Source organism: Sphaerodactylus townsendi, linkage group LG04 (assembly GCF_021028975.2).
Source record: "Sphaerodactylus townsendi isolate TG3544 linkage group LG04, MPM_Stown_v2.3, whole genome shotgun sequence".
In the NCBI taxonomy this organism is placed as follows: Eukaryota; Metazoa; Chordata; class Lepidosauria; order Squamata; family Sphaerodactylidae; genus Sphaerodactylus; species Sphaerodactylus townsendi.
Genome location: NC_059428.1, coordinates 158,453,640 through 158,597,307, shown reverse-complemented (window position 1 = coordinate 158,597,307; position 143,668 = coordinate 158,453,640). Strand labels below are relative to the sequence as shown.

At 48.8% G+C, this 143,668-nt stretch overlaps 2 protein-coding genes across 2 annotated transcripts in view; both read right to left on the bottom strand.

The window, feature by feature from the left end:
- Positions 1-31,816: 31,816 nt before the first annotated feature.
- PDGFA (platelet derived growth factor subunit A) lies at positions 31,817-93,208 on the bottom strand. Its single transcript, XM_048494892.1, has 6 exons — positions 92,652-93,208; positions 90,770-90,866; positions 52,204-52,308; positions 48,255-48,442; positions 35,999-36,125; positions 31,817-33,756 (listed from the first exon to the last, which is right to left on the bottom strand). Exons 1-6 carry the CDS (start codon positions 92,712-92,714, stop codon positions 33,746-33,748), a joined length of 591 nt encoding a protein of 196 aa, XP_048350849.1. The 5' UTR covers positions 92,715-93,208; the 3' UTR covers positions 31,817-33,745.
- Positions 93,209-119,586: 26,378 nt separating this feature from the next.
- Positions 119,587-143,668, bottom strand: part of PRKAR1B (protein kinase cAMP-dependent type I regulatory subunit beta) — a 109,729-nt gene continuing 85,647 nt past the window's right edge. The window contains exons 10-11 of the mRNA XM_048493750.1: positions 120,474-120,555; positions 119,587-119,958 (exon numbers count right to left, since the gene is read on the bottom strand). Of these exons, the coding sequence (XP_048349707.1) occupies positions 119,786-119,958; positions 120,474-120,555 (255 nt within the window). The 3' untranslated portion in view covers positions 119,587-119,785. The remainder of the gene's footprint in view (positions 119,959-120,473; positions 120,556-143,668) is intronic.

Below are 143,668 nucleotides of genomic sequence, written 5' to 3'. Positions count from 1 at the left end.
TCCAGCACTCTGCTACTCGCAGTGGCCCACCAGGTGCCTTTGGGAGCTCACAGGCAGGATGTGAAAGCAATGGCCTTAAGAACATATGGAAAAGCCTGCTGGATCAGACCGGAGTCCATCTAGTCCAGCACTCTGCTACTCGCAGGGGCCCACCAGGTGCCTTTGGGAGCTCACAGGCAGGAGGTGAAAGCAATGGCCTTAAGAACATATGGAAGAGCCTGCTGGATCAGACCGGAGTCCATCTAGTCCAGCACTCTGCTACTCGCAGGGGCCCACCAGGTGCCTTTGGGAGCTCACAGGCGGGAGGTGAAAGCAATGGCCTTAAGAACATAAGGAAGAGCCTGCTGGATCAGACCGGAGTCCTAGTCCAGCACTCTGCTACTCGCAGTGGCCCACCAGGTGCCTTGGGGAGCTCACAGGCAGGATGTGAAAGCAATGGCCTTCTGCTGCTGCTGCTGCTCCCGAGCACCTGGTCTGCTAAGGCCTTTGCAACCTCAGATCAAGGAGGATCAAGATTGGTAGCCACAGATCGACTTCTCCTCCATCAATCTGTCCGAGCCCCTTTGAAAGCTATCCAGGTTAGTGGCCATTCTTGTATGGCTCACAGCATTATACAGGGAAAGGTCTCTGCCTTCACTCCTATGCCAGTTTCCCTAGCAGAAATGGCTGCAGAGGGTTTACCCTTCCTTCGGGCTCCAGTTGTTTTGTGATCATGTGACCGAGGATATGCAGAGCCTGAGGAAATGGCACACAGCGTCCCCAGCCGTTGTTTCTGCTGGAGACAATAGCATGGGAGGGAAGGAAGAATGCCTCCTGCCCCCTTTGGAACACTCCGATCCACACTGAGCAATCGACTAGTGAATCCTCTGGCAAATGGGTAACACGCTGCATTTTGTTAGGCCCTAGTCCAGCTTGCAAAGAGATGTGTGTATAGGGTTGCCAGCTCTGGGTTGAGAAATACTCTGAGATTCTGGAGCCTGAGAAGGGCGGGATTTGGAAAGGGGAGGGACTTTAGGGGTGTATAATGCCACCGAGTCCACCTTCTACAGTAGTAATTTTCTCCAGGTGAATGGATCTCGGCTGGAGGAGGAGGAGGAGGAGGAGGAGGAGAAGAAGAAGAAGAAGAAGAAAAAGAAGAAGAAGAAGAAGAAGAAGAAGAAGAAGAAGAAGAAGAAGAAGAAGAAGAAGAAGAAGAAGAAGAAGAAGAAGAAGAAGAAGAAGAAGAAGAAGAAGAAGAAGAAGAAGAAGAAGAAGAAGAAGAAGAAGAAGAAGAAGAAGAAGAAGAAGAGGAGGAGGAGGAGGAGGAGGAGGAGGAGGAGGAGGAGTTTGGATTTATACCCCACCTTTCTCTCTCGTAAGGAGACTCAAGGTGACTTACAACCTCCTTTCCTTCCTCTCCCAACAACAGACACCTTGTGAGGTAGGTGTGGCTCAGAGACTTCAGAGAGAACTGTGACTAGCCCAAGGTCACCCAGCAGGAATGCAGGAGTGCAGAAACACATCTGGTTCACCAGATAAGCCTCAGCCACTCAGGTGGAGGAGTGAGGAATCAAACCCGGTTCTCCAGATTAGAATTCCCCTTCTCTTAACCACTACACCAGCCACCAGCCTATGTATGAACCGGCCGTTTAAAAGTGGTGGGGAGGACTTGGACGCATTCTCTCTTCTCCCCACCCCACCCCCCCCCAAAAAAAGTGCAGGATTCAATTTGAGCAAGGGTTGGGCAGATATGTGCTTGGGGATATAAGATGGTCTTGTCATGACTGACTGCCTTGCAGAATTCTGCAGCATAAGATAACAGATGAAAGAGGCGATGTGAAACCCAAGTTGCGTTATCAAGTGTTGCGCTCATCTTCCCAGCAGCTGGAGCGGGCTCGTCAGAAAGGTCCCACTAGATGGGGGGCTCGCATATTCGCACGCCCTCGCCTCCGAAGAGAAAAACAGATGAGCGCCGCGTGGACCGTGCCAACAGATATCAGCCTCACGCGAGCAGCAGGCGAAGAGATACGACTGGCAAAGAAGAATATACGTTGGCAGAGAGCCTTCATTTCGCATTTCAGACAACCGCATTTCCAAGCGAGGTCAGCGTTCGGTCAGCGGGATACCAATCTCTATAAACACGTTCACAAATTGTTATGCCAGGGACCGAATTAGCCTCCACGACAGTCAGCAAACGGGGAGCCGCACATTAACCTGCGGATGGAATGAAAGGGTGGTCTAAATTCTTCTGCTTCCCCAACACTATACAGAAGGCCTCGTCGTAATTAATTTTAGGAGCTTTTTTAATTGATTGGATGGTTGAAATGCGTGGTCCTCGGCAGATTTTACAGCGACGCTGCCCCAGATGTCCCTGGAACATACCTGCCCCAGCAGCAAAGTCATATGGGACAATTTCCCTCTTTTATAACTGGTAAATGTTTCGTGAAATGGAGTTTAAGAAGATTTGTTATTACTTCGGGAGGGAGGGAGGGAGGAAAGACGTTCAGACCGCTGTTAACACTGACATTTTACTTAATCTTACACCGGGCTTTCTCGCTTACGGGAGATAATTTCCGCAAAGCCATCTGCATTCGCCCCGCGTACCAGGAAATGGAGCTCACAGATGAATATTTCAAGCTACCTCTTTCGGAGACGTAATAGAATCATCCAGGTTGCTAGCCGCGAGGCTGTGGTTATAAAATTTAATCGTACGAAAACAGATCTCATCCGTACCTCATTTTCCGCTGCGGTAAATATTATATCTCCAGGTAGCAATTTCATGGCCGTGGACATCATATTTTTGCGTTCAAGGAGGTAAAAGATCACGGGAAACCGAAGGCCGCCAGCTGCAGTGGAGGTAGAAGAGGAGGGCAAAAGGATTGCATACTTCTCTCGAAGACTGCTGCTTAGGCTATGACATTTAGTCAATTAGTGGCTGGGGGTAATCAATTAAAAGCCTTTTGATTGATTACAAAGGGGCATCCTTGTGAGTCAGTCGGTAGGTATTTTTAATGTTCTATTTAGGCGCACTAGGAACTTTGCGGCAAATATGTTCAGCCAACGAACGTACTTTGACATCTGTGATCGCTCGGAAGCCAAGATGTGGATAAGCATTCATTTCTGTTTGACACCTAAGTCAATTAATGTGCCAAGCAGCTGTCATTGGTGTAGTGGTTAAGTGCAGAGGACTCCAAACTGGAGAATAGGGTTTGATTCCCCACTCCTCCACATGAAGCCTGCTGGGTGACCTTGGGCTAGTCACAGTTCTGAAGAAGAAGAAGAAGAAGAAGAAGAAGAAGAAGAAGAAGAAGAAGAAGAAGAAGAAGAAGAAGAAGAAGAAGAAGAAGAAGAAGAAGAAGAAGAGGAGGAGGAGGAGGAGGAGGAGGAGGAGGTGGAGGAGGAGGAGGAGGAAGAGGAAGAGGAAGAGGAAGAGGAGGATTTATATCCCCCGTTTCTCTCCTGTAGAAGACTCAAAGGGCTTACAAACTCCTTTCCCTTCCCCCCTCACAACAAACATCTCCAGGTGTAGAAGAAGAAGAAGGAGAAGAAGAAGAGGAGCAGGAGGAGCAGGAGTGGAAGAGGAGGAGGAGTTTGGATTTATACCTTTCCCTCCTGTAAAAAGACTCAAGGTGGTTTACAAACTTCTTTCCCTTCCTCTCCCCACAACAGACACCTTGGGAGATAGGTGGGGCTGAGAGAGTTCTGAGAGAACTGTGACTAGCCCACAGTCACCTAGCAGGAATGTGTTGGAGTGCACTAATCTGGTTCAACAGATAAACCTCCACAGCTCAAGTGCCAGAGTGGGGAATCAAACCCAGTTCTCCAGATTAGAGTGCACCTGCTCTTAACCACCACACCACACTGGCTCTGATCCTGGTAGAGTGCACACATTTAATCATCCTACAAGCTATTCAGACTTTTTTTTTCTGGTCAGAACGTCAAAAGTCTTGACTATGACAATCTGCAGGATTTGTTTTCAAGTCCACGGGTGCTGAATCGGAGCATGCTTTTCACCATGCCATAAAACTGCCCTCTTCCCCCACCCCCACCCCGCATCCTAAAATCCATAATTCACATATTAACAGGATCCATCTGCTCATCACCCCGCCGAGATTTTTGCCCCCAAGGAAAAAAAATCGCACCGTTCAGCACGGGTTACAAATGCCGTTACTCTAGCGATGGGCACGAAATAGCTCAGCGCCCCTCTGCTTGGAAACTCTGAACACATTAAAAGCTTACCCAAGTCCTCTTGACTCCTTATAAGGCCAAATGTTTAAAAACATGGAGTTATTTATATCCCATTTTTGGGGGGATTTTAGAGGGAAAGCTGGAATGTTTGCAGTTCAGCCGCAGGATCAAGGAGTGCATGGAAATCTTCAAACGGCGACTACTTTGTTCCCATAACTTTATATAATATGGTTTGCTGCCATCTCGGTGACAATTAAAATGCCTGTGGTCACGGCTTAAGAGTCCTAGGAACAGGCATCGTAAAGAACAAATTGTAAGATATATGGATAGCGATGTATTGTAGGGTTTGCTTGCTTTTTTGATTTAAACCTTTGTAATCGTAAGATACTTCGGACAGCGATCGGCTTGTTCTATGTATCACCGAAGGCTTTCACGGCCAGATTCAACTGGTTGTTTTGGTTTTTCCGGTCTGTGTGGCCGTGGTCTGGTAGACCTTGTTCCTAACATTTCGCCTGCATCTGTGGCTGGCATCTTCAGAGGTGTATCACAGAGGGAAGTCTGTTACACACTGAGTCCAGTGTGTATCAAGACCTACCAGACCACGGCCACACTGCCTGGAAAACCCACAACAACCGGCTTGTTCTAAGTTTTTTGCAAAGTTTTCTGATCCAGTGCAGATATTGACACTGGTTCTCTACAAACCTTACTTCATGAAGCGGACACCGATCCTTGAAATTCACTCCTCATTTTTCTCTCTCCGCTGCCAATCCCTCCTCCTTTCCGATCGTTTCAGGAGCATCTATCGATTCGTCCTGGGGTTCGCTGCTTCATCTGAGTTTGCAAACCAGGGTTCAAATGTTTTCATTAGGGATGGTGTGAGTTTTACTGGGAACACCCATGATGGTCAAATTTGGGCCCCTTCCGCACATGCAGAATAATTCATTTCAATCCACTTTCACAATTGTTTGCAAGTGGATTCTGCTCTTCTGCACAGTCAAATCCAGCTGCAAAGTGCATTGAAAGTGGGTTGAAAGTGCATCATTCTGCATGGGAGGAAGGGGTCTTATTGTGTTCAAAGGTAGCAATTGGACAAGAAAGATCACTTGGTTTGTTTCAGAGGAAAAGTGGAGCCCAGAGACAAAATTGAAATTTTCCACACACACACACACCACACTGGGCAGGTGCCCAGTCTACTGCCCAGAGCCCAGGTCTACCACCTGAAGCCCGCACCAGTGTCCAGGTCTACTGCCCGGAGCTCGCACAGGTGTCCAGGTCTACTGCCTGGAGCTCGCACCAATGTCCAGGTCTACCCCCTGAAGCCCGCACCCAGTGTCCAGGTCTGCTGCCTGGGGCTCGCACCGGTGTCCAGGTCTACTGTCGGGAGATTGTGCCAGCATCTAGGTCAGTGATGGCGAACCTATGGCACGGGTGCCATAGGTGGCACTCAGAGCCCTCTCTGTGGGCACGCGCACCCAGAGTTCATCATGTGTGGGGGCGGAAAATCACCCCCCCACACACACACATCTAGGCTGTCCTGGGCACGATCCTTCACCTGGGAGTAAGCTCGGTTGCTGGCAATGGGGCTTGCTTTTGAGTGAACCCTCCTAGGGTCATGATTCACCCATTTGAAGTGTGGCACGGTTGCTTCACCAAGCTTACTCCTGAGTAACGGGCACCTCAAAGCCAACCGTATTGTCTTAACTAAAACCTCGGTATTCAGATTAAATTGCCGTGTTGGCACTTTGCAATAAATAAGTGAGTTTGGGGTTGCAGTTTGGGCACTCGGTCTCGAAAAGGTTCGCCATCACTGATCTAGGTCTACTGCCTGGAGCTTGCGCCAGCACCAGTGTCCAGGTCTACTTCCTCGAGCTCGCACCGGTGTCCAGGTCTACTGCTTGGAGCTGATGCTGGCGTCCAGGTCTACCTCCTGGAGCTGGTGCCGACGCCCAGGTCTATGTGCACCCAGGGATATGGATTACCCCTAGTTCCCATAGGCCAGTGGTGGCGAACCTTGTTGAGACCGAGTGCCCAAATTGCAACCCAAAACCCACTTATTTATCGCAAAGTGCCAACACAGCAATTTAACCTGAATACTGAGGTTTTAGTTTCAGAAAAAACAGTTGGCTCCGATGCATGCATTACTTGGGAGTAAGTTTGGTGGGTTTGCTTTGTTTGACTTACTTTGTAAGTCGGTGGCTTTCCTTTGAAGAAACCGTGCATCTCTTCCAACGGGTAAATCACGACCCAAGGAGGGTTTACTCAGAAGCAAGCCCCATTGCCAGCAAGCGAGCTTACTCCCAGGTGGAGGATTGCGTTTTAGTTCTTTGCATAAAAACCAGTGGGGTTTAACAGCGCTTAACAGAGTTACCTACACTGCTTCCCCAAAAGTACGTCTTAAGTTTAATGCTAATAATCGAGCCCAGCAGCCCAGGCCAGCCTAGATGTGGAGTGGTGGTGGTGGGGACTCTGTTTGCACGTGCCCACAGAGAGGGCTCTGAGTGCCACCTCTGGCACCCGTGCCATAGGTTCGCCACCACTGCCATAGGCGGTACACCCCTGGTTTGTTTGCAGTTGCTGGTGCCTCCCAAACCAGTTTGGATCAGGTTTTCCCCAAACTATGCACGTGTAAGTTCACTGCCGATTCAAACAGATCAGCAGCCAAGAGTATCTCTCTGAATTACTTAGGCAATCATCAAAAGGTAGGATTTTGTCAAAACACAGCATTTGCAAATGACCGAGTATATGATTTGTGTGCAATCTGGATCGGTTTACACAGAGTTTCCAAGATGTTCCATCCTCCAGTATGCTGCTTATGCCCTAAGCATCCCCGAGGAGAACCTAACCAAGGGCCCGTTCTGCACGTGCAGAATAATGCAGTTTCAATCCACTTTGAAGCTGGGTTTGACTGGGCAGAATAGCAAAATCCACTTTCAAGCCGTTGTGGAAGTGGATTGAATGTGCATTATTCTGCCTGTGCGGAAGAGGCCCAAACCCTGAAGGGATTTCATTGAAACGCAGCCATTCTTGATGATTGATTTATACGATTTATGAGAAATCTCTCTCAACTGTTGCCTGCTGAGCAGAGCAGTTACTCAGTGAGGATGGGCCGGTTACAGACTTCAACTGGGCTATGTGAGAAACTTTCCACAAGGGCAAGATGCCAATTGCATTGGGCCGTAAGAAGGGGAAAAACCCATCAAATCCCGCCAAACAGCTCAATGAACTATCGAACCTACGGCTGAGAAAATCAAGCCTTCGCGACTGGCGGATAGGATGCAAACCAGTGGGTTTTCATGCATCCCTAGAAGAAGAAGAAGAAGAAGAGGAAGAGGAAGAGGAAGAGGAAGAAGAAGAAGAAGAAGAAGAAGAAGAAGAAGAAGAAGAAGAAGAAGAAGAAGAAGAAGAAGAAGAAGAAGAAGAAGAAGAAGAAGAAGAAGAAGAAGAAGAAGAGGAGGAGGAGGAGGAGGAGGTGGAGGAGGAGGAGGAGGAGTTTGGATTTATATCCCCCCTTTCTCTCCTGTCGGAGACTCAAAGGGGCTTACAATCTCCTTGCCCTTCCCCCACAACAAAAACCCTGTGAGGTAGGTGGGGCTGAGAGAGCTCCAAAGAACTGTGACTAGCCCAAAGTCACCCGGCTGGCGTGTGTGGGAGTGTACAGGCTAATCTGAATTCCCCAGATAAGCCTCCACAGCTCAGGTGGCAGAGCGGGGAATCAAACCCGGTTCCTCCAGATTAGAATACACCTGCTCTTAACCACTACGCCACTGCTGCTCCTAGTGTTCAAGGGGCTGCTGCATTTCCCCACCAGGGAATTTTTCAGATGAATTCAAAGGCTATTGATCAGGCAAAAACTTCTGAAGAGTTCCGCAGGGACGCAGATATTGACAAATATCTGATGAGCGCTGTGGTGTTGTTGTTGTTTTTTTTAAAAACCACTTTGCACGGACTCACCTTCATAAGCTCCCTTTCTGGGTTTTTGAGAGACTTGAGAACACTTGAATGCAAGCAGCAAATGACCTTTTCCCTTAATAGTAAAAGATTGATCCGAGCTGACTTGGAAGGCACATCTCCAGAGGTTGTAGAATCTGCCGCTCTGTTCCCCTTTCCAAATGTCAACTTCGTGCGAAGTTATTCTGCGAGGGAAGGGGGAAGGATGCACATTTTTAAATTTTAAAAAAACCAGTTTCTCCTCAAGTGTATATTTTTTACATTGTGAAATCAAATATGTATACATAAGGTGCCCTGACTGCGTGTCCACTTCAAGACACAATTAATGGTCTGGTGATTTACATGGCATCTTTCATAGAATCATAGAACCATAGAGTTGGAAGAGACCCCAAAGGCCATCAAGTCCAACCCCCTGCAATGCCGGAACACACAATCAAAGCACTCCAGTCAGATGGCCATCCAGCCTCTCTTTAAAAACCTCCAAAGACAGAGACCTCACCACCCTCCTGGTAGTGCGTTCCACTGTCGAACAGCCCTGACTGTCAGGAAGTTTTTCCTGATGCTTAGGTGGAATCTCTTTTCCTTCATCTTGAACCCATGATTCCTGGTCCTAGACTCTGGAGCCGCAGAAAACAAGCTTGCTCCCTCTTTGACATGGCATCCCTTCAAATATCTAAACATGGCTATCATGTCACCTCTTAACCTTCTTTTCACCAAACATCCCCAGCTCCCCTCGTAGGGCATGGATTCCAGACCATGAGCAGCAATGGCGTAGGAGGTTAAGAGCTCGTGTATCTAATCTGGAGGAACCGGGTTTGATTCCCAGCTCTGCCGCCTGAGCTGTGGAGGCTTATCTGGGGAATTCAGATTAGCCTGGACACTCCCACACACGCCAGCTGGGTGACCTGGGGCTAGTCACAGCTTCTCGGAGCTCTCTCAGCCCCACCTACCTCACAGGGTGTTTGTTGTGAGGGGGAAGGGCAAGGAGATTGTAAGCCCCTTTGAGTCTCCTACAAGGAGAGAAAGAGGGGATATAAATCCAAACTCTTCTTCTTCTTCTTTGACCATTTTGGTCGCCTTCCTCTGGACCCGGTCCAGCCTGTCAATATCCTTCTTTAAATGTGGTGCCCAGAACTGTACACGCTATTCCAGGTGAGGTCTAACCAATGCAGAATAGAGAGGTACAATTACATCCCTCGATCTTCTGCCCATCAACCGGCTGAGGATCAGCGGGCAGCCACCGGAATTGGCAGGCAATTGCCCACCAATAATTGGGAACTCTTAACTTTTGCATATCTAATGAAGTGATTTCTTGTTCATAAAAGCATCTGCCTTGGCAAACATGTTAGTCCCTGAGAAATTCAAAGACCGTACAGCAGCTATTGCTGTGGAATTTGCCGATTTAGCCAGCGTGAAGCAATGCAGAGATGTAACTATTTATTTTCATTACAAACATCCCTCTAGACTACCGGTTTCATCAATCTCAGCTCTGAACATCTTTAATGTGTAGAAACGATGAACAAAGATATTAATTTCTGTCAGTTCAGGAGACAGTGATACACGTACCCCATCTACTCCCCCCCCCCCCCAAAATGAACAGGACTGTTCCAAAGCAAGCAAGTTTTGGCAAGAGACCAACACGAATTACTGTGAATTAATTTTTCTTTTCACTTGAGGAGGTGAACTGCAGGTTTTTTTTAATTGTCAAGACAGCTAAGTTAAAATAATCGCAGGCGTGCACATCCACAAAACCTCCAGCCCAAACTAAAAATGGTTACCATGGTGAAATTACGGGTTTCTTGGCTCGCCAAGACAAACAGCATATATCCCAATTTGGCAAGTGTCTGGAAAAACGGAGAAGCCCCCGAGGACTCGCTTGGTAACATATTTCAGTTATTGTTGTTATTTGAAGAGAGCTCGGAGGGGAGAGAAAGGCAGGGAGGGGGAGGCCTTTGAATTTTCCAGTTTGATTTCGTCAAAAGACGAAAAATCGGGTGAGATTCTTCAAAAGGGCTGCTCTTGCCCGGGAACGTTTCAACACGTAAGGTCTCAAGAGCATAGCTCAGCTCCTGAGAATGCATGCGAACTGATTAATAATTATGGCATCACATCACCTTGGCCGGGTTTGGATGGTCCATCAACTCTTACGTCAACTTGTGGCTGGCTACTTGGCCATCCCCAACTTATTAATGCTCCCTTCTGGACCAGCGTCATCAATTTTTTGTCACAAAATCAGATTTGCTTTGTCCAGGCCATGCTGTGAAGAACTTGACTGTCCGTGGCCTTTCCCACGCAAATCTCCTAAACTGTTCATAAAACATTTGTAAAACTTTTTTTTTCAATCCCACCCCTGGAAAACATTCCTGGCTGACATTTTGTGGTTTTTCCTTTTTTTAAAAGTTCTGCGTTGAATCGATGCTTCAGCGCTTCACACCTTCGTTTTGTATTCTAGAGGAGGAGGAGGGGTTTGTATTTATATCCCACTTTTCTCTCCTGTGAAGAGACTCAAGGTGGCTGACAAGCTCCTTTCCCTTCCTCTCCCCACTACAAACACCTTCTAAGAGTTCTAAGAGTTTGGATTTATATCCCCCCTTTCTCTCCTGTCGGAGACTCAAAGGGGCTTACAATCTCCTTGCCCTTCCCCCCTCACAACAAACACCCTGTGAGGTAGGTGGGGCTGAGAGAGCTCCGTAGAGCTGTGACTAGCCCAAGGTCACCCAGCTGGCGTGTGTGGGAGTGTCCAGGCTAATCTGAATTCCCCAGATAAGCCTCCACAACTCAAGCGGCAGAGCTGAGAATCAAACCCAGTTCCTCCAGATCAGAGTGCACCTGCTCTTAGCCACTGCTCTTAGCCACTACGCCACTGCTGCTCCTTGTGAGGTAGGTGGGGCTGAGAGAGTCCTGAAGAACTGTGACTGGCCCAAGGTCACCCAGCAGGAATGTAGGAGTGCAGAAACACATCTGGTTCACCAGATAAACCTCTACCACTCAGGTGGAGGAGTGGGGAATCCAACCCAGTTCTCCACATTTGAATACACCTGCTCTTAACCACTACACCACGCTTATGTCCCTCATATAGTCGATGCTTCGAAGACTGGCCTCCCCAAAATAAGAGAACAAACAGCTAAATGCTGAAAATAAACAGGTGAGGTGTGATGGAGAGAACTCAGAAAACGGTGCCCAGGAAGAAGTCCAGGGAAGCAGAGGAACATAGGAAACAAAGTCAATCAATCGCACAGCGACTGAAGACGTTTTCAAAACACTTGGGCCAGAGAATCGCTTTGAAAGGGGATTCATTTAAAACTTTTTGAGCCTGGAAATAAAACATTTGGGGTAAAAAAAACAATGCAGAATTCCATGTAGGAAATGTTTTTGAGAAGGTGAGTGTGAACAAATGTGGTTTTGGAAACGTTTTGAAAATGGGTTCACACTCTGGCCCTTTCTGCACAGGCCTAATACAGCGCCCTGGGGACGGCAAAAACGCCGTCCCCAGGGAGCCATTCGCACAGGGGGCTCAGCTGCTTCGAAGCCACCGTTTTCCTACCTCGCTTCCCGAGCGAGGTTTATGGAAAACGGCGGCTTCAAGCCGCTGCCATGCGAACGGCAGCGGCTCAAAGGCACCTTCCTTCCCCCCATATCCGGTCAGCCTACATGCTCTGCGGCCCTCCAGCACGTCACTGAGGCCTGGGGACACGCCCCCTCTGCCCTGCGACTCTGGAGCTTCATGCGAACGGTCCCAGAGGGGCGTGTATGCCGACCCAACCCCTACCGTGGCCTTGCGGAAACGGCCTCTGGTTTGGTCAGATCCTAAACCCATTCCTTTGGCTCGTTCGCCCACAGCCCGGTTAAAAATGTAGGCACCTTGTTTAAAACAGAGCATCTCTGAAGGTGGCTAGTGCTTGACGGGGATCCTTGTTTGTATTACCTTGATTTCCAGAGTGGAAGCAAGGCAAACATTTTATTTCCAGAGCAATGAATAAAAATGAGAAATGTTGCAGGGAAGGTCAGCTGACGTTGCTTCGCAGCAGACCGTTTTAGCTTGGTCTCGGTCAGTCCAGCTGCAAATGCGTCCCTTTTTTGGGAAGCCTGCAAGAAAGAAAAATCCCAACGAGTTATTCTGGGTCTGAAAAATAATCTTTGGGCTCTCTCCTTCATGGCAGCGGTGGTGGGCGACGGCAAACAGGATGCAATTGCGGCCACGTCAAAAGGAACTGGACATAAATCAAAAGGGACAAGGTTGTGGCTTTGTGTCGTGCTGGAGAGGGAAGCGACCTCTAGCTGTTATTGGATTCTGAAGCCTACCAGTCTCAGCTCTTTGGGGATAATTTGGGCAAGGAAGCATGAATGTGTCACCAAGTCTCAGGCAGAGCTCTTTCATCGCTCACGATCTGATATTTCTTGAACTTGGGCCTTTCGATATGCAAAAGAGATGCTCTACCATTGAGCCGCAGGGCCTCCCTGGATGTGCTGGATTCCACACAGGCCAAATATCACAGGGATAGGGCATTATATAAACCATCTGGGGGGCCACTTCGCAAAACGAGTTTGGCCCGCTTTATTCCCCCGCAACTTGCCTTTTTTTTTCACTCGTTCCGTTCCCCTCACCTACTTATCTGCAGCATTTCTCTGCTCTTTCATTTTTGAAGGGCCAGTCTTCGAAGTGTTGAGTATGTGATAAGCTGACCAGACGTCCCGCTTTTGGCGGGACAGTCCCGCCTTCAAACAATTTGTCCCGTATCCCGTGGGTTATTTAAATTGTCCCAATTTTGGGGAGGCTGCCGCACTGCCTTCTGGGGCGCAAGGAAGTGCGGCAGCCTCCCACACGCCCGGCCGCAGGAGCGCACGGCCTTCTGGGGCTTGCCGTTTCCCGCCCTGTCACAGTGCGCTCCTGTGGCTGTGCACACTGCCGCATACCCCCGTCCCGGTTCACAAAGGTGACCATCTGGTCACCTTAGTATATGAGTTGAGAATCCAGCGTGAAGGTGAGAAGCATCGAAACATCAATTCAACACAGAACTCGGGCGGGGGGGAGGGAAGGAAAAGTCACAAAATGGCAGCCAGGAATCGTTTCCAGAGGGTGAGTGTGAACAAAAGGTGGGGATTGAAAACGTTTCGGGAGATATGTGCCGAAAGGGCCGGTGTGTGGCATGATGTCCTGCAGGGCCTCTCCCCTCCCACAAGCCCCCCCCCCTTCCACAGCTCCAGCCCCAAATCCCCGGGGAATTTTCTCAACCCTGAGTCAGCAACCAAGATGGCGGGCCTTCAAAGCTTGCGGCAACACCGTTCAACGGACCTGCATAAAGCATCTCCCACTGTGGAGCATATAGACATTTTGCCTAGCTTTAGAAAGCAACGGATTATCCGAGTCAGTCGTTCCCTCTGGGTAAACAAGGTTCCAGTCTATTGATGTCGCCTGCCTGGTTGCTAATTAGCACCCAACGGAGTCAATTTTGCAGAACAGTCATGGGGCATCACAACGCAAGCACCCATTCCACTAACTGGCTGGATTTATTTAATGGCATGTATTTTTAGAACCACCAGCATGCAGGGCTGGCCTCCCCCCCCCCCTTCATTCCCCCCCCCCACCACCTCGATTCCAATGTCACGTTTATACAAGTCATCCCCATTCCCCGGCAATCTTCATGTTCATTTTCTGGCAGCTGCGATTCTCTTTGAGCCGATAGCGGCACAAATAAAACAAAACGTCTGATGCTCAGCCTTCTTTTCTGCCTTTTTTTCTTTGGGAAATCGCAACCCTCCGTCTGCATGCTTTAAAACACACACACACACACAAAACCAAGTTGTCATGGGAATGATGGTCACGCCGTTGTAAATAAAAAATATTGCCGGATCACCAGGCTTGTCAAATAAACAGGGGAGGAGAATTTCAGGCAAGGGTTGGGGGAGGCAGGCCTGAGAAATGGAAAATCAGGAATGCCTTACATAGGCAGAAAGATAAGTCTGATGTTTTGAAGAAGGATTTTTGCACATTATCAGGCAACGGCTGCTAATTATAAGGATTATATTTGTGCACATCACAAAACACTCACATACGCCGATCCACATTTTCCCCTTCTGCTCGTGTTAATGAGAGAGCTTACGCTCTGTGTGTGTGTGTGCGTGCGTGCATGCGTGCGTGTGTGTGTGTAAAACAGATTGTTGCCAACTTCCAAGTGCCAGATGTGTTTGCGCACTCCTACATTCCTGCTGGGTGACCTTGGGCTAGTCACAGTTCTCCAGAACTCTCTCAGCCCCTCCTACTACCTCACAAGGTGTCTGTTGTGGGGCAGAGAACAAGAAAGGAGCTTGTAAGCCACCTTGAGTCTCCTTACAGAAGAGAAAGGTGGGGTATAAATCCAAACTCCTCCTCCTCCTCCTCCTCTTCTTCTTCTAGACCAGTGGTGGCGAACCTTTGGCACTCCAGATGTTATGGGCTACAATTCCCATCAGCCCCTGCCAATTGGCCATGCTGGCAGGGGCTGATGGGAATTGTAGTCCATAACATCTGGAGTGCCAAAGGTTCGCCACCACGGTTCTAGACTGTCCTCTGACTGCCATGAGCCATTCTTCACGACACTATTGACTGACCCTAAGCAAAAGACTTTTGACATTAAACAACTTTTTTAAAAATTATCTGGGGAATCAACAATGTTGAATGCATTCTTGGGAACTCCTAAAGCCAACCCAAGGTGACTTGTGATTTTTTTTCAACTGAGTTATTTAAATCTGCACAGCCAATCAGAAGCTTTGCTGGACAACAGCCCCACCTGTCCCCACCCACTTTCTAAAAACACGTTGTAAGCGTCGAGAAAGGCGTAGGTGGGCGCCATGTTGGAAATTCATGCTGTACGTCATGGTAAATAATAACAGCATTCCTCCTAGCTAGCCTGTTTGTTGCTGGGGATTCAGATACAACCACATTGACTTGTGGATGTTTCACATTGGGGGGGGGGCACATTCTAAATTGCCTACCTGATCTTCTCTCACCTCAGACTTCCATTTAAATGGAAAGGTTAGTCCAAATGACCTCTTTTCCCGTCTGTCATTCAAGCAGGTCAAAGTTCTTCGCAGCAGTGCTTTGATTTCTCATTCATAAGAAAGGTTTGTGCTTCTGATGAGCCATTTAAGAAGCAATGAATGAAAAGCAAGTCAGGGGGTTCAGATGGGTTTACTAAAGACCTCTTATACACACGCCCAAAAGACAAAGGGGACCGCTGGGGAGAAAATGGCCACCATCGGGTACTCAAAGGCTAACAGCCCTCTGTGTATTTGAATAACTTCTGCAAAGACCTTAGCAGTTGCTAAGAAACCGCCAGGCATCTTAATGTTTTGGTCAGCCTCCGTGCCGACGCTGATCGCCGAAACGGCGTCACTGCCAAACTGAAAGATTCTTGCTTCAGTCTAACCGGACCTGTTTCTCTAGAAAGCTAGCATAGGGTTCAGGTTCAAGTGCTGAACTATGATCTGGGAGACCCAAGTTCCACTCTGATGTGGCGACTGCGGGACAGCCACGTCCTTTTAGGTAGGTTCAGACCTACCTCACAGGACGGTTGTTGAGATATGGAGAAAGGCAAGAACGTTGTGAGCTAATTTGGATCCTCCTTGGGGAGAAAAGTGGAGTATAAACATTGCCCAGAAGAACATACGGGGTCGGTTCACTCATGGGCATGATGAGCAGTTGGTGACCGGCATATGCCAGGTTGAATTTTCGATCATAACACCTCCTTTAAAAATGCCTGGCGATGCGTGAAGTCAAGACGGGCTTTGACAGGTCAGGACAGTGAATGAAGCGTGGTGAGCTTTTCGCAGGGCGGTAGGCAGATCCAAGCAGGTTTGGGTGGGGTCGTTCAAAAAGATGCCGGATACTCCGTGGGGGATTTCAGAAAGGTTGATCTGATCCAAAGTGACGGGCGAGAGATTTAGGACGGACCAAAGGAAGCCCTTTTTTCATTCAGCAAGCCATTTCCTGCCAGCGGATGTCTCAATAGGTACTACCGTGTTTCCCCAAAAATAAGACAGTGTCTTATATTAATTTTTGCTCCCAAAGATGCGCTATGTCTTATTTTCAGGGGATGTCTTATTTTTCTGTGTTCTGTTCGTCGGGCATGTTTCCAAACAAAAACTTTGCTACATCTTGCTTTCGGGGGATGCCTTATATTTTGCACTTCAGCAAAACCTCTACTACGTCTTATTTGTCTTTTATTAGGGGAAACAGGGTAGCATTGGCAGATACATGAAGGCCATCCGTGGCTATTAGTCACAAGGAAAGTATCCACGTCCAGTGTCAGGTCAATTGACCCTCCAGAGAATTGGGAGATCTGGGTGCAGGACATAGTGAGGAGACGGCACCTTGAGCGTGATGACAACACTTCTAGGAAAAAACCTGAAGTGACAGTGGTACCTCTAGGAATGGACAGAACTCTATGGTAAGCTTCAGGTTGCCCATTCCTAGAGCTACCACTGTAGCTTCTAGTTTTTTCCCCAAAAGTGGTGTTAGCAGGCAATAAGAACATAAGAACAAGCCAGCTGGATCAGACCAGAGTCCATCTAGCCCAGCACTCTGCTACTCGCAGTGGCCCACCAGGTGCCATTGGGAGCTCACCTGCAGGATGTGAAAGCAATGGCCTTCTGCGGCTGTTGCTCCCGAGCACCTGGACTGTTAAGGCATTTGCAATCTCAGATCAAAGAGGATCAAGACTGGTAGCCATAAATCGACTTCTCCTCCATAAATCTGTCCAAGCCCCTTTTAAAGCTATCCAGGTTAGTGGCCATCACCACCTCCTGTGGCAACATATTCCAAACACCAATCACACGTTGCGTGAAGAAGTGTTTCCTTTTATGAGTCCTAATTCTTCCCCCCAGCATTTTCAATGTATGCCCCTGGTTGGGAGCTCAGAACTTGTCAACCTTACATGGAGCATCTCTTATGATCCTAACTGCAAGGTTTTTTTCCCGATGTACAATACAGTTGGTTAAGCACCTTTTCTCCATGATACTTAATGGCTGCAATCCTAGGGTTATTTTCTTGGGAGTAGCCCCCCACAGACCAGCATAGGACTTACTTAATGGATCCAGATGAGGGCGTCGAAAAATAGATGCCGGTTTTTCCAACCGCCGGAGAGCAGAATTCAGACTTCTACCCAGTTAGATTTGGTAGGAATTGCTCCCTGGAAAGGGCTTTTAGGACAGCATTAAAAAGCATCTGATAAAAAGGCATTTCTTTTCCTTCGCATTGATGTGATCACAGAGTATTTCCTGCCTGGGTGTGTTTGAGACACTCTCCTTTTATGTATTAATTGCGGTTCTTTTGTGTCGTAATCCTACACCGCTCACTGTTCTGCCACAAGAGACGTGTTTGGTTTGACAGTCATGCAAATGAATCCTTTTCACTCAAAGGAAGCCATGAATATCATTTGCCAGTTGAAAGGGACTTTATTTTTTAAAAAGGGGGAAAAGATCCGCTGGAGCATCGCTGATGGGTTCATTATTCCGACAAGACAAAACGAAGGAACACGCTTTCTCAAAAGCCGTCTCCACTCAGCTGATACAGCGCCGATCTTGACAGCGCGGAAACACAAGAGCAGAGGCGCGTTTCTCGGATTAGGGTGATGATATAATATTGACTGGGAGCAGAATGTGCCGCTGTTCGAAACACCGAATAAACATGATGCAGCAAATTGGGAACGCAAGTCACGGGTGTCGGCTTTTCCTGCTTTTAGTAGGCCCTCTGAGCCCGCAAGATGGTTCGGATCAGCCGAAATCCTGTTGGCGTTTTTCTTAAGAAAAGCTAATCTTCCAAAGCCGCTTATGAAATATGCTGCTTCGATTATTATTGCCAACTGGGATCAAGGAGAATAAGAACGGAGTTGGCCGCATGGTTTCCGGGATGTCTGCCAGTCGCTGGCAAACGTTTTGATTTCTTAGCCATACACAACCCCATCTTTAGCCATAAAAGGATGAGAGCTCTTGAATCTATTTCCTTAGCCGTCTTCCACTTAGGGTCGACAACTCCCATTTTGTTGTTGCGTCGCGTTTGTCGCGCCCGTCCCTTGCATAGGGTCCAGTTGGGGTCTGGCGATTTCCCCAAATTATAACTATAGAGATCAACTCCCTTGGAGAAAATGGCAACATATACACCTGAGCTTCCTCTCTTCCACTAATTCCACCTTCCCGAAATCTCCAGTAATTAATCCTACACAAATGACAAAGGAAGGGGCCCGCATGGTGGTGTGTGAGCCCCTTTGAGACTCCTTAAAACAGGGATATAAAAAAAACAACTTTTCTTCTACTTCAGGCAGAAACTGGAATCAACATCATGGGGCACTCTAGGATTCGACAAAAAAAAGGTCTATGGTTTTGCCATAGAGTTTTTCACATCCTAGAGTGTACCTGGGGTCAGTACCGGTTTTCACCAGAAATAATATCACCGCACCAGTATCACTCCGGCAAACCTATTCCCTCCCCAAACTGCTCAAAGACACCACGGTAGAGGTCTGACATATTAGGATTTTATGATAAACAGACATTCGCGTTAAACGAGGCTTCCCCTAAAAGGTAAAAATAGGGAGCAAATGGGGATAGCGATATTTAAGGATTGAGGAATGCAAAACTAGGACTATTCCTAGTAAACAAAAGAATATGCTATTGCTAAGCTTGGCTGCACACCATATCCACTGCATGAAAAAGAGGTTGTTGGATTTTGGTCTTCCCTCCCTCTCATTTATCTTCTGGGTGAGGGGTTTTTTTTTTGGGGGGGGGGGGTTGTCTGTTGTGACTTTCCAAATTGTTTCTGTAAATAAAAGAAATTGTTTTCTTTTTCCCGAAAAAGAGACACAAACGGCGTGATAATGAATGGCAAAATAAAGGCCTGTTTTATCGGGACATGCAGCTGTCTGTGCTTTATATAATCAGAATTTCATGCCTTTAGTGTTGTCTATGTTCCATTAATATATGGTGCTTTTGGTCTCCGGTTCCTCTGGAAACAGGCTTTTCGCTTGGCAAACAAATGCCTGCACTGCCTCTCTCGCAAAACCATCGTGCCTCATACAAAAATCAGCTAAGGACCGCAGCATAGCCAGGTACATTTTTAGCAGAGAGGTGGGCAGTGTGGTGTAGTGGCTACAGTGTCAGACCACAACCAGCAAGACCTGGGTTCAGATTTCTCCAGCCTTAGTCAACTCACTTTCTCGTAATCGGACCCATCTCAAGGTGGTGGTGATGAGAATTTATTTATTTTACTTCCTTTATACTCTGCCTTTCTCTCCAATGCTTTACATCAGTCTCTTCTCTGCACAACCACCCAGTGAGGTAGGCCAGGCTGAGAGTGTGTGACTGGCCCAAGTTTATCCTGCAAGCTTACATGGCAGAGGAGAGATTCAGAGGTAGGATCTGCTTCTCTCAGATCCTTCTCCCAGATTCTACTCCAGTACCCCACACTGCCTGAATATATAGAATATCCTATGTATAGAATATCTCCAAATAGAGTCCATTTTGTGTTTGTCTTCTTCCAATTTCCAAAAATCCCCACAAGCTCAGCCTTCTGCAGTGACCCGATTTACAAGAGCAGGGGAGTCACAACAATGGCGTCGCTTTTTTACATACAACCATCCTATGCACCTGTTCATCAACTTTTTCCTTAAATATAATATAATGACAATATAGCAAAGAAATGACCAGATTGCTTAACGACCAATGACTAAGGCTGTTCTAACTCAGTACACTAGCTAACGTTAATTTGTCTTTATTAACACAACCAAAGTTTACAAGGTCATAAATGCAGGTCCATATTGTCAATCGTTTTTAAGTGGTTTATTGTCTAAGGATTTCACAGCCGGAATCACTGGAATGTTGTGAGGTTTCCAGGCCGTATGGTTGTGTTCTAGTAGCATTTTCGGCTGACGTTTCGCCTGCATCTGTGGCCATTAGAAATGCTACTAGAACATGGCCAGACAGCCCGGAAACCGCACAACGTCCCTGTGTTATGGTTGTTGTTCTTATTACATTAGTTCATGTCCCCTTATTTAAAAAAAAAAAACACATTTGAATCCAGTGGTGGGATCCAAAAATTTTAGTAACAGGTTCCCACGGTGGTGGAATTCAAACAGTGGCGTAGAGCCAATGGGGCTGGGCGGGGCACGACAAGGGGCGTGGCCGGGCATTCCAGGGGCGGGGCATTAATAATTTCTCTGTTACTGTAAAAAACTTTTACTGTAAAAAAAAAAAGTTCCTGATTTCCTGCTGGTATCTTTCTGTCCATAATTTAAACTCATTCTAGCAAGTCCCATCGTCTGCTGCCAACAGAAACAACTACTTCTCCTCCAATTGGGTGCTGTGTGGTTTCCGGGCTGTATGGCCGTGTTCTAGCAGCATTCTCTCCTGACGTTTCGCCTGCATCTGTGGCTGGCATCTTCAGAGGATCTTTTTCAATTTCCGTGTGTCTTGGAACAATTTCTCCCCGTAGAGATGTTCAATGTATTGTCGAAGGCTTTCACGGCCGGAATCACTTGGGTGCTGTGTGGTTTCCGGGCTGTATGGCCGTGTTCTAGCAGCATTCTCTCCTGACGTTTCGCCTGCATCTGTGGCTGGCATCTTCAGAGGATCTTTTTCAATTTCCGTGTGTCTTGGAACAATTTCTCCCCGTAGAGATGTTCAATGTATTGTCGAAGGCTTTCACGGCCGGAATCACTTGGGTGCTGTGTGGTTTCCGGGCTGTATGGCCGTGTTCTAGCAGCATTCTCTCCTGACGTTTCGCCTGCATCTGTGGCTGGCATCTTCAGAGGATCATTTCCAATTTCCGTGTGTCTTGGAACAATTTCTCCCCGTAGAGATGTTCAATGTATTGTCGAAGGCTTTCACGGCCGGAATCACTTGGGTGCTGTGTGGTTTCCGGGCTGTATGGCCGTGTTCTAGCAGCATTCTCTCCTGACGTTTCGCCTGCATCTGTGGCTGGCATCTTCAGAGGATCCTCTGAAGATGCCAGCCACAGAAGCAGGCGAAACGTCAGGAGAGAATGCTGCTAGAACACGGCCATACAGCCCGGAAACCACACAGCACCCAAGTGATTCCGGCCGTGAAAGCCTTCGACAATACATTGAACATCTCCTCCAATTGACTGCCTGTCAAATACTTAATACTTTCAAATGCTTAATTGTGTTTCTAGCAATCAAAAGAAGGAGACTTTCCTTAAACCAGGAACTTTACCGTATTACTAAAACATGTTTTTAAAACAGCCCAACAGGGAGAATGATCCCGTTTTCTACCTTCGCTCACCAGCCACATCGGAAACGACAGGACTTGATGATTTTTGGACCTAATGGAATTTCTAACGGAAAAGCGGACCCAATGAGTAGCCCCCTCTCGGCACACACCAATAATTAGTAACCCACTCTCGGGATCTGGTGAGAACCTGCTGGATCCCACCTCTGTTTGAATCTTCTTTTCTTTTCCTGTAATCCTTTGTTGATAAAATAAAAACATTTTGGAAAATAAATATGCAAAAAATGTGTCCCTTTTTCCCCTGGTGAAATTTGCCCAGGATGTGAGGCTGGCAGAGAATGGTTCGCTCCGGGAGGAGGGGAATCGGATGCTCTGTTGTCTCCCCCTGCTCTTGTGGACTATGGACCAGTCCAAAAGCTGTCAATCAAACCCAAATGAAGAACAACAACGTTGTTTTATTCCTCTTTATTCCTCTTTATTCGAAAACGTTCATACCTTGCTTTCCCCCCCCCCCTCACAAAACCCAAACAACCCAAATGGTTTGATGGGGTCTCCCTCAAGGAAAAACAGCCCCCCTCCCCAAGGCCCCATTCGCCTCAGAGCAAATATGGCGGCCAAAAAAAGTCTGCTCTTTTTTTAAAAAAATTAGATTTACTCCCAGGGATGCGTTCGCAGCATTTCACAATGGATGGTTTTGCTCTGAGAGGGCAATTAATTGGCATTTTCCTCTCCTGGTAAATATCAATTATTGCAATTCTCCACAGCTGGACACAAAATGGCCGCTTGCTCACAATATGAGATGTTCCATTGTCTTCCCCCCCCCCCCCGTGGGCTATGGAACAGTCCAAAAGCTGTCAGTCAAACCCAAATGAAGAACAACAACGTTGTTTTATTTCTCTATTCAAAAACATGAATACCTTGCTTTTTCCCCTCACAAAACCCAAACAACGCAAGTCTTTTGATGGGGTCTCCCTCAAGGAAAAACAGGCCCCCTCCCACAAGGCCCCGTTTGCTTCAGAGTAAATATGGCAGCCAGAAAAGCCGTCCTAAACTGGATGGTTTTGCTCGGAGAGGGCAATTAATTGGATTTTTCCCCCCCTCTCATAAATATCAATTATTGCAATTCTCCACAGACGGAAATCTTTCAGGACAAAATGGCCGCTCACCGGCTGACCTTGGCCAGTGGCTCTCTCAGCCCAGACTACCTCGCAAGGCATTTTTGAGGGGAAATGGAAATGGAAGGACACCCGTGAAATTTGGGGTTGCCTCGAGGCCAGTCACCCTATCCAGCCCGGCCTACTTTGCAGGGTGGTCCTGAGGGGGAAAAATGAAGGGAGAAATGTGAGACTTTGGGCGTGATCTTGCGACAAACCACTTTTCATCTCAGCCTCCCTCGCAGGTTTATTTGGAGCCAAATTGGCCGGAAAACCATGAAACCGTTTGGATGGCCTTCTTGGAACAAGTCGCCGTTCACCTCAGCCTATCTCGCAGGGTTGTTTGGAGCGAAATTGGCAGGAAAACCATGAAACTGTTTGGATGGCCTTTTGGGGCACCCTCCTTATTCTCTTAGGCCAGCGAACCTCACAGGGTTGCTGTGAGGGAAAAATGGAGAACTCTTGACACTTGCCCAGTGACCTTGAGATGAGACATTTTCTCACAGGCCAGCCGGCCTGACAGATTTATTGTGGGGAAGAATGGAGTGGGATAAGTTGCTTTCTCTCAGCCCAGCCTCCCTCGCAGGGTTGATGTGTGGAAAAATGGAGGGAGAACCATGAAACCTTTTGGATGACCTTCTTGGTGCCAGTCACATTCTCTCAGGCCAGCCTACCTCACTGGGTTGTTGTGAGGGGGAAATGGAGTACTTTCCCAGAGATCTTGGGATGAGCCGTTTTCTTACAGGCCAGCCGACCTGACAGGCTTATTATGAGGAGAAAATGGAGGGGAAACTGCACTTGCTGGGTGACCTTGGGATAAATCACTTTCTCTCAGGCCAGCCTACCACACAGGGTTGTTTTGTGGACAAGCAGATTAAACTTTTGGGGTGACCTTGGAACAATTGCAATCCCTCCACCTCGCAGGGCTGTTTTCAGGGTGGGAACGGAGAATGCAAGTTCCCTGAGCAGCACAGAAAAGGAGAAGGTTAAAAAATGCACCCTGGGAGCTACAAAGAAGAGGATCCAAGATGGCTGCTAGGTGCTTATGGCAAGGGAGAGGGTCCCCAAAAAACAATGCCTGCAACTGGAACCTGCCGCAGAAGGAACTGCCTTCTCGGTGACTTTGAGTGGGATCTGAAATCATCCAGTCCCTGTGAACATCTGCAAAGAGAGAAATGGAAGCCGCTGGCCCCATAAAGAGACCTATTGTAGGGCTGGCAGGACCACAAGGAACCCCTAATGGATGTCGCAAGTCTGGGGACATCCATCCCGTCAAGAAGAGTGGCACATTTGGGGTCTTGGGAAGGGAAGGTATGTTTGGAAACGTTTATATGGTATATATAAACATCACAAATAATAAACACTTAATCATAATAATATTGAATAATCTAGTGATAAATGGATCTGATGATAAATAGATCCTCCCCTTTCCCCCTCCTTTTCTTTACATTCTGGGTTCTCCGCTTCTCTGTTTTATTTTCCAGGGTGGATCTATGAAGTTCTGTTTTTATGATTGGATGCCAATATAATATTATTGATTGTTGTTTTAATGGGGGTTTTATTGTAACTATTGTTTTATTGTGTTGTTCACCGCCCAGAGCCCTTCGGGGGAGGGGCGGTATATAAAACCAATTCTAAATAAATAAATAAATAAATAAATAAATAAATAAATAAATAAATAATAACCATGGTGTATATGGTGGTATATTTATATATACAAACAAATTGGGGGGAGTGACGGTATTGCGTTGATGTTATGGTTACATGTAACACTACGGCCCCTTCCACACATGCAGAATAAAGCACTTTCAATCCACGTTCACCATTGTTCGCAAGTGGATTTGGCTATTCCGCACAGTCAAATCCAGCTGCAAAGTGCACTGACAGTGGATTGAAAGTGCATTATTCTGCATGTGCGGAAGGGACCTACTTATTTGTATTATTGTGGGTTATTGTTAACTAGCGGGAAAGCCCATTGTATGGATAAATACCGCAGGCTCTAGAAAGCTGTTGGTGCGAACCGTGCCCTCTGGGGGGGGGCATGCCCTACCCCTTCCACCTTCGCCCTGCCAGCTCCCCCATCTTTGCAAAACTGGGGTCCTGGCTTTGCAAATGGAGGGGGGAGCCAGCAGAGTTCTTCCATCTCCATAGGCACCCCCCCCCCCTTTGCAAAGCCAGGATCCCAGCTTTGCGGGGGCGCGGGGGGAGAGAAGAATCAACAGGCTGCCTATGAAGAATGGGAGAGTTCTCCCCAAATCCATAAACACCCCCACCCCTTGTTTGCAAAGCCGGATCAAGGCTGAGATCCTGCATTCCACTCTGCTCTCTGAGTAGAACCTGTTGACACAAGAGAACAGTTGTAGGTCTTTGTAAGTTTATGTTTGTATGTCACTTATGTCCCTTGTATATGGAAAATGGGGTTTAGGTTTATTGGTGAAATGTATTGACTGCACATTTTTACTTTTACAGAAGAAAAACCTGTGTTTGAAATATCAATTTATTTCAGGCTATTGACACAATCTAGTAAGTTTTCATGGGAGAGCATTTATGAATTTAGAGTTACAACATGTTATAATGTTATTTATTGTGTGGTGTTCTACTTATTTTTGCAGATTGGCTTGGCAAAGAATACGAAATAAAACCATATCCGGAGGTTTCATTGCCTCTAAAAATCCTCTCTATAAGCCTCTTCTTACTTCACCTGTTGGATTTAAATATCCCTGGATTTATAATTAGTAGAAGTGAAGATTGGGACTCTCACAATTATAAATCAATTGTTACAATTGTAAATCATTTGTTTATGACTCAAGTATTGTGTTTATGGATGCCAAGGTGTAGTACCTGTTATAGGGATCCTGCATTGAGCAGTGGGTTGGACGAGATAGCCTTTATGGCCCCTTCTAACACCACGATTTTATGATCCTACCTAACTCTGGTTGCTTGCTGCTGTGTAGTAGTTACAGCTTCAGAATAAGTCTGGGAGAGCCAGATTTGTGGAAGCAATTTGGGGTCAATCCTGTACTTTTAGCCTCACCTACCTCTCAGGGTCGTTGTGAAGAACAAAAAGGATGAGCAGAACATAAGCTGCTTTGGTTCTCACTGTCGGAAAAGGCAGAGCATAAATGAAGTGAATAAACATAGCTGAATATTGGAGGCAGGAAAAGGGGAGAGGATATGCAGGTTGCCAGAAGGGAAAGTACACACTGAGTATATTTGCTGTAATTCTTTCCTAGGAAATAACTCAACTCAGTTTTCACAGGTTAGCTGACTTGCCATTTTATTTATTTAGAATACTGCCACTCTGCTCTATCAGAGTCCTCCTTGGATCCAGGAACCTGCTATCAAAAAATCTGGACCTGATTGTCACCAGATACCAAGTATGTAACATATTTTACGTACAAAATGCCTTCATACGTGCTGTTGCATTATTGGTGTACTATGCAACCCTCTCTGAGAAAGCGTCTTTTTGGACAAATAGTTGCTCGAACCATTGCAGGAAGTAAACCTGTTTTTATGGCCCCAGAGATATTGAGACAATAACAGGAAATTTCCTTTTAAGCTGATGCTCCAAAGATGGGGAAACACACCCCTTTGCCAAACAACACACCCCTTGAATGGTTCACTAGTCTCTGGCTTTGCCCCAAAGGCAACCTCTTACAGTGACTTTGAAGAATGTGGGTCACTTAAACTGCAGGTCTGGATATGGAAATTCAACTTGGGCACTGTAGCTAACAATCTTTGACAAGTGTGTCATATTATTATTAAATTTTGTTTACTGTCACAGCAGCCGGTTCTTTAGCTGGTTGTCGGCCTTTCATTGCAATTCAATCCTCACCCTGGGCTCTAGGACGTTATACTGTTATCGGCATAGTATTCGTGCAGATCCCAACAGAGCTGCCTTTTTATTATTTTGTTTACTGTCACAGCTGCCAGTTCTTTAGCTGGTTGTTGGCCTTTCATTACAATTTGAGCCTCACCCAGAGGTCTGGGACGTTGTAATGTACTGGCAAAGTATTTGTGTGGATCCTAGCAGGACTGCCTTCTGAATCTGACAGATGTTGGTTTTGTCGATTTGAAGATGTTTCAAGCGCAGCTCCAATGTTTTCAGAATGGTGCGCAACGGTGTCAATAACCACTGGGATCATCTCAGCAAGTTTGTGCCATAGTCACTGAATCTTGATTTTCTAATTGTGACATGTAGTGACTGTCTCATGTTCTTTTCCAACAACCCTGCTGTCACCAGGTATTGCTATGTCGATGATGGTCACTTTCTTGTCCTCGATCACTGTGGTGTCCGTTCTATTATGTACCAACACTTTGTCTGTTTGGAGCCAAAATTCCCACAAGATCTTCACCTTCTTATTTTCCGTGACTTTCTCTGGACAATGTTCCCACCAGTTTTTAGCTGTCCTAATGTTGCAATTCTTGCATAAATTCCATATTTTTATTATTATTATTGTAGATTTCACAGCTGCCAGATCTTTAGCTGGTTGTTGGCTTTCATTACAATTCGAGCCTCACCCAGAGGCCTAGGACATTGTAATGTATCAGCATTCGTGTGGATCTCAGCAGGGCTTCCTCTTCTTCTTCATCATCATCATCATCAAATTTGATACCCCACACTACCCCAGCACAAGGCCAGGCTCAGGGTGGCTAACAATAAAATCATGTGCAATACAAATTGCACAACAATAAAATCATTCCATACACTATCTAACAAATATTAGCAGTCCGTTTAAACCATTAAAACTAGCTCACCAAGATGGCACGCCTCACACAGACTAAGCAATTTCCCACTTCCTAATACCTCCTTCCCAATCTACATTTATTTTAATGAAAGGGAAGGAGGGACAGTACAAAAGAACAGAGCCAGGATGCAGGAGAAGGGTTTGGGGTTCCAGCAATGTTTGAATTTACCCACAGTGGCCCCAACCAAAAGTGGAATATGTTCGTTTTACCGGCACTACAGAACTGAACAAGGCCCCGTGGGGTTCTGGTCTGGAGTCCCACCAGGCCTGCACCAGGGCCAAAAAAGGTCTAACCCTGGTTGATGCCAGCAGGATGCTTTTAGGGTTGGGATTCAGCAGGTTCGCACCACTTCAGCAGAACCGGTTGTTAAAACGGGGCTTGTAAACAACCAGTTGTTAAATTATTTGAATCCCACCACTGGCTGGGGGCTACCAGAAGGTTATTTCCGGAGAGCTGCAGAGTCCTCCAAAGGTGATATGGGGAGAGATGGGCCCGAAGATCCAAGCGACCCTAGGACAGCAGCCCTCTCAATACACTAATGTTTGGATTCCAAACCAACAGTGATCTGAAGGGAGCGCCTGTCTAGGCTACCAAAGGTCCGCAGCAGACCCTAAACCCTAAACGACAGCATCTTACCAGCAGCATCCGTCCTTGGGTGGTATCCTTTGAAACCCACATGCAGGCTCACAGCCAGTTGTAGATTAATGTGAGCATCCTACACATTGCTGTGAGTTTGTTGGTTGGGATCCAGGAGATTCTTGCAAAGTAATTAGGCAAGAAGAATCATTTGAGGAGGCTGTTTGATCCTCAATTGGTTCTACTGTTTCCCTGTTATTTGTCACTGCATCCTGTTGTTGCAGGCTTTGGGTATGCTCTTTAATTGCAGAAAGATTTTCAAGGAGGTTTTTGAATCTATTAGATTACTCCATTTAGATTACTGTGAAAGTGTCGCTTTTAAGCAGAGTTCCTTTTTCTTAAAGCATGCTTGCAGTCGGGGGTGGGTCGGTGGGTGAGAATGAATAATTGTTCTGGGGAAGTATGTGCCATGCCATCTCTCATGACTGGCTGACTATTCCCAGAAAGGGCGAGTCTGAATTTGCTGAGTTTGCACTGCCTTCGCATGCTTGGCTGCCACGGGAAATACTTGATTATTTTGATGTGCAGGAGTCGACTTGGCGATGATAGCCTCATCCGCCTGTATGCGGACCGAAATCTGGTTTCTCATCCGTTGTTACGGCCTTTGAAAGCACACTTTATTGCTTTCGATCATGCATCTAATGCAGGCTGACCAGACGTCCCGCTTTTGGCGGGACAGTCCCGCCTTCAAACAATTTGTCCCACAGGTTATTTAAATTGTCCCAATTTTGGGGAGGCTGCCACACTGCGCGCGGCCACAGGAGCACGGCCTTCTGGGGCTTGCCGTTGGAAACGGCAAGCCCTAGAAGGCAGTGCGCTCCTGTGGCTGTGCACACGCGCGGCCACCTACCCCCTGTCCCGGTTCACAAAGGTGACCATCTGGTCACCTTAATCTAATGTATAGGTGTCAAACTCACAGCCCTCCAGATGTTATGGACTACAGTTTCCATCAGCCCCTGCCAGCAGTTTGACACCTGATTCTAATGCAAGAGATATGATTCCTACACCCTATGGGGTCTTAAAGCAAAGAACACGAGGCATACGCTTGAAGTAAGATCACCCCATTGAAAGAACCGGCAGGGCGTATAACATGTAGCTTTAAGGGAGTTGGTGCTGTGGGTACAATTGACAATTTTGGGTTTGGAAATCCCTGGAGGTTTAGGAGGTAGGGTGGGAGAATAATAGAATCATAGAGTCGGAAGAGACCCCCAGGGTCATCAAGTCCAACCCCCTGCCGTGCAGGAACACACAATCAAAGCACTCCCGACATATGTTAATCTGGCGGTTGGCAAGCATAGATGCTGGTGTGAAGATTAAAGGGAGAAAGCGTTTTCCTTTCTCTGATGCAGGTTTTACTTTTACGACAAATCATTCAATATTGGACACATAAAAATACATCCTCATCCACATTTAAACACCCAGTAATGGACTCTTCATTGCACAGTTTTCTATCCATGCATACAAGGAGGGTGGGGTGGAAGTTGTTTCTTTGGAGAACATTTAGTAAATAACTTATAGTTTTATTTTGCTCCAACACCATACGCTCCATTTGCTCCAACACTGATCTGAGATTGCAAATGCCTTAACAGTCCAGGTGCTCGGGAGCAACAGCCGCAGAAGGCCATTGCTTTCACATCTTGCATGTGAGCTCCCAAAGGCACCTGGTGGGCCACTGCGAGTAGCAGAGAGCTGGACTAGATGGACTCTGGTCTGATCCAGCTGGCTTGTTCTTATGTTCTTATGTACGCCTCAAACAAAATCATGTGCAGAACTAAACAGCTTCCAAACTCCCTTGGTTATCCTGAATCAAATCATTTTCTTTCTTTGTCCCACACCTTAAATTTACTAAGTCCATGATGCTCCTTTGAGAATGCCGTTATAAAATTTCCACTTGGTGCATGTTTGCGACTTTGAGGCATTTCAGCTCTCCCTCTTGTTTGGAAACCAAAGTTTCTACACTTCTGCAATTGGGGACGTAAAGCTGAAGTTATATGGAGCAAGCCAAGATTTCTAATAGTTTGGAGCAGGCACTTGCCACAGAGATGCAAACTGGCTTGGCAGAGTCAGTGATGCCAAACAAGAATATATAGAACTCGTTTTTACCTGGACTTCCAAATGTCACCTTTTTTTGGTCTAGTATTTGCATGCATTCTGATCCACAAGGTACATTTTGGGATGAGGCTGACCTGTCGCTCTTCCATTTGGAAACATACCATCAATGTCAATCAGTGGGAGAAAGACCAGAGTGCCCACGCGTCTGTGCTGGCACTCACATGACATTATTGATGCAGAACATGAAGTAGTATCTGCGGGTTCCTATGATTAGCTGCCGGGAAGGAACCATCCATTAGCATGAGAATTTCTTCTATCTCACAGCTAGAATATGCCGTAGGCATGGAGCATGGCATTAGTCATTTAAGATAGATTTATATCACAGGAAATGAACTCATATGCCCTGATCACAAGCATGACTCTTCAATTGGGCATAATATTGTGCACATTTTTTAAAATAAATGATTTGGGGACCATCCCCACGGTAGCATTCCATAAGCTCTATAGAAGAAGAGTCTGGACTTGTACCCGGCCTTTCTTTCTTGTAAGAACACTCAAGGCAGCTTACAAACTCCTTTTCCCTTCCTCTCCCCACAACAACAGTCTCGTGAGGTAGGTGGGGCAGAGAGAGTCCTGAAAATCCGGAGATTAGCCCAAGGTCACCCAGCAGGAATGTAGGAGTGGGGAAACAAATCTGGCTCACCAAATAAGAGTCCACCTGCTCTTCATTACCACACAATGCTCGCTCTAATAGTCCAGATTTTTAAAATTTTTGTAAAGGAACCTAACACCCAAGATGGTTGAGAATAGTTACAGCACAAAATTACAAAAACATCCATTCAGGAAAAATGTGGGTTGATTTCAATTCCTGTCAAATAACCGTCTGCATGTATGAGGTCTACTCTCCTATTGTTCAGTCCAGTGTGTATTAATTCTGTGGATTTTAGATTCTGCTGGCAAAGATCCATCAGACAGTCTCAAAGCGACTTTTTGTGCCATGATTATTTTTCGCAATCCTGTGTGATCCCCTGATATGATAAACAATTGGTTATAATATATCTTGCATAGCTCCCATTGATCTGCGACATCTTCATTTCTGTGCTTTAATGTCATAGACTGAAGTTTAATTGACAGGGCAAGATAGCCACTGAAAAACGTTTTGCATAATTCTATATTTTCAAAAGCAACTGACAAGAGCCATTCCAAGTCAAACAAGGAGAGTTTAAGTTCAAATCTGGGTGTTTCTGTGTGGCCAAGGAGTAATTCTGTCCCGTAAAGTGACTCAAGGTGGCTTACAAGCTCCTTTCCCTTCCTCTCCCCACAACAGACACCTTGTGAGGTAGATGAGGCTGAGAGAGTTCAGAGCCCAAGGTCACCCAGCAGGAATGTAGGAGTGTGGAAACACATCTGGTTCACCAGATAAGCCTCTGCCACTCAGGCAGTGGAGTAGGGAATCAAACCTGGTTCTCCAGATTAGAATCCACCTGCTCTTAACCACTACACCACGCTGGCTCTCATAAGAATGCATGTTCAAGGACCCCACGTCCCCAAAATGCATTGGGCAGTGTATACTTTATATCAAGTTCCTAGTGCACAACATAATTTCGATCAGACTGAAAAAATGAACCTCATTTGTCCTTTGAAAATATAGGAGATGAAGCCTGAATAATTCAAAATGCCCTGCTATAATTAAATGTGCTCAGAAATTATAAGGACCATGGCTGCTAGAAAAAAATATCACCATACACCCAGCCCAGCCTTCTTCCTTTCTTCTTTCTTCCTTTTTCAGTTCAAGAAAACATCGCAGGCCTTCTCTGATATATAAGACCATTAATTTTAGATTAAAAAATACAAACTTCCCCTTTACCAAAAAAAAAGAACTTATTTCTGTTGAATACACATAAAGCATAACTTTTTTTAATACCAAAAATAAAGAATTTTAGGCTTTCCGGCAGGGTTTTCCCCACGCCACAGTGACATCATACAATACGAATAACAAGAAGAGTTTGTACATCTCACACCGCTTAAACATGTGACATAGCAAAAAGGGATCTTCTCTACCGAGAGGAATAGCAATCGCTGCCACACAATGGCACCCGGGCAACCGGTGGCAGGAACGAGATTCTTTTGCAATGCTTGCATTATAGCCTAAGCTTGCTAGCACACATCAGCTGTCCTTCAGAAGGTTTTAAAACAGTGATTTTCAAACTTTTTACCCCCCACCCCCCAGGAAAACTTTTCTGCCTTGACCTGGCTGCTGAGTATCACGGCCACAATAATGGTTGTTTGTTTGAAAAGGATTTTGGCATCCATTCTAGGCAGGCAAATTCTCACAAGCCCCAAATTCGTCTTGTTAGGGGTTCTGGTGCCCTGTGTTGACTAGAACGTGTCCTAATTCCCCATCCCACCACCCAAACTCTTCTCCGTCCCCTATAAGGCGAGATCAGTAAGGCCCCTTCCGCACGTGCAGAATAATGCACTTTCGATCCACTTCCACAACGGTTTGCAAATGGATTTTGCTGTTCTGCACAGCAAAACCCAGCTGCAAAGTGCATTGAGAAGTGGATTGAAAGTGCATTATTCTGCGTGTGCGGAAGGGGCCTAAGAGCGGACAACCAGGAGAAGTTTATTCACCATGACTGTCCTTCTGTGTCTGAGGACCCCCTTAGGAAGCAGTCTGGGCATCTCAGGGCACTTTCGCACGTGCAGAATAATGCACTTTCAGTCCACTTTCAATGCACTTTAACAATTGTTTGCAAGTGGATTTTGCTGTTTCGCACGGTAAAATCCAGCTGCAAAGTGCATTAAAAGTGGATTGAAAGTGCATTATTCCGCGTGTGCGAAAGTGCCGTCAGAGCACGCTTTGAAAATCACTGTTTTAAATTGAACGAGAGGGACGAGATGGACATTGGAGGGAGAGGGAGGGAAGGAAAAGAGAGAGGGACATAAACCAAGAAACATTTAGAAAATTATGCATAGGTATACCGTTTTTATTTCAATACATCTCATTAGTTTGCAGCCCGCTAGGAGAAATCCCATACTTGTCTGTGTGTGTCCCGTCTCATTCGCTACAGCAGGTCTTCTATATGGGTTATTGGTAAATGTAGTCCCAAAGAGATAATAAAAAGCTAGGCAAAAGAGTAAAAAGAAAGCTTAATAATAACTTTTATGGTGTAAAAAAAAATCCACTTAAGGCGCCCCAGAAGATTTTTTCTTTTCTTTTCTTTTTTTTTGTATAGACTTTAAAACACCACCAAGCAAAACTGCACTGCTTCTATAGTTTCTGCTGTGGCATTTGATACATTCCTGCTTTTATTTTTCATGTGTGTGTGTGTGTGTGTATGTGTATGTGCTTGAACTCTATCAGCCTCCATCCATCTTCATCAAGAATGCAGGCACATTTCTTGACAAAAACCGGGGGGTTGAGGAGCGAAGCACCATTAACCACTCTTCCAAGAGGAAACCCTCCGTCCGCTTTAGATTTTCGCCACGTTTTCGAAGTCCTTTGCGGCATCCTCCGTTCAGGGTTATCTTTCCTCTCTCTCTTTCTCTCTTTCCGGACAGGGAAACTTCGTATTGTTTCGCAGAGTGCTACAACGCTTGCTTCGATGTCGTATTAAACAAATGTACATTGTCTCTTTTGTTCTCACAAAGCATCCTTTTTTGTTTTTGTTTGTTTAAAAGCCGGTATCCCCGCCCCACCCCTCCACGTAGGAGAACAAAAACGAAGTATACAGTCAATAAAGCACCATACATAGTAGGTTCAGGAATGTAACCAACAGTGTACATCCATGTCCCAGAGAGAAGTGTTTTCTAGCTTATTTTCACCTTACATCTGAAAGGGAAAAGAAGAAAAAAAAGACATACTGTAATTTTATGGTTAGAAAAGTGCTTTCCCTCTTTTAAATCTTGGGGAGATTTCATACCAAAGCATTTCTGCAACATTTAACAGTGTGGAACCCCAAAAGGAGAGCCAGCTTTTGCAAGTCCTTCTAACCTGACTCTGTCCCCGCATCGGGGCCGAGCAAAAATGGTTTTGGAAGGACCGGCATAACAGGCCGAGCAATCTTTAAAGGTTACAGCCACTCTGTGGGAGGAAGGCTCAGCAGTGCAGCCTCTGTGACCTGGCTGGAATGTCTAAAGGGCACCTAACCCGAGTCAGAAAGTTTTCTCCACTGGGTTGTGTGTTCGCATTGAAGACCAGATTTCCCCCCCAAAAAATTGCTGCTGCTCAGAAACAGGACGGGACAACCTGCCTTAGATTTTGATGCTTTGGACTGTAGGTGGTGGGTTACATGTCAGAGGTCTGGTTAACTCTCTGGGCTTCCTGCACTGGAAATCTTGTTTTACCCAAATTTATTGCAGATGTGGATTATTAGATAGGGGGTGTTCAATAGGCTGTTGCTCCAAGACTTCAAGAGAACACCTGCCCGACGCACAAGCATCCCCGGGTGTGACAGGCCAAACAGCTTCCTAAAAATTCCCGCGAGTACCAGGCTGCCTTAATTTCAGATATATTTAGGTAACTGTGAAACAGCTTGAAACTGCATCACCAGCAAGACTGTGAACAATGGTGGCCCAACAGATATAGCTCAGTGCTGTCACCTCTAGCTGGCAGTACTTCTCCAGAACTAAAGCTGAGAAAAGTAATTTACCTGAGATTCTTTAGTTGGAATTGTAGCTCGAACCTTCTGCATGACATGTGGTTGGCTCTGTCATTGAGCCGTACATTAACTGTAGATCCTTGTGTAACCAGTGGAGAAAAAGGGATCTTAATGGCTGTTTGGATAAGATTTATCCTACAAGCGCAGCCATTTTCCACACCACAGCGGCAAGATAAGCCATTTGAATCCCTGTCTAATATGATCACAGAACACCTTCACCCCCACAGAAATCAACAATAATTTCAGAAAGCAGGAAAGGAAAGGGAGATGATGATTAATTTTAAAAAAATACTAGCCCTTCCAAATACTTTTTTTTTTAGGAGAAGGGCATGAGCAAGCAAAGTTATCCCAGTGTGTGAAATTCTTGCAGCAATGGGTTTAAGGGAGAACACTGGTGAAAGGAATGATTGAAGCTAATCATATCTGATTTTTTGGTAACCCTAAGGAGAAGATTTCAAAAAGTGATTAGGCAGGAGAGCGAAAGGTCATTGTTATGTTTTTCATTGCTTGTAGCATGAGGATAGTTTTACCTGGTCATCAAATTGTCCCGAGAGCAGCGTGTATATGTGTGTGTGTGTCTGTGTGTATTTTTTATGGTGGTTTCCATTCTTTTCGTTTCCATTTTTTAACTTTTCCCCTAGGCCTTCCTGTCAACACAAGGGTAGGTTGGATCAAAGTTGTTTATCTCAAAGATTCCATATTCACTGTTAAAATCAATTTCTGATTAATTCCAATCCACAGGGCACAGAATTAAGCCCTTCCAAGTCCAAGGAAGTCAATGGGCTTAGAACCTGGCTAACCAAATATTCAACCTGTAGACTGACCCTAATAATCTAATTGATGTTATTTTTCCATGGTCATAATGGCAGACAAATAATGTATTTGTTAATTTACTTAATTCATTTATACCCTGCCTTTGTCCCCAATGGAGAAGAAGAAGAGTTTCGATTTATATCCGCCCTTTGTCTCCTGTAAGGAGACTCAAAGGGGCTTACAACCCCCCTTCCCCTCCCCCCCCCCCCCCCCCCCAACAATCACCCTGTGGGACTGAGAGAGCTCCGAAGAACTGTGACTAGCCCAAGGTCACCCAGTGCGTGTGCATAAGCTAATCTAGTTCACCAGATAATCCTCCATAGCTCAAGTGGCAGAGTGGGGAATCAAACCTGGTTCTCCAGATTAGAGTGCACCCGCTCTTAACCACGACACCACAACACCACGCTGTGTGTGCTGCTGTGAACTTTCACGGAGCAAGGAAACTTACTAATACATAGAAAGCTGCTATGATTGGGCTGTTTCATCTCAATGCCATCACACACAATCTCCCCTTTAGCAGTTCATGCTTGCCGTTCACCACTGCCAACACAAGGCGCCATCATACTGAACAGCATCCCGCCCCCCCCAAAAAACACGTACCCGTTTCTTCTTCTCGATAATCTGAATTAGAACTCGATGATGCACAGGTGCATTCCATATGCTCTTCTAGCTTCACCAGGACTTCTTTTAATTTTGGCTTTTTTCTAACATATTCCACTTTTGCCACCTGGAGGGGAAAAGGTTATTTTAGTTGAAGCAAGCCTTTATTGGCATAGACAGCAGTACAACAATAATTAAAAACAGATTAAAAAGCATATACAATACAGGATATACATGTTAGGACGAAGGAAATCTACTGGCGTTTAGTAATTTCCAGGAGAAAGTCTGCCACTATCATACAGAGAGAAGGATCAGGGTTGTCCAACAAGTAGTGTAATCTAAATAAATCGGGGAGATCGGGTAAATGTAAAGGAGTAAGATTCACATACTTGGATCTGATTTCCTTGAATCTGAGACAGTGAAATAATTGGTGGGCCAGAGATTCAACTGAGCCATCATTACATGGGCACAATCTTTTAGCCTTTTCTTGCTTATTAAATCTGCCATGTAACAAGGCAGAAGGCATAACATTAAACCTGGCAAGCATTATGGCTCTCCTTTGAGCGGGGTTTATTAAGCGATACAGGTAGTGTGCCAAGTGGCCCCGTTCAAATGGTTTAGTTTAGTTTATTCGATTTGATACCCCGGGCACTCCCAAGCACAGGGCGGCTAACGCAAACAATTTCCAGCACAATCATAAAGCAATTTAATGATTAAATAGTTTAACAGTAAAACATTCTGGCGTTTAAAGCATTCACAGGTGGCGATTTAAAATCAGAAATTCTCAATTTTATAATTTCCTATGTGGTCAGGAAAAAGAAGAAGAAGAGTTTGGATTTATATCCCCCCTTTCTCTCCAGTAAGGAAACTCAAAGGGGCTTACAATCTCTTCCCCCCTCCCCTGCACAACAAACACCCTGTGTGGTGGGTGGGGCTGAGAGAGCTCTAAAGAACTGTGACTAGCCCAAGGTCACCCAGCTGGCATGTGTTGGAGTGCACAAGTTAACCTGGTTCACCAGATAAGCCTCCACAGCTCAAGTGGCAGAGCGGGGAATCAAACCCAGTTCTCCAGAGTAGAGTGCACCTGCTCTTAACCACTACACCACGCTGGAGAGGAGCAGGGTACAAGCTTAGGGGCCAGTGTGACACAATAAGATCCCACAGCGGTCTCAACTATAAGCTTGGTGGACCATTTTGGTTTTATAGGCCCTGTGAAATTGGTTAATACGCCGCAGGGCTCTAATGTCTGCCAGCAGCCAATTCCACCAGATAGGGTGCCAAGGCTGAAAAGGCCCCGGATTTAGTACAAGCCAGCCGAATATCCTTGGGGCTGAGGACCACCAAGAGATTGCTACTGGAGGGTCAATATATGAAGCGATATATTAAAGGCTCAGTCACTAAGAACAAAAAGTTCTTCGAATTATGAATAGCTCCTTCCTTTTACATTTTCTTTGGCCATCATGTTATGCCAGTCTATTCAAAAAAATGTCATTGTTCCATTAATGTCAGATTCATAGTAAGTTTTCTTTGTTGGAAGGAAGGAAGGAAGGAAGGAAGGAAGGAAGGAAGGAAGGAAGGAAGGAAGGAAGGAAGGAAGGAAGGAAGGAAGGAAGGAAGGAAGGAAGGAAGGAAGGAAGGAAGGAAGGAAGGAAGGAAGGAAGGAAGGAAATTGACATTGCATTCCAGAATTTTCATAACAAATTTGTATTGACACAACAAATTGTCACAACTAAGGATCTTGCTTCCCAAAGCTTGCTGTGAACGCAAGATGCAGAAATCAACACATTCGTAATGACGCATTTATATACCTGTTTTATTATTGGTGAAGATAAGAGTTCGATAATGATTTACTTTTTCAGACCCGTCTCTTTCTTTTCTTCAAAGTGGGAAACAAAACTTATTTCCACAGTGATCTGCTTTTCACTTTCCACCCACTGACTGTAAACCAGTCTGTATTTCAGGATCATTTTTTTGCAAGCATTCACTAGTACTTTGATAATTTTGGTGTCCCCCCCCCCCCCCCAAGACATATATGCACATTATTTGGATACATTCAGACAAACATTCTCAACTCTGCTGAGTTCTTTTACCGAACTATCCTAATTGCAAGCAGGACATTTAAAATCAAACAAGCCTACAAAGGAAACCATGCAATGCTGACAACCCACCTCAGAGAAATATTTGGCCAAGCGCCACTCATACTGCAAATGCCTGCCCAACTATCTTGGACAACTTCCTCCTGACGAAAGACGCCCGCTTTCTTTGCAAACACAATGCTAGCTGACAGGTCTCGCAGCAGCAGGCTGAAATATATCGCCTTTGTGCATGCAAGAAGCTCCCATTCGAGTTACGGGCAGCCAGAAATGCACAACATTCTTTTCCTTCTTATGACCTGCAAATATTATCAGGGCCCCTGTCTAGGGCTGCTGGACCTCCTGTTAGAGCTGAAGGCCTCCATTATAGATCGGGCAGAAGGAGAAAGACGCTGTTGGCGGCATCACTGTGTCGTTTCCAAAGAACACCCGGGAGTGAGGTAGGGTAGCTCTAGGAATCACCAGAAACTCTATGGTTTCTGGCAATTCCAAGAGCTATCCTACATCACTTATCCCCAGAAATGAAGTAGCAACAACCATTGTCGCTCACCCTTTCCACACATGCAGAATAATGCACTTTCAATCCACTTTCAATGCACTGTACAGCTGTGCAGAATAGCAAAATCCACTTGCAAACAATTGTGAAAGTGGATTGAAAGTGCATTATTCTGCATGTGCGGAAAGGGGCCCATGCCCCGTCCTCAGTCTCTCTTGTCGTCTCTCTGCTTACCACAGAACACACGTTTTATCAATTGCCTCCAAAAATTACTGATTCAACTTGCAGACGACCCCCCCCCCCCAACTCCCTAACATCTAGGCAATACTTTTTCGGGTTTCACTTATCAAAACTTGCTCCTTGCATCAAGCACGAATCAGCTAACCAAAGGTTGCCCGGATTCACTTTGACATCACAGTAACTGAGCCAATTCGCCTCCCTGCGAAAGTGTGACCCTGTTGCCTGCAAAGACTCACAGTAACCCCCAAGCAACCAACAATATCAATAGAGGAAGGGGACACAGGCAGACAGCAAAGAGATCTACAGGAGAAAAATATATGGAAGAATGGAAATACAGCCTTTCATACTAACAGACATATCCAGTAGAGCTGAATGAATCAAAAGGGCTCTGTTTCAAACAAAGTTCCAATCAACAGCCCCATTAGACAGACGTGGAAAGGCCAATATGCTATCAGCACATGTGCCCCCCTTTATAATAAGAAGACGATATTAATGGCCCACTTCATAGGTAAAGTTTTCTCCACTGTCATGTTTAATGAACACGAAAAGTTGAGAATAAGTTGTCATCCAACACCAGCTCCACAAAATACAGCGCTGCACAGCCCGCAGCCTCCCACAGATCTGACTACATAACCCAGCATGCAGTGTCACAAGAAGACCAGATTGATCTGGCAACCAGAAGGACGCAAAGCAACAACAATATCCTCTCAACAGCAAGCCCTTTATGTCTTATGCTGACCCGCGGTATATTGAAACCACAAGTAGCGATGTGGAAGGAATGACGGTATGTCAGATCTCTGGAGGAATTACCTCTTACCACCCAGAATATGTTCGGCGCAAACACAGAGCAAAACAAATAAGGGTTAGCAAGTTGCTGGCAACTACAACAGCATAGGCCCCTTCCGCACAGGCAGAATAATCCACTTTCAATCCACTTTCAGTCCACTTTATCGTTGGATTTTACTGTGCAGAATAACAAAACCCACTTGCAAACAATTGTGAAAGTGGATTGAAAGTGCATTATTCTGCAAGTGCGGAAGGGGCCATAGATGTTCAAGCCCTCAAGTTGGCTGGTGAAGCCCCTATAAAGGACAACGAGAATCCAGTCTATCTGGGGGCAAAGCTCGCTGCCCTTGGTCCAAAGAAATGGTCGCAACTGGCAATATTTTCCAAGGCTGCCAGCCTTCCACCCTGGAAAGATTTATGGCAGGCTGCGACTCATAACAATGCTTTGCTCGAAAGGTCAGTGGGGGTTGGAGAACCGCCCTCTCAACCTCTTCTTGGCACGGTCCAACTCTTACCAAGCGTAAGGTCTGAAAGGAAATGCCTGTTGGATCTGAGTCATCCAGCACCAAAGATGACTAATCCCTCATATTTATAACAACAAACACAGATTAAGACCTTCACGATCAAAGGGCAAAGACGGAGCCCCGGCCACAAACAGAACAACTTTCCTATCGGCACTACTTATTTCAGAGACTACAATGAATCAACGTCAGAGAAAACTGCTCGGGACAGAAATAAACGACTGCCTCTTCCCCTGTCTTTTTCGGCTGGAGATAAACTGCACACATAGACATGCTTTGTATTGTGTAGGCTGTTGTCTACGTTGTCTACACTGATGACATTATACACTAGTACCACATTCTTGCTAATATAAGCCCTATGTTTTGTATAAGGCTACGTTGCCCACCAACGTACACATTGAATACAAGTGGGTGTCATTCTATTACCGCATTTCTGCTCATCTAAGTATTGTGTAGTCTTGCTTTATTACAGGCACACAATTTGTGCATCATGCATTGATAATCTCTATCTGCCAGGGCCTTGGTTCCATCTTGGGTCCTGACATTTTCCCCTCCCGGCCTTTAGATCAGGCGCCTGTTGTGGTTGTGGTTGTTAATTTGCTTGCCTTAACTTCATTATTTAGTTTTAAAGTAAATTGTTGCTGCTCTTAAATTAACTGATTATTTTAATGATTTGTTTTAATGAGATTGTTATTATGTATTTTATGGATTGTTGGTGTATAGTATGTTGTGAGCCGCCTCGAGCCCTTTGGAGATGAGGCGGCCTATAAATCCAACCAATAAATAAATAAATAAATAAATTTTTGTGCGTCATGCGTGATAAAAAACCGGGAACAATGCAGCAAAATCAGGTCTACAGTTATTCTACCTAGGACAAAAAAAAAGTAAGTTATGGTCAAGGGAATCGATTAAAGGTGGACAAAATAAGCCACGCCGTCCGTGCCGTGGGATTTTAGAAAACCGGCCTCGTAGCAATGGAGAAGGAAAGTTGTTGCATCTAGCTCGTGTCAAGACCCGTCTTAGATTATAAACAAGTAATTCATCCAAATGGACGGCAATACAAAATTTTTGAGGAATCGCATCCAGAGTGGAAGTCTGCATCATATTGAGAGGCACTAGCTTTCAACTTCTCACAAGAAGGAACAACAGTCTTAACACCCTCCAAATGACGGAATGCTCTTTTGAACCAGAGTCACTTTTCTAGAAAGGCATGTACTCGCCGCAGCTCTCAAGCGGATTAACGAGAGAGGGGTGGAATGACGGCTGATGGTACCGGGCCACTCCGAAAGGGCCGCAAGGGTCAAAATAGAGTGCCGGGATACAGCTCCGGCATTCAGTCGGGGTTTTGAGAGACAACACAAAGTCGGCATGGCACAAAAGCAACAGCTGAGGGACGGAGGATGTTTGCACAAAGTGACTCAAGAAGCTATAGCTGGATTATGCTTTAAGGGGAGAAGAGTTAACAGATGGAGCCTTCCGCAAGGCCGAATGGATTTACAGTGTTCATCCATCCTTCTGGGCCATGTCACAGGAGAAAGAGTGCGGGGAACAGGAAAGATTTGGAGCCCATCAAGTGACCCAAAGGCCACTTGGTAATTGGCAGGATACATCCATTCTGTCATTAACAGACTAGTATCAAGACCAGTTAATGCCAATATATTTCACACAGGGTCAAGGGACAAGCTTCAACTCTACTTGGCGCAGCTGGCTACTTGATACGGCCAGCAAACATCCGGAGAAAGGAACGATAGGCAAAGCGAAAGGACGGATTATTTTCATCCTATGCTACTTCTTAAGTAGCTCAAGATTCTCCCTCTTTCCCTGTTATCGTCACATATGGCCTTGTTAGGCTGAGAGAGAGAACCCCTTTCCTGAGCCCTTCGGGGATGGGCGGGGTGGAAATTATAAGTAAGTAAGTAAATAAATAAAATTTTGGTGACCAGAATTTTTCGCTGAAGGTTATAGTAGTTGCACAACATTCAACAAGCATCATTGATTTAAACAGCCGAAAAGTCCTGGACGTGCTGGCATCTACACATTTGGTGTTGAAAATCTATACAGTTCAAACTCTTTGTGGGATTAGCACCGAAGGGAGGAGCTTGATGTAAATGGCTGACCTGTGTCCCACGTGAATCACCCTATCCTGTGCCTTAATGTCTTAAGGTTGTGTGTATGCCAGTGTGGTGTAGTGGTTAAGAGCAGGTTGACTCTTATCTGGTGAACTGGATTTGTTTCCCCGTTCCTCCACATTAAGCCTGCTGGATGATCTTGGGCTCGTTCACAGTTCTCTCAGAGCTTTCTCGTCCCCACCTACCTCACAAGGTGTCTGTTGTGGGGAAGAGGAAAGGGGAGGTGCCTTGAGTCTCCCTACAGGAGAGAAAGGGGTGTTATAAATCCAAACTCCTCCTCCTCCTATCTTCTTCTTCTTCTCAGATAAATATCCAAGGCCCCTTCCGCACACGCAAAATAATGCGTTTTCAAACCACTTTCACAACTGTTTGCAAGTGGATTTTGCCGTTCCGCACAGCTTCAAAGAGCACTGAAAGCAGTTTGAAAGTGCATTATTCTGCATGTGCGGAATGAGCCCAACTTTTAGAATGCTGACTATGTTGAAACACAGGTTACAGGGGTTGGAAGGGACGGTCTCAGGGAAGTCAGTGTGGGTCAACTCTCAGCTTCTTGTAAACCCATTTTTTCATTATAAACTTGAGTGTGGGGCTGTGAGTCACGGGTAGACCTGCTGGTTGGCGTGCAGAAGGTCACAGGCTCAAATCCCTGGCATCTCTGGACAAAGGACCAGGCAGTTGCTAGTGTGAAGGACCGTCTGCCTCAGACTCTGGCGTGCCCCTGCCCGTCCATCTGAATACGCAGTCCTGATTTGGATAGATCAATATAAGGCATCTTTATATATAACTGTGATGCCGAACCTATGGCACGGATGCCAGAGTTGGCACTCAGAGCCCTCTCTGTGGGCACGCACAAACAGGGGGAAATCGCCCCACCCCCACCCTTGCACACACATCTAGGTTGGCCTGGGCCGCTGGGCTCGATTATTAGCATTAAACCTAAGACCTAGTTTTGGGGAAGCAGTATAGGTAACCCTGTTAAGCGCTGTTAAACCCCACTGATTTTCACGCGAAAAACTAAAGCACAATCCTTTACCTGGGAGTAAGCTCAGTTGCTGGCAATGTGGCTTGCTTCTGAGTAAACCCTCCTAGGGTCATGATTCACCTGTTCGAAGAGTTGCATGGTTGCTTCAAAGCAAAGCCACCTTCTACCACCAAGCTTACTCCCAAGTAATGCACGCCTCAGAACCAACCATTTTTTCTAAACGAAAACCTCAGTATTCAGGTTAAATTGCTACGTTGGCACTTTGCGATAAATAAGTGGGTTTTGGGTTGCAATTTGGGCACTCCGTCTCAAAAAGGTTCGCCATCACTGATATATAACGTGCAAATTCTAATTCTGTCTAGAGACTTGATTTTACCTCCTAGGCATGCAAATTCTTTCTAGCCTTGTTTTCCAAAAGATGGGGGAGAAGGATAAATTGACGGTAGTTGGCTTGCTTCTTGACACACAAGGGCCACACAGTCTCCAATACCTTCAGATCTGAGGAAGCAGGGCCAAGAAAGAATCCTTGTCAGAGAACCGCTGCCAAGCGGACTTGACGGTACCGAACAAACGCCAACTTTGTGTGTTTCGGGACGAAGCCCATTTTCCAAATAATTACTTCGAAATCTATACTTAGAACAGCTTGTTAATTATAAGTGCAGATGGGTCATGACCAGAGCAAGGTGCAACTCATTCCTCTCTGTCTATCTTCAAGGTCTTTTCCTTAACATCCCACAAAGTGAGCGTTGTTGTCGGTACTGTCCCAATGCTATAGACTCAATCCCTCATATCCTGCTTTACTGTTCGAGGTATAATGATATTAGAACCGATCTGGGAGCTTTACTACCTCTAGAATTTAAGTTTCTCTCAGACAAACTACAAATGTCTAAGCTATCGAACAGCCCTAATGTAGAAATTTCTGAAGCAGCTGCTACATTTTTAATCCATGCTCTACATGATATATAACAATGAACCTGTTTTTGTATTTGGAATGTATGGTACTTCTGGTTTATGCCTAATAAAGGTTTTTGGATTGGATTCGTTCGGAAAAGGAAACACTGGGTTTCTCCCTACTCCATTTAGCAGATTGTTTTGTGTAAATCCTCTGAATTTCAATAGTAGTTTGGGTCAAGGGCTGGTCTCCGAAGAGCGCACAAAACTAACTAGTCTGTTGTCTGGATCTCAGTTGGAGCTCGGTTTGGTAACGGGATAAATCCTGTTCACTCTTGCCGCTGCTTGCGGCAGCGACATCTAACACCCGATGATGGCAATCCACGCCCATTTTTTAAAATGCTACTGTGGCCCAAAGGTCTTGAGAAAATCCTCCCTGTCCGAACCATTAATTAAAGGAGAGAAGTCAAACGGGAGGAGTGTATTCTTTGCTGAGAGGGGTTATTTGACCTCAACGTCCCTCCGTCAGCCACCAAACAGAATTCATAGTCATGCCGTCTTGCCTCCTCAGATGCCTTCCCTGTTTCTGGAGCTTTGATATAATTAATTGTTTCACAAGTTTTGGGAGTTCCCATGTTCAGCCATGAATGGCTCATGTGTGCCATAATCCAAAAAGATCCTCTTTTGGGGTCACGCATAAGGTAGGGGGAACTGGGTGTGTTTCGCTTGTTCCCAGAACGGAGTTGAGAGCTCCCTTGTCCTAGAGTGGTGAGATCATAGCTTCTCCCTCAATTAACTCACTCTGACTGGAAACATATCCAGTTAGCGGAGAGGCCATCGTGTAGAAAGCAAGGACAGAAGGTCAAACGGAGCATTGTAAGACTGTTCCCTCCCAGGTCCGGAGCAGAGGACCCTGGTTTTCCATACGTAAGCTGTCTGGAGACCTCCCCTCCAAAAGATGGCGGCCAGAAAACATTGCCAGATGAGCAGGTTCAACAGCAGAATTTATATTTGTTATGAAGAAGCAAAATAGTTGGATTTATATCCCCCTTTTCTGTCCTATAGGAGACTCAAAGGGGCTTACAAACTCCTTTCCCTTCCCCCCTCACAACAAACACCCTGTGTGGTGGGTGGGGCTGAGAGAGCTCCGAAGAACTGTGACTCGCCCAAGGTCACCCAGCTGGCGTGTGTTGGAATGCACAAGCTAATCTGAATTCCCCAGATAAGCCTCCACAGCTCAGGCAGCAGAGCGGGGAATCAAACCCGGCTGCTCCAGATTAGAGCACACCTGCTCTTAACCACTATGCCACTGCTGCTCCCTGATACACACAACTGCTGATAAGCACCGTCAATATACAACCTGGGTCAGGACTTTAAGAAGGGCCAGAAACGTGGAGTGTTGTGACGAAGCCAAGTCACAACTGGTCTAGGAACATTTCAGGGGGCAATCGTTGTCAAGGCTGACAGCTTTAATCCCTAGTCTCATATTTATTATCTGTATCCCCCCTCCTCAGTGCCATCCTACGGTCATGTACTGTCATGTATTGTGACATTTATTTATTTTATTTACTGAGTTGTTTTACTAGGGTTTTCTCCTTGCAGGCAGAAGTATCTAAGTTTCTTTTTAGCTGGGTGTTTGGAGACTATGGCCCCTTCCGCCCACGCGGAATAATGCACTTTCAATCCACTTTCACAATTGCTTGCAAGTGGATGTTGCTACTCTGCACAGCTGCAAAGTGCATTGAAAGTGGATTGAAAGTGCATTATTCTGCATGTGCGGAAGGGGCCTATATGTCAACCTTTTTGGGAAAAAACTGCTTTCTAGCTGTATTTTTTGAAATTTTGCTGGACATTTGTTGCTTTATACTGTTTAATTTTACTGTAAGGCACTTTGTGGTGCTCACTTGGATGGGAGGGTGGGCTAGTAATGTCTTTATTTTATTAATTTAATTATTATTTGTATTTTCTTTCTTCATTTGCTTTTATACCCAAGGTGGCTTACGTTATTCCCCCCTCTTACAGCAACCCTGTGAGGTTGGACTGAGAGTTTGTGACTGGCCCAAATCACCTAGCAGTCTTTCATGGCAGAGAGAGGATTCGACAGACCCCAATCGGACATTCTATTACATGCTAATCACTCCCCCTTACAAAACAGCTTACGTTATTCTCCTCTCCTGTTTTATCCACACGAAAATAACACTGAGGGTGTGTGACTGACCTAGTCCCGCACAGCGTGCTTCCAGTGTGCAGTGGGGATTCAAACCTGGTTTTCCAGGACCTAATCCAGCACTCTACTCACTACACCAAACTGACCAACATTGGCAGACTAGGACCCCTTCCGCACATGCAGAATAATGCACTTTCAATCCACTTTCATAACTGTTTGCAAGTGGATTTGGCCATTCCGCACAGTCAAATCCAGCTACAAAGTGGATTGAAAGTGCAATATTCTGTATGTGTGGAAGGGGCCTTAAGATCACCATCTTGGAAGTTCTTCTGAATTTTGAAGAAGAAGGAGAAGGAGGAGGAGGAGGAGGAGGAGGAGGATTTATATCCTCCCTTTCTCTCCTGTAGAAGACTCAAAGGGCTTACAAACTCCTTTCCCTTCCCCCCTCACAACAAACACCCTACGAGGTAGGTGGGGCTGAGAGAGCTCCAAAGAACTATGACTAGCCCAAGGTCACCCAGCTGGCGTGTGTGGTAGTGAACCGGCTAATCTGAATTCCCCAGATAAGCCTCCACAGCTCAGGCGGCAGAGCTGGGAATCAAACCCGGTTCCTCCAGATTAGAGCACACCTGCTCTTAACCACTACGCCACTGCTGCTCCTACCCCACTGCTGAGTGTGTAAACCCAGAGAACCAATTCCTTCAAGACTGCACCGATCCACTTAACCTCTGAAGACATTCCGCAGTATTTCTCCCAGTATAAATCAACAGCGGAGTGGAGCCCAATTCTGCGAACAAACTCCACTTGGTAAAATGTTTGTTCGACAGGCTGCAGTGGAGAGAAATTGGATTTTGCCTAATGAGCAAATGGGGCACAAAGCTGTACGAGTCTCAAATCCCAGGAGGCAAGTCCTATATGAAACACATTTTTCCCCCCTCTGATCAAAAGCACTATGTTTCCACAAATAAAAGACCAATTTAGCCTACATAATATTTAATTAAGGAAACAGGCAGTACAGGGATTTTTTTTTCAAAAAACATTCAAACGTCCCCTGAGTCATTCTATCATTTGGAAATCAAGAGCAGGACCGTGGGAGTAAATGGGAAAGGCCTAATCATGTTGTTGTTGTTTGCTAATCAGTGTTATTTCACCCTCCCATGGATTTGGGGTCCCAGCTGACCCCAAAGGATTATACAAATATGTAAGATGTTCCACCAAACTGTACTGCACCATTGTTGCTCCTATACCCGTGGTGGCGAACCTTTGGCACTCCAGATGTTATGGACTCCAATTCCCATCAGCCCCTGCCAGCATGGCCAATTGGCCATGCTGGCAGGGGCTGATGGGAATTGGAGTCCATAACATCTGGAGTGCCAAAGGTTCGCCACCACTGTCCTATACCAATAGGGCAACGGAATCACAGACCCCAGTTGAAGTTATGGGGGACAACATAAAAACATATTGCAGAATATTGGGGTGCAAATAATTCCAATATGGTGGCAATTTTCATTTAAACAATACCACAGGGTCCTTCTGTTGATGAAAAATGATAACCACGTAGTATAGGTTCCTTTATTTCTTTCGGGGGTGGTGGGGGTGGGGATAGAATTTAAGGAAAAAAGTCTGAACAGTGGAGGTCAATAAGGACCCCAAATAATATCCCTGTATATTTGCATCCTTGTGCAATAAGCTAATACTCCTTAATATTTATTATTATTCATGTGTTTGCTTCATTCATACCTTGCCATTCTCCCCAGTGAGGACCCAACACAGCCTGATATTCTAACCACTTACTCTACACTGGGGGGTTAAAACACTATAATGGTGCGGAGAAAACAACCTGGCATCAATACCAAAGGGGGCATGTGGACAGACACTGGAAATTCCGGCTCAGAAACACGCACACACACACACACACCGTGGCACTGCACATCACGGCTACCGCTCTCACCTTGACACTTCTGTGGTGTATCCGCGACGGCTGGCACTTCACACTGCTGGTGTTGCAACAGCCCGTGCAGCGTTTCACCTCCACGCACGGTGGCCATATCAGAAAGTTTGCCGACGTGGGGTCAATCTGACTCCGAGGTATCTCGTAGATGACGGTTCGGGTTTTGCAGACGGCAGGAATGGCTTCCTCTGCAGAGGGAATGAAGCACGTCGGGTCAGTTGCCTGCCACCGGTTTGCACCTCCCTGTCCCAGGCAGGGACAGGCTGGGATTGCGTGTGTGTGTGTGTCTACGATTAGTTACGTGTGTTAGAATGAATGCACAACTACTCTACGCTGAATCATACAATTTGTCGATCAAGGGCCCCTTCCGCACATGCAGAATAATGCACTTTCAAACCACTTCCAATTCACTTTGCAGCTGGGTTTTACTGTGCAGGATAGCAGACTCCACTTGCATACAATTGTGAAAGTGGATCGAAAGTACATTATTCTGCATGTGCGGAAGGGGCCTTTGCTTTATATAAGAGAGTTTACTGACTTAAAGGGAGGGTTACACAGAATAAAACGAGCAAGCGCCGCACTGCTCTGTTACATATTTATAGCAGGCCCCTTCCACACGTGCAGAATAATGCACTTTTGATCCACTTCCGCAATCGTTGCATGTGGATTTTGCTATTCCGCGCAGCTGCAAAGTGCACTGGAAGTGGATTGAAAGTGCATTATTCTGCATGTGCGGAAGGGGCCCAGGCCAATCTTGTCTCAAGGGCCCTTTCCGCACGGGCCTTTAACAGTGCCCTGGGGACGGCAAAAACGCCGTCCCCGGGGAGCTGTTCGCAAAGCCGCCATTTTCCAACCTCGCTTCCCCAGCAAGGTTTATGGAAAACGGCAGCTTCGAGCTGCTGCGGCTCTAAGGCGCCCTCCCTCCCCCCTTTTAACTGTCGACCTACCGTCGCTGCGGCCATCCGGCGCGTCGCCGAGGCCTGGGGACACGCCCCCTGCCCTGTGGCGCCGGAGCGGTCGCGGAGGGCAAGGGGGCGTGTCCCCAGGCCTCGGCGACGCGCCGGACAGCCACAGCGACAGTAGGTCGACCACGCGACGGCGCCCCGCAGCACTGTCTTCCCGGTTGTTTCTGGGACCGTTCATGCGAACGGTCCCAGGGGGGTTGGGTCGGAAACGGCCAAAGTGAGGTCTTTCAGATCCCTTAATCTTGCTGTACCCGTGAGCCACAGCACCTCCCAACGAACCCCAATGTAATATTTAAACAGAAGTCACAGATGCTGTGGCCAGCTTGCCACCCTCCCAGCTTCACAGTTTGTATTAGAAGGATCCATTTTATTCAGTTAAATGTTCAGTCAGCCACCCCTTTGGACCCGTCAAGCAAACGTATCAATCATATAAACCTCCACATCGACAGTTTCACGTTCATCTGTTCCCCTGGTTATTTGTTCTTTTAAAATTATACATTTTTTTTAAAAAAAAAGCAAAAAGCTTTCCAAAACTGCTGTGGGGATTGCAGGGTTTGGGTGACATCCCAGACACTAGCCAGTTGGCCTTTCAAAACGCTGACTTAAATAACCATCAAGATGTGACATGACAGAAAGCTAGAGGCCACGGTTTTTTTCCCCCCCAAAGAGCTGACTATTTAAAGTTCAGTGCTAGAGAGGGGAGAGAGGAAGAGAGGGAAGAGCAAGATAAGCTCTTTTGTAGAGAGGACTATTTGGTTTTCTTTGTGTAAATTATCACACAATAATAACCCTCTGTAGATATTGTTTACGTTGTTAAGTTTAACACAGGCCCCTTCCACACTTGCAGAATAATGCACTTTCAATCCACTTTCAATGCCCTTTGCAGCTGGATTTGACTGTGCGGAATAGCAAAACCCACTTGCAAACAATCGTGAATTATGGATTGAAAGTGCATTATTCTGCATGTGCGGAAGGGGCCACAGAGTATGAAAGTTTATTTAGAATGGTTTAAATGTTTATGGAATATTAGAGACTCTGGTATGATAATACCACTAGCCGTACAAGTGCTTGCTTGAATTGTTAATTTACCCCGCTTCCATTATGGTTGATCTACCTGGAGGTTGGCAACCCAAGTTTCCAGGGCGTGGCGTTTGCAGCCCACGTGCAAAACTGGGACGGAAGAGCTCCAACCATACGCTGGAGAGCCGACAGGTATGTTTTCAAGCAGCAGGGGTTTTTTCCAAACGATCCTGCTGCTTCAAAAACGTCATGCCTGCTTTTACTAGTTTTGTTGGCAGGAACAGAGTTATCAGCAACGACAGAAAGTACAGAATGCATTCTCCTTCGTAATGCTGCTGGGTTGGTGGTCTGCCTAGTGACAGCTAGGAGGTCCAGTGTTCTCAGTTGCCCGTCCCTGAATTAGGTCATGTTGAATGCTACAAAGACATGCTTCACACAAGGCATTTCAGAAGCTAAAATTCCAGAAATTCAGCTCTTGGTCATTCGCTGCACAACCGCAGCCTAGATCTTACGTTAAAACCGCTTCAATATTTTCCAGACTTCAAACAGCTTAGACAGTGGTGGCGAACTTTTGGCACTCCAGATGTTATGGACCAACTGGCCATGCTGGCAGGGGCTGGTGGGAATTGTAGTCCATAACATCTGGAGTGCCAAAGGTTCGCCACCACGGGCTTAGGAAAACTTTTTTTAAAAAAAATTAAAAATGGAGGATAATTTTAACATTTAGCCCTTTCCTAAAATCGAAGTATCGGGTTTTTTTTTTTACTTAAGAATACAAAAGAGTAAAAATTGTGGTCACAGAAAAGCCCTGTCTGCTCCCCGGGTGTCTGAACAAATCACTGGGCTAAGCGTGTCTTCTAAATGGAGCAGGGATTCATGCAGGACCACAACAGGCAGACTCCTCCAAGGGTAGTTGTGCCTCTGCTGTATCTTTACAAGCGAATGGCCAAATTCATTCAATGCGCAAACACAGGAGAGTTATCTCCTCCTACCCTCAAGAGGAGACTGATTAGGAGACAAGGCCTGAGCCATGAGTCACACAGAGATACAACAAGCACTCTCTTCTGTGGTTGGGCACGCTGTACTTCCAGAGGCCTTGAATAAAATTTATCTAGGACACCTGCATTTCTCTTGGGGTACTCTTATAAAACCGGAGCACGCTTTCTGAAAGTACATGAAATCTACAACATCCCGTTCCTTAACTTGTGTCTCGCTGTCGACAAGCTGAAACACGAAAGATGAATGCAAAGAATTTTCTTGTGCCGGTCCTTCCCAGATACCTTACCCTCCAAAGAATGAGCAACTTGCAGAAAAGAATTTTAAAAATACAAAACTCTTTTCTCCTGAGTTTATCAGGTCGTTTCGCCTCTTTCCTGAAAAAAGAATCCCAAAATTCATGCACAACGACAAACCAGAGTCAGTTATTACAGGAACGAGGCTAGGAAATTCCTGGGTTTGCGTAAATCTTTTATCCCATCGGCCGTGCATCTAGCAAATGAAATATTTCCGCTTTTGTGGTACTTTAGTTTGCCATCTTACCAGAATCCTAAAGTTTGCTCTCCTCCTTCTAAACCTGGGCTCATTCCGCACATGCAGAATAATGCACTTTCAAACTGCTTTCAGTGCTCTTTAAAGCTGTGCAGAATAGCAAAATCCACTTGCAAACTGTTGTGAAAGTGGTTTGAAAACGCATTATTTTGCGTGTGTGGAAGGGGCCCTGGTTTGGAATGTGATTTGAAAGGTAGAGATCCACCAAACCACAGTTTGTGGGTTTGATGAAAAAAACAGCGGTTTGTTGAGAGCACCTTTCATGTCGTAGACATTTAGCAGAGGACAAGGTGTGTGGAGGTCCAAAGAGGCCCACCCATACCTATTTCAGAGCCGACCACAACTCCTTCCATGCCGCCCCCGTCCCCCAGCAACCCAACTTTTATTCTCTCATTAAACAATGTTCAGTTCCTCACCAATGCTTCTTTTCCTACGGATGGGTCTGGGGCGATTATCTTGCGCGTGCTTGGTGGAGCGAACGCTGTGTGGTATCAAGTTGGTTTCCGAGGCATCATCGTACCCTGAAGGACAAGGAGACAAAAACAAAACGAGAAGACCGAGGGATCAGCGTTTTGCGAGGAAAGTAAGAATCCTGTTCCCTCGGTTTTTTTTAATATCAGGCTACGCAAGAAGGGAGAACACAAGAAACTGAAAAGCACGTATTTCCTTGCTTATCTTCCCCAAATCTGCATATATGGCCAACACTATTCGAGAGTTGATAGACCTGCCCTCCTCGGTTCACAAGTTCCAATTGAGAATGCTTTCAAAAGGCACAGGTGAAGATCCTACACACCCCTCAAATGCAGCTTCAGAGCTCGTCCCTGCTGAGTGAACTGGTCGGCCTTTGTCATTCCCTCCATATCTGGCCACATTTTGGCTAATCACCAATTCCTCACCTACTCTTCAAACTCCACTACTTGAACTACTACCCATCCATTAGTATGCAAGGCCAGGAGGTCAGTTGTAAGGATGTCAACTATCGCTTGGGGACTCCTGGAGAATTGGAGGGGATAGAAGAAGAGGAGTTTGGATTTATATCCCTCCTTTCTCTCCTGAAAGGAGCCTCAAAGGGCTGACAATCTTGTTTCCCTCCCCTCCCCCTCACACAACAAACACCCTGTGAGGTGGGTGGGGCTGAGAGAGCTCTGAGAAGCTGTGACTAGCCCAAGGTCACCCAGCTGGCATGTGTTGGAATACACAAGCTAATCTGGTTCACCGGATAAGCCTCCACAGGTCACGTGGCAGAGCGGGGAGTCAAACCCAGTTCCCCGCATTAGAGTGCACCTGATGTTAACCGCTACACCACCCTGGCTCTAGAGATCAAATATAATGGCCTGGAGATCAAATATAATCCCGGGAGATCACTATAATCCCTCTCAGCCCCACCCACCTCACAGGGTGTTTGTTGTGAGGGGGGAAGGGCAAGGAGATTGTAAACCCCTTTGAGTCTCCTGCAGGAGAGAAAGGGGGGATATAAATCCAAACTCTTCTTCTTCTTTGTGGCTGGCAACCCTAATCCCTGGACAGTGTTCGGAAGGAATTCCCTGAACACCCCTTCATAACCATCCTGTGCCCCCCCCCTTGAGAATCAATGTGGTATAGTGGATAGAGTGGCAAATTTAAGACCACGGGTGAGCCGAGTTCAAATCCCCACTTTGACCATGGAAGCTTTGTGGGGTAAACTTGGTTCTAGCACAAACTCTTAGCCTGACCTACGAGGAACAAAAGCGAGAAGGACGATGTTCTAAAAGCCACTTTGAACTCAACCAGGGAGAACAACAAGATATAAATAAACGCAAACATAAAATGCACAGTGCGTTCGCACCGCTTCCAATTAAATGGCTCATATTTTCCGCTCGCGGGCCTCTGTCAGTCAATGACTCACATGTATCCCTGGCAGGCTACATTATATTTGGACTGGCTAAATAACACTTCTGGTGGTCCGTCCAGTATGGCAGGCTATACAGCTGACTGGGTAAATGTCAGCTGTATAGCCTGCCATACTGGACGGACCACCATTTCTCATAAGAATGAAAGCACGCCGACCACACAACCAACTGAGACCTGCAAGGGAGACAGTGCTCCAGTTTTCGTTCACACTGTGAGATTAAAAAGAAAAAGAAAACTCTCCAACAGTGAAGAGCAGGGCAGCAGGGAGCTACCTCCCAAGAGGGGCTGACAAGCATTCGTTGAGTTGTTCTCATTGACTTGTTAGGACAGGCATTTAAAAGCCAAGTGTTTGTATATCACTCCCTGCACATCACATTCAGGTTATGCAGCACAGTGGCAAGACAGTATGCCATTTCACACGAGATTCCTCAGTGCTCTTAGTTTCCTGTGTGCAGTGTCTACATTTGGAAGGGGAGATGGGCTGTATCCACTTTACAGGTCATCAAATGTAGATGGCTGAAACAGTCCACTGGCGGGGGGGGTGGGAGTGGAATTTAATATATGCCACTTGATCAAATGGACTGCCGGCACCAGATTTGAAACCGACTTACACCAGGTTTGAAATGGACTTACACCAGATTTGAAGTTGACTCACGCCAGATTTGAAATGGACTTATTTGAAATTGATTTACACCAGATTTGAAATTGACCTACGCCAGATTTGAAATTGACATGCCAGATTTGAAATTGACTTATGCCAATTTGAAATTGACCTACGCCAGATTTGAAATTGACTTACACCGGATTTGAAATTGACTTATGCCAGATTTGAAATTGACCTACACCAGATTTGAAATTAACCTATGCCAGATTTGAAATTGACTTACACCGGATTTGAAATTGACCTACGCCAGATTTGAAATTGACTTACACCGGATTTGAAATGGACTTACAGTGAGTCGGGCCTTGTGAATGCATAAAACTGCTTTATGACGAATCAGATGGTCGGACCCTTGAGGTCAGTATTGTATGCCGACTGGCAATACTGCCTGGTCCTTTTTAAATGGGGATGCTGGGAATTGAACCCGGGACCAAGCAGATACTCTATCACTGAGCCATCCCTTCCTGCAAAACCACTGATCCATTGAGGCAATTTTCTCTAACAGCAGCGTTCCACTGGTACGACGCAAGGAGCAGCTTTCCCAACCCTGTTTGACCAAGTTCCTTTTAACTGGAGACACCTGAGATCGAACCTAGATCCTTGTATACAGACAGCATCCGTTCCCCTGAGCTACACTCACACACAGCAAAACCCCACAAAAAAAACATTAAAGTTTGCAATTGCACATTTATTCAACATTTCAAAACCTTGCAGAGTTTTAAAGGATTGACAACGTTTTCTCCCCACTTAAGTTTTTGCAGATTAGAGTCCACTTCTGCAGAAGTGATGAGTAGATATTTTGCTAGTCATACATTTTATGTAGGAGGCTGGAGGAAAAGGCCTTTTCAAGGGTATAGACCGGCATATCATTGTGTAACTTTCAAATCTGATCAAGAAAAATGCAGAGATGGTTAGCATCTGTAATGAGTAGGGGAATCCCAGATCGGATTAAGATAGTTAGCATCCATAAATGAATTAAACGTTCTCTATCGTGGCAATCTGAACTCAGCGGCCTGGGTATCAATCAACCAACAGGTAATTTTCTTTGCATAATTTGTTTCCCTTCCGTTCAAGAGAAAGCCGACAAGTAATAGAAGGCAATGCACAAATTTCAGAAAGGCTTTCTTGTAGGAAGCGCAAAGCTACTGGGTAATAATTCAGCTGTGAACTTGTATCAGGGATGAAATCTTAGGCCCCTTCCGCACGTGCAGAATAAGGCGCTTTCAATCCACTTTCACCATTGTTTGCAAGTGGGTTTTGCTATTCCGCACAGTCAAATCCAGCTGCAAAGTGCACTGAAAGTGAATTGAAAGTGCATTATTCTGCACGTGCGGAAGGGGTCTTTCCTACACGAACCACTCCGCTGGCTTAAACAGATGTGTCTGCTTGCCATACTGATGGTCCAGCTGCCTTAAACAGAGATGCTTGCTAACATTGTGCGTGCTTTCCCCTTATTCTATAATCTCACCTTTTTGCCTTACTAGGAATCTTTGTTGTTAGAGTCAAGTACTAACATATCTGGTAACCCACTTAGTGGCTAACTGAAAAGCTTTTCAGCATACTTGTATTCAGCCTTGGGCCCCAGGAAGAAAGTTGTACTATAAATGAAAACAAATTATAAATAACAACCCCCTATTGAAAATAATACGGTGTAGGAAGGTGGTGTGGTATAGCCTGAACTTATTAGATCTCAGAAACTAAGCAGGGTCGGTGCTTGAAGGCTCCCCAAAGGCCCCTTCCGCACATGCAGAATAATGCACTTTCAATCCACTTTCAACACACTTTGCAGCTGGATTTTACTGTGCGGAATAGCAAAATCCACAAACAATGGTAAAGTGGATTGAAGATGCATTATTCTGCATGTGCGGAAGGGGCCAGAGGGAAGCAATAGGAAACCATCTCTCCTTCACATTTTTCTGAAAGCCCTTTCCTAGAATTCCCCATATGTCAGCTGCAATTCGACAGCCTTTTGAAAGTGGATTGAAAGTGCATTATTCTGCATGTGTGGAAGGGGCACCAAGCGATTTACAGAATGGGCCTCAGATCTGGTCGAAATCTTTTTCCTAGTAACAGTTCTTGACAACAACACCACAAAACAGGGCTAATGATGTTCGAAGCTGTGCAAAGCTGTGCACGTAAAACCAAACTTTAAAAAAAAAACCAACCCTGAATATTGCACATTCTGAAATTGGGCGCCTGAGGGCAGAGCCGTGTGGTTTTTAATTATTGTTCTATAGCAGCTCGCATCTTCAGGCACTTTGTGATGATTGCAGCTCTTTCCGTACAGTAACAATGCTACCACTATAAACTCCCTTTTTTAAAAAAGAAAAAAAAGGCTCAATAATTTAAGAGCATGTAGCGACCCGTCGGGTTTTCCTTTTCAACCTCTCTGTTGCAGAACAAATCCTTTATTGAGAACCCTAACCTTTTGGAGCGGCATCTGAAATGAGTGCAAACTCTGGGACCGAATCCAGACATGTCCTGTTCTTTAAATAATCCAACCACATGGGTGAAAGGGCCATGAGAAAAAAAAGCAAAAGATAGAAAACTTGGCATTTCGCTTATCGTACGGCGGCGGCAACACAACCGGCGCGGGGCTTCGCTTTGTTAAGGGGAAGACAGTCCAGCCAGCAGAGCTTTCCGGCAGTAGGCCGAAAAGTCAGGACAGGAGGCGGCGAGGAGAGAAAGCGACTGGATTCCAGTGCATTAAAAGCGGTCCGTTCCAATGCTTGGCTTAGCAAAATGCCCTTTGCAGCACAATGGAAATGTTTCATAGGGGGCCGAGTTGCTTGTGTGCCATCTGTGGGCTCTTGTTAAGAGTCCGAACACACGTGGCTTTCATGAGCAAAAATTGAGAAAAGCTGGCGCACACTCGAGACTCAAAGGCAAGTGAAAAGATGCCTGGACGTTTGCAGAAAGCCCAGCAGTTCTCAAGAGATTCTTGCCATTTTGGAGAGCGGGGGCAGCCAACGTCATTTTCAACACCAGACGGAGGGATCACCCCCAACTGGCCAGAACAGCAAGCATCGCGCAACAAAACGTTTTGCAGAAAAGGGGGAGGAACGGCTCCGTACTGGTGGCAAGCATCCAAGGAAGTTTATTTATTTATTTATTTTATATACCGTCCTCCCCCTGAGGGCTCAGGGCAGTTCACAACAAGGTTAAAACATACCTTAAAACATAATTTAAGGTTGACTCAATAAAAGAAGCCACAACCTTCAGTTTGTAAGTCCGGAGGAAAGCTGTTAAGGATCAAACGTTTCTGGAGGTCATTAATTCTTAGGGTTGCCAGGATCAACATGATAGCGCACAACGCGCACGTCCAAGGAGGTTCATCTTGGTAGGCCTCTGGAAAAATATGGCAACCCTATACCATTCTCATGGGTTTGGATATCGATAAAAAAAGGGAGAGAGGCCCAAATAAAACATTTGATCAATTACATATCCGAGACAAAATGTTAGCTGTGGCACCATTTCAATCGCCCAGAAGTTTGAGCCTTTCTTATTCCATTCATCACCGAGATTTCATGGTAGACAGGGCAATAAGTAACTGTAGTGCTTGCAAAAGAGCAAACCTGATGATATTTTATGACCTGCGCACACTGGAGAGCGTGTCGGAACTTGCAATAAGATCATTCTCCGGCAGAGATGCAATATTGCTGAATTAAACATTTAGTGGCAAAAACATCAAGGGGCCGTGAGAGAGCCTGAAAACTTGACTTTCATCAAGTTCCCTTAATGTTGCATATATACCCAAATCTCTCCAAGATTTATAGCATTTTAAGGACTGCGCAACCTGATAAACGGTAATAAATACCACAGGCACTAGGCCAAATTGTGACATATGCCCTGAATGTACATAAGATGAATCCTGTCATTTCTTCAAATCTGGCAACAGAGGAAGCTTTACTTTGGTTGCATTGTACACCTGCAGGGATTCTTAGTTTAATTGGAATAGTCCTGCCTCAGAGGCGTAGCGAGGGGAAATGGAGCCCGGTGCAAAAATCAGAGTTTTGCTGCCCGCCCCCCCCATGTTTGTTTGTGTTTGTATTTTTTAGTGTTTTTTCAGTTTTTGGCCTGCAGGGGGCGTAGTTTTTAGGCTAGCTGCTAGCAGCATCAACATTTCAGGGTATCTTTAGGAGACTCTCCTGATAATACCTCCCAGGTTTGGTGAAGTTTGGTTAAGGGGGTCCAAAGTTATGGACCCTCAAAAGGGTAGCCTCATCTACTATTAGCTCCCATTGGGAGATGGGGGGCACCCTCTTTGGGGGTCCATAACTTTGGACCCCCCAAACCAAACATCACCAAACCTGGCTGGTATCAGCAGGAGTGTCGCCAGACGATATCCTGAAATTTTGGTGCTGCTATCCTAAAACCTGTGCCCCCTGCCGGCTGACAAAGTAAAAACACTAAAAATATCAAAAATGCATTTTTGCTTCCCCCACCCCCCAGACGCGTGCCTGGTGTGACGGACACCCCCCTGCCCTGTGGTACCTACGCCACTGTCCTGTCTAAATAAGTTGCCTATATGAATAAGCCTGGAGCATCCTGGGGCCTCGACACACTGTCGTTCCTCTGCATATGGTTCAGTAATTAAAACAATTCCAAATTCACGGCAAAACAGTCCGTCAGTCCATCCAAACCACAAATAATGGTGTGTTTACTTTTCAACAAACCAGGATTAATCCAGTGTTTGGAAACCCTGGTTTGCAAGGAAGAGAACAAACCATGGCATGCGGCTCAAATCCAGCTATCAGTGATTCTCCACGAATTAAAAATGGTTCATTGTTACCTCTGAATCTTGCCCAATACAATTAACAAAATTAAATCATGAATATATCTAATTCTCGACATGGCCAAATCTGTGGATACTTAAATCCGGAGACTGGGACCATGAAAATGTCCCAGGTTTGCAGAAAAACATGAAATCTTTTTTTAAAAAAAATACATTCAGGTGTTTAAAAACAACATGATAGAAGCACTGACTGTAGCTTTAAGACATAAATGACTCTCAGTGGCCCTTCAGGAGGTTGCTAGGTAACCACAACAGTATCGCCAACTTTCAAGCCTTGGTTTCTGTCAGTACAAATCAGGAGAGGGTCAGGCCCTTCCTAGGGCTGCTATAACCTTGGATGGAAGACTCTTTGGGGAGAGGCTTTCCAGCAATAACTGGGTGACTTATTACGACATGACTTGCATAGGTTTTCCAGCACTGGTTGCTTGCTATTGTTCAACAGCAGCCCATCAATGCAGCGCAGTCTAGGGGTTAGAGCTTCAGGCCAGGATCTGGGAGACCCAGATTCAAATCCCCACTCTACCATGAATGCACTTTGTGTGCCCTTGGTCCAGTTACACATTCTCAGTCTACCCTACCTCACAGGGTAGTTGTGAGGACAAAACAGAGAAGTGGAGGACATTGTAAAGTGGTTTGGATCCTCACTGGGGAGCAAAGCAGGGTATAAATTATCCTCACTGTGGAGCAAAGCAGGGTATAAACCAATATTAAATACAGCTGGGAAATGGGGGAGCAGATAAAAGGTAGGTTGATAGGTGGGGGGATCAGGAGAAACAGAAGCAGGGGAAAGTAAGGATATATGCAGGAAAGAAATAGTGTGGGGAAAAGAATACAGGAAAAAGTACAGGAAAACTATAGTTTTCCCGGGAAGAGCTACTGTGGGAAGGAGAGGGGAAAATTGGAGATAAATGGGGGAGGAGAGAAGAAAGCAAGAATTGGGGGAAATGCTAAGGGGGCTTCCAGGGAAAGGAAAGAGGAAATAGTGCGTGCCCCCCCCCACAGGTCCTTCCAGGGCCCCCGCTTATACCATGCTCTTATTGTTTCTAACAGACTTTCAATAATTCCTCCTTTTTAAAAATAAGATTTCCAAGATTATTACAAAACTTACTGTAATATCAACTCAATACTTCTCTATTAACTTAAGAAGGGACCTTCTGTGTTTTTCTTCTCGCTCTTCCATATTGCATTATTACTAAATGTGAAAAAAGGTTCGGGAAATTAGAGGCAAGTCCCTTAACACAGCAGTTCTACCAAAGGATGTAAAAGATTCTGAAAAAGCAGAGAACACAGTCTTCTTGTAGGCAATTTGTTAACGGGCGCTAAAATGTTAATTGCCCCAAAACTGGAAAAGTGAGAAGGAACCTTACGTGGGGGCATGGTGAGGGGAAAATATGGGATGTCATGATTAAGTGTAAATTGCGAGAAGTTATTAAGACACAAATGGATTTATGATGCAGCTGTGCCTAACCTGTGGAAAGACTAAGGCCCCTTCCGCACATGCCCCATATGTCCCTACTCGGCCTTTGCGTTCAGCAGAGGCCAATTTGCTGGTGGTCCCCGGCCACTCAATGATGCGGCTGGCCTCCACACGGGCCAGGACTTTCACAGCGCTGGCCCCGGCCTGGTGGAACACCCTCCCACCAACTGTCCAGGCCCTGCGGGACCTTGGTGAGTTCCGCAGGGCCTGTAAGACTGTGTTGTTCCACCGGGCCTTTGGAGTGTCCAGCCGCTGATATGGTGCCCCCCCCACTGCTCCTGCTTTGGCACTGGTACAACAGAGCTCCTCATATTGAGGGGCCTGCCGTCCCCCCCTTCTTGGGGTGGGTTTTTAAATTGAGCCTGGACGCCTCTTGTTTAATTTGCTAATTGTTAGCCGCTGTTTTTATGTATTTTAAGATGTTTTATTGACGGAGCCTATGTTTGTATTTTACCGGATTTGCTCCTTTTTATTGTTTATATATTATGTTGTTCACCACCCGGAGCCCTTTGGGGATCGGGTGGTATAGAAATTGAATAAATAGTAATAATAAAATAATAATGCCAAATAATGCACTTTCAATCCACTTTCATTGCAGCGGTGCGGAATTGCCAAATCCACTTGCAAACAATGTTTAAAGTGGATTGAAAGTTAAGGTGACCAAATGGTCACCTTTGTGAACCGGGGGGGGGGGGTGTAAGCGGCCGCGCGCATGCGCATGCAGCCGCAGGAGCACACTGCCTTCTGGGGCTTGCCGTTTCCCGCCCTGTGACAGGGCGGGAAATGGCAAGCCCCAGAAGGCCGTGCTCCTGTGGCCGCGCACGCATGCGCGAATGGCAAAGCCCCCCCCCCAATGGACAGAGGCGCCTTCAGCTCCCGGACCGCTCCCCCCGCAGAAGCGCCCCAGAAGGCAGTGCGGCAGCCTCCCAAAAATCGGGACAATTGAAATAACCCGCGGGATGCGGGACAAATTGTTTGAAGGCGGGGACTGTCCCGCCAAAAGTGAGACGTCTGGTCAGTCTGTTGAAAGTGCATTATTCTGCATGTGCAGAAGGGGCCTGAGAAAAAATGCACAGAACTTTCATATTAAAATAATTCTAACAGAAGTGTATATAACCAGATAACATTTTAAGTGTATTATTATTAATCAGTTTGCAAGACCTGAGCAAGGTTATTGACGATAGGTCGCTTTGGAAAATGTTGGTTCACAGGGTCGCCATGAGTTGGATGCAACTTGATGGCACTTAACACACAGAGTATTAATTATGGGTCAATTGCACCAAAGGGTCAATTTTGTAGACCACACTAGGGCTTGCTTACTTGGTCTACTCAGTGACTGAAAGGCTATGAAATGGGTTTAGATTGAAAGGCCATGAAACGGGTTGATCTGCTATTTAGTACAGTGGTCTTCAACCTTTTCGGACCCAGAACCCACCTTTAACCCCCTGGCAACAACATGGGACCTGCTGAGCTGCAAGCATGTAACAAGAAGTCACAGTATCTCACAGTCACCAGTCAGGAAGAGGAGGAACCGGAGTTATGACCTCAACAGCGTCAAAGATAAAACTGCGGGAACAGAAAACGTAAGCCCAGGGAGAAATTTACTCCACTCTTGTGTTCTCAAAGAACAGGAGGAGGCATGATAATCTGTCTCTCTTCTCGCATGCCCGGGCATCAGTTCATCCCCAAAACACATGCATACAAAGGGTGCACTATAAGGATGTTCAATTGATTTACTCATTACCCAAATGTTGCAGACGATTGCGCTCACCCATGCAGAGGCACACGGACAAGAAGCGGAGCTGCAAAGTGCCATCAAGTTGTGGCCAAATTATGGTGGCTCCGTGGCAGGAGACGAAAAGAGGTGGTTTGTCATAGGACGGCTCTTGGTAGCATCCCTGGCTTCCTTGGTGGTCTCCCATCCGAGTACGAACCACGGCCAAGCCTACTTAGCTTACTAGATCTGACGAGATCAGGCAAGCCTGAGCCATCCAGGTCAGGGGCATAAGAAGTACATTCGGAATCATCTTGGAAATCTGCCCTGTCAAAAATTAACCTGTGAATCCAGGCCTTTCGGCAAGCTTGCCATGGAGTTCTCTATGTTGGAAGGAATGGGGAGCAGGTTTTAGCACCCTGGGGCTGTTCAGACACTCTGGTTTGATGCTATGTGGACAAATTATACAAGTCCCGGATCAGGCACTTCAATAAAACCAATAATGACAGTTTGGGAGCGGCAGTGGCGTAGTGGTTAAGAGCAGGTGCACTCTAACCTGGAGGAACCGGGTTTTATTCCCCACTGAGTGGCAGAGGCTTATCTGGAGAACCAGATGTGTTTCCACACTCCTACATTCCTGCTGGGTGACCTTGAGCTAAGCACAGTTCTCTCAGAACTCTCCCAGCCCCACCTGCCTCACAAGGTGTCTGTTGTGGGGAGAGGAAGGGAAAAGAGCTTGTAAGCCACCTTGAGTCTCCTTGCAGAAGAGAAAGGGAGGATATAAATCCAACTCTTCTTCTTCTTAATCACTTGACCTTAACAAATACTGTGGCTGGGCATCTTCATTCGATATGTAGGGGGTCCAAAGGAAAAAATGAAAAATTCAGAGGGAAAATCACTTTTTTTGCCCTGAAGGCTTTCCCCACCCCACCCCAATTTCTCATATGGAAAACTGGGGAAGATTTGGGAAGCGCTGAAATAAAAACCTCTTATGAAATATCTTCTCTTTTAGAATGAATGAAATACTTCTCAAGGCAAGGAGAAGCACTCAAAATGTACTGTAGTCTTAGACTTCCCCCCTTTTTCAAATGGAAATTGTGGGGGGAACCTCCCATGAAACATTGTTCTTTTTCTGAGCAAGGAATTAAAGCAAAACTTGTCTTACAAAGCACTTCAATCATTCTAAATGTACAGCATAAAAAGTCTGATGACTTGGGTGAAGTCTGGGGGTGCAATGAAAAAAGTTCTTATACTAGATTTCCAAGGTGTTTTTGTTTAAATGATTTTGTTTAATGATCATACATTACTAAGATAAGGTGACCAGATGGTCACCTTTGTAAACCGGGACGGGGGTAGGCGGCCACAGGCATGTGCACACAGCTGCAGGAGCGCACTGCCTTCTGAAGCCCCAGAAGGCCGTGCTCCTGAGGCCGCACACGTGGGAGGCTGCCGCACTGCCTTGCGCCCCAGAAGGCAGTGCGGCAGCCTCCCAAAAATCGGGACCGCTGAGATAACCCGCAGTACGCGGGACAAATTGTTTGAAGGCGGGACTGTCCCGCCAAAAGCGGGACGTCTGGTTAGCCTGTACTAAGAGAGTATTTATTTACTCGTTTGATTTCTTTGTACCCAGCCCTTTCCCAACTGTGGCCATGCACAAGTTGTGTTTTTAATTTTACAAAGTTTGGCTTAATATCAAAACACTCTGGGAGTCCTTCCTATTACAAATGTTCCGGTCCAAAAAAAGGCATTTTCTTTGGTCTAAGATGGAATTTTTCTACCTTTTTTTTCTCTGCCTGTCAGACAGCAAAGATTCACACACATTAACCACACAGATTGTGAGTTTTCTTATAGAAAATGAAGATATTTATATTTCTAAATTCCATAAATATGCCACACAGTGCAATTGCATATACTTGCTAAGTTACAGATGTGTTTCATTTTGTTCGATCACCAAAAGGTCTGAGAAGTGAGTAATTTCATATATTTCAATTTCACCCCAAATTTCCTCTCCCCCCCCCGGAAGGGGGGAGAGATAAAGGCCTCCCCTCCCCCCCCCCCCCGGCGGCTTCAAAGTTTCTGGAAATTTTACATTTCTAATCTTAACCCACGGGTAAAAAAAATTCCAAAACAAAATTAGCCTGGTATCTTTCTGTAAGGACTAAAGGAAACGTCACAAATTACTAAGCACAAACTTTTGAGTTCCCCTAGAAGGCTTTACCAAGTTGCATATTCTATACAAAACAAGGGCAAGCACAGATTAAAAATATTCCAGCGCGCAATAACAGAAGTCAGCAATCTGTGGTTTTCAAGCTAGAATCTAGAATTAAAACTGACCTCTAGAGGACAGAGACCAGGCTCCCTGGGAAAATAGACTGCTCTGGGAGATGGACTCTACAGTGTTATCCTCCACTGGAGTCCCTCACCTCCTCAAATCCCAACTGGCCCCACCCCTAATTCTGCAGGAATTTCCCAACTAAGACCCCTTCTACACATGCAGAATAATGCACTTTCAATCCACTTTGCAGCTGGATTGGACTGTGCGGAATAGCAAAATCCACTTGCAAACAATGGTGGAAGTGGATTATGAGTGCTTGCGCGGAAGGGGCCTTAGAGTCGGCAACCCGACTTAGTGGAGACTGGGAACTGTGGCAGACCCAATTTGATGACGCGGCACTGGGCACGTATCCAATTTCCAGCATGCCCCCGAAGCTCCTGGGACGAAGAAGCAAACGATGGTGCTTCTCCCACGAAAATGATCACAAACCAGCGATTGATTGCAAGAAATTACGCCATGATAAAACTGTGGCGAACCTTTGGCACTCCAGAGGTCATGGACTACAATTCCCATCAGCCCCTGCCAGCAAATTGGCCATGCTAGCAGGGGCTGATGGGAATTGTAGTCCATAACATCTGGAGTGCCAAAGGTTCGCCACCACGGTACTAAGCCCACCACAGCGACATTTCTGAATTATTTCGTTTTTAATTTTTTGCCATCAAATCACAGCCGACTTATGGCGATCCTGTAGCGTTCGCAAGAGATGAACAGAGGTAGTTTGCCATCGGCCTCCTCTGTGTAGCAATCCTGGATTTTCCTGGCGGTCTCCCATCCAAATACTAACCAGGGCCAACTCTGCTTAGCTTCTGAGATCTGACGAGATCAGGCCAGCCTGGCCTTTCCAGGTCACAGCCAGCACTAAACGGTGCTTCGTCCTGGAGGTTTTATTTTGGTGCTTATGTGGCAGACAGTTTTTTTCAAATGGGAGCGGTCCAAACATGTGACTTCACGCACACCTGGATCCTGAAACGAGTTCCACCCGGGGAACGCTTTATTGCTTGATCCTGGTCCAAAGAAGGCTCCGCAGCCTTCCAGTGCTGCTCGTTCCTTCGCTGAGCCAGTCTCATAATCAGGAAGTTATTTCCAATGTACAACCTGAGCCAATTGCCCTATCTATAAAAGAAAGAAGGAACCTGGCCCCAGCAAGCCAAAGATTGTTTTCCTTCCGATGAAGAGATATGAAAGCCAGTCACCTGCAGCCCTGCCCAAATCTGTCTAGGTTTCCATGTCCCAACTCTTACTGCAGATATTCACAAGCAAAGAGGACACCAATCACATTCATCCAGACTGGAAGCAGGTAGCACGTGGAGATAGGGATAAATCGATTACACTCAGGAGGAGGAGGAGGAGGAGGAGGAAGAGGAGGAGGAGGAGGAGGAGGAGGAGGAGTTGGATTTATATCCCCGCTTTCTCTCCTATAGGAGACTCAAAGGGGCTGTCAAACTCCTTTCCCTTCCCCCCCCCAAAAAACACCCTGTGAGGTAGGTGCGGCTGAGAGAGCTCAGTAGAACTGTGACTAGCCCAAGGTCTAATCTGAATTCCCCAGATAAGCCTCCACAGCTCAAGTGGCAGAGCTGAAGAGGAAGAAGAAGAAGAAGAAGAAGAAGAAGAAGAAGAAGAAGAAGAAGAAGAAGAAGAAGAAGAAGAAGAAGAAGAAGAAGAAGAAGAAGAAGAAGAAGAAGTAGTAGTAGTAGAGGAGGAGGAGGAGGAGGAGAGGGGAGGAGGAGAGGGGAGGAGGAGAATTGGATTTATATCCCCCCTTTCTCTCCTGTAAGGAGACTGAAAAGGGCTGTCAAACTCCTTCCCCCCTCATAACAAACACCTTGTGAGATAGGTGGGGCTGAGAGAGCTCCGAAGAACTGTGACTAGCCCAAGGTCACCCGGCTGGCCTGTGTTGAAGTGCACAAGCTAATCTGGTTCACCAGATAAGCATCCACAGCTCAAGAGGCAGAGCGGGGAATCAAACCCGGTTCTCCAGATTAGAGTGCACCTGCCCTTAACCACTACACCACGCTAAGAGACATAACATTTGCCCCCATTCTTTCAGACCCGCAGAGAGCCTATTTGTCAGTCCTTTCTGTCCCTAGCTACTGCTTTTCCAACATGCCTGCATCAAGCCTACGACGTCTGGCCTGCGTGAACAGCCCGGCTCCCGCCCTGCGGCTCCGTCAATAAACCAACCCCTTTCCTTTCAGCTTTCCCGAGGAATCACACCCAACAGAGCCTGCGGTCATGAAATCATTTTCATGCCTCGGGCGTACAGTGAGACGAACAGGCAGAGAGGCCAGGTGCTTTCGAAAGCCTTGAAAGGGAATCGCGTGCCCTCAAGGGCGGAATTTGTTGAGGGGGAAAAAAATCAATTGTGGTTTCCCTTTCAAAATCAGGTAATGTCCTTAGCCTGGTGCCACAGGGAGGTAAGTTTCGGGCAGACCTCACGATCTCACAGCTGCCGAGCAATTTAAAGAGCTTCCAGCCGAGACAACATCTGCCATCGGAACCAGGGTGGTGCAGAGGGGAGCATTTCGGATCCAGGTTCAAGCCCCCACTCAGCCACGGAAGGTCACTGGGTAGGTTTGCCAGCTCCAAATTGGAAAATCGCTGGAGCTTGCAGGGTGGAGACTTGGGAGGGCGGGGCTTAGGGAGGGGAGGGGCCTCAGTGGGGTAGAGGGCCATAGACTCCGCCCTCCACAGCAGTCATTTTGTCCATAGGAATTGGTCTTTGCAGACTGGATATAGGCAACCCTATTGCTGGATGGCTCTCTCTGAGCCTATAGTTGTTGTGCACATAAAATGGAAGCGAATAGAAGAACATTCGACACCTGTATGGAAAGCAGAAGAGTTTGGATTTCTACCCCACCTTTCCCTCCTGTAAGGAGACTCAAAGGGGCGTACAATCTCCTTGCCCTTCCTCTCCCCACAACAGACACCTCGTGAGTTAGGTGGGGCTGAGAGAGTTCCCAAGAACTGTGACTAGCCCAAGGTCACCCAGCAGGCTTCATGTGGAGGAGTGGGGAAAGGTTTTAACCTTGACAGTTTATTATTATTTTGGCCTCGCTGATTTATATTGTAATAGTACAGATATTTCTAGAATTAAAATTATATATTTTTTAACATTGTGCTGGTGTGCTTACCAAGCACATCTGCTACTTTGCACAAGTCACTGCATTGTTCAAAAGAGAAACCCTGAGAAGGGGCCAAAATGCATGAGGATTTCCTTTTCCTTGTGTGCGTGCGCATTGAAATTAGATGGTGTGGTGGTTAAGAGCAGGTGCACTCTAATGTGGAGAACCAGGTTTGATTCCCTGCTCTGCCACTTGAGCTATGGAGGCTTATCTGGGGAACCAGGTTAGCTTGTACACTCCAACACATGCCAGCTGGGTGACCTTGGGCTAGTCACAGTTCTTCTAAGCTCTCTCAGCCCGACCCACCTCATAGGGTGTTTGTTGTGGGTAGGGGAAGGGAAAGGAGAATGTGAGCCCCTTTGTCTCTCCTTACAGGAGAGAAAGCGGGGTATAAATCCAAACTCTTCTTCTTCTAAACGCATGCAACTGGAATCAACAGACTATAAATCCCATTCATCTGCAGCTCCACCTCCCTTGCTTTTGGCCCTACCTTTCTCCCCCAAGGCATCCAAAGTGGCTGTCTTCAAAGTCTTTTTTTTTTTAGATTGTAAGATCCTGGGGGCAGGGACACATATTCTGAGGCACCGTAAAGCCCAGCGCTGTGACGGCCGTTTGGGAACAGCAAGGATAAATAATTACATCCACTACACTATGAGCCATTCGCATCCAGGGCCAAGAACGCGTGTTGAAGCCACTATATACGACACACAGATATCTGTTTGTTTTTAATTTCCCTTTATCCAGAACTCGAAGCGAGGGAGAAATGGGCCTTCGGTTTGACCGATCAAGGTCTTACTATAATGCTCAGATGGGCACGGAGCCCAGTGGTTTTTAAATTACCATTATCGAGTCGTGTTCAAGTTAAATGGGTCTGGAAAGCCGGGTGGGGGATTTGTGCCGAAATAGATCTAATGCAAGACCGTCTTCTCGGGAATTTGTTGCTACTTTCTCCTCCCTGCGATGATCAATCGTCCGCCAAAGGCCCGGCGTCTTTGATTTTTCTCACTTAAGATCCTTCCTGACTAAACTGTCTTTTCTTACTCGGGGTTTTAAAAATAGACCTCGAGACAATCTGGGTGGTGGTTTGTTTGTTTTTTAAAGAGAGAAAAAAAACACAGTGCTGATAATTCTTTTCCTGGCAACCACCCCACCAAAAAATCTGGCACCGCCTCTCAGACAATTACCGTGGAGTGCATCAGATGAGGGCATTCATTCTTTTCCCTTCAGAGCAGCAATAGTTGCAGAGTCTTGAAAACTCTTCCCATTTCAGTCATCTTTTATGGGGTGGTAAGCGGCGTCAAGTCACAGCTGGCTCTGTGGGCCCTTCCACACATGCAGAACAATGGGGGCATCCATTGAAAATGCTGGGGGGAAGAATTAGAACTAATAAAAGGAAACACTTCTTCATGCAATGTGTGATTGGTGTTTGGAATATGCTGCCACTGGAGGTGGTGATGGCTACTAACCTGGATAGCTTTCAAAGGGGCTTGGACAGATTGATGGAGGAGAAGTCGATTTATGGCTACCAATCTTGATCCTCTTTGATCTGAGATTGCAAATGCCTTAGCAGACCAGGTGATCGGGAGCAACAGCCGCAGAAGGCCATTGCGTTCACATCCTACATGTGAGCTCCCAAAGGCACCTGGTGGGCCACTGCGAGTAGCAGAGAGCTGGACTAGATGGACTTTGGTCTGATCCAGCTGGCTTGTTCTTATGTTCTTATGTTCTAATGCACTTTCAATCCACTTTCAACACACTTTGCAGCTGGATTTGACCGAACAGAATAGCAAAATCCAGTTTCAAACAATCGTGAAAGTGGATTGAAAGTGCATCACTCTGCAAGTGCGGAAGAGGCCTGCAGGGTTTTCAAGATAATAGACAGACATTCGGGGGTGTTTTTGCCATTGCCTGCCTCCACCTCACAACCCTGGTATTCCTTGGAGGTCTCCCATCCAAATACTGGCTAGGATCAAGGCTGAGGCTCATTCCGCACATGCAGAATAATGCACTTTCAAACTGCTTTCAGTGCTCTTTGAAGCTGTGCGGAATGGCAAAATCCACTTGCAAACAGTTGTGAAAGTGGTTTGAAAACGCATTATTTTGCGTGTGCAGAAGTAGTGCAAAGTCACCCACCAAGCTTCCACAGCACGAGTGGACTTCCCTGATCCTAGTCTGACACAATAAGCACTACACCCCGCTGGCTCTCATAATCCTACTGTATAATTGAGCCCTGTGTGCCTGACAACAAACCAGAAGCAGCAAGGGCTGCTGGGAAGTGTAGTCTGCCAAAAAAGAGACTGTTTCAACCAGTTTAACTTTATGGACATTAAGCCTGTTTAACTGTAATGCACAACCAGTGAAACCCTCCAGCCCAACTGGTTAAGAGTCTTCCCCTCTGGGGTGATCAGGTATCAAGATTTACATGGTGTAGAATCAACTGCATCAGCTCTGGAATCTTAACTGAATGAAACCTGAAACCATACCATTCTATGGACACCCCCTTCCATGCACAGTAGATGCTAAATCCGTGATGGCGAACCTTTGGCACTCCAGATGTTATGGACTACAATTCCCATCAGCCCCTGCCCTGTAGACCATAACATCTGGAGTGCCAAAGGTTCGCCACCACTGTGCTAAATCATTGGGCCACAACATGGGCCCGTGGCCACCACGATGCCCACTGATGGGTTTCCTGGTATCGCTACCCTCTTCTTCACAGAGGCACTCCTGGCTTTCCCTCACATCAGAGGAGAAGGAAGATCAAGGAGGAGGTCTGTGGAGACGCCCCCCCCCCCCCAACCAGAAGCATTGTGGAAGGATGTTTGGCTTGGAACCCTCCAACGTTTTGTGGTTGGCCGCAACCTCCACAGTGGCCACTACCAGTTCTTGAAACTCCACAGGGTCAACGAAGTTGGGCTTCCCTGAGCAGGAGGGTCAAACTAGACTCAAGGAGACCTGGATTCCAATCATCACTCTGCTACGACGCTAACCCTAAAACATCTCTTTGCACTTTTTCAAGGAAGGGCAAGATAGAATGCCCTGGACGGAGCAACTGACCCACGGTCACCCAGTAAACTCCATGGCACAGCAGGTCCTTGACCCAAGGTCTCCTTGATCATAGTCCAAACGCTCTAACCATTACACCACCCTTGATCCAGATTAAAACGCCAAAAATAAAACAGAACGCAGCAGCATAGAAACAAATAGGAGGAAAAACTACAGTAAGCAACTTCCCATATGTACAATCCTTACAACCACCCTGTAGGTAGGATATCATCATAACCCCGACACACACATGTTGCAGATGGGGTGCTGAGAGAGACCATGACTTGCCCAGAGGAAGAAGAGGAAAGAGGAGGAAGAGAGTGGGAAGGAGGAGGAGGAGGAGGAGGAGGAGGAGGAGAAGAGAGGCAGCGGAGGAGGAGGATTTATATCCCCCTTTCTCTCCTGAAGGAGACAGAAGTTGGCTTCCAAGCTCCTTTCCCTTCCTCTCCCCACAACAGATACCAGGAGCATCCTGATTTGATTCCCATGCTGTAACTTGTGCAGATTAATTCCTCTCCTTTTGGACTGACTCCTGCTAAAATAGTTGAGCTGCGTCTGCCCGTGCATACGCAGAAATTTCTCAGAGGAGAAGGGGGGAAAAGCAGGCTCAGGGGTCAACATTCCAGAGTTGCAATATCTTATTTATGGATATTTCTTGGGAAAATGTGCCATCTGTAGCATTTCCCTTTGCGTGGAGGCAAAGGCCACTTAGAAAGCAAACCCTCACAGTCTGATGCTATCAACTGAAAGATGCAAAGCCAGAAAGCGAGGACTCTGGTGCACAGGATCTGATGTGACATGGGTAAGAACTTCACAACAGCCACAGAAGATCCCACCAGTGGTTCATCTAATCCCGTGGTGGCGAACCTTTGGCACTTCAGATGTTATAGACTACAATTCCCATCAGCCCCTGCCAGCATGGCCAATTGACCATGCTGGCAGGGGCTGATGGGAATTGTAGTCCATAACATCTGAAGTGCCAAAGGTTCGCCACCACGGAATTCTAATCCAACACTCTGTTCATACCATGGCTGAACAGAAGAACGATGAAGAAGATTTTGCATTTATATCTCCCTTTTCTCTCCTGTAATGAGATCCAAGGTGGCCTACAAGGTCCTCTCCCCACAACAGACACACCTTCAAGTGAGGCAGGTGGGGCTGAGAGTTCGGAGAGAACTGTGACTAGCCCTAAAGTCACCCAGCAGGGAGCGTGGAGAGTGCAGGAAACACATCGGTTCACCGGATAAACCTCTGCCACTATGGTGGAGGAGTGGGGGATCAAACCCGGTTCTCCAGATTAGAATCCACCTGCTCTTAACCACTACACCATGCTGGCTCTCAGCTGCCTAACAAACATGGCACAGGGACCACAGTCTTCCCCTGAAATTGCCTCCTGGCGCCGTGTTTCAAAGATTTGCTGCTTCTGAAGATGGCACTTCCTTTTAGCCACCATTAGTAGCCACCAGTGTCCCTTTCCTTCACGAATCTGTCAATAATCCCCTTTTGAGGTTGTTCGCACACAGGGCCCTCACAGCGAATTCCACAAGCCAATTCCCTGTGGAATCAAGCTGTATTTCCTGTTGTCTGTCCTATGCCTTCATAAGAAAATGTATCCTGCTGGTGTTGTGACAAAGTTCATAATGTGATGAACTAGTATATCATGGGACTGTGGCGATTACGTCAGTGTAAACACCTTGCGCAAGAACAGCCTGGGAAGCCACCTTGCAACAACCCTTGGGAGACATCGAGGATTGAAGCCAGTTACCAAAATTTCGGCAAAACCCTCTACAGCTGCAGCGACTCGACTTGGTGCAATCAAATCTGAAGCCCCCTGATTTGTACGGAGCCAGGCCTCTTCCACAAAGGCAGAATAACGCCCTTTCAATCCACCTTCCAAACTGCTTGCAAGGGGATTTTGCTATTCCTCACAGCTGCAAAGTGCATTCAAAGCGGATTGAAAGTGCATTCTTCTGCATCGTGGAACGGTGTACCTTAGACAACCAGCCCTAGTTATTACTGGTTTCCTTGGAGGGCGAGTCTAATCTGGAAAAGCAGGTTCGATTTTCCACTCCTCCAAATGAAGCCTGCCAGGTGAGCCTGGGGCGAGTCATATTTCCCTCAAAACGATCCCAGCCCTTGCAGAGCCAGGCAATGGCAAAATATCTCTGAACATCTCTTGCCTCGAAAACTTTAATAAGGACATTTAAAAAAAAAAGAAAACCCTTCAGGGTTGCCTAAATCAGTTCTGAGTTTACCACACACACACACACACACACTGTAACTTGTATTTGTTTTAACTGTGTGTTTTAATGGTTTTTAAGACATATTTTTATGAAACATTTTTTTAAAAAAAAAATCCATTAGCCTTCTTAGTGGCTCTGGCAAGGGCAGAGAATCAGGGTGGAAATTCCGTAAATAAACAAACCATTTGGGTACTGTGTGGTTTCCGGGCTGTATGACTGTGTTCTAGCAGCATTCTCTCCTGATGTTTCACCTGCATCTGTGGCTGGCATCTTCAGAGGATCTGAAGATCCTCTGAAGATGCCAGCCACAGATGCAGGCGAAACGTCAGGAGAGAGAGACTCTTGCTGAGAATGGCCATAGAACCCGAAACCCTCCAACTACGGAAATCGAATACCAAAATGATTCTGGCTGTCAAAGCCTTCGACAATACATTAAACAAACCATTATTTGGTTGAAAATGTTTTCAGTCCTCTGTTGGTTTGTATGTATATTTTCAAAAGCACAGACAGTGTTGAAAATTATGGCAAAGCTGGGATCCTGACGTCCCAGCTGCTAGCCAATCAGCACCATGGACAGCCACCTACTACAGCAAACCCTCTGCCCCAGGGCCTTCTCGGTAGTGGCCCAGTAATTTTAGACTGTGCCCTCCTGCTCTCAGCAACTATTCAGCTGCTGCCACACTGATTTCTTTATTTCCTCTTTGCTGAGAGGAATTGTTCATCCCTCCTCTTCTTGTTCCTAGTCAAATCATCTTCCTCCCCCCTTTTTATAAAGGCGGTAATGGTTATCATCGATCCCAGCAGCTTGGTTTTAATACCGTTGCTTATTGTAGGAGTTCCATGAAGTATTTTGATACCTCAGCCCTTTGCATGATATTGATTGACTGAAGGGTTTTTCCCCCTTTTAACGGTAGAGAAATGTCTTTACTGCCTCTTTGCTGAGTCTGCAGGCTGTGAGCCTTGCAAATAACTAATCTGTGCATGGTGGAGGGACAGATTATCATCCACCTAAAAGCATCGTAAAAACAAGCTCATTTCTTCTTTCTTCCAGAAATGACCTTGATTCCCGATTATGCGCATACAAATGATACAGAAGAGTTACTTGCGGGCAGCCAAACGAATTTACTTTTATTTAAAAACAACTCCCTTTTCGCAGCCTCCCACAAAATCGTTCCTCCTGAATTTTTTATGCACTGCGGCACTGGCAGTGAAGAACGGGGCCTCTCACACCACTTGTGCTGCTTTGTGTTCATTAAGGTGCCTAAAAATATAGGGTTGGTCGGCGGCTGGGGTTGCTTTTTGCCAAACTGGCAAATGTCCAGCCTGCCGTTGACCAGCTAATGCATCAATACATAGGAGGCCATCCTACGACACTGTGCCAATGCAAAAACAGCTCTTCTGTTTCATGGAGACAGTTTGGAGTGCAGGCCATCTGGATAAACAGGTCAGTTTAACAAAGCCTGCCAGCGATATCTGCCACAGGAAAGCAAGACACGCAAGCTAAATGAACAAGCATTATGACTCTTGTCTCTGGGAAGGGAACCTAGTACACTTTAGTGTGGACAAGGACTCAGTTTAACCCAAGCCAACCACATTTAAATAAGCCATCTTCAGCCTTCGTAGTCTGGAGGTCTTCTGGTAACTCTGGCAAAACTGAATTTGTTCCTCACGGGTGCATATCTTTCCCTTTCTTTCTCTGGAGTGGGCTCCTGCAAAAGAGAGATTCTCAGGTCTTTCGTCACAGCACAGCAGGGGTAGTTTTGGTCCGTACACCTTATCGTGGAAAGAAGCTTGAAGCGTCCACTAAAACTCTGCCCTCTGTGAAGCTTTGGAAGAAGCATGCAAAGTGCTCCTTTCCCGGCTGGTGATGACCTACTGCTCTGTGGTTTCCCCATTCCCTATAATTTCCTTTAAAAAATAACAAAACACCCAAAAGATGCCCCTAGCACAGGGGTCTGCAACCTGCAGCTCTCCAGATGTTCATAGACTACAATTTCCATAAGCCCTGCCAGCGTTGGCCAATTGGCCATGCTGGCGAGACAAACTGTGAGTCCATGTTTAGCATCTGGAAGCCACAGGAGATACAGACCCTACCTAACATAATTCAGCTTGGATCAGAGAATGGGTACCCCATCTCATTTGTTGCAGGGGGATCAATGGCATGCAAGGTTTAAGGTACGAAAAATATCTGCCTGCAATCCTGGAAAAACATTGTGCTGAACCGGCAAATGGTCTCAGTTGGTATAATGTACCTCCATAACCGCGTCAGGTTCGAATCTACCTACCGCATCCATAGGGGCTGGTGGCACTCTTTCTGACACATCAAATTTGGAATGCGTCCAGTTTGGCATCCTCTGTGTGAACTTTGCATTTGTAAATCTTGCTGGAAAGACACACCTTTATTGCTCAAATGCTTTAAAGGGCCCCTGTTAACAAGTTTGGTTGTAGTCCCGAACAGGAGAAGTACCTGGCTTCTATCCTTGTGTTCCTACTACAAAGACTGATGTTCCTGGGTATACAGCTCCTCCCAGAATCATGGCCCAAGTGGGTTTTCCTCCATCTTAAGGTTACTTAAGCCTCAGTTCCAGCCAGAACTGTGGCGGGTCAACTGTTTCATACAAATTGTCTTGGGGGTGTGTGTGGGTGTCTTGGGCTTAATAGTTCTTTTTAACTAGTAAACCAGACCCAAGCCCTAGTGCTGAGGGTAGGGACAACAGTTCTGTTGCCATATCCCATTTAGCCTGATGTCAACATACTTCTTTCTCTTGAAGAGCCCTAATCCATCCCTAGCACCTTGCTGGCAAAACATTATTTCTCATTTATTTCTATTTTCTTGGGGGCAGGAGGGAGCGAGAGAGAGAGAGATTTTGTAGAATGTCTTCCATTCATTATGCTCACCTAATTTCCGACTGTAATTCTGCCCCCTTTCCCCTACCTTTCTCAAGCTCAGATCTCTCTGTCTATTACACTTTTATCCTATCCCTTCATCCAAGGAGCTCAGAACAGTGTTTCATTGCTCTCCCCTCTCCCTTGGCTTTACGAAAGACAAAGTGGCCCAAGATAAGGCACAGAGCTTCAAGGCTGAACAGGAATTTGAACTCGGATCTGTCTGCCTCTCAGTTCAGGACACTGACTGGAAGCAATATTTTTTTTCTTCCTAATGTTTATGGGTGTTGGAAGACAACAAGGACATCCACACACTACACAGCTTGACGCACACCGAAATTGCTGAGGTAATTTTGGAATTACTGTGCATGATAATGTATTTCGGGATGAGGTATTATAGAATAAATGGAAATACCACCCAGGAGGCAGAGATGAACCTTCAGAAATACATAGTGGGGCTGATGACCTGAACCAAGGATATGAGAATAAGGGCATTACAACCACCCCTAATTTCCTCTGTGCTATATACATACATACAACCTCTCGACATGAGGAAGGGGGGGAAACACACATTTGCTGTATCTGCTTACAAGAGGGAAATAAGAGGCAGACAAGATGCAAACCTAGAAGCTGACTTGGCTTATGTACAAAAAGCCACAAGTCCCTGAAATGCATAAAATCCCCATCAACTTCTGTCTTCCAGGAACCCAATGTAGCAAAAGAGGCCACCAGATTTCTCACAAATTGCTCCAGTGTGCCTCGGGCTACAGCAGCCTGTTTCTTATCATCTTTTAGGTTGGCGCTAAAAATGTTAAGAAAATAAGAACATAAGAGAGAGCCTGCTGGATCAGACCAGAGTCCATCCAGTCCAGCACTCCTACTTTACTCGCGAGTAGCCCACCAAGGTGCCTTTAAGGAGCTCACTTGCAGGAATCGAAAGGAATGGCAACCTTCTGCTGTTGCTGCTCCCGAGCACCTGGTCTGCTAAGGCATTTGCAACCTCAGATCAAGGAGGATCAAGACTGGTAGCCATAGATCGACTTCTCCTCCATAAATCTATCCAAGCCCCTCTGAAAGCTATCCAGGTTAGTGGCCATCACCACCTCCTGTAGCAGCATATATATGTTGCGGGTTTTTTTCTAATGCACATGCACAGGTAAACATACACAAGTGGCATCCAAACACACATAGCCATGGCCTACTGAAATAAATAGTAATAATGACAACGTCAACAATATGGTGGTATTATTGGGTACCTGAGCCCCTGCCAGTGTAGTGCAGTGGATAAGAGCGATGAGCTCTAATCTGGAGAATCAGGTTTGATTCCCCACTCCTCCATCTGGGTGGCAGACTCTTATCCAATGAACCGGATTTGTTTCCCCACTCCTACATTCCTGCTGGGCTAGTCACAGTTCTTGGGAACTCTCTCAGCCGCACCTGCCTCACAAGGTGTCTGTTTTTGGGGAGAGGAAGGGGAAAAGTAAGCTTATAGGAGCCCTTTGAGTCTCCTACCACGAGAGAGAAAAGACAGAAGCGATATAAATCGGAGACCTCCTTCTTTTTTTTCTGTCTTAATCCAAGAAAGAAGATTGGAAAATAGCATACAAGCACTACAGACAGAAACCTTGGAGGTAATACGGAAAATAAAGGGATTTCCTATTTGTCTGATGCAAAGGAAGGTTCAAAGTCAAAACCCACCTCCACCGTCTGGGGTGCTTCAGTCTGTTGTGCCACTCTGCTATCTCAACGCCACCTTATTCTCCTGCATGTGTGAACCGGGATCGCTGTTGACCCAGCACAAATGACCACCTGAGAGTTATGGTCAAGAGGAGATCCACTGGGCACAGACAACCAAAAGCGCCCACAAACAACTGCAGAGACACAAAAACCAATAAGTTTATCTCACCCAAAACTAAGGAGGGAGGACTTGCTACCCTTGGAAAGACTCCGACACGAACACGTGCTTTAATTTTTCAAAAGACGGGGATTCTGTGCTGCAGAATCTTCTTGGTTCTGATCAATAAAGCACAGGGCCTGAATTCAGAAATGCCTAGAAAATTGGCAACAGTCGTTCAGGCGTGTCCTTTTATTACGTATGTCCCCATGGAAGCAAAACGTACGCTGCCGTGGCTCCATCCAAGATTAAAAGAGTGCCAATTTACTAATAGCGATGCCATGCAATATCAAGGTTTTACATTATTACCGTTTCTGCAACAGACAGCATCAGTCATCCGTAGAAGAACAGAGTACCACACACCCTTACTTCTTTTTTAAAAATTATTTATCTACTTTTTTTCTTTATGGTCTGCCTTTATCACCAAGGTGGATCACACAGCTAAAAACAACACAACAGGAAACAGGGCAATGCCCACAAACACACAGTGCCATAGAAACTGGATTGCAAAATTAGATAATCCTTAGGAAACTGTGTAATCCGTGCAATGATTCAAGAGGAACAGCGCAACACAACCCAGTATAATAGCAAGGCCATGAGCAATACTACAGAAACTTCTGAAAATGTCTGGAACTTTTCTGGAAAATTTCTGGAACTTCTGGAACAGAATTTCTGCAACTTCTGGAACAGAAGCAGAGTGAAATGGAAGCAAACACCAATATGCAAAACCTGGGCAACAGCTTCTCACGGTTGGCTGTGTTTACTTCCTGGCTGGCTACCATCTTCATCCTCTTGTCCATTCTCTATCTTCTCCTTGACAGCTCCTTGACTGATGGAGCTGTTGCAATGCCACAATGGGTCACGGCGGACAGGGCGTATCAACCTCTGTTACTGTCGGCATAAATCTAGTAGATCTAGATGGCAATTCAGGTGCAACTTCCGTGCAAATAAATTCTAAGCATTTCCTGGAGCAAAACATATTCCTTTTCATAAATGTCCTACGAAGCCATTCTGTTTTCGCACATTGCGTGGAATGATACTGGTTGTGGGAAGTCAGCAGGTCACTCTACCAGGCAGGGAACACCATAGAGAACGTTCGTGAGTAGGGTTTTTTTTAATCTTATTCATTTTCAGGGTAGCTACCTTCAAAAGACCTTGCTCGGAGGAGCAAAGCTGTTTCAACGGAGAAAATGTGTCCTCACCCATGACCTGGATGCAACATACTCTGGTGGTCAGAAACGGGCTGGTATCAATAATCAACATCAGCAGAACTGTGGAACAGGCAATCAGAAAGAGACACTAACCGCTTCACGGCTCAGGAATAGATGATAAAGATCTGAATGGGAGGAAATAATGTGTGCAATTTGCTACAGTCCAAAGCAGTGCTCTGATAGCAGGAAAAGCAAAATTAGCTACACCTTATATATATACATATGCATAAATGTGTACCAAGTCTCAACTAACTTATAAGGACCCCAGTAAGGGCTTTCAAAGCAAATGAGAAGCAGAGATGGTTTGCCATGGTCTTCCTCTGCTGAGCCTTCCTTGGTGGTCTCCCATCCAAGCAGGGACCCTGCTTGGTTCCTAACCCTGCTTAGCTTCCAACTAACCCTAACCCTGCTTAGCTTTCAACTTATGATGACCCCATCAAGTGGTTTTTAAGGAAAGTGAGAAGCAGAAGTCACTGAGCATTGCCTTCCTCTGCAGAGTGTCCCTTCCAAGTATTGACCCCACTTAGTTTCTAAGATCAGTTGAGACTGGGTCACAGCATGCTCCTTTCTCTCCGGAGATATACCGTAAGACCCTTGATAGCAGGATTTGGAGTTCCTCGGTCCTCATTTCCCCAGCTCAGGCTTTCCCATTTATAAAATGGCAATGCCAAAAGTCATAGAATCATAGAGTTGGAAGAGACCCCCAAGGGCCATCCAGTCCAACCCCCTGCCATGCAGGAACACACAATCCAAGCACTCCTGACAGATGGCCATCCAGTCTCTCTTTAAACATCTCCCAAGAAGGAGACTCCACCACACTCCGAGGTGGTGCATTCCACTATCGAACAGCCCTGACTGTCAGGAAGTTCTTCCTGATGTTTAGGTGGAATCCCTTTTCCTTGAACCCATGGTTCCTTGAACCCTTGAACCTTGAACCCATGACTCCTGGTCCTAGTCTCTGGAGCAGCAGAAAACAAGCTTGCTGCCTCACCAACATGGCATCCCTTCAAATATCTAAACAGGGCTATCATGTCACCTCTTAACCTTCTCTTCACCAATCAAACATCCCCAGCTCCCTAAGTCTCTCTTCGTAGGGCATGCATTCAAGTCAACCTTGTTGGACTGATACAAAGGCAACTACCAACAGTTAAAACCCCATTTCACAACAAAGCAGAGTAACAACTTTTCCAATAAATAACAATACAATTTTCCAATAGACTTCAGATGGTGATATACAACCAATCGTTAAGGAGGTAAGAGAGCATATTAGGTAGCAGATCAGAGAGTAGAGGAGGCCAGAATGTCATTTTTAAGGGACAAGGCAACATAAACCCAACCTTCTCTCAGAAACTAACCAAGCTGTATGAAGTTCCTGGAAACGGCAGAGTGAATTCATAGCTTTTACTCTGGATAATGCCTATTAAAAATAATTCACATTTCCTGTCTCCCCCCAATCATGCTGCAGCCGAAACCATGCTTAGTCCAAGTATCCACATTTAAACATAGAGGGGGGCGGGATTTATTAATTTGGCTTCTACCCCATCAAGCCAGGCGCGGGCGAAAAAGAACAGCCGCGGATCAAATGGTATCAGAGAGGGCATTTTAATATTGCAAGCACTCTTAAGAGATCAATTCTCTCATTCAGTCAAAAAATCCACGGACGGATGGGTATAACTATATGCGCACAAGAATCATTCCTGAGTCTGTACAGGAAATATCTTAAGACTTCTCTGTCAGACTGGCTTTGGGGAGCTGTGGAGATTTCAGCTGGGGGTAGACAAAGGGGTTTTACAACAGCTTTCCTTCACCTGTTTCACTGGGTTTATTTATTTCATTGTCTCTCACCCTTTCCCCAGAAACATCTGGTGGAAAACATCTGCCCATCAAGCTTCACAACCATGTTGTAAGGTCATTTAAGCGGAGAGACAGGTTGTAGTCAGAGGCCATGGCTGAACAGGACCTGGGGCTCTGCCGGAGCTGCCCAACATTTTATCCCAGAGTTCCCCAACATGGTACCCGCCAAGCTTTTCAGAAAGGCCAGATATTAGAGAAGGGTCGCAGTTTTGAACAGCAACTGCTTGGATGGTTTAAATTCTGCTATTTTGATGGTTGGACGTTTTATGAGTATTGGTGTTTATTGCCATGACCCACCTTGGAGTGCAGCTTCCCAGGAGAAAGGGAGGTTTATACATGTTTTAAATACACTGCCTCATCCTTTCCCCAAGAAGGGCATATACGGTCCTCTCCTCTTGCAACTATGGCTGAAAGATACATCAAACTTGGGCACAGTTCTAGCAATGATGGTTCTCCACAACAGGGACTTCAAGTTAATTTACAGAATTATCACCCTGGAGGAGGAGGAGGAGGAGGAGGAGTTTTGGATTTATACTCTCCTGTAAGAAGTCTCAAGGTGGCCTACAAGCTCCTTTCCCTTCCACTCCCCACAACGGACACCTTGTGAGGCAGGTGGGGCTGAGAGAGTTCTGACAGGACTGTGTCTAGTCCAAGGTCGCCCAGCAGGAATGTAGGAGTGCAGAAACACATCTGGTTCACCAGATAAGCCTCTGCCACTCAGGTGGAGAAGTGGGGGAATCAAACCCGGTTCTCCAGATTAGAATGCACCTGCTCCTAACCACTACACCATGCTGGCACCCCCTCTTCCCACCACCCCTGTAAGATAGGCCACCTTGGCCTCATAGGAGCTCAGCAATCTTTTGGATCAGTGAAGACATACCTCTGGCTTCCATTTGCAAGGTCATTTACTTCTGTCAGGCAGTTATCATCACTCCTGCAATCTCGAGTCTGTGCATTCCACTAGCTTCCTCTTGCTTACCTTGCCTCCCTTTATCCCTCTCAGGAGGTCCCCTCCCTTCTGGGAGCTCCCTGCTCCAGCCTCCTAGTGGCTGGCGTGCTGTCTGTCAAGCCCTGCCAAGCTGGGACTGGCTCGTCAGCTTTCCTGGCCCGCCCCCTTGACTGCAGCCTGGCTAGGCCGCTGCTGGCCCCGCCCCAATTTCTAAGGCTGCTGAGTACTGCTCATTGCAGCTTGGTCAGGGCTGTGCAGCCTCCACTCTTTTCCCTGCATCTGTTGAGGCTTGCTGCTGTCTGTTCTCTGCAGTTTCTTCCCTGCCCCTGCTGGTAAGTCCGAAGGTGGGGCTGTCAGTTGTGAGGTGCTGCAGGGTCCCTGGATGGGCATCTGTGATGAGGAGGATGGAACGGGTGCTGGGAGGCAGCCCTGTCCCTGGACACCCCCTTAGGGGTGGGAGGTGGGCTGGAACATCTGTCTGGCATGCAGAATATCCCAGATACGATCCCCTGCCATCTCCAGTTGAAGGAATCAGGGAGAAGGTGACATTAAAGATATCCATCTTAGATCGTGGCAAACCACAGCCAGTTTGAGTGGAATCCAGTTTGAGTGGAATCCGACCCTAATGCACCTAGGGTCTGGTTCAGTCTAAGGAAACTTCATGAGATCTCACAGAAAGCCTTCAATTCCATTTTGGAAGAAACACGGGATGCAAAATCTACAAATGTAAGCATTTAAAACGAGCCCAACTGATAAATTATTTCCCACTGAAACACACAGTGCAAAGATTTATTTTAGAATAGGTTCAAACAGAAAAAATATGGAAAGGACGCAAACAAACAATTGGCGACTTCTGGGTTCACGGGAGTCACACCATCGCTTTGCGTCAAAAATCAGACTGCACACAGTCAAAACGCAAATTGTAACCGTGAGAATAGAATGGGCACCAGTCGCAATGCCCAAAGACAATGTAAGCTTTTATGAAGGAAAAATAGTTAATCTAGAGACAGGTTTCCTGAATAACAAAATCCCTGCTTCATTGGGAGAAAAGTTCCCACCATCTTCAGCAAAGAATTATACTTCTAGTGAAAGGACAATCTCCTCCTCAAAATGAAGTTGTGTAGCAGAGTGATGGTAATATTTTCATAAACCCAGAGTTCGCCACTGTTTATTGCCTTTCCATGTTTTCTGTTTGCACCTATTCCAAAATATATTAAATGTCTGCACTCCTTGTTACCAAATAGTAGCCTGAGTCTAGTGTTTTTCATTCATTTGTGTAGCTTCGCCCACTCTACTGTTCGGTGTGTATATTATCCACTGAAACGCACACCACTTATTCTCATGTAAAGCTTTCCGAAGCAAGATGTCACAAATATCCTGAGCAGCAGTGGCGTAGTGGTTAAGAGCAGGTACATTCTAATCTGGAGGAACCGGGTTTAATTCCCCGCTCTGTCGCTTGAGCTGTGGAGGCTTATCTGGGGAATTCGGATTAGCCTGTGCACTCCAACACAGGCCAGCCGGGTGACCTGGGTCTAGTCCAGTGATGGTGAACCTTTTCGAGACCGAGTGCCCAAATTGCAACCCAAAACCCACTTATTTATCGCAAAGTGCCAACACGGCAATTTAACCTGAATACTGAGGTTTTAGTTTAGAAAAAACAGTTGACTCTGAGGTGTGCGTTACTTGGGAGTAAGCTTGGTGGTAGTCGGTGGTTTTGCTTTGAAGCAATCATGCAACTCTTCCAATGGGTGAATCACGACCTTGGGAGGGTTTACTCAGAATCAAGCCCCATTGCCAGCAACCGAGCTTACTCCCAGGTAAAGGATCATGCTTTAGTTCTTCACATGAAAATCAGTGGGGCTTATCAGCGCTTAACAGGGTTATCTACACTGCTTCCCCAAAACTAGGTCTTAAGTTTAATGCTAATAATCGAGCCCAGTGGCTCAGGCCAGCCTAGATGTGTGGGGGGGGGGACAACTCTGTTTGCGCGTGCCCACAGAGAGGGCTCTGAGTGCCACCTCTGGCACCCATGCCATAGGTTCACCACCACTGGTCTAGTCACAGTTATTCTGAGTTCTCTCAGCCCCACCTACCTCGCAGGGTGTTTGTTGGGGGGGGGGGAAGGGAAATGAGATTGTAAGCTCCTTTGAGTATCCTTACAGGAGAGAAAGGGGGGATATAAATCCAACTCTTCTTCTTCTGATTGTGAGCTGGCATTCCTTAAAGACTTGTCGCGTACTCTAGGGAGGTCTGATTCTGGGGAATACTCAAAGCCACAACATTCCAGTGGACTTCCTACTGTGTTACAAGACCAGATCATAAAAGAACAATCTGACCTCCTTTTCTCGCACAAACACACACACACACACACACACACAAAGATAGAAAGCTTGATAAGCAGTATGTGAAGTTTATTTTTTTTAAATGATGCCAGATGATCTGGAGGCGTGGTTTCTAATTTTATGAGGAAGAATTATCATTCATCCCTCCGGTAAAATGCAGAGTCAAAAATCTGTTGGAAAGCAAGATAGGATAGAGACTCTCTTGACTCAACAGTTCCCAGGGGGAAACCGTATTGCTTGCTTTACTGAGGCCCCTTCCGCACGTGCAGAATAAGGCACTTTCAATCCTCTTTCACAATTGTTTGCAAGTGGATTTTGCTCTTCCGCACAGTCAAATCTAGCTGCAAAGTGCATTGAAAGTGGATTGAAAGTGCCTTATTCTGCATGTGCGGAAAGGATCTGAAAAAGAAACAGCATATCCTTTATGTCCATGGTGGCGAACCTTTGGCACTCCAGATGTTATGGACTACAATTCCCATCAGCCCCTGCCAGCATGGTCAATTGGCCATGCTGGCAGGGAACTGATAATAATAATCCATAACATCTGGAAATTCGTATTCCACAGACAAGGCCCCTCTGCGGATTATCTTCAGGAAAGTCAACCTCTTATATGTCAAAAGCGATGCTGAGACACACGAATACTTCCCAACAAATTCATGGGATCACTCTGTTGGAAGCATTGGAAAATACGAGCACAAGTCAATGGGGAATCCAACCGTCCACTAAGTATCCTTCTTTCACAATAAGGAAACTTCCTCCAAGTAGATTGCAAGCGCCAGCAAGCCAAAAGGAAAGATTTGAGTGTGTCCATATTAATGAATTAATTAAAAGATTTAGCAAACTTTGCTCAGTTGAGTGGTACAATGGGGCTAAAAATAAAATATAAATAAATAAAATCCTCCCCAGTGATTCTTCACAGGGCCATGAGGGTTTTCTACCAATCTTGAAGGACATTCAGAACTTTCCAGGGCAAATTGGGAGGACGGAGGGGGTCTGCAGATGAACAGATGGAGCTGTCTTATCCCAGGCTACCACAGGCTCTGTCCCTGCTGACTACTAGCTGCTTTCTACAACCTCAGCCACAACTGAGTTGCTTCATTGCTGGGAAGCTGAGACTTTCTGTTTGCAAAGACAAGGCCCTGCCGCTGAGTCAGACAATCCTTGCAAGAGAGCTGGCCAAGCTAACCTCTTGTCAACTCTGGCTGGCAGCCGCTGTCCAAGTTCTGATAGGCAAATCACTGGTACTCGACATCCAGTCAAGTGCAAATGCCAACAACTGAACTCAGGCCTTCTACATCAAAGAACCATAGAATCATAGGCCCCTTCCGCACCCGCAAAATAATGCATTTTCAAACCACTTTCACAACTGTTTCCAAGTGGACTTTGCTATTCTGCACAGCTTCAAAGAGCACTGAAAGCAGTTTGAAAGTGCATTATTCTGCATGTGCGGAATGAGCCATAGAGTTGGAAGAGACTCCAAGGGCCATCAAGTCCAACCCCCTTCAATGCAGGAACACACAATCAAAGCACTCCTGACAGATGTTCATCCAGCCTCTGTTTAAAAACCCCCAAAGAAGGAGATTCCACAATTCTCCAAGGCAATGAATTCCACTCTCAAACAGCCCTGACGGTCAGGAAGTTCTTCCTAATGTTTAGGTGGAATCTCTTTTCCTTCACCTTGAATCCATTACTCTGTGTCCCAGTCTCTGAGGCAGCAGAAAACAAGCTTGCTCCCTCACCGACATTCCATACCTTCCAATATTTAAACATGGTTATCATGTCACCCCTTAACCTACGCTTCTCAAGGCTAAACATCCCCAGCTCCCTAAGCCTCTCTTCATAGGGCACGGACTCCAGACCCTTTACCATTTTGGTTGCCCTCCTCTGGACCCGCTCCAGCCGGTCAATATATAGCCCGTCCCAGCTTGTCAATATCCTTCTTGAATTGCGGTGCCCAGAACTGTACACAATATTCCAGGTGAGGTCTAACCAATGCAGAATAGAGAGGTACAATTACATCCCTCGATCTTGGTTGTATATTCCTATTGATACAACCCAGAATCGCATTGGCTTTCTTGGCCGCCGCATCACACTGCTGACTCATAGCAGTGGCCTTCTCAGCCAAGGCAGGTACCTAAATGCCTGCTCTTTTGAGGCTGATTGTGGTATCTGGGAACCTCCTATGGAGGCCCTGACTCCACTGCATCAGGTTTTATCCCTCAGCCCTCCTCCTTGGTCCTCTACCTTCTTAAGACCTACAGAGCAAACTAAATGTACACACTTGAATGACCCAAGCCATCCTCTTCCAATACTGCAGCAGTTCCAAGTGATATCTGCCCAAGGCCATCTCATATCACTGACTCGTGGAAGAAAAAGAAGACGGCAGCTCATTTCAGACACTACGTTAAACTACAGTTTGTGCCTACTGTACTTCAAAATCCAAACCATGGGTTAACCTTACAAACGCCCAACTCGGGTTTACAGAGCCGCCTTTTGGCTTACGTTTCCCATCAGTTTCATTCCACTCCCAACTCCATGCTGAAGGCAGAGCGATGGCCACAACTATGGTTTGTCAACTCAGACATCACTCCATCAGTGGGGTAGTGGTTAAGACCAGGTGTACTCTAATCTGGAGGAACCAGGTTTGATTCCCCGCTCTGCCGCCTGAGCTGTGGAGGCTTATCTGGGGAATTCAGATTAGCCTGTGCCCTCCCACACATGCCAGTTGGGTGACCTTGGGCTAGTCACAGTTCTTCTGAGCTCTCTCAGCCCCACCTACCTCACAGGGTGTCTGTTGTGGGGAGGGGGGGAAGGGAAAGAAGCTTGTAAACCCCTTTGAGTCTCCTTGCAGGAGAGAGAGGGGGGATATAAATCCAACTCTTCTTCTTCCAAACCAAAGTTAGCACAAATCATGGCTTGCAAACTCACATCAAAACTCACTGCATTTCAGTTTGCCACTAGATGGTGGGGGGAGAGCCTCAGACAATACATTAATCCACAGGCTGGGGTGGCAACATCTGAACATAGTTCCCAAAAATGGATGTTTTGCCCTGAGATGACATCTTTCTTCGTTCTTATTATTCAGCGTGAAGAGTGGTAGACTCAAATCAGGAGAACCAGATTTGATTCCCCACTCCTCCACGTGAGTGGCAGACCCTTATCTGGTGAACTGGATTTGCTTCCCTGCTCCTCCCTGTGAAATCTGCTGGGTGACCTTGGGCCAGTCACAGTTCTCTCAGGACTCTCTCAGCCCCACCTGCCTCCAAAGGTGTCTGTTGTGGGGAGAGGAAGGGAAAGGAGCTTGTAAGCCACCTTGAGTCTCCTTACAGGAGAGAACAGTGGGGTATAAATCCAAGCTTTTTCTTCTTCCTCTTCAGAGGTCTAATCAACCGCACAATCCTCATTTATTTCAGTGGGGTTTGCACAAAAGTCAAATTCAGTGAAGTCATACTCAAGGACATCGATGTGAAAAGAGGGTAAGGATGAAAACGGGTCCCTACAGATCTCAACATCAGTGTCAAATCAAAACTGGGCATGGAAACTTGGTTCAGGAAAAGCAGCTACCCTACGCACAGGAATCTGAATTTCTTGCATAAATAAATACCGCTCAAACTTTCTTTAGATCAGGGGTCTTCAAACTATGGCTCTCCAGATGTTCATAGACTACAATTCCCATGAGCCCCACCCCTTGGCCATGCTGGCAGGGGCTGATGTCCATGAGTATCTGGAGAACTCAGATTGAACCTAAATAAATAAAGAGAAGTTGTAGTACAGGAACCGTACTGCTCTAGAGATTCCCATTTGTGTGCAAAATTCTGAACGAGCAAAAGCTTAGCCCATAAAGTGCAACTGGACTCAAAGCGAGCTCTTCTGCCGCAGATCAACTGGTTACCCTCCTGAAATGAGCTTCCTTGTGGTTCAAACGGCTACCAAGTCACAGGCAATTCGTGACAACCCTCTGGGTTTTCAAGGCAAGAAGAAGAGTTTGGATTTATATCCCCCCTTTCTCTCCTGCAGGAGACTCAAAGGGGCTGACAATCTCCTCGCCCTTCCCCCCTCACAACAAACACCCTGTGAGGTAGGTGGGGCTGAGAGCTCCGAGAAGCTGTGACTAGCCCAAAGTCACCTAGCTGGCGTGTGTTAACAGATGTTAGTTGCGTAGAAACCCTGGTCTTTCTCGGCACTCTCCCATCCAAGTACTAACCAGGGTTGGCTGACCCTGGTTTGCTTCCAGGATCAAGCTGTATCCTACCTGATTTCCACCATGGATGCCCAAACGCCATCTACAGAGTTCCCACTCATTCCCAACCAAACTCATATCAACTCCAGCTTCAGCTAAGGTTGTGGGATTATGTGAATTCCTATCACAGTGGTGGCGAAACTTTTGGCACTCCAGATGTTATGGACTACAATTCCCATCAGCCCCTGCCAGCATGGCCAATTGGCCATGCTGGCAGAGAGCTGATATCGTAGTCCATATCATCTGGAGTGGGATGCACCACCGGTCCTATCATAACCTGGACGGGCCTCGCTGAAATGAACGGGTTTTACTTTCATGCAAGTCCTGACGGTTCCCACGAGACTTGCACAAAACAGCTTCCCGGTGGACTGGGCCTTTAAGCCAGCGACTTGGACCCGCAGAAAGCACAGTACGCTCCAGCAGACAATCCTAAGACCACAGTTGACATTAAGCTTCCAAAAGGCCCTGCGATTCCTTCCTCCCCCCCGCCACCAAAGCCTAACAACTATGCCTTTGTTTAAAAGAAGTGCCTCCACTATTAATAACACAAGTAACGACTTGCCAGATTCTTGGCTCCAGATACGAGATGGGTTGTGACTTTCCCTTCGGTTTCCCTTGAAGGTTTCTTTGTTTGTTTCGTGTTTTTGCAAAAAACGAACCAAAGCAATCCCACCCCAAACACGCTGCGCGTCGTCCAGGTGATGTTCGCATACAGGATTGACAACACGCACCAGATTAAGCTTATCGATAAGACGGGTCCATCGCGGCATGTAAAATTATTGCTAAACCGCACAAGGTGTCCGCACCGAATCTCCTGAGGCCGGCCTGTTTTGCAAGTCAGCCCTGATAGTTTGGAAGTTCAGTGGAAAAACTTTCTGGTCAGAAGGATGAGTTTATGTTCTCTTTCTCTTGCAAACCCGCCATCGTGCAGAGACGTGACTTCATTCACAGGCCCAGCATGGAATATTTTCATAAATGACTCTGAGGCGGCGGATTTTAAAGATAACAGCACAGTGGCATGGTTTGCAGGCAACGTGATGGGAATTCTTCCCAGCTAGAGGAATTACCTTGGGAAAAAATATATATATGAAAACTCACCAAAATAGAAAGCCACATCCGGCTACAAGCCAGCTTATCTTAGTGGGGTTTACCAGGGGAGGGAATTAAAATGCAAGGCTATCTAGCTTTATGAGACCGCTGGGTTCTGAAACAAGATGAAGAAATCTGGAAACACACACAAATATCCCGGACGTGTATTTCGAACAGGCCTAGCATCGCTTTGCCAGTCTTTCAGCTGAGGCACTTCAAAACCCAGCTTTAGGCGTCTTTGCCCTGTGGGCTGAGCACCACAGAACGGCCACCCTCCGCAATTCAAACACAACGCGTTGAAATGGAGCCATTGCACAATCGATTCCCCACCAACAACGGGACCTGGACGACACACGTGCATGTATGAACCTAACCCTGTTCAATCAAAAACAAAGGGATCTATCTAAGCAGGAGGAGCAGGGAATCATAGAATCGTAGAGTTGGAAAAGACCCCAAACAAATCCAGTTCACCAGATCAGACCCTGCCGTTCCTATGGAGGAGTGGGGAATCGAACCTCGTTCTCCAGATTAGCGTCCACCTTCTCTTAACCACTCCCCCACACTGGGTCTCTTGGTTCCGCATAGGACTGCACGGTTGAGCATCCACCTCAGTTATCTAGCTGTAAAGTGGGCCTTCTCCAAAAGATTGCTAACCACGCACCGTCAAGCATGTTTTCCACATTAAAGCACCGCAGAAACAAATCCCGCTCGTGTTCTGCAATGCCCCAAAGCCATCTGGGAATGAGAATCCATCTTGCCATTAGGTTCCAAGCAGTACCAGGCCGGCGCAACCAGTATTTAAAAAAAAAACCCGAGCGCTTTTGAACTAGGAGCATGGATAGATTGATCAATGCATTCCTTTACAATACCCGGGACTGCAAGGACTCAAACGCCGTGTTAGCAGGGCTGGAATCTGTGGCTCCCTGTCCAGGCCGAAATGTTCCAGCAGCTCCAGAGAACTCCTGACTCAGCCGGCCGCCCCCGAGGGCTGACCTTTGGGTTACATCAGGCTGCCCAGATCAGAACTGAATGAAGGGCGGAATGGAACACATTTAGGACACCCCAACCCCCACCCACCCACCCACCCACCCACCCAGGAAACTGACACCCGTCCAGAGCAGCTGGGGCTTCCCTGAGCACAGCCACCCCCTCCAGCAAACAGGATTCGGAACAGATCGGCGCAGGCATTTTTTTTTTCCAGTCCAAGGAGGAAGAAAGGCAGGAGAATAATTTACCTACGGAGTCAATCTCCAGGAGGCGCTGCAGGTCACGGATGCTGTGGATCTCGCTGTGAGCCAGCCTTTCGATTACTTCTTGGGGAATCTCAGCTTCCTTTAGAAAAAAGGGGACAAAACCGGCCAATCATTCTCTCCCCAAATGGGATCTGTGGCTCACTCTCCAGGCCGACCGGCCACCCCAGCCCCACCACAACACTGCTACATAAACCAAGGAGGAAACAGGTTTGTTTGTTTGTTTCTCCTCTCCCCAAACAAGGAGAAAATCTTGCAACTGCATCCAACCGGACAGCCCTGCCTACAGTCGGCAAATCTAGCAGGTGTCCAACAGGATCTTTTCCCAGGAAGCAAGACCAGCTCCAGAGCCTCTTATTCCAGGGAAGATCCGTGCATTTGTGCTTCTCTCTTCCTCCACCTTCACCCGGAAATCTTCCCCAAAATCTGGCAAAAGGGAAAACCAGCCACACGGAATGCCACAATCCCGAGCATGGGCATGTTTAGTGGGGAAGACCATAGTGCCCAGATGGTTCGCTACCCCCCTGCGCATGCTTTGGAGCGAGAAGGGGGTCCATCCCCCCCCCAAAATCAATGGGACTGACTCATGAGTAAGCATGCTTGCAGTCGGGTGGGTGTCACTGGAGCCGTCCAGACCATTAGCAGCAATGCTAGGTGCCTTGCCCACCCAGGACTTAACCTTCCACTGGAGTCAACGGAGTTTCCTTCTGAGTAAACCAAGCTGGGAAAAGGCTTTCCTGGCTGTAGATGCGGGGATCCGTTTGCGGGGGAATGTGACCCTCCTCCAAGCCTTTCCAGCCGCCAGAAAAACCAGGGTCACTTTTCCCTCCTTCAATTTATCTTTTTCCAATCAAATAATAATCATAATAAAATTGGGGGGAGGGGGCAGTGATGGAATGATGATCCCTTTTGACCAAATACAAGGTTTTCCCCCAAAAACAAACCGGACCTGCCGTTCAAAAAAGTCCACAAGCAATTCAGCTTGCCCCCTTCTCTCCCCCCCCCCCCCACAGCTATTTAATTCTCACAAATCTTCCCCCAGCAAAAGCCACCTGTAATGAATCCTCAAGGGGGGCGGGCGGGCGGGCGGGAGGGAGGGGGCGGCAGAGGGATTAAGGGGGTCCCTCCAGCTGCTAACATGTAAGAGTGGAAACCCAAGGGGCTGGAACTGACTTTAAAACATCGATTCCCCCTTTGCCCCCCCCCCCCGCAAAGAGACTGCCACTCTCAAGCGCCCAGCGAGCACATCTCAGTCTTATTTGCCTAGATTTTTCTCTTTTGCCCTTATAAAGAGAATTTCTAACCTGGGTGGGAGGAAGGGGGGGTCAGCTCTTCCCCCCCCCCAACACCCCATGGAATTGCAACCCAGATTCAACCCCCCACCCCCCAATAAGAAAAGCAAGGCTCCCAATCGCTCTGCCGGCTGCGATTTTCGCAGTTTCATCCTAGTTTCTCATTAACAGGAAACAGGGCGATGCAAGCCGTCGCCTCTCTCTGCGCCGCCCGATCGCCCTCCCCGACTCCACGCCTCGCCTGGGCCGAGCAGCCCAGACGGCGCGCGTTCACACAGGCGGCCGCCAACACGCGTGTCGCCTGCTGGGCGTGCAAAGAAAAACACCACCCAATTTTTTTTGTGCAAAGAATCTCGCAGAGGTCTCGCGGCCGACGGATCGGGTCCCTCCTCCCCTGTTGCGTTCCCGCCCCCCCCCCCCCCAATGTTTGCCCCTCTCCGACTCTCCCGGGGAGTCAGGGCCCGCGCCTGCAATGACTTGCAGCCCCTTTTAGTTGCTGGGGGGGAGGGGAGGCAATCTGCCCCCCCCCCTCGCCCCATGCAAAAACAAACACACCAGGCTTGAAGCAGCCCTACCTCCGCAAACGCGGCGACCAGGTAGCACAGCCCGAGGAGCCAAACGCCGGCCTCGATCCTCATCGCGCCCTCCGCCCGTGTAGCGTCGCAAGGGTGCTGCGAAGGAGCGCCAGCCCCGGTCTTTGGGCCGGCCAAACATACACCATCCCTCGCCGGCGGGGGAGCAGCCAGCGGGGGGGTCCCTCCGGCCGGCACCTTCGCCCCCTCTTGGCCAGCTGGGTGGGGGGGAAAGGCGGCTGGGTGGGTGGGTGGGTGGGTGGGAGGGGGGGTCCCTCTTCTCCCTCCCCCCCCGCCTCCAAAAACACAGGGCTGGGGGGAGATCCGGAGAGCGAGGCGGGAGGGGGCCCCGCTAGACCCGCCGGCCCTCCTGCATGTTGGCGGCGAGCGGCGGAGCGAAGTGAAACCCCAGCGGGCGGCGATCCCGGAGCCGCGCAGCCGAAACGCCCATCACCTGCTTGGAGACAGCTCGCCCCCTTCCAGACAGGCAGCGAGTTACCAGCCGTCCCTCCTTCCTCGCCGCCCCCCCCCTCCAGTTTATACCCAGCCCACCCCCGAGCCAAAGAGGCAAGGCACAGTTGCTGGAGACAGACACGGGGAGAGTCGGGGCGGGGGGGGGGTCGCTTCTCTCCGGCGCAGACGTCTCTGCACACCCACGCCCCTCGGCCAGGCAGACTCGCGAGCCAGACCGGCCATGCAAGCCCCTCCGCCGCCCCCCCCCCCACCCCACCCCACCCGGGCCAGGATCTCAACCCCCCTCCCTTCCAAAAAACGACGATTATTTTGCAAATGGGAAAGCGATCCGGAGTCAGACCGGATCCGGCTCGCCGTGCGGAGCGAAACCCAGCATGGAACCGGGCGGGCTGCGGAGAGACTTTATTTTTTTTCCGCCTCCACTTTGGAAGGGAGAGATCAGACGCGAGTTGTGATGATTGTTGTTGTGAGTGTGGTGATTATTTAACGTGCGTGCTATCGCAGCCGCTGGCGTGACAATTTCTCCTTGCTGCTGCTGCTGTTGTTAGTATTAGTATTAGTATTATTAGTGCAAGGGGATTGTTCCCCCTCCCCCCAGGCAAACTCGGAAGAGTTAGGGGCGAGGGCGGGTCTCTCGTGAGTGTGCAAGAATCCCGAGGGGGGGGATATGCCACGGGGGGGGGGGGTTCCCCTCCGTCCTTTGCACCCAGCTTCACCCCCCACCCCTCTTTTGCAGCTGCTCGCCACAGCAATCTGCAACCAGACCAGGGCATTCACCGCATTGCAAAGAGAGAGAGAGAGAGAGAGAGAGAGAGGAAAACCTGGAGCAAAACACCCCCCAGGAGACGCACACCGGCAAACGCACCCCCCCCCCCGAAAAAGACTCGGGAGGGAGTGGCAGGGGAGGAGAGAGGAGAGGGGAGGGGGCTCTTTTGAAACAGGGAGGTGGGGGGTCTAACGTCTTCACGATCTGGTCACCTCGCCCTGGGTTTCTCTGCGGCACTGGGGAGGGAGGGGTCGAGCAGGCTTCTGCGCAGACCCCCCCCCCCACACACACACACACACAGTTCGACCCTGGAGAAATCCACCTCCCATTTGGTTTCGGACTCGCCAGGGTTGTGCCAGCAAGGGAGGGTGGAGTGGGGGGGGGGATGACTGACAGCTGTCAAGGGAGTGGGGGAGATCTGGCTCTCCTAGGTTGCTGGGGGCCAAGGGAGGGGGTTCTCCCAGCTGTGGGTGACCCGCCCCTCTTGTCCAAGGTAATGCCCAGTCATTGCTGACCCATGGAGTTGCAGCCGCCTGTTTTTATGAAGCAGACTGACTTCACAGGTTGATTTGCTATTGCCTTCCACTTTACCTCTGTATTGGCATGGTGGGATTGAATTTGGCATGCCCAGAGGATAGGGAGGAGGAGGAGGAGGAGGAGGGTTGGACATTGGACTTATACCCCCCTTTCTCTCCTGTAGGGAGACTCAAAGGGGCTTAAAAACTCCCTTTCCCTTCCCTCCCCCCAACAAACACCCTGTGAGGTGGGTGGGGCTGAGAGCTTCGAAGAACTGGGATTAGCCCAAGGTCACCCAGCTGGCGTGTGTTGGGAGTGCACAAGCTAATCTGGTTCCCCAGCTAAGCCTCCACAGCTCAAGTGGCAGAGCGGGGGGATCAAACCCGGTTCTCCTGATTTGAGTGCACCTGCTCTTAACCACTGCACCTCGCTGGCTCCTGGGTAAAAACATTACAGGCCTCTCTATAAAAGGGTTGGGTCTCATGCACTGCTCTGGTGGTCCTCTGGATCTCCCCGGGTGGGACCAAGACCTGGCAGACTCTGGGGAGGAGGGGACTGGGCACAGCCCACCCTCCAAAGCTGCCACATCCCCAGTTGTTTGGAGATCCTCTCCAGGAGATGAGCTGCCAGTCTGGGAGATCTCCTGGACTCACCTAGAAGTTGGCAACCCTAGGACAGTGGGATCGAGACCACTAGCCCTGCTGTCTTAGATCGGGACAGTATCTGGAAGCAGTGCACTTGGAAAATCTGCATACCTTCACGGACATGGGGCGGCCGACCTAGGTATGCGTTTTGTATGGGCTCACGATGCTGTGCCCATGTTTGGACAAGCACAATAGGCTGGGGGCAAAATAGGAAGGGTTTCCAGCTCTGGCCTGGGAATTCCTCCTCGCAAATTGGGGAGGGGGGCACTGGGAAGGGCAGATTTTGGGAAGGGGCGATAGCTCAGCCGGGGTGGGATTCTATAGAAACCACCCTTCAAAGCTTCCATTTCCTAAGGGGAACTGATCCCTGCAGCCTGTAAATCCGTTGTAAGACTGGGACAGGGGTCTGCAACCTGTGGCTCTCCAGATGTCCATGAACATCTGGAGAGCCACAGGTTGCAGACCCCTGGACTGGGAGAACTGCAGATCCCATATGAAGGCTGACAAGCTTAATCACAAGTAAGATGCGTACGATTCTTTTCTGCCAGTTTAGAGACTTATGAACCTACCTCATCCTAAATGGGACCATCAGCCCACCGGGGTCAGAACTGCGTATTCAGATTAGCCCGTACACTCCCACATACGCCAGCTGGGTGACCTTGGGCTAGTCACAGCTTCTCGGAGCTCTCTCAGCCCCACCTACCTCACAGGGTGTTTGTTGTGAGGGGAGGAGGGAAAGGAGATTGTGAGCCCCTTTGAGTCTCCTGCAGGAGAGAAAGGGGGGATATAAATCCAAACTCTTCTTTTTCTTCTTCTTCTTCTGGTAGGGTCCAGGGTATGACCAACCGTAGCCACCTCTTGGACCTTGTAGATCGGCCTTAGAAGAAGCCAGAAAGCTCATGGAATCCCCTCCCCCCTCCCCCCCCCCCCGGAAGACCTTCTGTTTGACATTTGCTAGATCAGCTTGGGTGTCCGCCCAGCTGGGTGTTTGAGCCTCGGCGGATCCGTCTCAAAAAGTTCAAAGTCAACACCCCAACCCTTTGGTTACATATTAAACTCATATCCTATTGATTCGGCCCCTCCTTGGCCTTCTGGAAGCCAAGAACCCAACCCAAATTTACACAACACGTTGGCTCGACTGTCCAGCTGCAAACCTGTTAAAGATTAATATTTGGGCACTTTCTCCGGAGGGCTTTTTGATGCTTGGCTTCCTTCTGGGAAGGAACGTTAGAGACGGACCAACTGGCAGGGACATTTTCCTAGAACAAAATAGGCATTCTTGTTTTATCTGGAGTGACTTGGCAAATGCATCCCGTCCGAAAGGCCTAGTCAGTGGCCTCTCTTCACTTGTGCTTTCTGAGAATGCACCCCTTTGAAATTTCTCCCACACCTCTGTATTTTCACATACGTTGTGCCGTGCTTCCACTGCGGTGCATCAAAATTGTCACCACTCATAATGGGCACAAGCAACGTTTTCAGAGAAAGGGACTATAAATAGGCTCGTGGTAATGTATACGTCTGAGATATATGGCTCTCAGGTGTCAGGGTGGGGAAAGACCCCCTACTTGTGACCCCAGGACGGCAGCTGAAAAGCAACATGAGAGGATTTCATTGGACAGAATCTTGCTTGCCTGATCAGCAACCCCCAGTCCTTTGAAGACTTCCCAAATCATCCCAACCTCTGATGACTTCGCAAAGAACTGTCTGCATGCCTTCGAGATGACCAAGAGTCTTGCAAAAATTTTTCAAAAGATTTCCCCCCCCCCCCAGAATGGTGAAGTCCGTGCTTTGGCATTATTATAGTCCACCATCTGTGGGCACTGAGAGGGAAAGAGCATGGCATATAGCAGTGATGGCGAACCTATGGCATGGGTGCCAGAGGTGACACTCAGAGCCCTTTTTGTGGGCACGTGCACACAGAGTTCGTCATGTGGGAGGGGGGTGGAAAATCACACCCCCCCCGACCCACATTTAGGCTGGTCTGGGCATGATCCTTTACCTGGGAGTAAGCTGGGTTGCTGGCAATGGGGCTTGCTTCTGTGTAAACCCTCCTAGGATCGTGATTCACCCATTTGAAGCATTGCACGGTTGCTTCACTAAGCTTACTCCTGAGTAACGCGCGCCTTGGAGCCAACTGTTTTTTTCTAAACTGAAACCTCAGTATTCAAGTTAAATGGCCGTGTTGGCACTTCGCGATAAATAAGTGGGTTTTGGGTTGCAATTTGGGCACTCGGTCTCGAAAAGGGTCACCATCACTGGCATATAGACTGATCTTGTCAGATCTTGGAAGCTAAGAAGGGTCAGTTCTTGGATGGGAGACCACCAAGGAAGGCTGTGCAGAGGAAGGCAGTGGCCAACCACCTCTTCTTCTCACTTGCCTTGACAGCTGCTTGCTGAGGGCACCATAGGCTGGAAGCTAAGCAGAGGAACTACTTGGATGATTGGCACGTGGCGTCTCTTTTCCACACGCATAAACACCAAGTCCCCTCCACGCCCGCACCTGCCTCTCCTGGCTCCCAGGAAGGTTTTAAACAACGGTTCTTTTCTCCTTGGAACAAAACCGTGCTAATAGCAGGAGCAAGGAATTCAGCTCATCTGACAATACCTGGAGCATTTCAGTGGATTAGCTGCAATAACAGCCGAAGAGTGGTAACTGGCCAGACACAGGCTGTAAAAGGCACAACCCAAACCTTTCTCGTCTGCAGCGTTAAAATAAAAAGGAGACGGGGAGGAGTTGCCGAGTACGTAAGTTGCAGTGTGAAGGATCTGGCTAGGCTATCCCCCCCCCAATCCTCCCCATAAAAAGGGTTTTCTTAATGGGCCACTTTGCAAGTTCACACTAAAGCACATTTCAAGGGTCTCGTGATATAGTTCAGCCTTACAGGGTGGTCTTATGGCCGGGAGCAGCACTGAACTTGGATCTCCCCTCAGGACAACCCCAGCAACGGTTTGAAACCCGGCCTCGTGTTGTCACTTTGCCACTAAGAACGGAAACAATAACAGAACGATGCTTTCTTAATCATCTCACAGACGTTACTTGCTCACCGGGGGGCTTGTAAGCTGGGGCCTTGCTAAGCTTCGCGCCGTCATTTCAAAATTAGAGGCACGGCAAGGTCGGAGCTGGACTCGTGCAGAGATACAACGGTGGGCACACTTCTCCTCTGCTTTAAGGCTGATTGGGTCATTCCATCACAGCTGACACAGAGCTGTGGATGAATGACCTATCCCCAGCAGAAACTGACTAGAAGGTGGCCAGACCAGATCTGTGACTCAGGAAGAGACCCAACAGGCATCCTCCTCCAGGGGCTGTTTTTATACATGAGGAAATGAGCAAATGCTTCTGTCATGCCCAACAGTAGCTGATTAGAAGAGGGCAAGGCCAGCCCTGTGTGACTCATAGCGAGATTTCTTTCCAGGAATTTAAATATGATACAGTTTTATTCTGACTTAGATAAATTAAGCTTTCTGTGTTCAGGCACTGACTCTTCTGTATCCTATAAGGTGGTTCTGTTTTCTGGAGGCTGGCACACAGAAGAAGTGTTGGATTTATATCTTCCCTTTCTCTCCTGTAAGGAGACTCAAAGGGGCTTACAATCTCCTTTCCCTTTCCCCCTCCAACAATCACCCTGTGGGGTAGGTGGGGCTGAGAGAGCTCCGAAGAACTGTGACTAGCCCAAGGTCACCCAGCTGGCGTGTGTTGGAGTGCACAAGCTAAACTAGTTCCCCCGATAAGCCTCGACAGCTCAAGTGGCAGACCAGGGAATCAAACCCGGTCCTCCAGATTAGAGTGCACCTGCTCTTAACCACTACACCATGCTGGTTGGAATAAACTTGGAATCACTTCCTATTTAGCCTGTAACCTTGTAGCCTGAATAGTGTTTTCAATACTATTTAACTACTGGAAAGAGCTCTAAAGTGGGATCCTTGTGGTTGCAGATTTTACATTTTTCTGTAATTCATATTGTGTTTTATCTACTTGTTTGTGTCTTTTTTTTCTTTTTATATCTTACATTGTGAAGGCCTGTGGCTATACAATAAAATCGTTGATCAATTGACTCATGCTGAGATGTGGCAGGCAGCCTCCTTTGAGGCTGAGAGCTTGGAGGGGCACCCAGCACCCCGTTGTTTGTGTATTTCTTGCACAAAATGAGTTCAGCACATTTGGACCCCACCTGTTGCGGCCCTTCACACAATTTGGAAGCTGCTGCTCCAGGCTAAATTTGCGAGCTTCCTCCATTGTGGTGTGATGATACTTTGATATTTTACAACAGAAAACTCTGACAATGGCAACAGAGCGATAGAGCAACGTCAGGCAGAATGACAGCTATCCCCAAAGTCGATTACATCACGCAACCAGCACAAGTGTAAAATGGCCAAAATATCTGACCATACTATAATCCGGGGGGGGGGGGGTGCTTTAAAAGTCCCCATTTATCATTACAGCTGCCATAGTCACCCCAGCAGCTACCCAACAACTGACCCTCCTCGGGAGGCCTGGAAGATTTTCACAACAGGAATCTCCCGAAACCGCAATTCTGGCCCTGCATGATTTCATCGGGAAAACCTTATCTTGAAGCAGAGTTGGCAGGAAATGAAACAAACCACACCAAAAGAAAAAAAACACGCACCTGGCGGTTTCGCCAAAACCAGCCGAGCAGCCGAACCCAACCTCTGTCGTAACGTTAGCAGAGCTTTTATCTGATGAACAGGAGAATGCTATTTCTTTCTCTCTTTCTCATGTTTTGGCAGATTTAGTTTTCTGAAGGAGGAGGACTAGGCCACGGGAGTCTGAGAGAAGCTCCCCTTAGGATAGCCACCTCTGGATGAGGAAATACCTAGAGATTTTGGGAGTGAGCCTGGACAGGGAGTGATTTGAAGAAGAAGAAGAAAAAGAAGAAAAAGAAGAAAAAAGAAAAAGAAGAAAAAGAAGAAGAAGAGTTTGGATTTATATCCCCCCTTTCTCTCCTGCAGGAGACTCAAATGGGCTCACAATCTCCTTGCCCTTCCCCCCCTCACAACAAACACCCTGTGAGGTGGGTGGGGCTGAGAGAGCTCCGAAAAGCTGTGACTAGCCCAAGGTCACCCAGCTGGCATGTGTGGGAGTGTACAGGCCAATCTGAATTCCCCAGATAAGCCTCCACAGCTCAGGCGGCAGAGCTGGGAATCAAACCCAGTTCCTCCAGATTTGATACATGAGCTCTTAACCTCCTACGCCACTGCTGCTCCCTTCCCCCCTCACAACAAACACCCTGTGAGGTGTGTGGGGCTGAGAGAGCTCCAAAGAACTGTGACTAGCCCAGGGTCACCCAACTGGCATGTGTGGGAGTGCACAAGCTAATCTGGTTCCCCTGATAAGCCTCCACAGCTCAAGCGGCAGAGCAGGGAATCAAACCCGGTTCTCCAGGTTAGAGTGCATCTGATCTTAACCACTGCACCATGCTGGATTTCATGGGGGAGGGGAGACCTCTGTAGGGAATAATGACACAGAGTTTGCTCTCCAGGTCAGCCATTTCTGCAGCGGGACTGATCTCTGACTTACGTCCCAGCGGAGCAGCTTTCGTGCTTCTTGACCCTCCCCGGGCTGAGCCGAGTCCCTGACATGAATCAGGCCCGGCTGCTAATCTGCATAAGTTATTCAGGGTATAGATTTTGGGTTTCCATGGCACAGAGCAGTTTGGGGGCGGCAGGCGCAAGAGTACGCACCGTTCTGCTGCAGTATAATCCAAATAACACTCTCTGTCTACAGCGTGTTTCATAACTCTTTATCTTATACTCAGGCTATGCAAAAAAAAAAAGTGGTTGTAAAATTGTCTTCTGCAAGACTGTTTCCTTCACATGACCGGCAACGGAGGAAGCAGCGCTTGGTCCCCCAAGCTGCCAAATGCCAAAAATGCTTGACCACAATTTCGCACTTTCCCCCAGCTTCAGTCATTCTTGGTGTCTGGCGTGGCCGTCGTCCTCTTTGGCAGATCCACCAGTTCCTGTCTTGGGGGGAAACCCCACCACTAAAATCACACCTGCTTTGGCAAGGGAACCAGGGGAGAGCAATGAATGTCTCCTTTGCACAGCAGGTGGTCCCTCCCCCCCCCCCCACGTCAGAGGATAGGAGTGAGGAAAACTCTGGCTGATCTTGTGGTTAGGACCATTCGCTTTGTCCTGCAGCCACCACAGACCAGCTTCCACGGGCAATATTTGGGTGCGAGACCTGAACGCTTGGTCTTTTCTCAGATGCTACTGGAGAACATCTTTAGCTTTGAAAGGGACTTAGCTTTAAAAGGGGCTGGGACAGATTGATGAAGGAGAAGTCGATCTGTGGCTACCAATCTTGATTCTCCTTGATCTGAGATTGCAAATGCCTTAGCAGACCAGGTGCTCAGGAGCAGCAGCAGCAGAAGGCCATTGCTTTCACCTCCTGCCTGTGAGCTCCCAAAGGCACCTGGTGGGCCACTGCGAGTAGCAGAGTGCTGGACTAGATGGACTCAGGTCTGATCCAGCAGGCTCTCTCTTATGTTCTTAAGGACATTGCTTTCACCTCCTGCCTGTGAGCTCCCAAAGGCACCTGGTGGGCCACTGCGAGTAGCAGAGTGCTGGACTGGATGGACTCTGGTCTGATCCAGCAGGCTCTCTCTTATGTTCTTGAGGACATTGCTTTCACCTCCTGCCTGTGAGCTCCCAAAGGCACCTGGTGGGCCACTGTGAGTAGCAGAGCGCTGGACTAGATGGACTCCGGTCTGATCCAGCAGGCTCTTTCTTATGTTCTTAAGGCCATTGCTTTCACCTCCTGCCTGTGAGCTCCCAAAGGCATAAGGAATAAGATGTGAGAGAGCAGAATTAGCCCTGGGATGCCAGCCGCTGTCAAAACGATATATTAATCTGTGTAACCAATGAGAAGCCGCCCCTTCTGGCTCCACCCCCTTTCTAAAAATCTTGGTAAGTACCTGGAAAGGTGTCAGTGGGCACTGTGTTGAGGATCCCTGTCCTCGTCCAGCATTCCTCTTGGTCTCTTTCTTTCACCTGGACCCTCCTACCTTCCCTCCCCCTCTCTGAGTTCAGACGCTCCTTTGGGGCCGTGGCTGCATTCGGTGGCGAACCGGTTAAAGAGCCATCGCAGCTGTTCCAATCTTTCAGGAGACCTCTGGACAGCCACTGTTATTTTGCTGAGGACTTGATGTGCTTTGCTTCTTATTCCCCCCCCCCTTTTTCTGAACCAAAGAAAAGAAAAGCAGTGCCCCCCCCACACACACACACACCCCTCCTCCTTTTCCAAGTGCTGTGAGAAGAGGAATTTTCCCTTTTGGCCAATTCTGCATACTTTTTGTCATAAGAGAAGCTGTGGACTGAAGCCTTTTGCAGAGGCTAGAGCAGGGGAACCGCAGGGTATATTTTGGTAGCGGATCAAGCAAACAGAGAATAATTGAAAAGGCTGCGGAGAAGGGAGAAAAATTAGTTTAACACTCGCTCCAGGCAGGGATGCAGTAAAGGGCACGCAGGGCCCGATTAGGAGCAACAGCAATTTGATGGAGCCGTAATTGATGCCAGGAGAGAGAGATCCGTGGCGCACCGTGGGCCAAAAAAATAATTATATCATTCCAAAGCTCTTTTGAGCCCAAAGCACCCATCCACATTGGAGGGGGTGCCGGCAGGATCTCTGTATGATTCACCACACTGGCCTTGCCTTCTTATAATCTGCCTTCACTGGGGGGAGAAAGTCAAGTTGTGTCTCTGTATCGATAACATCGCTCCTGACAGCAGAGGCAAGGCAGGTGACTTGTCCACAGAGGAGTTTGCCTGTTGTATCTCTGCATGCCTTGCCATATGGAGCTTGCTCCTTTCGATAAGGAGTCACGCTCGAGGAAAGCTGTTCCCTCAGAAAGTCAAGTTGTGTCTCTGTATCGATAACATCGCTCCTGACAGCAGAGGCAACGCAGATGACTTGTCCATAGAGGAGTCTGCCTGTTGTATCTCTGCATGCCTTGCCATATTGAGCTTGCTCCTTTCGATAAGGAGTCACGCTCGAGGAAAGCTATTCCCTCAGAAACCATGAGTTGGAAAGACCCCTGGGCTGGAGACCCTGCGAGACAACCCTGAACTCGACAAGCTTCGTGATCCAGCTCAGAATAAGCTCAAAATCAGTGCTGTGATTGTGTGTTCCTGCATAGCAGGGGGTTGGACTGGATGGCCCTTGGGGTCTCTTCCAACTCTATGGTTCTAAGCTACACACAGAAGGGCAGAAAAAGTAGCAGTCAAGTCACATCAGCTGAATAGGGCTGCTAGGTTCCCCAGCCACTGATGGGGAGCACAGGGTAGGGCTGTCAGGTCCATATTGGGGAGCTCCTAGATATTTGGGTATGGAGCCGGGGACGACAGGGATTTCAGTGGGGTACAATGCACACACACACACACACACACACACCCGTATCCGTTTTCTCCTAGGCAACTGATTGCTATAATCCGGAGAGAAGCTGTAATTCCACAGGATTCCTAGGTCCCTCGAGAAGGCTAGCATCCCTACATCATAAGAACATAAGAACTAGCCTGCTGGATCAGACCAGAGTCCATCCAGTCCAGCACTCTGCTACTTGCAGTGGCCCACCAGGTGCCTTTGGGAGCTCACAGGCAGGAGGTGGAAGCAATGGCCTTCTGCTGCTGCTGCTGCTCCTGAGCACCTGATCTGCTAAGGCATTTGCAATCTGAGATCAAGGAGGATCAAGATTGGTAGCCATAGATCGACTTCTCCTCCATAAATCTGTCCAAGCCCTTTTTAAAGCAAAAGAGATGGCCGGAATCCATTTCTGAAGAAACGAGGACCAGGAGGATAGAGCCATCATCTCAGCTCCCGGGGACGAGCGAGCGAGCGTGTGCTCCGGTCTTCTTCCCGCAGCTGTTCCACATGTGCTGGTGGCGGTTGAGTAATGAGGCCTTTTCGGTTTCTGCTGACCCAGGAGCCGGGAATTGCCAGCCATAAACAGATAGTTAGAGCATTCAGGTGAGCTATAAAAGGGGCCACGGGTGATAAATCTTTAGAGCACGCGGTGCTAAATTCCTCACGCTGTCACAAAAGACGGTTGAGCTGCAATCTTTCCCCCTGGCTATTGTTCATCTCTCTCTTCCTATCTGCCCAGCACTGGAAGGGAAACTTGGCCACTGAGGGTTGTGAAATGCAGGGGGTTGGGGGTTGGGGAGGGGAGCAGTGGTATTGCTCTCATGTGCCCAAGAGCCAGCAGATATCTGCCAGCCCACCCCCCACCCCCAGCCATGGCAGTCAACAGCTGGTTAAGAAGTGGGTGACTCCGCATTTTCTTGGTCATAAATACTGGTGGTGGAACATGGCAGGCAACCCCGAAGGGGTTTCAAGGCAAGAGGTGAACAGGAGCGGTTTTCCATGACCTGCCTCTGAACAGCCACCCGGGGCTTCCTGGGTGGTCTGCCACCCATGTACCAAACAGGGCCAACCTGCTTAGCTTCTGAGATCTGACGAGACCAGGCTGGCCTGGGACACCTAGGTCAGGGCCTGAATGCCACAGAAATCATGTTCCAGCCAACTTGTTGAAGCACGGGGTGCAACAGTTGGCGACGGAAAATGTGAAATAACTTTGGTTGTCAGGATCTTCGCCTGGATCGTCTAAGCTAGCCTGATCTTGTCAGATCTCAGAAGCTAAGCAGGGTTGGCATGGTTAGTCCTTGGATGGGAGACCACCAAGGAGGTCCAAGGTTGCTATGCAGAGGTAGGCAATGGCAAACCACCTCTGTTGGTCTCTTGCCCTGGCCTAGATGGCCCAGGCTAGCCTGATCTTGTCAGACCTCAGAAGCTAAGCAACGTCAGTCCCAGTTAGTCCTTGGATGGGAGACCACCGAGGAAGTCCAGGGTTGCTACGCAGAGGTAGGCAATGGCAAACCACCTCTGTTGGTCTCTTGCCCTGACCTAGATGGCCAGGCTAGCCTGATCTTGTCAGACCTCAGAAGCTAAGCAAGGTCAGTCTTAGTTAGTCCTTGGATGGGAGACCACCGAGGAAGTCCAGGGTTGCTACGCAGAGGCAGGTAATAGCAAACCACTTACATTCATCTCTGACCTCACCTGGATGGCCCAAAATAGCCCAGTTTTGTCCGTCACTAAGCAGCGTCAGTCCTGATTAATGCTTGGATTAGGAAGTCCAGGGTTGCTATGCAGAGGCAGCCCATCGACCTCTGCGCTATCCTCGCCACAACCTTGGTGAGTCAGGTTATGTTGAGAGAGCAATAGGTCTCAGATTATGTTGAGAGAGCAATAGGTCTGAGCCTCACAGCAGGGAATAGATCTCTGCAGTGCTAGGCTGACACACTAACCCAAGAATCTCCAACCTTGCTGATCCCTTGGCATGACTTCCGACCTTCTAGGTGGGCCCTGTAGATCTCCTGGAATTGAATCTGCTCTACAGACTTCAGCAATCAGTTTCCCTGGGGAGGGAAAGGCAGGTTTGAAGGTGCAGCATTACATGGCGTTTAGTCAAGTACAGTCAACAAGACGGGGCATCCAGCAAACAGAATAATAGGGTGATCCAAATAAGCTCTGGATCCAATATTATGGCATTGCAGGCCTTTAGACAAGCCACGCTTTCTCTCTGTTTTTTTCTGATCTGCGAAAAGGGGTGGAGAAAGGCCTACTTCACTGGGATGTTGATATGATGAAATTGGTAGGTGGAAAGTTATAAATCACTCGTCCCGTTGGCCTTTCACTCTGCAGGCAGTCAAAATCACATCTCGTTTGAAGCAAACGTTCGTTTTCCAGATTACGCGCCGTCTGGTACGGGAGCGTGGGGTGTGGATGGTTCTTCTTGATGTGGGCAACTCTTCCTGTGAGACACCCTGTCTTAGGGAGTTCTTGTGTTCTTGTATCTGAACTGTCAGAAATACAAATCCAGTATTGTAGATATCAGCCTCAATTAGTCCCCATTTAATCTCTGACAAATATTAATATACAGCAGGAGAGTGCCTCGTTTGTTTACACGCACAATGCTGTGCCAAGGGTTTCAGATCCAGATATTTTGGGCTAATCTGCTTGTAATCTGTTTGGCAGGCGGTACGGTTGTGAAGTGCTTTTCAGTGCGTTGTGTCATCCTCACAGACTCGAGGTAGTGTTGGAATGGACTTTCTTCACCAGGAAGACCATCTTTTTGACCCATTAGAATAAAATAAGTCTTTGCGGGCTTTGGGGGGCATTTGCAGATTTCCTTCTCCGGCAAATGAAACTTTCAGGTTCAGAGGAAGTATATCTGTGGTTGTTGGTTGCTGGAGAGGACCAAGGGCGAATTGTGTTCCTCCAGGAACCAAGTTGCTACCCACGAGAGAAGCAGGATACTAAATTGGGGGGACTTTTGTCTCACCCAGCTGGGATTTTCTTATGTTCTCAAGAAGTCAGTTGCCTGTGTGAATTGCAAATCACAGGACTACTAACTGCTATAGTCCAGATTATCTTGATTTTGTCAGAGTTTAGAAGCTAAGCAGGATTAGCTATGGTTAGTACTTGACCATTAAATACACTGATATGCAACTGTAACGCGAAGAGTACAATGTACGAACCAATCCATTGATACCAAATAGAAAACTTTATAACAATTGAGAATTTATCGCATGTATGTTACTATTGCAGTGAGATATACAACACATATTGATTGGTTTGTACATTATGGTTAGTACTTGGCCCAACCCAGAGGCGTATCTAGGAAAAATGGAGCCCAGAGTCAAAAATCTGAATTTTCTGCCTTCTGCCCCCGGTGCCTAGGTTTACCACCCGGAGCCCAGGTTTACCACCTGGAGCCCATGCTGGTGTCCAGGTCTACTGCCTGGAGCTCAAGCCGGCGTCCAGGTCTATGTTCGCCTGGGGACGCAGTGGCGTAGGAGGTTAAGATCTCATGTATCTAATCTGGAGGAACCAGGTTTGATTCCCAGCTCTGCCGCTTGAGCTGTGGAGGCTTATCTGGGGAATTCAGATTACCCTGTGCACTCCCACACACGCCAGCTGGGTGACCTTGGGCTAGTCACAGTTCTTTGGAGCTCTCTCAGCCCCACCCACCTCACAGGGTCTCTGCTGTGAGGGGGGAAGGGCAAGGAGATTGTAAGCCCCTTTGAGTCTCCTACAGGAGAGAAAGGGGGGATATAAATCCAAACTCTTCTTCTTCTTCTTCTTCTTCTTCTTCTTCTTCTTCTTCTTCTTCTTCTTCTTCTTCTTCTTCTTCTTCTTCTTCTTCTTCTTCTTCTTCTTCTTCTTCTTCTTCCCCCATGTCCCCATAGGCAGTACGCCCTGGCCAGACCACTAGGGAAGACTCTTAAGAGGCAGGCAATGGGAAACCACCTCTGCTGTTCTGTTTCTTTGCAAACCACATGGCCGTGGGGTTGCCCTGAACCAGTTGCGACTTCATACCACATAATTATTATTACCGTCATAAAAGCTAAGAATGGGGAGGGGTCCTCTCAAGAGGGTGGCTGAGATAGATCCTGTGGACAATCAAGACATAGAAACAGCTCGGCTGAGACATTTGCCGATAGTCCCGCAACTCACACGTGAAGACGCCCACACACAAAAATCATCAGACTCTTGGTCTTTCGAAGTCAGATTCGTTTACTCTGACTGGCGGTGGCTTTTTGGGGTCTCAAATAGAGACTTCACACTGTTGAGGGGCAGTGGTTCAGAAGGAGAGTGTTTCCTTGGCATGCCGGAAGCCCCCGGTTCAATGCTGGCATCTCCAGTAGAAATGATCAGGTAGGAAGTAAAGTGAAAAGTTTCTGCTTGAAATTTGGGGGAGCCTCAGTCAGAGTAGACCAGGGGTAGGGAACCTGCGGCTCTCCAGATTTGGGGGGGAGGGGGGGTGGGGGGGGGGGGGGGTGGGGGTGGCGGTGGGGTGGGGGGGGGGATTCGGGGGGTTGTGGGGGGGGGGGGGGCGGGGGGGGGTGGCCCCCCCTCATTCTAGCAAAGCTGCCCTGAAACGCAGCCCCTGCCTATGGAGTGTGTTTGTGAATCCTCTTCCCCCCTCCCAATCAGGGAGCTTCTTCCTCAAAGGAGCCATTGTGCCCGTTCACACCGCACCACACTTGCCAGCATCGCAGGCAGGAAGGAGGCGCCGATGACAACATAACCCCACACACAAAACACTGGCAGGAATTCCAGCCTGAAGGCCTTGCCCTGCAGATCTGACAGATACCTCCGCCTTCTCCTCCAATACTTTTAGGTTCGCAGGCTCCAGTAAAAATCATCTAAGTGTGGCTGAGTGGTAGAGGATCTGTTTTGCACGCAGAAGGTCCCTGGTTCAATCCCAGGCATTAAAAGGATCAAATGGGGAGTTGCCTGAGATTACTGGAGAGCCATTGCCAGTCAGAGTAGACCAGGGGTAGGGAACCTGCGGCTCTCCAGATGTTCAGGAACTACGTGGGGTGGGGGGGGGGGGGGGTGGGGGGGGGGGTGGGTGGGGGGGGGGGGGGGTGGGGGGGGGGGTTTGGGGGGGGGGGGGTGGGGGGGGTGGGGGTGTGGGGGGGGGGGGGGGTGTGGGGGGGGGGGGGTGGGGTGTGTGGGGGGTGTGGGGGGGGGGGGGGGTGGGGGGGGGGGGGGGTGGGGGGGTGGGGGTGTGGGGGGGGGGGGGGGTGGGGGGGGGGGGGGGTGGGGGGGGGGGGGGGTGGGGGGGGGGGGGGGTGGGGGGGGGGGGGGGTGGGGGGGGGGGGGGGTGGGGGGGGGGGGGGGTGGGGGGGGGGGGGGGTGGGGGGGGGGGGGGGTGGGGGGGGGGGGGGGTGGGGGGGGGGGGGGGTGGGGGGGGGGGGGGGTGGGGGGGGGGGGGGGTGGGGGGGGGGGGGGGTGGGGGGGGGGGGGGGTGGGGGGGGGGGGGGGTGGGGGGGGGGGGGGGTGGGGGGGGGGGGGGGTGGGGGGGGGGGGGGGTGGGGGGGGGGGGGGGTGGGGGGGGGGGGGGGTGGGGGGGGGGGGGGGTGGGGGGGGGGGGGGGTGGGGGGGGGGGGGGGTGGGGGGGGGGGGGGGTGGGGGGGGGGGGGGGTGGGGGGGGGGGGGGGTGGGGGGGGGGGGGGGTGGGGGGGGGGGGGGGTGGGGGGGGGGGGGGGTGGGGGGGGGGGGGGGTGGGGGGGGGGGGGGGTGGGGGGGGGGGGGGGTGGGGGGGGGGGGGGGTGGGGGGGGGGGGGGGTGGGGGGGGGGGGGGGTGGGGGGGGGGGGGGGTGGGGGGGGGGGGGGGTGGGGGGGGGGGGGGGTGGGGGGGGGGGGGGGTGGGGGGGGGGGGGGGTGGGGGGGGGGGGGGGTGGGGGGGGGGGGGGGTGGGGGGGGGGGGGGGTGGGGGGGGGGGGGGGTGGGGGGGGGGGGGGGTGGGGGGGGGGGGGGGTGGGGGGGGGGGGGGGTGGGGGGGGGGGGGGGTGGGGGGGGGGGGGGGTGGGGGGGGGGGGGGGTGGGGGGGGGGGGGGGTGGGGGGGGGGGGGGGTGGGGGGGGGGGGGGGTGGGGGGGGGGGGGGGTGGGGGGGGGGGGGGGTGGGGGGGGGGGGGGGTGGGGGGGGGGGGGGGTGGGGGGGGGGGGGGGTGGGGGGGGGGGGGGGTGGGGGGGGGGGGGGGTGGGGGGGGGGGGGGGTGGGGGGGGGGGGGGGTGGGGGGGGGGGGGGGTGGGGGGGGGGGGGGGTGGGGGGGGGGGGGGGTGGGGGGGGGGGGGGGTGGGGGGGGGGGGGGGTGGGGGGGGGGGGGGGTGGGGGGGGGGGGGGGTGGGGGGGGGGGGGGGTGGGGGGGGGGGGGGGTGGGGGGGGGGGGGGGTGGGGGGGGGGGGGGGTGGGGGGGGGGGGGGGTGGGGGGGGGGGGGGGTGGGGGGGGGGGGGGGTGGGGGGGGGGGGGGGTGGGGGGGGGGGGGGGTGGGGGGGGGGGGGGGTGGGGGGGGGGGGGGGTGGGGGGGGGGGGGGGTGGGGGGGGGGGGGGGTGGGGGGGGGGGGGGGTGGGGGGGGGGGGGGGTGGGGGGGGGGGGGGGTGGGGGGGGGGGGGGGTGGGGGGGGGGGGGGGTGGGGGGGGGGGGGGGTGGGGGGGGGGGGGGGTGGGGGGGGGGGGGGGTGGGGGGGGGGGGGGGTGGGGGGGGGGGGGGGTGGGGGGGGGGGGGGGTGGGGGGGGGGGGGGGTGGGGGGGGGGGGGGGTGGGGGGGGGGGGGGGTGGGGGGGGGGGGGGGTGGGGGGGGGGGGGGGTGGGGGGGGGGGGGGGTGGGGGGGGGGGGGGGTGGGGGGGGGGGGGGGTGGGGGGGGGGGGGGGTGGGGGGGGGGGGGGGTGGGGGGGGGGGGGGGTGGGGGGGGGGGGGGGTGGGGGGGGGGGGGGGTGGGGGGGGGGGGGGGTGGGGGGGGGGGGGGGTGGGGGGGGGGGGGGGTGGGGGGGGGGGGGGGTGGGGGGGGGGGGGGGTGGGGGGGGGGGGGGGTGGGGGGGGGGGGGGGTGGGGGGGGGGGGGGGTGGGGGGGGGGGGGGGTGGGGGGGGGGGGGGGTGGGGGGGGGGGGGGGTGGGGGGGGGGGGGGGTGGGGGGGGGGGGGGGTGGGGGGGGGGGGGGGTGGGGGGGGGGGGGGGTGGGGGGGGGGGGGGGTGGGGGGGGGGGGGGGTGGGGGGGGGGGGGGGTGGGGGGGGGGGGGGGTGGGGGGGGGGGGGGGTGGGGGGGGGGGGGGGTGGGGGGGGGGGGGGGTGGGGGGGGGGGGGGGTGGGGGGGGGGGGGGGTGGGGGGGGGGGGGGGTGGGGGGGGGGGGGGGTGGGGGGGGGGGGGGGTGGGGGGGGGGGGGGGTGGGGGGGGGGGGGGGTGGGGGGGGGGGGGGGTGGGGGGGGGGGGGGGTGGGGGGGGGGGGGGGTGGGGGGGGGGGGGGGTGGGGGGGGGGGGGGGTGGGGGGGGGGGGGGGTGGGGGGGGGGGGGGGTGGGGGGGGGGGGGGGTGGGGGGGGGGGGGGGTGGGGGGGGGGGGGGGTGGGGGGGGGGGGGGGTGGGGGGGGGGGGGGGTGGGGGGGGGGGGGGGTGGGGGGGGGGGGGGGTGGGGGGGGGGGGGGGTGGGGGGGGGGGGGGGTGGGGGGGGGGGGGGGTGGGGGGGGGGGGGGGTGGGGGGGGGGGGGGGTGGGGGGGGGGGGGGGTGGGGGGGGGGGGGGGTGGGGGGGGGGGGGGGTGGGGGGGGGGGGGGGTGGGGGGGGGGGGGGGTGGGGGGGGGGGGGGGTGGGGGGGGGGGGGGGTGGGGGGGGGGGGGGGTGGGGGGGGGGGGGGGTGGGGGGGGGGGGGGGTGGGGGGGGGGGGGGGTGGGGGGGGGGGGGGGTGGGGGGGGGGGGGGGTGGGGGGGGGGGGGGGTGGGGGGGGGGGGGGGTGGGGGGGGGGGGGGGTGGGGGGGGGGGGGGGTGGGGGGGGGGGGGGGTGGGGGGGGGGGGGGGTGGGGGGGGGGGGGGGTGGGGGGGGGGGGGGGTGGGGGGGGGGGGGGGTGGGGGGGGGGGGGGGTGGGGGGGGGGGGGGGTGGGGGGGGGGGGGGGTGGGGGGGGGGGGGGGTGGGGGGGGGGGGGGGTGGGGGGGGGGGGGGGTGGGGGGGGGGGGGGGTGGGGGGGGGGGGGGGTGGGGGGGGGGGGGGGTGGGGGGGGGGGGGGGTGGGGGGGGGGGGGGGTGGGGGGGGGGGGGGGTGGGGGGGGGGGGGGGTGGGGGGGGGGGGGGGTGGGGGGGGGGGGGGGTGGGGGGGGGGGGGGGTGGGGGGGGGGGGGGGTGGGGGGGGGGGGGGGTGGGGGGGGGGGGGGGTGGGGGGGGGGGGGGGTGGGGGGGGGGGGGGGTGGGGGGGGGGGGGGGTGGGGGGGGGGGGGGGTGGGGGGGGGGGGGGGTGGGGGGGGGGGGGGGTGGGGGGGGGGGGGGGTGGGGGGGGGGGGGGGTGGGGGGGGGGGGGGGTGGGGGGGGGGGGGGGTGGGGGGGGGGGGGGGTGGGGGGGGGGGGGGGTGGGGGGGGGGGGGGGTGGGGGGGGGGGGGGGTGGGGGGGGGGGGGGGTGGGGGGGGGGGGGGGTGGGGGGGGGGGGGGGTGGGGGGGGGGGGGGGTGGGGGGGGGGGGGGGTGGGGGGGGGGGGGGGTGGGGGGGGGGGGGGGTGGGGGGGGGGGGGGGTGGGGGGGGGGGGGGGTGGGGGGGGGGGGGGGTGGGGGGGGGGGGGGGTGGGGGGGGGGGGGGGTGGGGGGGGGGGGGGGTGGGGGGGGGGGGGGGTGGGGGGGGGGGGGGGTGGGGGGGGGGGGGGGTGGGGGGGGGGGGGGGTGGGGGGGGGGGGGGGTGGGGGGGGGGGGGGGTGGGGGGGGGGGGGGGTGGGGGGGGGGGGGGGTGGGGGGGGGGGGGGGTGGGGGGGGGGGGGGGTGGGGGGGGGGGGGGGTGGGGGGGGGGGGGGGTGGGGGGGGGGGGGGGTGGGGGGGGGGGGGGGTGGGGGGGGGGGGGGGTGGGGGGGGGGGGGGGTGGGGGGGGGGGGGGGTGGGGGGGGGGGGGGGTGGGGGGGGGGGGGGGTGGGGGGGGGGGGGGGTGGGGGGGGGGGGGGGTGGGGGGGGGGGGGGGTGGGGGGGGGGGGGGGTGGGGGGGGGGGGGGGTGGGGGGGGGGGGGGGTGGGGGGGGGGGGGGGTGGGGGGGGGGGGGGGTGGGGGGGGGGGGGGGTGGGGGGGGGGGGGGGTGGGGGGGGGGGGGGGTGGGGGGGGGGGGGGGTGGGGGGGGGGGGGGGTGGGGGGGGGGGGGGGTGGGGGGGGGGGGGGGTGGGGGGGGGGGGGGGTGGGGGGGGGGGGGGGTGGGGGGGGGGGGGGGTGGGGGGGGGGGGGGGTGGGGGGGGGGGGGGGTGGGGGGGGGGGGGGGTGGGGGGGGGGGGGGGTGGGGGGGGGGGGGGGTGGGGGGGGGGGGGGGTGGGGGGGGGGGGGGGTGGGGGGGGGGGGGGGTGGGGGGGGGGGGGGGTGGGGGGGGGGGGGGGTGGGGGGGGGGGGGGGTGGGGGGGGGGGGGGGTGGGGGGGGGGGGGGGTGGGGGGGGGGGGGGGTGGGGGGGGGGGGGGGTGGGGGGGGGGGGGGGTGGGGGGGGGGGGGGGTGGGGGGGGGGGGGGGTGGGGGGGGGGGGGGGTGGGGGGGGGGGGGGGTGGGGGGGGGGGGGGGTGGGGGGGGGGGGGGGTGGGGGGGGGGGGGGGTGGGGGGGGGGGGGGGTGGGGGGGGGGGGGGGTGGGGGGGGGGGGGGGTGGGGGGGGGGGGGGGTGGGGGGGGGGGGGGGTGGGGGGGGTGGGGGTGTGGGGGGGGGGGGTGGTGGTGGGGGGGGGGGGGTGGGGGGGGGGGGGGGGGGGGGGGGGGGTGGGGGGGGGGGGGTGGGGGGGGGGGGGGGGGGGGGGGGGGGGGGGGGGGGGGGGGGGGGGGGGTGGGGGGGGGGGGGGGTGGGGGGGGGGGGGGAAGGGGGGGGGGGGGGGTATTGGCCATGCTGGAAGGGGCTGATGGGAATTGTAGTCCATAACATCTGGAGTGCCAAAGGTTCGCCACCACTGGCCTAGATGTAGCGAAATTTGGGGCGGAGAATAGTGTGCCCTGTACAAACATTGCCTCGTAGTTTCATGCGCATGTGTGTGTATGGCCATTTGTGATACGGAAAATATTCTTTAGAGACGCTTCTCTCCTTCCATTCGCTGCACACTGAATGGGAACAGAAGTGACATAAGTTTTACTTATTGCAATGTGCTTCTTGGGAGGTAAATTTCCGGCATTCAATATCGGGCTTCTGCGACTGGGCAAACTCTGCTATAACAACCAAATATCACAGCAATCCAGCTTGCAAAACAGCCACCCACCCCCCCACCCCCTCCGGGACACTGATCTCTGTTGTCTGGAGATAGGTGTAATTTTGGGAGATCTCCTGGGCCCACCTGGAGTTTGGCAAGCATATCCATGAGGTCTAGTATCTGGTCTGGATGCTCTCCACCCAGCGTGGTGTAGTGGTTAAGAGCAGGTGCACTCTAATCTGGAGAACCAGGTTTGATTCCCCGCTCTGCCACTTGAGCTGTGGAGGCTTATCTGGCGAACCAGATTAGCTTGTGCACTCCCACACATGCCAACTGGGTGACCTTGGGCTAGTCATAGCTCTTCGGAGCTCTCTCAGCCCCACCCACCTCACAGGGTGTTTGTTATTGGGGGGGGGGAGGGAAAGGAAATTGTAAGCCTCTCTCTTACAGGAGAGAAAGGGGGGGATATAAACCCAAACTCCTCTTCTTCTTCTTCTCTCCCTTCATCACTGTACCAGAAGCAGATCCAAATGGGTGTTTCTTTCCACCTGCTGGTCTCCCCTCCATAAGGATGAATGGGTCAGCCTGTCCCACTTGACAGTTCCATGCATCCACCTGAAAGCTCCCACGTCTACATCAGGATATTAAAGATACAGGAGAGGCACTTTGCTGACACTCATCTGTGTGGAGCAGGCCCATAGCTTTTCCAGGGCAGTCTCGATTCTGGTTTGGAAGCCGCTGTCGTCAAGCTTGTGGCGGCAATTATGACCTCCGAGCCAGACGGCGAGCCAAACGGAAACTGGAATTAATGTGGCAGGGCCATTAACGGTGCCGGTGCTCAGGATTATGTTAGCCGCTCTGCCGCCTGCCAAGTTGTTCAGCATTTCTGGCAGATGCACCAAAATGGCATGCTGTCATCCTGCGTTTTGGATCCCTTCGGCCCTGGCATGCCTGCCTTCCTCCTTGCTAAACGGCAAAGCTTTTTGTCTGCCCGGTGCAAGTTTTTAAAGGGAAGGCTGCTGTTGATGGCACGAGGGAGGGAGGGAGGGAGGGAGGGAGGCCGGCAGGCAGGCAGGCAGGCAGGGAGGGAGGCAGGCAGGCAGGCAGGCAGGCAGGCAGGCAGGCAGGTTTGGTTGTAAAGAGGGTGTCTGTGTTCAGTGGAAGGCGATAGCTAGCCACCTTTCTTAGGCTCATTCCGCACATGCAGAATAATGCACTTTCAAACTGCTTTCAATGCTCTTTGAAGCTGTGCAGAATGGCAAAATCCACTTGCAAACAGTTGTGAAAGTGGTTTGAAAACGCATTATTTTGTGTGTGCGGAAGGGGCCTTAGTCTCTGGCCCCGAAATCTCTATGGGTCTCCGTAAATCGGCAGTGACATGACAGCACTTTACAGCTCCTTCTAAAACATTCCTTTGGTTGAAACATTTTCAAAATGTCTCCAGTTGCCTGCGCGATCTATTTACATATTCCACGCCTCTGTGAAATCCCCAAATGTCCTCCTCACTGCCACTTTCTGAGCTCTATCCACTTCCCCTCGCCTGTCTATTGTCACCATTTCTCTTTGGTTTTTTAAAAAAACCTTTTTGGGGGGGGGATAATATTTAAAGCATTCTCTGTAGGAGGTATAGAGATTCACAGGAAGAAGCATCAATTACCTTTCAAAAACAACTACCTTTCAAAAAAGGGGGGGACATGTATTGGAGGCCGTGAATCCTTTCGAGGGGGGCTAGTGCAGATATACATCGTGGTCGGTTGGGTGAGGGGATTGAAATGTTTTAGAAACGTTGCAGGGGATTTATGCAGAGAGGGCCTATGTTCATGTGTGTATGACATCAATTATTCTTTACTGAGGAAGTTCAAAAAGGCCCTTCTGAGTTCCAAGAATTTTATTCACGTCACAATTCTGTCTCCTCACCCTAGTCTTGAAAGTACAACCGGAGGGGCATTACTAATTTTGGTTGCACTGAATGAACTGTGGCGGTCAGCGGTTCTGCTTTTCGGTGGAACATTCACAAGAATAACTGAAATGTGGTTTTGGCCAAACGTCACATTTCTTTGTAAATAACAAAACAAAAGAGGGTCTCTGAAACCCCACTGAAACCAATGACACTTAAGTCTCCTTTAGTTCAACTTCGTACTATTCCCCAAATATTTGCTTTTCTTCCCATTCAACAAGAGGGATTGAAAGAGTTGCTGGCTGTCCTTATGCTAGAAAAACGCAACAAGCATTTAGAGCACAAACATTATTTTATTCCCGATGTGTTCAGAGTAAAACTCATTTCCACGGGAGCTTTCCTTTTTAAATAGTAAAGCCGTCAGACCTTGAAGCAGATCAGGAATATAAGGGTTTTTTTCCTTGCACGGGTTCTGCTGTGGTTTTCCTGCACGTACAGGAATCATTTGATGCACATCTAGGATTTAAACGGCGAGGAAAAAGAACCACGTTGTATTCCAGTCTCCAAAACCTTTCTTACCTGGTCACCTGGAGGCAAGTCATTATTACTACAAGTGACCAAGCAAATGTCTCTTTACTTGACTCAGGGCCAATGAGACATTACAAGAGATTTGAAGTAGCCGCTGTTCTTCTTCTGTCTTTATTTTTATGACAAACCATCATGTCTCTGCCAGTGAACGGTCTGCGCAAAGATGTGACATCACAAATCACCTGTGTATGGCCCCTTCCGCACATGCAGAATAATACACTTTCAATCCACTTTGCATTGCAGCTGTGTGGAATAGCAAAATCCACTTGAAAACAATTGTGAAAGTGGATTGAAAGTGCATTGTTCTGCATGTGCGGAATAATCCTAAAACTTACAAGATAGGGGAAGCGATTGCAGTCTCTAGTTTGTCGTGAACCCCTGTCTTAATTCAATGAGATGAAAACCACTTCCGACTTGTGTTCAGTTGCAACCATTCCTTAGAAACCCGCAGACTTTTACCCTGAAAGTCTGATATTGTCTGGAATGCAACAGCAATCAGACATTTTTGGTGTATTACACATTTTTTATTGGCGTAGCACAGAAATGCAATAAGCTCAACAGAAGGAGGGGAGGGAGAAAAACACGTTACCTCTTCTCGTTTTTTTAAAAAAAGATTTTCCTTTCTTTAAAAAATTACACAGAACTAGAACAGCCTAACACCGTGGTGGCGAACCTTTGGCACTCCAGATGTTATGGACCACAATTCCCATGAGCCCCTGCTGGCAGGGGCTCATGGGAATTGTAGTCCATAACATCTGGAGTGCCAAAGGTTCACCACCACTGGCCTAACATGACAGGGAATGAGTTTTACAGGGTCATCGTAGTATATATTCATTTGCTTAATTTTTTTTAAAGACAGTGCTCGTTCATTATCAGTCATCTCACGCGGTATCTGACTTCCCCGCACTTTGTACACATGAAAAAAAAAATTGTATCGGAGATTATAAATAAGCACAATAAATACAGAATTACAGCAATCAATAAAAAATGTGTGGGAACAAATCAGAAACTCCTCTCGCAAGTACAAGAATACCATACTGAAATTAATGGGGCAGGATTTCAACGAAGGCCGAACGACGTGGTCCCGGTGCTGGAGAAGGAAGACTCCAGTTTCCCCCTGGTTCCATTTGCCTGAGGCCCTTTCCCCACTCACCTTTTGTTGTGCGCTAACCTTGCCAATTAGCGCAGGGTCCAGTGGCACTCCCCACTACAGGGGAGGCAACAACGCAGCCGCCCCGATTCTGCCCCTCTCGCGCCCTCTCAGCGCGTGTCATTTCGGCTCCTCTTTTGAACAGAGCCTTTTGAACAGAGCGCAGGGCAGTGGGAAAGGCCGGGCGGTTGCCCCGGTTTCCTTTTTCCCGCCGCCTGATGACGTGGACCCTCCCGTCCAATCAGGGCATGGCGGGGCGTTCGCGGTGTGGCGGGAATTTTTTTTTTTAATTTTCAACTGGACGAATCCTCGACTATTTGTGGACACAAGATGTTGACAAGATGTGTCCACAAATAGTCAAGGATTTGTCCAGTTGAAAATTTAAAAAAAAATCCCGCTGCATCACGAACGCCCCGCCATGCCCTGATTGGACGGGAGGGTCCACATCATCAGGCGGCGGGAAACGAATGCAGCAGCCAATCAGGACACCCCCTGAGCGGATGCGTGGGGAGTCCTGCCTGGCAGCATACTCTTGCTCAGCCCGATGCGTTTAGGAAGGGGCGGAAGGCTGCTGATTGGGAACATGATTGGCGCCGAAAAGGTCCCGCAGCAGATGAAAGCGGTAAGTCTCCACGTTATTTTTAGAGTGGAGAAACGCCCTGAGCAACACCGCCTCTCCCTTGGATGCTTTTGGCTTTGGTAGGGAAAAAAGCGTTATCCCTACTATGCCTGTCTTTTTAAACTGTGCCTGTCTTTTTCAGACTGCTAGCAGAGGATATAAAAGCTTCTACTTAATGTCCACTTCAATACTTCGGTGACATGAGCGCTGACATTTTATCAATCTTTAAGGTATCACTGGACTCCTGTTGTTTTAGAGAAATGGGAAACAACCCTCTTTTCCCTACACCCAGTTCTGAAACTTGGAAGCAGGTTGTAGTGGTTAAGAGCAGGTGGATTCTAATCTGGAGAACCAGGTTTGATTCCCCACTCCTCCACCTGAGTGGCAGAGGCTTCTCTGGTGAACCAGATGTGTTTCCGCACTCCTACATTCCTGCTGGATGACCTTGGGCCAGTCACAGTTCTTTCTGAACTCTTTTAGCCCCACCTGCCTCACAAGGTATTTGTGGGGAGAGGAAGGGAAAGGAGCTTGTCAGCCACCTTGAGTCTCCTTATAGGAGAGAAAGGTAGGGTATAAATCCAAACTCTTCTTCTTCTTCTCCACACTGCACCATCATACATGCAATCCAGTCGGACACAGATGTCCCATGCCAACTGATGTCAAAGGGAGTCTCACCATCGGTTACTGTCATGGCAAACTCTTGAGCCAGATGGAGTAATGATACCCTCGATGCAGGGCATTAAACAGCAAAGGTTATGACACTGAGGAGCAAATGTATAAACCCTTTCCACCATATGTATCTACCTACCAGCATTTTGTGTGGTGGTTAAGAGCAGGTGGACTCTAATCTGGAGAACCAGATTGGATTCCCCACTCTTCCACATGAAGCCTGTTGAGTGACCTTGGGCTAGTCACAATTCTCTCTGAACTCTCTCAGCCCCACCAACCTCACAAGGTGGGTAGGGGAAGGGAAATCAGTTTGTAAGCCATCTTGAGTCTCCTTACAGGAGAGAAAAGCGGGGTACAAATTCAAACTCTTCTTCTTCCTCTTCCTCTTCCTCTTCCTCTTCCTCTTCCTCTTCCTCTTCCTCTTCTTCTGAAGCACAGTCCATTATGCCATTAACAGCCCCCAAGAGAAGTGAAAACAAACCAACATTTATCACTTCATGCTGACAAATACTCAGGACATAGGATTTCCCTACAATTTGTGTGGTCAACAGTTTAAAATATCAATCATGGCTGGCGGGGGGGGGGAACATATCTTAACCATATGGACTTAAATATACTGAACTGTACATAATTTCTGCAGGATCATAGCTCTCTTCATGAACAAATCCCTATTTACATCTTGGGCTGGCTTTTTGTAATGTGAAACCTTGAAAGATTCAGTCCTTGAAAGAATATTTAAAGCTGTTCTTTCTTTTCTTCCCATTTGACAAAAAAAGTGGCTATCTTTTTAGCAAACCTTGCTCAAATAAATCCGGAAATAGATGCCTTTTTTTTTAATGCACAACATTTTGGGGATCCTGGAATGCAACTTAAATGAACCGAACGGCTCTCAAAAGCCGCAAGCGTCCAGATCTCTGAAGTCTGCCCCTTTTTAATGACACACAAAAATCAGACATCCAACAACATGAACATTTCAAATAAAATAAAATACTATAAAACGCAACACGTCCTGTTTTCTTCATAAAGCTATGGAACGGCACAGGTCGACTTTTTTTTTTCTTTTTAAGTGCACGAGTTTTAACGTAAAGGCAACCAAAACCCAGACAGAAAGAACTTAAACAGTGAGAGAGATGAAACTGTTATATCTCTGGATGTTCCTCTTGAGGATTTCCGAACACGGGCCGAGAACTCGTTCAAAGCGAGGCCGGTCCAGTTTGACACACTTCAGGGGCCCGCGGGCCACCACAGTCGCAGCCCGGGGCCTGTTCAGCAAAAGGGCTATCTCACCTGGAAGCGGAAACAAAGAGACCATCACGCAACTGGAAACAATGCTAGGCTGACCAGACGTCCCGCTTTTGGCGGGACAGTCCCGCCTTCAAACAACTTGTCCCGCGTGTTATTTAAATTGTCCCAATTTTTGGGAGGCTGCCACACTGCCTTCTGGAAGACAGTCGCGGCTCCCCTGCGGCTATGACGGCGTATGTCACATGCAGTTGCAGGAGCATTACCTTCTGGGGGCTGCCATTTCCAGCCCTGTGACAGGGCGGGAAGCGGCAGCCCAGAAAGGCCGTCTTGGCTCTAACGACGCCTGCACGCATGCCGCCTACCCCTGTCCCGGTTCACAAAGGTGACCATCTGGTCACCTTAAACAATGCCCCTTGTGTTGATCAAGGGTCAATATTGATCAGAGGTTAAAGGGAAGAGCCCTTTTCTCCGGAAAAGCCACAGGGATACACAGACCCCGCTCTAAACACGACACCCACTTGTTTCCCAAAGTAAATCGAAAAGCCATGTATGCTTACCAAAGTAATCTGATGGTCCAAGTCGCCCAACTTCCACATATTCCTCGTTAGCAGACCTGCGCTGAAGAACAGACGCCGTACCCTGAAAAACATGGCCCAACAGGGGCTAGTGTCACTCCATTGATAGGTTGCTCTGAAAATCTGAATCAAGCATCAGCACACTCCAATCCAAGGTATAACTTCATACATGCAAAATATTCTATGGCCCATACTTACTCCAAGTATTATTTATTATTATTGATTATTATTTATTCAATTTGGTATACCGCCCCATCCCCGAAGGGCTCTGGCCGGTGTACAACATCAACATAAAATACAATAACAAGAGGGCGAGTAAATAGCAACTAATAAATAATACCTAACATTAAGAACTCGGCCCCATAAACTCTAAAATATTAAGTCCTGGTTAACCTTCCAACAGTATTATCTATTCCACAGATAGATTCCCAATATTCCACCTATTTTGACATGAGACAGTCCTTTCAGCAACCCATAAATTTATATGATAATATTTATAGTTCTCTAGTCAGAAGGGTTATGCGACTTGAATCAGACAGCATACTTTACTGGACTAGACACTGCGTTGTGCAGAAGACACATCACAAAAAAGAAATCGAAGGCTTTAATTAGGGCAATTTCTTTAGATTTCTTAATACCAACCATATTTGTATCTCGCTCCTTTACAAAGTAGCATTTGCAAAATCTTATTTATTTAAAACATTTTTCTAGCCACCCAATATCCAATGGCACAATATCAAACCAACAAAATGATGTCACAATTGGGCATCGGAGCCAGTAAGAGCCCAGGGCTTCTGGAACGTTCTCTCTCTTTCTCAGTGTGGCCGTAACAACGGCACATGGCAGTGGAAGGTGCAGCCAACATGACAACCCTGCAGGGCAGGGTTCTCCAGCCTATGGCCCTCCAGATGTTCATGGACTACAATTCCCATCAGCCCCGGCCAGCATGGCCAATGGGAAAAGCTGATGGGAATCGTAGTCCATGAACTTCTGGAGGGCCATAGGTTGGAGAACCCTGCTGTAGGGTTTGCAAGAGACAAACAGAGGTGGTTTGCCATTGCCTGCCTCTGTCTCGTGACCCTTAGTGGACTCCCATCCAAATACTAACCAGGGCCAACCCTGCTTAGCTTTTCAGATTTGACAAAATCAAGATCGGCTGGGCTATCTAGGTCAGGGCAGCCTCCATTCTGCATCAAGTGAAAGCCAAAAGAGGTGGGCTTCTTTGGTTAAGAGCAGGTGGATTCTAATCTGGAGAACCGGGTTTGATTCCCCACTCCTCCACCTGAGTGGCAGAGGCTTATCTGGTGAACTGGTTGTGTTTCCACACTCCCGCATCTGATGTTTCTCCTGCATCTGTGGCTGGCATCTTCAGAGGTTCCTCTGAAGATGCTAGCCACAGATACAGGCGAAATGTCAGGAGAAAATGCTATTGGAACACGGCCCTACAGCCCAGAAACCCCACAACACCCCAGTGATTCCAGCCATGAAAGCCTTCGACACTAGATTTAACTAGAGATCCACTGTTGGAGCAAAACAAAGGCAAGGTGGACCGTCTGCAAAGTCTTATGTTCAGGGGGAGATCTTGCCAGCCAAGTAAGAATTCTGTGGCGGATCGTGCAAAGGCACGCGTTTTGGCCGTCATGCAGAGCAGCGGCCCAATTAATGCCCACTTCTCCCTGGCCAAGCAAGAATAATCCCTCATTGTGAAAGAGCATTCCTAGGGACTATGTTCAACACTCGGTTGTTTCCTTGTGCCCTTGCCAGTTCTTTCTGTGTTTTGTCTGCCTCCTGATAGCCGTTAGAGATAACTCTAGACGTAGCCCGGATTGAGCTCGGTTCTAAGGAGGGGATTGCAGGCAGGCCGCCCACACCTGCTAAGGAAATCTTCTAGCACTTGGTTTCCTCAGAGAAATCCTCCGAAACGTAGCAAACTTCCATGGATCCACAGTGAAGCGATAAGCAGCTCTGGAGAGCCAGTGTGGCGTAGTGGTTAACAGCAGGCGTGCTCTAATCTGGAGAACCGGGTTCGATTCCCCGCTCTGCCACTTGAGCTGGGGAGGCTTATCTGGGGAACCAGATGAGCTTGTGCACTCCAGCACGTGCCAGCTGGGTGACCTTGGGCTAGTCACAGTGCTTTGTAGCTTTCTCAGCCCCACCCACCTCACACAAATAAAATATTCTTAGTGCCTTTTTCAAAGTTTTGTTTCAGGTGAAAAAAATTGGGGGGACGGTGAGAGATTGGCAATATACATTTTGTCAAGACCCAAAATTGTTTCTAAAAGGCTGCTTTCCATCCTGTCTGCGCTGAGCCTTAACTCTTGCCAAATGCTGCCTTCCGCAGACCTATCTCTGCCCCTAACGGTCCAGCAATCCCCCTCCAAACACGTGATATAAACCAGGAAATTTCCTGAGCAATTTTCGTGCACCCCTCTGTAGCTTGTCTGCCTTTCAGATCGGAGAAATACTGTGCTGAAGGGTAGAGATGGCTCATCTCCACGTGGAAAAAAAACCCCACTCTGTTTGGCAGTACGCAGCAATGCCTATTCCAGATACGTACTTTTCCATTCTTGTTTTCGACCATCACATTTCTGAGTCTTGCCCAGAAAGAACAGGTCTATAATGAACCAAAAAAAAAAAGAGAGAGGGGGTGTTGCAATATCCCGACAACAGGAAGCAGATGTGAGAATAGATTATATCTTTCTTTTTTTTGCCTCTCGGTGCAAGAGCTCTCTCCTCTGCAAATGCTTCCTGGAGACCTGTCAAAGGGTGACCCTCTTGGAAATACAGTCCTCTCCAGGGCACAAAGGAGAGGATGCTCATAATTAGTCATCAAACGGGCCGCTGTGTTTTACATTGTGAATCAATCCCGCGGAATCTTCCATTGCAACAAAACCCCGTTATTCCGTCCACCGAGGATGTGAACGCTGGTTGTAGCAATAGTGATAATGCGCCGAGCTGGAAGTTGGTTTGAGCTGTAGAGGCTTATCTAGTGAACCAGATTAGCTTGTGCACTCCAACACATGCCAGCTGGGTGACCTTGGGCTAGTCACAGTTCTTCAGAGCTCTCTCAGTTCACAGGGTGTTTGTTGTGGGGGGGAGGGGAAAGGAGATTGCAAGCCCCTTTGAGTCTCCCTACAGGAGAGAAAGGGGGGTATAAGTCGTCGTCGTCGTCGTCGTCGTCTTCTTCTTCTTCTTCTTCTTCTTCTTCTTCTTCTTCTTCTTCTTCTTCTTCTTCTTCTTCTTCTTCTTCTTCTTCTTCTTCTTCTTTTTCCCCCCCCGCTCTGCACTTGAGCTGTGGAGGCTTATCTGGGGAATTCAGATTAGACTTTGGGCTAGTCACAGTTCTTCAGAGCTCTCTCAGCCCCACCCACCTCACAGGGTGTTTGTTGTGACGGGGGGCAGGGAAAGGAGATTGTAAGCCCCTTTGAGGCTCCTATAGGAAAGAAAGGGGGGATATAAATCCAACTCTTCTTCTTCTTCTTCTTCTTCTTCTTCTTCTTCTTCTTCTTCTTCTTCTTCTTCTTCTTCTTCTTCTTCTTCTTCTTCTTCTTCTTCTTCTTCTTCTTCTTCTTCTTCTTCTTCTTCTTCTTCACAGCCTTCTGGAGCCACTCAGTTAAGAACGAAGCTGGTGGCCAGAGAGATATGTACCCTTGTCATGAGGTTTTACTGCTCAGATGTTTCAAATCTCCATGCCCGGCCCGTTTCAGAAGGACATCTGACCTCAACTTAAATGGGAGAAGGAGAACTCTGCAAGGGGAGAGAGGGGGCTCTCCTGGCGCTACTTTACCTTTTGGGATTGAAATGATAAATCTTCAGTGGTTTCAGGAATCCCGTAAAACTGCAGGGAGGGTCTCCTTTCCCAGTAACCTGATCTCACTTCTCCTCCTCCCCTTCCTCCAATTAAACATGGGCACCGTCTTGCCAGGGCAACAGGGGCTGATGACCTAAAAGCCAACGGTTCTCACCACCTATCGGGTATCTTGGCTCCATTCTCCCACCACCCACCTGCACCTGTTCGCCTCTCCTCCTTGGCTCCTTCCATCCCCCCCCCCAACTCCCCCTCCCCACAGCAGACCGGCTCCTTTTGCAACGGCACACCATACCCACTAATGGCTTTCAGAGGCCCCAGCGACCCCCTGCGTGAAAATTTACGGCTTTATTTATGGCGCCGTAATGTAGGGTATTAAAAAAATAAATTAAAATTTACAACCCGTGAACTTGCATCCCTTCTGAAGTAATGAGGGTTCTTTGGGGGTAGGGGTGGGGATCAAGATGTTTCCATTTTGAAACCGTGCCGTTGGAAGCCACGAAATGTGTCCCAAGTCCTGGTCTCTGAGCCTGGGACGTGAGGTTAGCAGCTGGCCCGGTCTGCCTTTTATTGGCGTGCTGTCTTATATAACAGTGGAATTGTCAGTCACACTTTCCTTAGGGCTCCTGGTGCTGTATTTTCTCAAGCTTGTTTTCTGCTGCAGGAAAAGAGATTCCACCTAAACATTAGGAAGAATTTTCTGACAGTCAGAGGTGTTCAACAGTGGAATGCACTACCTCGGAGTGTGGTGGAGTCTCCTTCTTTGGAGGTTTTGAAAGAAAAGAAGAAGAAGAGTTGGATTTATATCCCCCCTTTCTCTCCTGTAGGAGACTCAAAGGGGCTGACAATCTCCTTGCCCTTCCCCGCTCACAACAAACACCCTGTGAGGTAGGTGGGGCTGAGAGAGCTCCGAGAAGCTGTGACTAGCCCAAGGTCACCCAGCTGGCGTGTGTGGGAGCGCACAGGCTAATCTGAATTCCCCAGATAAGCCTCCACAGCTCAGGCGGCAGAGCTGGGAATCAAACCCGGTTCCTCCAGATTAGATACACGAGCTCTTAACCTCCTACGCCACTGCTGCTCCTGGCTGGATGGCTACCTGTCCAGAGTGCTTTGATTGAGTCTTCCTGCATGGCAGGGGGCTGGACTGGATGACCCTTGGGGTCTCTTCCAACTCTATGGTTCTATGAACTCTCCTGTTGAACATATGAAGCTGTGTCATCCTGAGTCAGAACGTAGGTCTGTCTAGATCAGTACTGCCTACTCAGCTGGCTGTAGCTCTCCCAGGTCCCATCAGCTACAACCTAGTCCTTTAAACTGGAGATCCCGGGGATAGAACCTGGGACTTTCCACATGCCGAAACAGATGCTCCACCACTGAGCCACAGTACGAACTTGCACATTCAATGCTTCAAAGATAGACCCCCCAAAACAATATAAAAGAACAGAGAAATGCAAAGAAGAAGGAGGAGGAGGAGGAAGAGGAGGAGGAGCAGGAGGAGGAAGAGGAGGAGGAGGAAGAGGAGGAGGAGTAGTTTGGATTTATTCCTCCCACCCACAACAAACACCCTGAGAAGAGGGTGGGGCGGAGAGAGCTCTGAAGAACTGTGACTAGCCCAAGGTCACCCAGCTGGCGTGTGTTGGAGTGCATACGCTAATCTGATCCACCAGATACGCCTCCACAGCTCAGGCGGCAGAGCGGCGAATCAAACCCGGTTCTCCAGATTAGAGTGCACCTGCTCTTAACCACTACGCCACCACTGCTCAGGCAAGGAGGAATTGTGTGAGCTCAGAAGATGACACCAGGAAGGAAGTTCACAAAACAGCGCTCAGCACAATCTTATTGATCGATTGATTGATTCGTTGGATTTAATATCCGGCTCTTCCTGCCCCAACGGCCAGGCTCAGAGCGTCTATCAAAACTTGAACAATGCATCCTTGTTACAAAAACATGAAGCTTAAACGACATTTTCAAAATGATCAAAAGCAAGTAGAACAGCAGGATTCTATCATAAGACTGTAATAAAGGGCAGGAATAAATGCAGATGAATAGAATAGAATAGAATAGAATAGAATAGAATAGAATAGAATAGAAAATAGAAGAGAAGAGAAGAGAATAGAGAATAGAGAATAGAGAATAGAGAATAGAATAGAGAAGAGAAGAGAAAATAGAAGAGAAAAGAGAAAATAGAAGAGAAGAGAAAATAGAATAGAGAATAGAATAGAATAGAGAATAGAGGAATAGAATAGAATAAGAATAGAATAGAATAGAATAGAAAATAGAATAGAATAGAATAGAAAATAGAATAGAATAGAATAGAAAATAGAAGAGAAGAGAAGAGAAGAGAATAGAAAACAGAATAGAGAATAGAATAGAATAGAATAGAATAGAGAATAGAGAATAGAAGAGAAAATAGAAGAGAAGAGAAGAGAAGAGAAAATAGAAGAGAAGAGAAGAGAAAATAGAGATATGAGGAGATGGAGAATAGGAATAGAGAAAAGAGGGAGAGAAAGAGAAAGATACAGAGGAAGAGAAATAGAAAATGGGAGATAGGAGATGAGAGGATGAGAGAAAATAGAAGAGAATGAGATAGAATGGAATGAGAGAAATAGAAGAGAAGAGAAGAGAATAGAATAGAGAATAGAGGAATAGAATAGAATAGAATAGAAAATAGAATAGAAAATAGAAGAGAAGAGAAGAGAAAATAGAAGAGAAGAGAAGAGAAGATAGAATAGAGAATAGAGAATAGAGAATAGAGAATAGAGAATAGAATAGAGAATAGAATAGAATAGAAAAGAGAAGAGAAGAGAAAAGAGAAAATAGAAAATAGAAGAGAAGAGAAAATAGAATAGAGAATAGAATAGAGGAATAGAATAGAATAAGAAGAGAAGAGAAGAGAAGAGAAAATAGAAGAGAAAATAGAAGAGAAGAGAAGAGAAAATAGAAGAGAAGAGAATAGAATAGAAAACAGAATAGAGAATATAATAGAATAGAATAGAGAATAGAGAATAGAAGAGAAAATAGAAGAGAAGAGAAGAGAAAATAGAAGAGAAGAGAAGAGAAAATAGAATATAGAATAGAATAGAATAGAATAGAATAGAATAGAGAATAGAGGAATAGAAGAGAATAGAATAGAAAATAGAAGAGAATAGAATAGAAAATAGAAGAGAAGAGAAGAGAAAATAGAATAGAGAATAGAATAGAATAGAGAATAGAGGAATAGAATAGAATAGAATAGAATAGAATAGAAAATAGAAGAGAAGAGAAGAGAAGAGAAGAGAAGAGAAAATAGAAGAGAAGAGAAGAGAATAGAAAATAGAATAGAGAATAGAATAGAATAGAATAGAATAGAATAGAATAGAAAGCAGATGCCGCAGAGCAAATTCAATTCCCGTTAAAATGAATAAAACTCATTAAAAATATTAGTGGTAAGAAATCAAAACGAGGGAATATCAAGAAAGCAACAGTGTCAATCGAATTCGCAAAGCCCAGCAGAGGAAAAGCACTATTTTTAAACTACACTCTGCCTTCCAGAAGAACTAAGCACAAACTTTAGGAACAGGATCCACCAGACCACGGCCACACAGCCTGGAAAACCCACCAGAACCAGTAAGCAGCAAAAGGCCGACCACAAGAGGCCAAGCTAGTTTCCCAGAGTGAGGCATTCCACAGTCCGGGGGGCCATCTCCGAAAAAGCCCCGTCATGAATTCTCACCAGCCTACCCAATGTGCTTTTCCAACTGGCATCCAGCTCTGGAACGTACCACCGGCCTGTTTTGTATTATCTTCCAAAAAGAGAACTGCATACCTCATGACTCAGCCGAAGCTGGCCGACCAACCCCATTGGGCCACCCACCAGGGACCCCCAACCGCCCGGCTGTTCTGAAGCTAGAAAGATACTGTGCAGATAAACTGCATTCATATTTCCAGGCCAAAGTGTTTCCCAGCGACCCCTGCAGAAAAAAAACATTTTGCCAACTGGTTTCTCAACGGATACGTCACCTGATTCACCCAGCACCACCAGACAACGTTTATAATCAGATTAACGTGACTTCTGCTTTAACCCATGCTTTTAAAGAACATCCAGCTTTTCAGGATTAGGTGAACCAAGGTGGATAACAATTTTTTTTAAATTGCTTTGCAAGGATGAAGAGGTGGTCCATTCCACCAACCGTGGGAAGAAGCTTCCTTTGGTGAAAGGGGTCTTTGTCCATTGGATCATGCTTTTTCCCAGCCCTTGGGCACTTTTTGATTTTGAAGCAAAAGCAGAAGCAGAAGCAGAAGAAGCAGAAGCAAAAGAAAGAAAGAAAGAAAGAAAGAAAGAAAGAAAGAAAGAAAGAAAGAAAGAAAGAAAGAAAGAAAGAAAGAAAGAAAGAAAGAAAGAAAGAAAGAAAGAAAGAAAAGGAGGAGTTCGGATTTATACCCCACCTTTCTCTCCTGTAAGGAGACTTAAGGTAAGGTGACCAGCCGTCCCGCTTTTGGCGGGACCGCGCTCCACGGCTCCGCGATAATTGTGTCCCAGCTGTCCTCGGGCGGAGTTTTAAAATTGTCCCGATTAGGCAATGTGCTCCTGCGGCCGCGTGCGCCTCCTGCACTGCCGCACTGCCTTCTGGGGCGCTTTCGTTTCCCACCCTGTCATAGGGCGGGAAACAGGGAAGTGCCCCAGAAGGCAGTGCGGCAGCGCAGGAGGAGCACGTGGCCGCAGGAGCGAACTGCCTTTTGCGGTGCTCCCCGGTTGAAACTGCGCAAAAGGCAGTGCGCTCCTGCGGCTGCGTGCGCCTCCTGTGCTGCCACACTGCCTTCTGGGGCACTTCCCTGTTTCCTGACCAGGGAGCGCCGCAAAAGGCAGTGTGCTCCTGCGGCCGCGTGGGTGCCCCACGTTACAGGAGTAAAAATCTGGTCACCTTAACTTAAGGTGGCTGACAAGTTCCTTTCCCTTCCTCTCCCCACAACAGACACCTTGTGAGGTAGGTGGGGCTGAGAGAGTTCCCAAGAACTGTGATGAGCCCAAGATCACCCAGCAGGAATGTAGGAGTGTGGAAACACATCTGGTTCACCAGATAAGCCCCAACCACTCAGGTGGAGGAGTGGGGAAGCAAACCCGGTTCTCCAGATTAGAATCCACCTGCTCTTAACCACTGCACCACGCTGGCTCTTGGGAACAGCCCCCCCCCCCATCTCTATCTGCAAGAGGAAGTATCTCTTTAGTAAGGTGCTTCCTGCTTTGGTGGTTAAATTCTCCTTGCAGTGAATTTAGGAAGCTCTCTAAGGCTTCCATTCATGCCGTTTACCTGTCCATCTAGGACTATGGCAGGTTGGCAACCCGCCCGGCTATAACAGCTATTAACAGCTATACGGATTTCTCCATGACAACATCGCTGCTAAATTTTGGCTCGCTGAACCAAGCTACTGAACATTTTACTAGCATGCTATGGAACGGTAGGGGGAAAAACGAGGCAGAAGATGCTTAGCACAAGTCAGACAGAAGTATAATCCAAGTCACGTCAAAGTCAATGGAAACTCTTCTTGGCTCCATCACCGGTTGGACGGAGCCTAAAAAACCAAAACACATTTATGGCACAGATGACACGTGAGCATTTTATTTTGTTCTCCGTCCTACTGGTCACATGCTTCAAAAGCCGATCAATCGCCACAGCACCTCACGGTCCCTTTGAGTTTGAAAAATGAAAGCGGTTGTTGACGTTGAAAAAGGCACGCTTGCAAAGGGCGACAAGCTAATAACTCCAGCAGATGCACTGAGATTCAACCCAACCTCAAGGTGATGTTTTTAAAACCCCCAAAACAAGTTTAAGGCCGAGCAGCTGGCTTTGATTTAAACTCTACACCGGTATAATTTTCAAGCAATTTCGGTTCGATTTCACCAGCTTTTTCTTGCATGACTATTCCGGCTTCTTGCCTGTTAGAAAGATTACTACTTTGAATCAGGCGGTTGCCTAGACAGGCCTCACATTTGCATTTCAAAAGCCACCCCTCTCTTGGAGCGATGTCCACCGGCCGACGCGCTCTTTTCTCGGCTCGCAAAGATTAATTGGACAATAATGACGATGAAAGAGGCATTTCTCAATCGGCAAAGACACCAGCTTCCAAGCAGCAGGAAGAGCTAGCGAGTCCTTCACAAAATGGTGAATTATTTCTTGCCGAACAGTCACGCGCTGGCTTGGGAATGGCGGGGTAACGAAGAAGAGGTGCCAAGGACTTGGGAAGCCAGTTGGTGGCCACAGAGTATTTATACAAATCCAAAACAAGTTGCCTTCTGCCTCTGGGAAAGACAGGAGTAAATATGAATCAACGTATAAAGGATTCGGCAGGAGTAAAACTTAGATACAATCTTAGAAAGGAGACGCAGAGGCAGATGTCAGCGTCGGGAAGGCTGCAGCCGTTTTTTGGAGAACAAATAAGATCTGGTGCTCACCAACCATTGCCCTAAAGACCAAGCTCCGCCTATTCACCTCCATTGTGATCCCGACAGCCACTTATGCTAGAGAGACCTGGAAGGCATCAACAAGTATCAACAACATCAATGTCTTCCAACAGAAGTGCCTATGCCGAATCCTGAATCACTAGCAAAAAGGTGCTCCGAAGGAGTGGCTTGTGCAAACTCCATACCATCGTTGCACGCAGAAGACTTCAACCAGCTGGCCATGTCCTTCACATGGAGAACGGTTGGATCCCAAAGACGGCTATGAAGTGGATACCTTCTGATGCCAAACACCAGCGAGGACACCCCTGAAACACCTGGAGGAGAACATTTGAGCCAGACCTGAAGGCACTGAAGACTGCATGGGAAGAGGCTGAAATTTGCGCCCAAGACCGGAACTGCCGGAGGGCATTTGTTGTCCGATATGCTATTTAGCATGGGAGGGTCTAAGTCTCAGTAAGTCTTTGTTGGATCTAGCATGTGGATCTAGTAGTTGGATCTAGCATGTGGATCTAGTAGTCTTTGTTGGATCTAGTAGTGGTTAAGAGTGCGGACCCTAATCTGGAGAACTGGGTTTGATTCCCTTCTCCTACACATTTGAAGCCTGCTGAGTGACCTTGAGCTGCTTGCCGTCACAGTAGCAAGAGGACAACATTTCAGGACAGTTTTAGCATGTGATCTTCAAAACAACCCTCGTCTTCAGCAGTTTGAAGACATGCATGGAACTGGAACGGTGCCATTTTTCACAGGACAACTGGTTTTCTTTCCATTGTGTAGGCGTCTTCTTCCACAGATTCCTGGTTCTTTGAATGCCGACTTCCACGCCACAAATAAAACCTTGAGAGATTCTCAACTCGAGCAAAGCCATGCCTCTTTTGGCAGGGGGGGGCACCCAACCTGCTGATGACCTTCACGTGTCTTCTGCCGCCCCGGCCTCCCCCTCCTCCTCCGTTATGAGAATGTCAAAGAGTTCAAGACTCATTCATGTACTCTTCCAAGAGACAGCCACCCTCCCGTAAGCGGAAGGGGAACAAAGGGCAGTTCCCCTTGGCACGTGCACCGAAATAGCCACAAGGAGCCGAGATTTTTCTTCCTAAAATGACAATCCATCATGCCTGAAGGGCAGTGAAAACAACAGAGCCGCAGGGGCATTTCCGAGGGACCGGTGAAAGGGCAGGGTTAGATCCCAGACGCAGCTCCACCCAACTGGTCATTAATCACCAGGAAATTCCTTTTTCCTTGATGCAAAATTCAAACCGCTTGCTTTTTTTTTTAGACCCTTTCCATCCTAGTCATGGACTGTGTAACCTTCTGTTATTTTATACCCACAGATACACACACATGCACTGACGCTAATGTACACAAACCATTAAAACTCAGTGTCGGCCAGAACTGAATTTGGGAACAGGCGTTGATGACGCAGGCCGAGCCACACTCAATCGAGTCGCTCCCTTTTCTTAACTTATGTACTTATTACTATTGATTTGATCAAATTTCCTCCCCTTCTGGGCTCAGGGCAGTTTCCAATGTTAGATATCAACACAGTGATAACATCTAAACACTATACATTCGTCTACAAACCAGCATGGCGAATTATCCCTCGCAGCAGTGGTGTAGTGGTTAAGAGCAGGTGTACTCTAATCTGGAGGAACTGGGTTTGATTCCCAGCTCTGCCGCTTGAGTTGTGGAGGCTTATCTGGGGAATTCAGATTAGCCTGTGCACTCCCACAAACGCCAGCTGGGTGACCTTGGGCTGGTCACAGTTCTTCTGAGCACAGGGTGTTTGTTGTGGTGGGGGAAGGGCAAGGAGATTGTAAGCCCCTTGAATCTCCTATAGGAGAGAAAGGGAGGATATAAATCCAACTCTTCTTCTACCGTTGAGTCCCACCAGATCTTAAAGGAGGACAAATTAAATGAACAATTCATCTGGATAAATGGGGATGAAAAGTTCCCTTTACTACATTCCAAAGTGTTCATCAGACCTTCACGACCTGATCTAGACAAGAATTTGCTGGCATAATTCCAGTAACAAGTTAGGTACACTGTTAAAACAAGCGACACCATCTAAATGTATTGCCTTGAATGGACTTAAACAGTACAGAGCTAGACGAACTGAAGGTATGTCCTGGTTGAAGGAAGTTTCCAGCATTTACTCCAGGAAACAGAGCAAATAGACCTGAGGGATACACATAAGGGATAAAAGTGAGGCTCAGGTGTGCACCTGGAAGGAACCACCTAATATACTATTGATGTTTGGGCCAAGATAAATCATTGTCAGTTTCTGTGGGAAAACAACAGAACTAACATGACCCTTAATGGCAGATTTTTCCCGTGCCAAGCAGTGTGGCGTCTGGCCAAAGAGGCTCGGTTTTCCTCCTTCAGACATGCCAACGGACAAAGCCATAAAAAGTTGTGACAGGGAGGTGGGGAAATGTTGCATTTTAAAGATTCCTCCACTCGACAATGCGCGCCATTCTCTGTCGCCCTCTCCGAAGCCAGGAAATGTCCACTGAGTCAATATGAAAACTGGCTTGATAATAGGTTATTCATCAGCTACTCAAATTTGGAATTGACCTTCGCAGTTAGCGTGTTCAGAGCGCAGACGTTGCAGAATGCTGCCCCCCTACCAAGTCGGCAAGCTTGAATGGAAAGAAAGAAAAGAAAAGAAAGAAAAAGAAAAGAAAGAAAAGAAAGAAAGAAAAGAAAGAGAAAGAAAGAAAGAAAGAAAGAAAAGAAAAGAAAAGAAAGAAAGAAAGAAAGAAAGAAAGAAAGAAAGAAAGAAAGAAAGAAAGAAAGAAAGAAAGAAAGAAAGAAAGAAAGAAAGAAAGAAAGAAAGAAAGAAAGAATTATGAACATTTTGGAGGGAGGCAGAGAGAAGGTGAAGAAAGAGAAAGATGGGGAAAGAGGATGAAGAAAAAGCAAGCAAGCAAGCAAGCAAGCAAGCAAGGAAGGAAGGTGTTACTCAACCCACCCAGCCCAAATGCTGGAGAAAATAATGTCAAGGTGGTCCAGTTATTCCCTTCCCCTCGCCACCTGCTACTCTGTGCAAACACTCAGAGGAACTGATGCAAGCAGAGCAAAAGAGGGAGGAAACCCAGACAGATACCGTAAAAGATACCTCCCAACAAATGCTGACCAGTGCCTAACCCAGACAGATACCTCCCAACAAATGCTGACCAGTGCCTAGGCCAGCAGCTGTGGCGGGTGAGGGCAGGAACGGAAAGGATAAGACCTTTCCAGCAGGGGCGGAACGAACTATTTGGACACAATCCACCAGCAAGGTCTCCTATTTGTGCCAACCAGGCGTTGCAATAGACCGGGGCAGGGAAGCCCACTTTAAAACCAGCGTCGAGAAGATTCCACCCAGGGAGGATACTGTATTAATATTTCCCTTTAAATGAACAGGGGAACAGGTTCCAACCAATAGAAAACTTATGGGAACTACGCACACACACGCAAACATAAGGTGACCAGATTTTCACCTTTTTAAGGCGGGACGCACGGGCACGCGGCCGCAGGAGCGCACTGCCTTCTGGGGCGCTCCCCGGTTTGGCGGGAACTGGGAGCACCCCAGAAGGCAGCGCGGAAGGCTGCCACACTGTTCTGGGGCGAACCGGGAGCGCCCCAGAAGGCAGTGCGGCAGCGCAGAAGGCAGTGCGGCAGCCTTCCAAAAATCAGGACATTTAAAAAACAAATTGGGTAAAAGAGGGACTGTCCCGCCAAAAGCGGGACGTCTGGTCACACTACGCAAACACCATCTTGTAAAATGTACCCACGTTCTGACACTACCATGAGGTGCCTTTCCCTGCCTCTGGTCACGGGGCTGCCGTTTTCCACAGCAGCTCTGTATTTTATTATATATTTATATATTTCATCACATTTCTATACCGCCCTCCCCCGAAGGGCTCAGGGCGGTGTCCAACATTAGCCATAAAACAGTTACAATTAAAGCAAGTAATAACAACTAAAATCCAATTAATAGAACCATATACAACTTTCAGATGGCTGCAGGTCCCCCCTCCCCCTTTACTTATACCCACGGGAGGGCGGATGTTAATTATTTGGCGAGAAGTTGATGTTACCCCGGCTGGCCAAATGCCTGGCGGAACAGGTCCGCTTTGCAGACCCTGCGGAAACTCTGTGAGTCCCGCAGGGCCCTAATTTCACCTGGGAGCCTGTTCCACCAAGTAGGGGCCAGGGCCGTAAAAGCCCTGGCCAGAGGTGGGATCCAGCAGGTTCTCACAGGTTCCTGAGAGTAGGTTATTACTAATTGGTGATTTTGCCACGTGATTTTTGCCTTAGTTACACCCCTCCTCTCAGCAGTAGCGCGCAGAACTTGAAGCAGTCTAGCAGGAGGTGCACTGGCGCGCGTGGCAGCCTGCGCCTGCGTGCATTCGTTTCCCGCCCAAGGACCGGCGCAGCGGCTGCATCCTTGCCAAAGCCCCGCCCAGGAATGCCCCGCCCCCAGAATGCCCAGCCATGCCTCTGTCGTGCCCCGCCCAGCCCCAATGAAAATGTTCCTGGAACTCCAAGGAGCCATGGAAGGGACGATGGAAGTCTCACTAGTGTGACATCTGAATACCAATCTTCTGCCTTCTAATTCAGCTGGACTTGCTGTAGTTTTGGACACTGTAGAAAACAGCATTCCCCCTCTGTCTGACAATTCAGGTATGGCTGGTTACAACAATTTCTATGTTTACTGTAAAAGTGCCTGCCAAGCTGTGAAACATGGAAAACTCCGAGTCTGGTGCAAAATGTGCAAGCAAGGCACACTGACTCTGGCAAGGGGCCCATCTTGCTGGGAAGATGTCCTGATTCCAGACAGAATAACTGGTATTTGTCAATCCCGAAACTGTGATGGGGAAATAGCTGAATTCTACTTTAAATGTGCAGCACACCGAACCTCTGACAGCGAGACATCTGTGGCACTGAACCTCATTACAACAAATAGTCGGTGCATCTCATGTATAACCTGTACAGATGTTCGGAGTCCTGTGCTGGTATTTCAGTGCCTCCATCGCCATGTCATTTGCCTGGACTGCTTTCATTTATACTGTGTGACTATGTTGAATGATCGCCAGTTTGTCCATGATCCTGTCCTTGGCTACTCCCTGCCTTGTGTGGCATTTTTTAACAACATCCAGCACTCTACCTGGACTTTGAGATCACTGGCAGAGGGTCATGGTTCTATTTAGTCTTATGTATTTTATTACTGTTACTGTTTATTACTGTTACTGTTAATTATTGCTATATTGTTGAAATGTATTGTTTATCATGTTGTTAGCCGCTCTGAGCCCTTCTGGGATAGGACGGGGTACAAATATATTTGAAATGAAATGGAAATGGAAATTGGTGCTAAGCCACAGTTTGAATCCCACCACCATGGGAACCTGTTACTAAAATTTTTGGATCCCACCACTGGCCCTGGCCCTTGTAGAGGCCAGCCGGATCGCCTTGGGGCCAGGGATCACCAGGAGGTCCGCCTCCGACAAGCGGAGGGGCCTAGAAGGGCGGTACATGGAGAGACTGTCCCTCAGATATGCAGGGCCAAGGCTGCGAATGGCTTTGAAGGTCAATACCAGAACTTTAAACATGACCTGGTGTTTATAATAACATCCATCCATCCTGAAGCTGAATCACGCTATGCATGTCTCATAGGCAAGTTTTTTAGGCGATGTGTATATGTATCCAAGCAATGCCTATACAAACTAGATGCCACAGAAACACGTTGCTTCCCAAACTTAGGAGGTGTGCTGCACTAGAAAGAACAGAAATGCACTTTCAGTGAGCAACTTCGTGGCTACTTCCACACATGTAGAATAATGCACTTTCAATCTACTTTCACAATTGTTTGCAAGTGGATTTGGCTATTCCACACAGTAAAATCCAGCTGCAAAGTGTGTTGAAAGTGGATTGAAAGTGAGTTATTCTGCATGTGTGGAATCTTACAGCCAGGTTGGAAGGCGTGTGGGCTTTTAATTCAGCAGTCTGCCTTGACTCCGAGACTTGGGAACAGGTGGTTTCTGTCTCTCTGAAAAATTGATTACATAGGTATGCCTTAAATACCACTTGTGAGTACCTCACTGAAACGTCCTCTGGTGATATTTGGGAGAGACTGTGAACGGCATTCCTTAACCGTGACATGATTTAACATACTAGCACAGAAACAGGGAGCAAAATGTACAAATGCCACGAGCTTTTAAGTTGTGTTCTTAATAGGACAGCAAGATTTCAGGTCCAGTAAAGTCCGCCAAGAATGTTGGGGTATACGTTTTTACTCTTGGACACTTTCTGGTTGGTCTCTAATCCAACATAGCTACCTTCTGAAACTATATTTAGTAGACGTGCTTTTAATAATGCAGATTGCTTCTATGGCCCTTTCCGCACATGCAGAATAATGCACTTTCAATCCACTTTCACAATTGGGTGCTGTGTGGTTTCCAGGCTGTATGGCCGGAAACCACACAGCACCCAAGTGATTCCGGCCGCGAAAGCCTTCGACAATACACTTTCACAATTGTTTGCAAGTGGATTTTGCTCTTCCACACAGTAAAATCCAGCTGCAAAGTGCATTGAAACTGGATTGAAAGTGCATTATTCTGCAGGTGTGGAAGGGGCCTAAGTATCCTTCTTTCCCTTTAGAGCAGGGGTCTGCAACCTGCGGCTCGCCAGATGTTCATGGACTACAATTGGCCATGCTGGCAGGGGCTGATGGGAATTGTAGTCCACGAACATCTGGAGAGCCGCAGGTTGCAGACCCCTGCTTTAGAGTGATGTTCTGCTTACAAGTTTTACTTGGGGTACAGTTTTACTTACATTTGTAACCAGAATGACACAATACTACCTGCAAAGAAGTTAGAAGGGCGCAACCCTGGTTAGAACAGCGCTGCCAATCTTGAAATGCCATTTGGTTGGTTGTGCACCAAATTACCGATTCATCGGCACCCCTCCCCACAAGTCGAGTCCCATAGGTTGAGCATGATGAAGTGGCACAAATTGAGAAAAATGCTTTAATCACAATGGGTCAAGTAGAACTTTGTCAATCGATTTCTGCATGGGGGAGACTTTTAAAGGCAAGGTTCCTTTCCTGCCCACACTGACAACTGTTTTATAACCCAAATTCTTGTGCTGATTGAGAATGACGAGTCAAATATATGTGGGGGTCGGGAGGAAATCAGCGTAAATGTGAAAAATGAAATAAATCTGTATTGAATACATCTGAAGCCATGCACTTTAGAAAATCATCTTAGGAAAATGATTTTGTAAATTTAAAAAAATGAGCAAGTTCCCAACAGCTTTTCAATAATTTCAGCATCTTCCCTCCTGACGTTGGCCACCACCTCCTCCTCCTCCTCCTCCTCCTCCTCCTCTTCCTCTTCCTCTTCTTCTTCTTCTTCTTCTTCTTCTTCTTCACAAGAAGATCGTTTCCAAGAATAATCAGGTGTATCTCCAAGAAGTCAACAGTTTTGACCCTTGAAAGCTCATAGCCTGAAAATCTTATCAGTCTCTAAGGTGCAACTGAAATCCGGAATGGCCCTAAGGGGACCAGATCTCTAGAGGCCTCTTCCAGGCGCATCTCCACCCCAAACCCACAGCTATTAATTCTGAAGGTCTCATGCGATGCAGGAAAATCAGGCTAGATTAAAACAGAGTCATGGACATAAATCTTCTAGCCATGGTGTATGTGCAAAGGAAAGGCTCACAAAAACCCAACATGCTCAGGCTTTCCAAAGATCAAACAGTGTGCAAGACGCAACATTTGTCAAGGGAGAATGTGCACCTGATTTACAAATCTGGATGCATCCTCCCTGCCCCCCACCCCATTTAGCTATGAAAGGAGCCTGCGGTGGGAACCACTCCATCTCACCCTCGCTAAGAACATGTTGGCATTTCCAGCGTAAACCTCAATTTTAAGGGGTTTACGCATCAGATGTTTTCTATTACATCTGGAAGAAGCTGTCGCTCCAGATGTGGATTTCAAAAACAGCAGTGCCGATTTGTTGCGCTTACATGGGCAGTGGCGAAGGGAGGCTCGAAGGCACTTAAAAAAACTGGATTAAATTCTTGTAGCACGCTCATCCTTTCGCGTTGCGTAGCTCCATTGACCAGGGATGGGTGATTGCTAGAACGCTCAAGACCGCCACACTGCTGCATGAAGTCATGCTTCAGTGTGCACACAGGAGTCATTGGATTGCGCCCCTTCCTCTGCGGTGGACTTTATGACATTGTATTCCACTTGCCGTCCCCAAGGTCCACTCCCAAACCTCCAGGAATTTCCCAACCCAGAGTTGGCAACCCTAGGGGATCCTTAGCCAGCCACAGAAGTCAGGGAGACACTGCATCCCCCTCCCCTGTGCGGCCTCTGCAGTCCGTTCCTCTTCCTCATTAATAATTAATCCTCCCGTCTTTCTTCACCAGATTATCAGGCGTGATAGCACAGTGTGCTCAAGGCGGGCAGACACCATTAACCCGGACCCAAGAAGGGCAGTCGGAAGTTCTCCGGTGCAGTCTGGCTGAGTGCATGCCAAAGGGGTCCCCTGCGGGTTAAAATGTCAAGCAGGTTAGGGTTACAGCACAGTCAGACCAGTTGGCTGGCTGGCTGGCTGGCTGGCTGGCTGGCTGTCTTCCTTCCTTCCTTCCTTCCTTCCTTCCTTCCTTCCTTCCTTCCTTCCTTCCTTCCTTCCTTCCTTCCTTCCTTCCTTCCTTCCTTCCTTCCTTCCTTCCTTCCTTCCTTCCTTCCTTGTACCTTCCTTCCTTCCTTCCTTCCTTCCTTCCCTCCCTCCCTCCCTCCCTCCCTCCCTCCCTCCCTCCCTCCCTCCCTTCCTTCCTTCCTTCCTTCCTTCCTTCCTTCCTTGCTTGCTGCATTTCCTCCATTCTTTCTTCCTTTCGTCCATGTTTTGAGAAGACTGGCTTGCATTGCTGTCAGTAGTTGAGTATAAAAGAAAAGTCCAACCTCACATATTCCACGTGAACTTTTGGGGTGGCCCTGAAGACGCTGGTACTGATTAGACAACCACAGCCCAACAGCACAGAGGGGCAGAAGGCCCACCTGGTGTTTTCCCTTGGGCATGCATGGGACTGAGGCCCCTTCCGCACGAGTAGAATAATGCACTTTCAATCCACTTTCAATGCACTCTGCAGCTGGATTTGACTGTGCGGAATAGCAGAATCCACTTGCAAACAATTGTGGAAGTGGATTGAAAGTGCCTCATTCTGCAGGTGCGGAAGGGGCCATAGAGGCGCAGTTCGAAAGCTGGAATGCACACACTGATTTGAAATAATTGGTGCAAAACACAGGTTGGACGAGGTCTCTTCTAAATTTCAGCCCACCTGGGTGGGGTCACCTTCAGCTTGCAGCGCTTTGAGCTGTGGTCATATCACTCCAGCAGCGCAGAGAAAGGGTGGCAGGTGCTCCCGTGGAATAAACCGGCACAGCTCTCCGACTGTCTCTTTTTAATTGCATCCCGCTCCCAACACCTCTTCCTGATTGCACATTTACGTTGTTTGGTTTCCCATCAACGATAGGCATGGGCCCAGCTGCTAATACGGCATGGCGACGCGCTTGGCATGCAACCAGTGCCGGGGGGCCTTTCTAGGCTCGCTGCCAGGGGGTCTGTGCCATAGCTCCGTACCATATATGGTGGCTGCTGACGGTAACTCCAGCCAAAGGATCTGACACGGGGAGGGAGCGTGGGAGCAGAGAGGACAAGGATGGCTGGCCACAGCTGTGCGCTCCGGCATTCTTGGGCAGCTGAATCAGAGCGGCTTCCTTCCTAGGTTCTCTGTCCCTGAGTCAGCCTGCAAGAGCATGCAGATAAGAGGTCTGCAAAAGGACTGAGGATGGGGCTGTAGATAACTTCCCACGGGGCCAACACCTGTTTCTTCAGCTGGGTGTATGGGGAGGTATAATAAGCTAGGGGTGTCGGGCAATGCCTGGCAATTGGCAGGGGATGTTGTGTGGGGGAGGCAGTGCCCCCAGGTGAAAAATTAAAGAAGAGTTTGGATTGATACTCCACCTTTCTCTCCTGTAAGGAGACTCAAGGTGGCTGACAAGCTCCTTTCCCTTCCTCTTCCCACAACAGACACCTTGAGAGGCAGGTGGGGCTGAGAGCATTCGAAGAACTGTGAATAGCCCAAGGTCACCCAGCAGGAGTGTGGAAACACATCTGGTTCACCAGATAAGCCTCTGCCGCTCGGGTGGAGGAGGGGGACCCAAACCCGATTCTCCAGATTGGAATCCACCTGCTCTTAACCACTACACCACACTGGCTTCATCTACTTCCAGGGAGCTCTAACCGTAGAGTTTCCAGTGATTCCTACAGCTACCTTTGGTGCTGCCCGGCAACTCTAGGAATTGCCGGGAACTCTGTGGTCTTAGTTTTTCTTTCAAATGTTTCTCCCCAGGATGACTGTGTGTGCCTCATTTGGCCCCAGTATCAGCAGGCAAGGACCCCAATTATCTGAAGGTCTCCCACCATAAGCAGGCAAACAAAAACCCTATAAGAAGCCCTGGGTTTCCTGCTCCTGCAGCGACCCAGTGGGGACTAGTGCATGCTGGGGCTTGTAGTCCTGACACCCTGCTAGACATAAGACCCTCACCTGCTTTCTAAAATCATTTGACGGGCACCACGTTGGGGGACACTGGGGGACACCGTCTCATGGAGATAATGAAGATCACTGGTATCAAGATAATAGCAACTACCCTGTTTCCCCGAATATAAGACGTCCCCGGAAAATAAGACGTAGCAGAGGTTTTGCTGAAGTGCGAAATATAAGGCATCCCCCAAAAGTAAGACGTAGCAAAGTTTTTGTTTGGAAGCATGCCCGACGAACAGAACACAGAAATATAAGACATCTCCTGAAAATAAGACATAGCGCATCTTTGGAAGCAAAAATTAATATAAGACACTGTCTTATTTTTGGGGAAACGGTATGTGGCTTGGCCCCGTGTCACGATTCCACCTGTTTTCCAATCAGGGTGCTTCCCAGCCAGATCGGTAAATTAGCAAAACCTGCTCAAATATACAGCCAGGCTCTGGAAAACGAGTGCTTTCAAAATAACAGGACAACAACAGCACACACAGACAGTTTGCTTTAGATGAAATCTGAAGTACGAAATCTCCTGGGCGTTGTGTACGCTGCAGCGAGAGTTTTACGATATGACAGCCAATTTGTTTTTGGGGGAGCTGTGCATCTGTTGCGAGGTTCCCGTGCCAAAACCTAATTCTTTACGGCAACAACCGTTGCATGCCGCTTAAAGGTCCGCACCGCTCTGCCAGGAGTCTCCTCCGGCGGAATAATTCCATGACCTTGAAATCCAGCAGTTTGCATTCCACATCTGCCCTGTCTGGGAAAGCCTCAAATTGTTGTGTGAAAAGCTGGGTGGGAAACAAGATCTCCCCAATCTCTGCAGGCAGAGAAAGCGATGGGAGTTTTGGTTGGCTGGGGGTGGGGGTGGGGGGGAGGCAGAAAGCCATGACTTTTCTTTCATTATTATTCTGACTTGCCAGCAAAGAAATCAGAGCTCCTGATTATTTTGGGAACGCCAGACGTTCTAAACAGCAAATGAATAAAATAATAAAAAATCATAATACTGCATAAATATTGACATGCAAATTCTTAGTAGTCAAGCCATTAGAAGAAGAAGGAGGAGGAGGAGGAGGAGGAGGAGGAGGAGGAGGAGGAGTTTGGATTTATATCCCCCCTTTCTCTCTTGCAGGAGACTCAAAGGGGCTTACAATCTCCTTGCCCTTTCCCCCTCACAACAAACACCCTGTGAGGTGGGTGGGCCTGAGAGAGCTCCGAGAAGCTGTGACTAGCCCAAGGTCACCCAGCTGGCGTGTGTGGGAGTGTACAGGCAAATCTGAATTCCCCAGATAAGCCTCCACAGCTCAGGTGGCAGAGCTGGGAATCAAACCCGATTCCTCCAGATTTGATACACGAGCTCTTAACCTCCTACGCCACTGCTGCTCTCACTAGTTGATTAACTAGTTGATCACTTTACAACAGTTCTACAAAGAACAATTCCCCCTTTGGTTTAGAGAATGTCTAACAGTTAAGGCTTTTTAAAAGGATTTTTTTTAAAAGACTCAAGCCAGCAACAAATACCCTTGCATAGGGTTACCAATCTCTGGAGAGGCAGAATTCCTCTTGGATATAGAGGCTGAATAGCCCATCCATCAAAAGAATTTAAGAAACAGAAATAACAGCAAAACTAAATTTACCCCCGTCGGCTGTGCAATTTTTGCTATGCCCACTTATTTCACACACTTCTGTGTTCTGTGAATGGAGAAGGGAGTATTCTGGAGTTGCCAACCCCCAGGTGAAGTCTTGAACACTCCTGAAATTATAACTGATCTCCATATGCAAAGTTCAGTTCCCCAGAGGAAATGGCAGCTTCGGATTCTGTGGTATACCACAGAGTCTAGGAGTGACAGCAGTCCTAGAAGGGCACACCCGCCCAACTGAGCTTTCTCACCGCAACAGGATGCCCCCACCCACCCAAGGGACTCTCCTTGAATCTCCAGGGATTTTCGGAGCCAGAGCCACAACCCTGATTCACACATACCTGCCATTAAGACACATTTTGATCATGTCAGTTTCGATTTTGATTTTAAAATGGTCTTTATCGATGGGTCAGGACCCACGGGCCCTCCTGGTCGGCTTATGGCTTTTCAGCTTCCCTGTTTAAAGAAAGCATTTTTTTTCCTTCCTGCCCATCTGCTTTCACAAACAGGCAGCTAGCGACGTTAAAACCGGTATTTCATAAACAGGATATGAAGCATAAACGTTTCACGTAGCATCGAAGAAGGAGCTGAGACGCAACCATCCATACTGAACAGTCTGAATGAACGAAACAGTAGAAGTCGATCTATGGCTCCCAATCTTGATCCTCCTTGATCTGAGATGGCAAATGCCTTAGCAGACCAGATG

What these genes read in the sequence shown, in the direction of transcription:
- PDGFA (XM_048494892.1), bottom strand. Translation starts at nt 92,714, where the DNA reads ATGAGGATCGAGGCCGGCGTTTGGCTCCTCGGGCTGTGCTACCTGGTC. An exon ending in CCGTAGGAAAAGAAGCATTG is followed by an intron (nt 48,443 to 52,203) that starts GTGAGGAACTGA and finishes TTCCCTCTGCAG; the next exon opens with AGGAAGCCATTCCTGCCGTC. An exon ending in TACACCACAGAAGTGTCAAG is followed by an intron (nt 36,126 to 48,254) that starts GTGAGAGCGGTA and finishes TTTCCCCTCCAG; the next exon opens with GTGGCAAAAGTGGAATATGT.